General features: G+C 39.7%; 7 protein-coding genes across 16 annotated transcripts; 5 read left to right on the top strand and 2 right to left on the bottom strand.

Moving 5' to 3' along the window:
* The first annotated feature begins 1,517 nt into the window (after positions 1–1,517).
* On the top strand, positions 1,518–19,336 carry mafgb (v-maf avian musculoaponeurotic fibrosarcoma oncogene homolog Gb). Of its 4 annotated transcripts, none has more exons than XM_058401330.1 (3): positions 1,518–1,684; positions 16,536–16,602; positions 16,694–19,336. In XM_058401330.1, the coding sequence occupies exons 2-3, from the start codon at positions 16,567–16,569 to the stop codon at positions 17,171–17,173; spliced, it is 516 nt and encodes a 171-aa protein (XP_058257313.1). In that variant the 5' UTR covers positions 1,518–1,684; positions 16,536–16,566; the 3' UTR covers positions 17,174–19,336. The 4 variants fall into 4 exon arrangements, with proteins under 4 accessions (XP_058257313.1, XP_058257315.1, XP_058257316.1 ...); XM_058401332.1 differs by lacking the exon at positions 1,518–1,684 and adding an exon at positions 1,918–2,105; XM_058401333.1 differs by lacking the exon at positions 1,518–1,684 and adding an exon at positions 14,513–14,710.
* A 6,355-nt stretch (positions 19,337–25,691) lies between these two features.
* On the top strand, positions 25,692–37,167 carry si:ch73-100l22.3 (centriolar coiled-coil protein of 110 kDa). Of its 5 annotated transcripts, none has more exons than XM_058400588.1 (10): positions 25,692–26,749; positions 28,886–29,011; positions 29,102–31,160; positions 31,816–31,919; positions 33,425–33,640; positions 33,783–33,893; positions 34,436–34,534; positions 34,878–34,994; positions 36,262–36,344; positions 36,704–37,167. In XM_058400588.1, exons 1-10 carry the CDS (start codon positions 26,612–26,614, stop codon positions 36,999–37,001), a joined length of 3,351 nt encoding a protein of 1,116 aa, XP_058256571.1. In that variant the 5' UTR covers positions 25,692–26,611; the 3' UTR covers positions 37,002–37,167. The 5 variants fall into 5 exon arrangements, with proteins under 5 accessions (XP_058256571.1, XP_058256575.1, XP_058256573.1 ...); XM_058400592.1 differs by having other exon boundaries at positions 25,706–26,749; positions 36,262–36,348; positions 36,769–36,908; XM_058400590.1 differs by having other exon boundaries at positions 25,718–26,749; positions 36,769–37,166.
* A 157-nt stretch (positions 37,168–37,324) lies between these two features.
* trappc10 (trafficking protein particle complex subunit 10) lies at positions 37,325–56,686 on the bottom strand. Its single transcript, XM_058400587.1, has 23 exons — positions 56,489–56,686; positions 54,374–54,455; positions 52,069–52,204; positions 50,880–51,076; positions 49,560–49,755; positions 49,130–49,241; positions 48,615–48,862; positions 48,016–48,162; positions 47,388–47,502; positions 46,711–46,787; positions 46,390–46,481; positions 46,042–46,182; positions 45,451–45,563; positions 44,791–45,326; positions 43,816–43,957; positions 43,198–43,356; positions 42,826–43,055; positions 42,576–42,676; positions 41,540–41,666; positions 41,282–41,446; positions 40,666–40,846; positions 40,383–40,577; positions 37,325–39,899 (listed from the first exon to the last, which is right to left on the bottom strand). The coding sequence occupies exons 1-23, from the start codon at positions 56,547–56,549 to the stop codon at positions 39,652–39,654; spliced, it is 3,801 nt and encodes a 1,266-aa protein (XP_058256570.1). The 5' UTR covers positions 56,550–56,686; the 3' UTR covers positions 37,325–39,651.
* Positions 56,687–59,235: 2,549 nt separating this feature from the next.
* mfn1b (mitofusin 1b) lies at positions 59,236–72,500 on the top strand. Of its 2 annotated transcripts, none has more exons than XM_058400277.1 (19): positions 59,236–59,356; positions 60,705–60,740; positions 60,826–60,948; positions 61,747–61,882; positions 61,980–62,142; positions 62,328–62,452; positions 62,569–62,677; positions 63,745–63,852; positions 63,955–64,093; positions 65,140–65,207; positions 68,248–68,369; positions 68,591–68,717; positions 68,860–68,964; positions 69,477–69,579; positions 70,110–70,336; positions 70,482–70,652; positions 70,869–71,065; positions 71,236–71,370; positions 71,836–72,500. In XM_058400277.1, exons 3-19 carry the CDS (start codon positions 60,834–60,836, stop codon positions 71,903–71,905), a joined length of 2,220 nt encoding a protein of 739 aa, XP_058256260.1. In that variant the 5' UTR covers positions 59,236–59,356; positions 60,705–60,740; positions 60,826–60,833; the 3' UTR covers positions 71,906–72,500. The 2 variants fall into 2 exon arrangements, with proteins under 2 accessions (XP_058256260.1, XP_058256259.1); XM_058400276.1 differs by having other exon boundaries at positions 63,955–64,108.
* A 62-nt stretch (positions 72,501–72,562) lies between these two features.
* Positions 72,563–82,698, bottom strand: LOC131360153 (guanine nucleotide-binding protein subunit beta-4). Its single transcript, XM_058400278.1, has 10 exons — positions 82,513–82,698; positions 80,196–80,298; positions 80,046–80,084; positions 78,897–79,003; positions 78,503–78,566; positions 77,628–77,790; positions 77,137–77,203; positions 76,808–77,009; positions 75,766–75,982; positions 72,563–74,887 (listed from the first exon to the last, which is right to left on the bottom strand). The coding sequence occupies exons 2-10, from the start codon at positions 80,250–80,252 to the stop codon at positions 74,781–74,783; spliced, it is 1,023 nt and encodes a 340-aa protein (XP_058256261.1). The 5' UTR covers positions 80,253–80,298; positions 82,513–82,698; the 3' UTR covers positions 72,563–74,780.
* A 5,134-nt stretch (positions 82,699–87,832) lies between these two features.
* shroom2b (shroom family member 2b) lies at positions 87,833–112,166 on the top strand. The gene is made up of 10 exons (XM_058401714.1): positions 87,833–88,597; positions 93,312–93,460; positions 104,592–104,720; positions 104,842–107,152; positions 107,687–107,769; positions 108,966–109,424; positions 109,864–110,349; positions 110,696–110,861; positions 111,364–111,636; positions 111,719–112,166. Exons 1-10 carry the CDS (start codon positions 88,379–88,381, stop codon positions 111,989–111,991), a joined length of 4,548 nt encoding a protein of 1,515 aa, XP_058257697.1. The 5' UTR covers positions 87,833–88,378; the 3' UTR covers positions 111,992–112,166.
* A 19-nt stretch (positions 112,167–112,185) lies between these two features.
* LOC131360898 (claudin-34-like) lies at positions 112,186–117,163 on the top strand. 2 transcript variants are annotated; one of them, XM_058401717.1, is made up of 2 exons: positions 112,186–114,562; positions 115,744–117,163. In XM_058401717.1, exon 2 carries the CDS (start codon positions 115,950–115,952, stop codon positions 116,730–116,732), a length of 783 nt encoding a protein of 260 aa, XP_058257700.1. In that variant the 5' UTR covers positions 112,186–114,562; positions 115,744–115,949; the 3' UTR covers positions 116,733–117,163. The 2 variants fall into 2 exon arrangements, with proteins under 2 accessions (XP_058257700.1, XP_058257699.1); XM_058401716.1 differs by having other exon boundaries at positions 115,716–117,163.
* The last annotated feature ends 4,733 nt before the right edge of the window (positions 117,164–121,896 follow it).

Genomic DNA, 121,896 nt, shown 5'->3' with positions numbered 1-121,896 from the left:
ATTTTTCCTGTTTCTAACACATCAACTTTGAGGACAAAATGTTCACTTGCTGCCTAACATGAGGAGATAATCAGTGTTTTTCACTTCACCTCTCACTGCTTATAATGTTATACCTGATCAGTGTATACCCATATATAAGAGAAGAAGTGGATATCCGTAATCGAATAATTTAGCTCAGTCCATTTCCCAATAATTTTTCTCTAAACGCTTAAAGCTTGCTCTGATTAGCTTATTGATTCCATGCCAAGTAAACAAAAATTTCAAAAGATACTATTCCATCACTTTTGTGGAAATAGTTCAATTTACCATTACTGCTTGATAGAAACAACATGATTAATACATCCTAATATAAGCAGGTGTAAACTGAACCAAAATGGAAGTTGAGGGCAAAAATCTTAGGATAGGGAAAATGACAGGTTTTATTTTGTTCAACTCATGTTATAAACATGTAATAACTAAGCATAAAGTTAATTGCAATCATTTACATATGTTTTATAATTTAACCATTGTTAAAAAGTATCACAAAGACACAAAGCATCTTTCCAGAAATACGTAAACACATGATATAAATCAGAAATATTAAATATGATGGTTTTAAGGAAAAACCTGGAGACAATATTATTAAGAAAACATGAGAGCTACCATACTCAAAAGCTAAACCATCCTCATCTGATAGTGAAATTATATTATGAGTTTCCTTCTTTATCTGTGGACTGTATGGTCCTAATAAATGCAATTCTAGTTTTATATTCATTCTAGTTTTAGAGTTTAGAAAAAAAGTCACCTGTTCACGGATGGAGACTTGAGTGCAAACCTGTTTGTGTCAAACAGAATTAGACAGTCAGGTCCAGGGAGCAGAAAGGGTCAGGATCACTGGCATCTCATGAGAGAGAGAGAGAGAGAGAGAGAGAGAGAGAGAGAGGCAGAGACTGAGACTGAGACTAAATTTGTCTACTGTGTGAATACGTTGATAATGAAACTGTTATCGAAATTAGATTTGTTGATGCCACGATTAATACGCTACAAATAACATATTGAAAGTTTCACTAAGAATGAAGGTAAAAGCATAAATAAATGACATCATAAGTCCGAAATGACCATTTATTTAAAAAAAAAAAAAGGTTTTCAGCAAGTCTTCACAAAAAGGGTAAACCAAGCATCTTTAAAAGGTGACATCTTTTCCTTCACATGATAATCAACACCTTGAGTTTGCCTTTATTTCTCAAATACGCATGACAGTGCCTTCAAATAATTTCCTTCACATGTCCCAGCACCCCAAGAACAGACAGGGTTCGGGTTCAGTTTGGTGGTGCTAGGGCTTGAACCCCTGACCTTCTGATTAACAAGAAAATTTAGATATAATGGTGGAGGGGGGAAAAAAATCTGAATTCACCTTACTTTACCCATATGCTAACAGGTGGCGTGTTTTTTTTTTCAGTGCACCTGTTCCTTTAAGACTTCCTCTCCAAGTTGCGTAGATCCTTCATGAATGAAACCACGTGACCAAACATCATATGACGTCTGGCCTCCTCGGCACAAGAGAAAGCGGATCAACAAGGAGAAGGTGGGAGTGTTACAACAATTTCCGAAGCGGCGTCGGCAAAAAAAAAACTTCACCTCCGCCGCCTCAAACTTCTACTTTGGAACCCGTGCCAGTGCCGGAGACGCTTCCCGTTCACATTCGGTGAGTAAACGGCGTTGTTTTTTCGGGGTTTTTTTTTTTTGTTTAGTTTTTGTTTTGTTTTGGGTTTGAGCGAGGTGAAAGGACCTGAGTTAGCTGACACTCGCAGGCAGTCGCGTCGTGTCAGACTCGCTGGCTTGCGGATCTGTTTTGCTGAGTGCGCACGCTTTGGCGTTTCGACTCTCCAGCGCGCGCGCGCGCGTGTGTGTGTGTGTGTGTGTGTGCGTGCGTGTCTGTGTGTGTGTGTGTCAGTGTGTTACGAAAGCGACAAGCGAAAGGCTTCGCTTATTTAAAGGCGCTCTAAGCCGTGCTGATTCATCACGATCATCATCACGGGGTCATACCGAGCCGCGCCGTGTTTGTCTCGGCTGGACATCCACCCAGAGGAGCCCTTTAACAGCTACACAAAGGGGACGCTACTGGAGTAAGTCTCAGCCTTATTTTCCGGAACAATTAGTCCAGGTGTGTGCAGATGTGTTTCTTTTGGACGAGCTCTGGAAGAATGTGATGCGATAGGCGATCGCTTCGAGGCCACCTCTTAATATACATATGCGTGTACGTTGTGTTTATATGTGTACGTTAGCTGCCATAGTAGCGAGAAAAACGTGACAAAACGTCTCTCTGTCTCTCTCTCTCTCTCTCTCTCTCTCTCTCTCTCTCTCTCTCTCTATCTATCTATCTATCTATCTATCTATATATATATATATATATATATATATATATATATATATATATGAACAGGTCTACATCTTCAGTTTGGTGTATATATTTATACACCACACTGTAGGAGATGTAGACCTGTTCATTTATTATTAAGGGTTATAACAAGGTTATAACCTGCTGTTTCATCATTCAAACCTGAATAAATAAAACAATATAGCACCATCACATCTCATCTCACATCCTCAGCTCTCTTCAGCCCTCAGCTCAGAGGTAACACTGAGACAGTAAGACATCATGGAACAGAACAGGTTTTCGGAGTTAGCTAGCTTGTTATTTCCCATCAGGAACTGAAAATGACAGCCAGGATCCCACCCTGTTTGCCAGCATAGTAGTAACTAGATAGCTAATAATAGCCCGATGATGTTAAGCTTACTATTTCCAGAAGGTTGTAGCCCGTGGTCATCATGTCTGTTGTTTTTGTTTGAGGTCGCTCGTTATAGCAGCAGCAGCAGCAGCAGCAGCAGGGATATAAATTCACACTTCACCCATGAGTTTTGTTTTGGGTTTTTGTTTCCATTTTTCTGTGTGAGTTTATACAGATAGAGGTATGATGATGTGCAAAATTGTGAAACAGACTGAAGGCATGTGATCAGATGATTCCTGCACTGGTTTATGGATGGCGTGTTTGTGGATCTAATTGAGAGATATTTTGGCTTGGGGTTAAAATGCTGATTCATCAATCACCCTGGCTGTGGTTTTTGGGAGTCAGACCCTGGTACGATCAGTCCCTTCATTGATGACCTGGAGCCACCCTGCTCAGATTTTCTGGACTTGCAAAATGGCCAAACATTGTGTGATACTTTAATAACCGGTTTGTTATATACACACATTTATCGTATGACTGTAAAATATAAAACGCAGACTGTCACTGAATCCATTTTAACCACAGAATCTATTTTTGGGAACTGTTGTATTTCCTAGATCGTCTATCCCAATGTTATGAAGTCTCAATAGATGGCTGTACACTAAAAGATAAATCAGTGTCAGTCATGGTTCATGGAGAGCCACGCTCCTCATGATAGGAAGCGGAAAGGCCCAGAGACCCCACGGTAATTGCCACGAAGCTCAATTAAGGGTTCTTTTTTTGTTTAGTTTTGTTTGTTTGTTTTTGTTTTTCCTTCTACAAATCAATTAGCAGATTGATTTACACGAGTAACATGTAAAGGGGCCTTGCAGAGAAACATCCTCCCTTTTAAGAGCCACATCCAGCATATTATCCCCAAATCGTCTGATAAAATTTGAATTGTAATTTGTGGTGGTGCTGCAATTAGCAGCGCAAATGGTCTGGTTGAGAGGCCAAGGAACAAGTGTAATTTGATCAGCCGAGTACTTAGGCTGCACTTTAGGCAGTGCAATTTTTGCTCCACATTCACTTTCTCTGGCTTAATTGAGCACTGACCGATGCTGATGGGCAGAATGTGCTGATGGCTGAACAGAAAAGCCAACAGAGGAGAGAAAGAGATAAGATTAAGAATGTGCGATGGGGCCGGCCTGAGACGAAGGAGAACAAGAACGGTTTTGTCTTCAAGGCATTCGCTCTCTCTCTCTCTCGCTCTCCCTCTCCCTCTCCCTCTCTCCCCCTCAAGAAGAAAAAAAAATGCTGAAGCAACTGAAACGCTTCCTCGCTTGACAGATGGCATTTTCACTCGTTACTTAGCTTGCTATTTTATGAGTTTGATTAGACTGAAGTGTTAAACGTATGCAGCAGGTTTATGGAGCATGCTTGTAAGACTGTACAAGTTTTTTTTTAAATCATCCATGTAATGCAAATTAAATATGCATGCACATTTAAGTTTCTTCTCTCTTCCCATTAATAAAGTTCTTACAGAATTGTGTGAGGTCTATTTCGTGTTGTACTTGATGGCTGTTTAGCTGTCAAACAGACCGGCTTTCCATTTGTGTATATAAAAAAAAAAAAAATAGTTTCCTCTGTGATTGTGTTTCTTCTCAGCCAGACGTTAGAACGCGTGTTAGCTTAAAGCAAGTGTCTCTTTCTTTCTTTTTTTTGCTTACTTCCCATATCGAATGCTGTACATGCAACTTTTGAAGGGAAAATTGCGACCCTTGCATCACCGCTGCATAAAAAAAGAAATGTGATGGTTTGCATTTACAGTACGAGTTTTGCAACAGATGGCAGTTTTCGTGCTTCCTCTTTTCTGCAAACAGGTAGTCTAACCCCCTTTTTTAAAACTACTCCTCTTCTGCTTTTTCACTTCCACAGCAAACATGATGACAATGAATAAAATGACCGTCTGGACTGCAGTCATTGCTGATTTATGTTATGTTCCTTTCTCTAGACGTCCTGGGTCTTGCAGTTATGTTACATTTATATTATTGGAGAGCGGAGAGAGGCAAAGAAGCATTGTGCTTTTATTTCTGTTCACACCAGGTGTAGTAAGAGGGGAGGCAAGCAGATTTGGAACTTGGCGAGGCGCTGAAAAATGTGTCATCTGTCTTTTTTTGGAAGAGCAATCTTAATTTATTAATGAGGTTCAGCTGCACTTTTTTTTTTTTGTGCCGTAAAGTTCTCCGAATGAGTGATACGCCACCCTCCTTCCTTTTCTCCTCCCGTCTCTCGCCTCTGCTTTCTGTCTGTCTACGTCCTGTTTAATAAATATATGTTTAGTGGCTGCAGTTATGAGGACGAATGAATGGCGCACGCCGTTTAGTGAGTTAGGTGCAGGCGAGCCTCAGATTTATCACCATTTGTGAAGGAATTGCTAGAGCGCTCTGCCTCATCACGCCTGGTTTACGCACACACACACAAACACGCTTATGCGTCAGAAGTTGTTTTATGCTTATGTGTGTAGCACCCGTCATGTAACCTAGACTTTTACACCCACACACGATCAGGAAGCTTAATGAACTACATCTTTATAGGCTTTCCTCTGCTATGTGTCTGGTGGCTTAGAGTAAATACACGCTCAAGGTGATGATTAACTTATGTGTGTTTAACCGTGCATGTTTTCCCGTCGTGGCAACAGTGTCCACCGTAAACGTCCTTTCCCGTTCCCGGCCCGAGCTAATTAACCGTGGCTGATTTTTAGAATTGACAAATAATAATATTTACGCATCGAACCAATCGGCATCGTTTTCATCGCAGCGAGTATGGAGCTCCGTGGCCGACTGTGTGTAGGCACGCGCCAGGCATCCGGAGGGACAAGTTTGAAAGCTTCCACAAGATAAAGGGACCGAAGGTCTCGAGAGAGAGGGAACGACAGACAAAGGAGGGAGGGAAGAGGACTTTGGGGTGGCAGTGAGGAAGGAGAAGGAGGGGGATCAGGAGAGTCTATTTTTTCCACTCTGTCTCTCTCACTCTTGCTCTGGCGCGCTCTCGGTAATGATGAAATAGGTTGTAAGAAGATGAAATAGGTTGTAAGACGCGTAATCTCTCCTCTGCAGTAGAATATCTATCGCATTTCACTCTCCTGTTTCATAAAGGATAGAGAAGAGAGAGCTGTGCACGATTTAACGATGGTTTCTGTGGGGAATCTTGCAAATTTCACAATGTTCATTTGTCACAAACTGCTGTTTGAGGGATTTCTTGCTGTGGTGTGTTCGAGTTGCGCAATAAAGGTCATTTAGGGGAAAACAAATCGCTGTAGGTTGAAAAAGTTATGGCTTAAATAAGAATTTAAGCATTAGAAAGCCCTGCTTAAAGCTGTTAATTAATCTCAGTAATTGACTTTGATTGTATGTGAAGATCCTCCTCTGCACCTCTAACGAAAGACTAAAGTAGATTTATATTTTGTTTTCCGAGTGAAAGACGTGAACGGATCACTCTCGGAAAGCTTTTCATCACCATCTTTCAATCCAAACGTATTATTAATAGCTGTTCACGAGCAGAAAAGTTTTAGGGAATGCTCACTACTCTGTGCGTATTGTCTATTGCAGACAGAATTTTAGTCACGACATCTTATTTGACCCAGTTGGGTTGTTCAGTGAAATGTGGATATTCATAAGGTCTTGTTTTTTTTCGTGGCATTGAAGGCTTTCTTGGACTGCCGGGCTGGGCTGAATGTCTCCGAGTTGCATCATCTCACCAGCAATATGCCGCAGTTTTTACCCGCAGTGGCACGCTGCTCCTGCCATGCTCCAGCTGCGAAACACTGCGAAAAGAGAAAACAGGGCGACCAAAACTCCTTCGAAAAACACACAGATGGAGAACGAGAGAGAGGGGCCATGTTGTTTGCTGTTATTAGTCCTGTCAAGGACATGCAGGTGTCTGAAAGTTGAAATGGACACGTCTCTGAAAGGAAGAGGTTATAATTATAAAAGCATTTTCTACGAGCATGCAGTACAGTGACCCGTATACAGCCCTTAAAGAAGTTTCTAGAAAGGAGTGGAGGCAGGAAATCAGCTTGAAAGTGAAACAGAAATAAGATGAGCGGGAAGAAGTGTGAGGGAAAAGATGGAGTAGTGAAAAAAAGGAGAGGAGAATAGAGCATGGGAGGTGGTGATGGTGGTGGTGGTGGTGGTGGTGGTGGGATGTAGGTTCATATTGCCAGATGAATACTGGGAATGGTCAATGCTAGCCGAGTTATGAGCAGACGAAGCTTGAGCAACGCTGTCTGTCATGATCACATTCACTCCCAGACTGAGCATTCATTTGTGTGCGCAATCAAATAGACTCCACGGGCCATCCTGTAAAACTGTTACGTATCTCTGTCCGTAACTGAGCTCCTGCTGACTCATGCTGACTTTTAGTGTCATGGTCTGGACACTGGGTTGAGATGTGAAAACATGGCAGTGCAGAGAAACCAGTCTTTCTGTGCAGCTTGTTTGAGGGCGTGTAAAATTTAGCCTCAGTTCGGATACTAAATTAAAGATGAAGTCAGTGATTTTAAAGTCTGAACACTTTGTAATCCCATTTGCAGTAGATGTCAAACAAATCAGTTCACGAGGGGGGAAAAAACTCCTGCCTGTGTTCTGCCCCGGATTCTGAACAAGACAAACGGCAAATAACGTAAAAGCGCCATTATCTGACCAATCAGAAACAAGAGGCTTCATATTTTAGGCTCTACCTCTTGTCCCAGCCTTCAGGATTTCTAACCTGGGCATCATGTCCAGCTCAGACGTTTTGTGGGTGTGGCTTTAACACAGACACTGAAACATTGGACTGTGTTTCTTAAATTTTCCTTCAAAGTGACTTAAACCAGATCATTTAATAACCAAAATGTGTGACTAGAAACTGCGTCCAAAACTTAAACACCATTATGACAGAATTAGGAAGTTTATAACAATAAGACGTTTAATGTTTCAGAGATGTTCCTTTGTTTTCAGAAATGTTTTTATCCTCTTATATTTACTCTTTAAACTATTTCATAACCTCTGAGCAGCTTCAGGATCCTCTTGTTTTGAATGTTTCTCTGTGAAATGCCTGATCGGGTCTGGGGACCTGAGACAGGGCTGAGGTTTCCACCTCGTTCACCTTACGTTTTGCATTGTTGTCAAGTGCATCTTGTAAATTTCTAAAATAATTCACAATTTAATTTGTTTTCCATTCAGAATCCATAAACGTCTGCACTCGATTGTACTTGTGTATATCTTAGTAGTGAACGTTCTAATAAAAAAGAAATATTTTACTAGCATCAAGTTTAAGATCAGAAATCCTGCTCCAATAAATATCACTCTATACCTAGAGAATAACGAGTTACAACGAGGGCTTGGTTTAAAACAAGTAATTAAAATACTGTTCTAGCACAGTGCTGCTGAATTCCCAAATCCGTCTGGTCCGAAGGTGTGGATTCATTTCATAACCGTCAGCTCCAAAGGTTTACGTTAATGCTCTCATGCTAATATGTTATTGTTTCTATAGTAACCGCATCTTCACAGGGAGTTGTACGGCAGACGCGCCACGTAATGTAAGACCAATAAAAAGCCGTGTTATTGACTAATAATAACTCACGTTTTGTTGATCTGGATTGTTTTGATGTTTATGGAAGACGCCCGCAGTGTAGGTGCATTGTACGTCTTCCGCCATTTCTAATAAAATTTTGTATAAAGGAAAACAAGATTCACATCAGGCTTTGTAACTGTAAGTGTTTTGCGTCTGTCTGCATTATACCACTTTGTCTATGATTATTTTTCTCTAGCAGCCTGCCCCCAAGTGATTTATTCCTTACTTATCAGTCCAGCCCCTGTGTTTGGTGTGGAGATTAACACAGTTCTTCTGTACTCAGACGACACTGAGAAACTGCACAGAGCTTAACTCTCTCTCTCTCTCTCTCTCTCTCTCTCTCTCTCAATCCATCTTCAGGCTTGTTTATTTCTTTCGTCCGTTGCTGTTTTTTGTGCTGACCTGGAGGATCAGAGGAAAAAATAAGATTTAGTTAACTTTATCTCTCTGTGCCTATAAAGAGGTGGGTGGGTGGGTGTGGGGGGAGCAAATTAACCTACGAGCTTCACTACTGGAAAAAGCCCTTACTAAATAAAAAAAAATGCACACACCCGCTTCCTGACTTTGCACTTTTTTCTGCTTGTGTTAGGACATTTTTGCCATCACACACTTATACCTGAGATGAGAAAGTATGTAGAGATAGAAAGGCTTTCCTTCTCTACTCACCCTTAAATCCTGCACACTTCCCCGGCTCTGATATATCACTCATTTTACTGTCGTTTTCTTGTCTTTTGCTACCCGCCTTTATGTTTCCGTGTCCCACGTCATCCGGCAAAGTCTCGTATTCTCTTTTTCGGTCTTTCTGTCTCGCTCGTTCTTCAATTATTCACTTCACACTCGAGCAGAGAAGCTGTCTCCAATCGATATCCTGACTGCTCTTAGAAACGTGGGTGAGAGGGAAGACCCCTGAAAAGTAACGTCTGTCACTCTGCTCGCTTTTTAAAAATGACGCTTCACAGATGTGCTTTTGTCTGAAGATCAGAGTTGAGCTGTATTCCGAGGATAAACAAGCACCTGAGTTTTATGATGTTTATTACACCCTGTCAGGCCTTACAATTCAGCCCCGTGATTCATTCCTTATAATGGGAATGATACGGCTGCGGCTCTCAGGCGAGCCAAATCCCTTTACTGTGCGCGTGTTCAACTGGTGTATTATCGAGCTATGCTTACCAGGAACTTGCCAAAGACATCTGCACTTCATAGGAGAGCATCAGACAGGATTAATAAGGCTAAACATGGCCCATTTGAGGAAACAAACAAACACCCACACATCCAGAATTAGAGTATCCCTCGTGCCTTTGTGTTCGGTTTGCCTGAATTACAGGGATATGATGTAGCTCTGGTAAAAATCCGTTCTACAGTAATATGAACAGTCAGTACCAATAGTGCTGTACATGTGTAAATTATGTCTCATAATGGTTGTGTTTTGTAATGCTTTGTATATTTGTAATATTGATCCTCTACCACCTTCTCAAAAATCATGCAGGTTGGTGGATCAGTGTAAATAAATTGCCCCTTATTGTAAATATCAACAACTCTAATACCATAGGAAGAAGACCGCTAATTGCCTTATACTACGGTGAATAGCTAGTGCCACTCCATTCAAATGGGGCTGTAGGGAAGCCTTAAAGCCCAGTTATAACTTTTTGGAATCACAACCACCGATAGCTGTCCTATCATAGGAATTCACACTTGTGATCTCCCAGGTATATACTCAAAACTTAGATAGCCTGAAGCATGATTTTTCTAGACTTGGAGCATGATTGACTTTGAGAAGCACCAACCACAACCATCCCCAAGTTCTGTACTGGTATTCATCCAAAAATCCATCAATGAACCCCGAATAGAAAAAATCGTCTAGAGCTCCACCTCTGCCTTATTTTCCTTTAACCCGCATTCCAACAAATCTCGCCTCCTGCATTAAAATCAACTAGTGATTCTTTCAACCAGTCTGACGACCACACATTTGACAACCCAGACTGGGGAAAATAAAAGCAGCTATCCAAGAGGAAACTGATGCAAGCCAGGTCAGAGAACAGCAACAGTTCTTTGATGTGTCTCAAGTCCAGTGGTGATGCGAAGGACTTCTTGAATGTCCAGGCATTGGACTGTGGTGTGGCTAAACACGGATTGTTGAATAGAAATATATACAAAGAGTTTTTGGACAGTAAATCTGCCTTTTAATTGTTTCAAACTGCAGCTTATACAGGGTCACAGTGCAGAGTAAGACACTCAGACACTCACTGTTTGCCTTCTTCTCATACTTCATATCACAGAATCCCACAATTGGTGATTGAAAGAGAGAGTATGCCCACTTTGGGTATGCACAGCCCACGGATGGCTGTGGCATGGTCCAATTCGAACCTGTGATTGATTGATTTTATTTTTTAATTGTTTTCTCCACCACTCTTCATGATGCTGCTTCCATCTTTTGTTCACTTAACAACCAAGTCTCACTTTTTCAGTTAAATAATCAGTCTGGATTTTGCAGCCTAAAAGAAAAATCTTTGCTCACTGACCCGATTGTAGAGGAGTCGCTCGGGACATCCCGGAACACGGCATGTTTAACGCACCTGACTCGACTTTTTTTTGAAACAGTAGATGTGCCTTCCATTAGGCAGATCGCGGTGTAGATCATGGTTTGTAGCATAAACAGTTAGAACTAGAATGGTTTCCACTGGGGATGGAAATCTCTGCCTTAGACTTCCTACTCCAGAGGCTGAACTCCTGTTCAATTAATTACACACTTGTTCTCAGACAGAATGCCAAACTATCATGCGTCTTCATTTTTATTCCCCCTTTACTCCAAGTTCTACTCCTGCATCTGTTCTGTCGTCCCTCTTTGGTTGAACTACCCCCCTCCCCTTCTCCTAGCCGTTGCTTGGGCTCGTTTGGTTGTCTCAGCAATAGCCGAGTGGTGTGTTGACGGCCTTGCAGTTTTGTAGCAGAGGATCAGCGCAGGAACTTTTTCTAATTGGCGGTTTTAGTTGCGCTGGTTGCTGAGTTCAGGGCTTTTCTCCCCTCAGCGCGACCCCAATCCTCCTCCCCGGCCTCTAAGCTCCCACAAATGTGTTGAGGATGCAGTTTTGGCCGGGCTCTTTTCCTCCAACCCCCTTGCAACACACACACGCATACACACACATACACACATGCACAACCTCCTCAGACTGGTTCTTATGTGCTCTGTCTCTCACTCTCTCTTTACAGCTCCTGGCTTTAACTTTTCTTTTGTCTTCCTCCTTTTGTCTCTCTTCTCAGTCTCTTTGCATGCTTCTATAGACCTGGTTTTTGTTCAGTGGCACTTTTCTTTCTTTCCCGCTCTCTCATGCTCAGCGCTTTCTGTCCCTCATCCTGTGTGTGTGTGTGTGTGTGTGTGTGTGTAAGTGAGAGAGACTTAACTCTAAAGAAGTCAGCAGTGTGAGAGCTGATAGAGAAGAATTTAGCATACACCTGCAAAAGGCCAGTATGACCACCTCAGCACACTCATCCTCATCTTCATCTTTCTCACATATTATGATGGTGTTTCCTTCTAAGACATACACACACACACACCACAAATAAAGAATATAATAAAGAATACATTTCAATTACTATGTTATTTTAATCGTCTATAAGACTAAGCAAAGACTTATGAACACTAAAGCTGCTTGTGTCTATACTGTCTGAAGAATCGTGCAAAATCATCACTTCGATATTAATACTAGTCATTATCATGAAGTTATCCAGAGAATAATTCCATAACGGCACGTGTGCTGCTAAAACACACACACTGAGTCCTTTATCAGAGGTAATGAGGTGTGTTGGTGCAACGGGAAGACGTCTGTTTCTTGTCGGTGACCTCTCCTCACAGAGGAATATTAAACAGAATCGCCATAAGTGGTGTGTGTGGGGGGTGTGTGTTTTGTGTTTGTGGGTGAGTAGGTGGGTAGATGAGTGTGTGTGTGTGTGTGTGTGTGTGTAGGTGGTTGGATGAAAGCAAGGAGTTATGATGTTGCCCTTCTGTCTCTCTTGTGTGATCTCTCTCATGCATTTTCAAAGTCAATTCCCGCTATATATTCCTCTGTGTGTGTGTGTGTGTTATCCTACAATTCTTTCTGCTTCTGTCTCTTTATTATCTCCTTGTTCCGTCTCTCACTGAAGACGGCAGTCTGATCTGGCACAGAACAGCTGCTCGAACGTAGCGTCCAATCGCTGTAAGCTGCACTATTTAGTCCACGTGGGTTGAAATTGAAATTTAGGCTAGACGCTGCCCGCTGTGTGCACCATATGGACGTGTCCCTCTTTTTATTTTTTCCCTCGTTCGTCTACACATGTTGTCCTAAATCATCCTAACCTTTTTGGTGTTCTCAGTGGACTCGCCAGTGGAGTAAGGAATGTGTGAGCTGCTGTATGTGAAGCAATGCTGTGTGTGTGTGTGTGTGTGTGTGTGTGTGTGTGTGTGTGTGTGTGTGTGTGTGTGTGTGTGTGTGTGTGTGTGTGTGTGGCAGGCTGGTGCATGGTACAGGGGGGTGGGTCGTTGGCTGCCGGCACTAACAGAGCAGGGGCTGATGGGGGATGGGGATCGGGCACTAGGGAAATAAGACGAGGCCCGATAAAGATGAAGCCCCTCCCCCTCAGGTTGGTGCGTGTTAATCCGGTCTTTTGTGTAGCGACGTTTTCGCTCAAAAACAGTGGAGTGGAAGAATGCAGGAGGGAAACTGTGTTCGTGTGTTTGCTAGTTGCTCTGGTATTGCAGTCTGATTAGAGTTGGGTTATTTTTATTCTGTGCTGCTTTGTTTAAATCTGTTGCACACACACACACACATACACACACACACACTGTGAAAAATGTGATTTTCTGCATTTTTTTTTTTTTTTTTATGCGTTACAAACTGATCAACCAATTGAGAAATATTGCTTGTTCTGATCATGCAAACCCCTAACCTGCTGTTGTGAACAATTTTATCTTGCATATACTCGCCGTCCACTATATTAGAGACACCTGCACATTCATGCAGTTATTCAGCCACCGAAACTGGACAGCTGAGATTTAAATGTCAGCTGGACTTTTTTCAATCTTCGGGCTTCCTGGTTTCTAGATTGTAGCCTCAGAGATGCTTTTCTGCTCGCTACGGCTATAAAGAGCGGTAACCAGTCTTGCCTTTCTCCTCTGACCTCTTTCATCAAAAAGGCGTTTCCTCCACCTTACTGTCTCCATCTGGATGCTTTTCCTTTTTTCTGCACCATTCTCAGTGAACTCTGTGTAGTGTTGTGTGTGTGTGTGTGTGTGTGTGTGTGTGAAAATCCCAGGAGATCAGCAGTTTCTCAAATTTCTCAAACCAAAAATCATGCCATAGTCAGTCAATGAGATCACACCTTTTCTACATTCTGATGTTTGAACATGACCTGAAGCTCTTCATCTGTATCGGCGTGATTGTACGCACTGCTCTGCTACCACATGATTGGCTGATTGAATTTCCATGAGTTTGTATTAAATTCTTATATCTGGATTTCTGTAAAACTGCGTGATGCCACTGTCTGACTAAACTAAATGTTCAGGTGTTTCTATTAAATTGGCCAGAGAGTGTATGATTTTAATAGACTGATTTTTTTTTTTCTTTGTAAACGTAATTCTACAGGTTAAGGGCATGTATGTTTTTGTTAAACATAATAAAGTGGATTCATTTGGCTGTGCTGTGTCGCTGTTTGTTGCTTTCTCAGTTGCCCGTCCTCCGTGTCCCGGGGCTGAGACGGAGACGGACAGGTTAATCAGTCTAATCCTGAGCCCGTGGCCCAGTGCGCTGCTCCATACGGGGGGATTTCAGCCGGCCTGTGCAGGATAAAACACACACTTGTCTATCTCTCTTGCTCACGCTCTTGTGTAGGACCTTCTGGGATTAGTAGGTTCTCATTACTCTGAGCCGTAGTCGTCCCGCCTGTGATCCGGTGCTGGAAATGGGTGTAGTTGGTGGCAGGACTTATGCAGACGCTTCTTGAGAGCTTCTGCCAGGAAATGACTCCCTCCAACACACACACACACACAGAGGCCCTTAATCTCTTAATATGCACCGGGTGTGTTTACTACTGAGACGAAGGTCAGCGGTGTCTGACTTCGCTCGTGTCCTCCCAATGAGTGACGGCTTTAAATAAATGAAAAGCCCGCTTTGAAAAGCTCTTTCGTGTGAAATGCAAATCCTGGGCTTTTAAATCTGATGTTGAGAAACCTGTACTGCAGAGGGCTGGGAAAAGTAGGCTTGCTTGCAGCAGTCTTTAATCACATATTTGTATACTGCACTATGCTTAGGTGATTTTTAGTAATATGCTGTAAGTATATACACTCGCAGTCCACTTTAATAGGAACACCTGTGCATTCATGCAACGATCCAGTCAGCCAATCATGTGCAGTGCATAAAATCCCGCAGTTACAGGTAAGGAGCTTCAGTTAATGTTCATGCCAAACATCTGAAGGGGGAAACGGTTTGATCTTAGTGTCTCTGACCGCGGCGTGGTTGTTATTTCAAACGCTGTAGTTTTCTCTCATCCCATTGCAAATAAAAACGTACGCGTCTGGCTAGCGTCTTTATTTTTCCTCTTGAAATGAAATGAGAGGTGACTCAGGAGAGTGATATGCTTGGCACTGAGATTTATTCTGTTCACTTCGGTCTCTGTTGCCACATACCGGTGTGTTCCTGATTCTGAAAAGATTGTCTGTCATCTGTGCATGGTAATTGATCCAGCTAGTAAAAATAGTTCCACCGTCAACCAGATCGCACCTCTGCCGATGTGTGTGTGTGGAATGTGGGATTCAGAACAATTAGTGTGATGTAGTTAAAGCATCAAACATGCATACGAAATGCAAACTTGCTTTTAGGGTGTTTTATTTCTGTGGTTGTTGAAGCTACTTGTCTGCCAGACTGGCTCACCAATCAATTATTACAATGAAACCAGTTGGAACGGACTTATGAGGACGAGGAAGCCAAGTCTGTAATCAGACATCCTTGGAGTTGAAGAGGTTTCATTAGTTTGGATTCTCCTACTAATTAGTACACAGTGCGTACTTTGCAGTATTATGGAATAGACTGTGTGGGTCGTGTCTGAGGATCACGGCTCCCTCTTCTTTATTTCTTCTGTTTGCTCTGGGGTTTGTGAGGCAGTAAGAAGCTGCGTTCTGCTGTTTGAGGCACAGTGCCAGCTGAGGGATGTGAAGGAATGTGCAGAATCATCCTTGCTCAATCCCATGATGGCAGTTGGAACAATGGCTGCTCTTCATGGGAACACCCCGGTGCTGCAGGGGTGTCATCCCGGGCCCACCTCAATGATGCCCATTGTAGAGATTGTTTGTGTGTGTGAGTGTGTGTGAGTGAGAGACTGAACTGGTTTACATTTTACGTGATGCTTTCCCTTTCTTTGTTTCCTGTAACAGGTACTTGTTTCCTCTAATTCAATCGAAAAAAGGAGAACTAAGATACCGGCTTTCAGTTTTACTAGCTGTCACTTTAACGAAAGCGGCTGAGCAGTTATAAGTGTTCAGTCAGCTGTCACAGCTGAGCTGGATTATATTGAGCAGTAGCCATGTGTATGTGTATGGCAAATGAAAAAGGCTGTCCTGAAGTGAATATTTTAAATGGATAAAACTATTTCAGAATCGAATTTTGTTTATGTGTAATACATTTAAGCTCAAAGGAAAATACCTTTTTTGCTGAAGGTAAAAACCAAACATTTGTGTTGTGATTTTTAGCATTGGTTTGTGAAATATTCAAATTAAAAGCCCCTCCTGTTTTCCCCGTGCGATCGAGTGAGCACAGTCTAATTAGTCTATTACTTTCTGGTAATCCCCTGGCCCGCTGCCCATGCCACCACTTCCTCCTATACCATTTGGCTCCTCCCCTGCATGCTGTTAGCGGCCCTATCAGCGACAAGCAGAACTCTCATCAAAAAAGGTGTTCTCGAACTTAAGAGAAGGTTTCCAACCACTAGAGCCACACGGGAAGTTGGAGACAGGAAGCTGGCGGTTACATGCTGCCACTTTCACTGTTCCAGGTTTCTTTTTAGAGAAAGGTAACTAGTTCATGGTACACGTGGCAAGAGTGTGCAGTTTATTTTAAAATCATATCAGTTACAGCTAAATATAAAAATGATTTCATCTAGGCCTCATCTATTAAGGGGGGTGAGTTTGTAAAGCCAGTACTGTAGGCTTTATAGAACTTGTGAATTAAAAGCATTCTTTAAAGGTAGCTGTTTCCTCTCTCGCAGATCTGTGTGGTTTACGAGCGGCTCTCGTGGCATGACGACCACTAACAAGGGAAACAAGGCCTTGAAGGTCTGTCACCTTTTCCACTATATCATTTTTAAAATCTCCTCTTCACCTTCGTCTTCCACTTCATCCATCACTTTCTCCCTTTGTGTTGTAGGTGAAGCGGGAGCCAGGCGAGAATGGCACAAGCCTCACAGACGACGAGCTGGTGTCGATGTCGGTGCGCGAGCTCAACCAGCACCTGCGTGGCCTCTCCAAAGAGGAGATCGTACAGCTGAAGCAGCGGCGGCGCACGCTCAAGAACCGAGGGTATGCCGCCAGCTGCCGAGTCAAGCGTGTCACTCAAAAGGAGGAGCTCGAGCGGCAGAAGGCCGAACTCCAGCAGGAGGTGGAGAAGCTTGCTTCAGAGAACGCCAGCATGAAGGTGGAGCTTGATGCCCTGCGCTCTAAATATGAGGCACTACAGAACTTTGCCAGGACTGTGGCTCGTGCTCCTGCGGTGCCCATCGGCAACGCGCCCGTTCCCGTCTCCGCCCGGGGGTCTCTGGCCTCTGTCATTGGGCCGCTTGTACCGGGGAAGGTGGGCGCCACCAGCGTCATCACGATAGTCAAGTCCAAAACAGATGCTAGGTCTTAGTACAGGCCAGTGAGGAGAGAGGTTGAGGGGAGAGAAAGAGGGCTGGGGGGGGCTTGGTCAGTGCATCACGATTTAGGCACGGGACAAATACAGCAAGAGGTCAAATTGGTGCAAATTGTTCCAGATTTCTGTGAAATGGAGCCTGACATGGAGGACTGGTGTCTAAAAAGACAGCGTCCTCAACACATCCTGATACTTCCACTTGAATTGGTCAGTACAGTATCTTACTGTACACACTTCCAAACCAAAAACCACCATCAAGGACAATTTGGGCGACTGGGCTTCCAGAAAAATCTTCATTTTTTTAAAGAAATTACAAGAATTTGAAAGAGAAGCAGAAAAAGAAGCCTCTTGTGACTGCAATGAGTGCTGGATTTATAGTCTTTCTATTTTGTTGTTTTTTTTGTATGATATTATTGGACTTTAGGGCCCAAGTGTATTTTTTTTTTCTGATTTTTATGCAATATTTAAAATTGATTGTGTTGCTGTGTTTTGTACTTCTCTCCTTTTTCCTGTGTCCGAGAACTTGGTCGCAAAGCAGACATACACTTTGTACACTTTTAATCTCCACCTTGCGCTCATAAACACAAGGACCTGGCATAAGGACGGGGCTTTTTATTTTTAACAAGAAATCTTATAAAGCTGGGTTAGTTAGGAATGAGAGCTTGTCCAGGACACACACACACACACATCTGACATATTGTGGAGTATTAGTGTCCTTCCTGTGTTTATACTGACCCTGCACTGGTGTATCTCCTACTCTGAGATGCTTCCAGTCGTGAACACGCTCTGCTCTTTTTACGCTTTGGCCGTCCCTTTACCGTTGCCTAATGTTGTGCACTGACCAGCCACTGCTGAGAAGCGGGATGAGACGAGACGAGACAAGAGGAATCAGCTGATGATATTCGTATGGTAGCTATCAGGATAACTGAGACCAGTTTATGTGATTGGGTAGTCCTTTTTTTTCATAAGGAATTAAAGAAAAAAAAAAGGATTTATTTCTTTTATAACAGAACTTATTGGCAAGGCAATAAGACCTTTATGTTGTGGAAAGTCAAACTGCTGATTTAGTTTCCTTTGTGGAGCTTGTGAAATTTTTGTCATGTGTTTTTATGCTGGCAAAACTGTATTTTCTTTATATATCTTTGTTGATTACAAAGTGTTACCCTTATTATTATTATTATTATTATTATTATTATTATTATTATTATTATTATATTTTCCCTGTCTTATGCTTCCCAATAACTCCAAGAGAATGACTCGTTCTCTTCTTATTTTGTTCCCTTTACCAATATAGACAAAATCAGAAAAAGATTGCTCTAAAATATAAAAATTTCCAAAGGACATTTGAACAAGGGGACTATCCGGTTGCATAAACCGGCAATCTCTCACAAGCTTTACCATAAAATCTGTCGCTGTGACGTTGCGTAACGTATTCTAAGATTCTTTGTCTATATGGTGGAGTCTTGAATTTTATATAAAACAAACAAAAAAAAAATCACACATAGAGTATCTTGCATTATTTATAAAACATTTAAAAAAAAGAACTATAAAGTTGTTTGATATCTCTCTTTTTTGCAATTGTACCAAAAGTGGCTTAACTATTGAAGTCGATAGCTTTTTCTAGTGACTAGGCGCGTAAAACTGTGGACTAGCGCGTGTGGTGTGACGTGTAAGTGATAAAGGTGATGGTACTGTTCACTATTTTTGGATGTGATGCTCTTCTGTTATTTTTCGGTCAAACCCAGGTGATGGACACACGTTACCCACAATCCTTCACTTTAATTTTTTTTTTTTTTTTTCTCCCCCTCCATCCCAGTGCAGCTACTTTGCCACCCAGCCTGTGCTGAGTTAAAATGTCAGAAGAAATTTTTGATAAATTGATTTTAGACTGTGTTTTTAATGGTTGGTTTATCGTGTCAGGAACAGCAGTGAGTGCTCAGCGTGTGAAAGCGTTCCTGAGCGGCTTAAAGTGTAGCAGCAGCGTCGAACGCTTTTGCACTTGAATGCCGAAGGGACCGGACACGGTTTCCTTGACATCAGCAACACTGGTTCTTTGTGCCCCATTTAGTAACAACTATTCTACACTTTGTATTTGTCATAAAGTAAAGTGAGGGAAAAAAAATGGAAGGGAAAAAAAAAAAACTCAGGAAAGTGGATCTACAGTGAGGGTTTCTGGGATACGTGTTAAAGATCCTGCGGTCTCATCACCTCTGTTTGATAAAGTCCTTTTTTTGTGACGTGTGATTTTTTTTAATATTTTTGGTGTAAACTGTTTCTATGGTAGATTCTATTTAATGTATTCTGTTGTTTTTGTTTTTATTTTTGGTTTTTCTGTCGTTTTCTTTTTAAATGCCAGGGAAGTGACACTGCACTGATTTTCAATGAGCAAGACGAAGCAATGTGCTCTCTCTCTCTCTCTCTCTCTCTCTCTCTCTCTTGTGGTTTGTTTTTGTTTTTGTTTGTTTTCTTTTTAAATATATATATTTTTTTATTTTGGAAAAAGCCTTTTGTCGAGCTGTATTTTGAGGGAGCACTACTACAAAATGTAAGAGATGTAAACCATTTAGTGAAGGGTCACACCTTCCGCATTATGCTGGGAAGATATTCTCCAAGCACTGTAAGTAGTAATGGTACTGAATTTTATTTGTTTTTGTTTTGTTTTGTTTTTTTGTTTTTTTTTTCTATTCATATTCCTCTAAGTTTCCTTTTTCATATCAAATGTTAGTAGGTTCAATGCAAAAAAAAACCAACAAAAGTTCAATTAGGCCTTAAAAACTATACACCAGCCAAAATGACTTTATTCTTTATTTTAGTTGTTCCAGACCTGAACTAAGTGCATCATGGTCCACTGTCTCCAGAGATCGGGGGTCGGGGGTTCCGAGCTCCATCACACCTGATTTCCTCTCAGAAAGGGCTTGATGTTCAGCACATGAAATGAATCCGGTGTGTTTGTAAGCCTGAGCTGTGTTGTTGCTCTCCAGAGTTTTAGGAACCCTGGTTTAAGCAGAGAGCTGAGTGACAATCCGCAGATACAGACAGCATGAGAAATGCTCCCGTCTTTAAAGCTACTATCGGTAGCCAGCAGTTTTCAGAAACAAGCAGACACCATTTTACACGTCCACTGAGCAATGCCGCCGTAATCCTGGTATGTAATGAGCAAACGTGCTGTATGAGAATCTATTACTCAATGCACTGACTGTAGTTGAAATCCACAGAAACGTTTGCCGGATGCTCGGCTGCGTCGTATCGTGTTATCGGAGTGATTTGTTTATTTTCTTTCATTTTAATTTTTGTCTCAGTCCACTTCAGGTTTGCTGTTTAGTGATGATGGGGCTTTAAACATATCGAGCTCTTCTTAATCTGGATTTATCTGGCATTTAGGTCTGAATAAGTATTGTAGGTCGGTTTGTCTATCGTTTTTTTAGTTCGATTAGAAATCAGTGTAAATGAAGAAAATGAACTTCCTCTGACTGGTTAATCTGTGAATTTGTTCTGTAATGGAGTCTTTGGTCCATTTTTGGCGTTGCTTTCGTAACCAGTGGTGGCGTTTCTCCTATCGGCTGTGGCAGTTCTGTGCGACGTTTCCGTGAGCGCTGTGTGTGTGTGTTTTTTAAAGGGTTAAACTAATGCTACTAGCTTACTAGCGAAACAATGCCGTGCTCCTCATGGAAGTGCTTGTGCTCCAGGTAGCGCCACTGCCTAAAACTTTTAGACTTGCACTCCTCCTCTTTCTGTCGCGCCGTTGGCAGGGGGAGGACGGGGTGGCTCGGCTCGTTCACGTACGTCATTGTTGTCGTCGTCGTGGTGACTTGGTGTTGAAGTGAACATATGAATTATATGCAAATGTGGGCGGTAGGGGAAGATAAGATTTCTGTTTTTTCGTTGTTGGTTTTTCTTTTTCCTTTTCCAGTAACCACAAACAGTGAGAGACTGTTTCCAGTTTTCCATTTGTTTGATTGCTACAGCTTGTCTAATTTTTCTCAAGGCGCTTTATTTGCATGTATAAATATCACATTCCTGCTGAAAAATCCAGCTACCAGATGCCAAAACAGAGACTGAGCTGCTCAAGCTGGTAGACCGCCTTTGCCAGCTGGTAGAAAGAAACCGTTTCTGAATCCCTGCCACTAATGCTACATCATAGACAAAATTATTTTTAAAGAAAATCAGGAGCAAGGCAGGTAGAAAATCTGAAATTTATTGATGAACATGAGTCAAAACTAGTAACAAAACAAAACAACAAAAAAAAAGATGGAAATGAACTTTACCGACTGCCAAAAAGAGGTCTACAAGCTTGACCGGTCCAGTCAGTGTTTTTGTAGCCGGGCAGACCAAGCTGGATTTATTCAGCAGCGATTGAGATTAATCAACAAAGCTAATGCAACAACAATCAACATTTAACAATGCAACAATTAACATTTACCTCAAGACTGTTTCTGGAACATCCTCTGATACAGTAACACAACTTCTTTTGTGTGGCGTTTTTCAATAGAAAATACACTTACAATTCGTTTCCCCCCCCCCCTTTCAAAAATAGTGCTACCTCCCAGGAGCAGAACCCAGTGGATATTAAAAGCAAACTGAGACAATCCTGGGAACAGCTTCCAGATTTGGCTCAGACACTCGCTTGAGATGACCTTGCTGAGAACAATGTGTGTGTAACCACCAACTCGCACCCGTTTGACCCCGAGCCACAACCGGCTCTTTTGTCAGATCAGTAGGAAGCAGCAGGCTGACTGAGAGCTCGCTCTGGTCTCAGGTGTCCGTTTCTGTTGCCGTGCAAAATTGCAACACTTTGTCCTACTTCTCCTCCTGCGGAGTGTAAAGTGTAGTGCGTTAACTACGCCAAGCTACATTAATACATCGTACCCGATGACTTCTATTCGTTCTTGCCTGCTCTGTGGCGTTCCCAGTTGCCTTTCACTTTAAACCTCTTGGGAGGATCATTGAAAGGTTTCATTTCTTCTCAAAGACAAATGAGTCTCAAATTCTTCACGTCTCTCGTCCCTTGTCAAGGTTTAACCAAGAAACCCAGATTTCCGCCTGCATTTGCCCGCCGTGGGCAGTTTTAAATCATTAACCTCTTATTGCACTGCTATTGTAATTGTTAACATCGTTGCCATCGGTGTTTGGGACTTGCTTATCGCGCCGTGTAACTTCTCTTCCCGATTCATGACTCCTAAATCAATAAAACGAGGATCCCCCCACATACTGTCGGATATTTTATACGTTTATATTGATGGCACTTTTGTGCTTCTTTTAGCTTTTTTGGTGCTTGTTGACTTTCTGACTCCTCTGTGTGAAGCAAAAAGAAATGTATCATTTTAATGCAAAATCAATTTGTATGCAGCATTTCAGAGAGAGTTTTGTTTTTGTCCCCTTTCATAGACCAATTTGTTTTCATTTTTTTCCCCTTTTGATTCTCTCCATCACTCAAACTGCTATGTCCACATGACAGACCTCATCATAGGAGTGATGTTTTTCTGTTTTTTGTTTTTTTTCTCTCCCAAAGTTCTCAAGATATAAATTGAGAGGTAATGAACATGGAAAGCATCATTTTATTTTATTTTATTTTATTTTTTTGTCTGTAAAAAGAATCTGTTTGGTTTTTTTTCTGTATGGGGTGTAATGAATTCTGTCACAGTACTTTGTATGGGAATTATACATACAGTAAAAGTCCATTTAATTGTAAGTATTTATCAACTAAGTTATTGTACTTTTTGGAATTTGTAGATAAATAATATAATGTATTGGTATATTAATGATGAAATTAACTGTATCAGTCAGTCTGGGGCGTCTTTTAATTTATTGATGTATATACTGTATGTTTGTTGATATACAGCTTACTTTATTTTGTATATGACCAATAAATACATTTTGAAAAACACTGCCGCCTTTGTGTCTGTGTGTGTGTGTGTGTGTTTAATGAGTGTGTATCTATCTATCTGTGTGTGTGTGCATTTAATGAGTGTATATCTATCTGTGTCTGTGTGTGTGTTTAATTTGATCTGAATGTATGACCTAATTTGTCTATATTAAGAATCTTGCATGTTTAGATTTTTTTGTGCATTAATAGCTCTGCCACATTTCATTTTATTTTATCAAGCAGCTTTTGAAATGACTGTAGCAGAGAGTGACCCAGTTGGAACAACCTATCGGCGGACATATTTTTGGCTTGACATCAGTTAAAAACATGATGATCATGATGGATCCGAGTGAACGCCCCACGCCGCTTCACGTGGGCGCGCAGGTGTCTTGGCGCGTTCCAGAGCGCGCGCATGCTCGCCACTCTCAACAGCACAGACAGCTGATCACGTCCGATGACCGAGAAATGACAAATCTCGTGTCTGTCCTTACAGAGGCTGTAACTTATCATAAAGGAATGTGCTTGCTGAGGTGTAGATGACTTTCCTGACTCTCTCTCTCTCTCTCTATTTTATCATAGGGACTTTTTTGTGTTAGGAGCTGTTAGCCAGACGACACTGTGTCATGGCTGAATTACAAATAACTCCCTCCATCTGTGCACTAAATAGTGTATGAAATAATGGCCTTTAAACCTTAATGCCTTTGTCTGAATTTTTTAATGACATGAAAGTGGAGATCAATAGGATATTAACTACTGTTGTTGTTAGTGCTGACTTGTTATAGTTGACTGGTCTTCTCTCCTGAATGGATTTTAAATGGTGTGAGGAGGGCAAAAAAAAGCTGTTCATTTACTAATTTAAAGGTCAATCACTTAAGAACAAGTTCCAGTTATCTTATCGAACTGGTTCAGTGATTGATTTAGATTCTGTGGGTGGAAAAGTTCAGGAGTAAAAGCTCATCGGCCCACTTAATAATTCTGATGCTACAGCACAATGAGCATTTAATAAATATTTAGCTATAATGAACTCCCATCGGATGCATAACCCTTTCACAGCTGCACTGCACTCAGGAAAATAATGCCAGGTTATTCTTACCTACAGCAAAAAGACTTTATAATGAGTCACAGCGCTGCTGGAGCTGCAGTATTGCACTGATGTTTCACTATCCATGCCTGCTAATATCTTTACTATTACTTAGTGATGCAACCGTGCGCTCAGTGCACAGTAATTGTGTGCGTGCCTTGCCAATTTCAAAGAAACAAACAAAAACCAAACAAGATCTCTGCTTTTTTGTACTTTTGTCATTTTGAAACAGTTGCCATTAATTTTATTTTTTTTTCTTGACCACAATAATGGGCAATTATCTATCTATCTATCTATCTATCTATCTATCTATCTATCTATCTATCTATCTATCCATCCATTCATCTCTCTGTCTATCTATCTATCTATCTATCTGTCTGTCTGTCTGTCTGTCTGTCCGTCTATCTATCTATCTATCTATCTATCTATCTATCTATCTATCTATCTATCTATCTATCTATCTATCTATCTGTCTGTCTGTCTGTCTGTCTATCTATCTATCTATCCTACTGTCTGTCTATCTATCCATCCATCCATCCATCTCTGTCCTACTGTCTATCTATCTATCTATCTATCTATCTATCTATCTATCTATCTATCTATCTGTCTGTCTGTCTGTCTGTCTGTCCGTCTATCTATCTATCTATCTATCTATCTATCTGTCTGTCTGTCTGTCTGTCTGTCTGTCTATCTATCTATCTATCTATCTATCCTACTGTCTGTCTATCTATCCATCCATCCATCCATCTCTGTCCTACTGTCTATCTATCTATCTATCTATCTATCTATCTATCTATCTATCTATCTATCTATCTATCTATCTATCTATCTATCCATTCATCTCTCTGTCTATCTATCTATCTATCTATCTATCTATCTATCTATCTATCTGTCTGTCTGTCTGTCTATCCATCCATCCATCCATCCATCCATCTCTCTGTCCTACTGTCTATCTATCTATCTATCTATCTATCTATCTATCTATCTGTCTGTCTGTCTGTCTATCTATCTATCTATCTATCTATCTATCTATCTATCTATCTATCTATCCTACTGTCTGTCTATCTATCTATCTATCTATCTATCTATCTATCTATCTATCTATCTATCTATCTATCCTACTGTCTGTCTATCTATCTATCTATCTATCTATCTATCTATCTATCTATCTATCTGTCTGTCTGTCTGTCTGTCTATCCATCCATCCATCCATCCATCCATCCATCTCTCTGTCCTACTGTCTGTCTATCTATCTATCTATCTATCTATCTGTCTGTCTGTCCATCCACCCATCCATCCATCTATCTGTCTGTCTATGGATCCTAAGGGTGTACGTATGTATTTATGGATATATTTGAATAATTATTGTTATACTGCCAAGGAAAATGTTTGTTTTTTTCACACCGATAAGCGTCACTGACTTATAAAACTTTGAGAAGCGTGCATTAAACATTTATATCTACTTTATGTGAGACTGTTCAAGCCAGTCTTTTGTTCTCCTGAGCGGCTTTAAACTCTTCCGTGTCTGTAGGTGGCGCTGTGGCTGAAATACAGAGGCTTTAACATGAACGCGCGGCAAAAGCCGTAACGGAATCCCCGGGGGAATTGGATTTATTACTATGATTTAAAAAATAAACGAAAAGCTTATAAATATATAACGTTTATGCTACGCGCTTTTCAGACGGACACCAATTCGCTAGTTTGTAAGTGACCTCAGACTTTCTCTCTTTGGTGCGCCTCGATCCAGATCCACCTTTGTTTTGCTGTTTTACACCAAAAAACACTCAGGATGACGGTTAGAGGTGTGTTTTTTTAACACACTTGTATTCCGACAACGCCTCGCGCTAAAACTGACTAGCGTTTCATACTCTCGCGCTGTTCGATGATTGGACAGTTGTCTGTCCCGCGCAAGAGGCGGGAGCCTAACAGCAAATCCTACCCCAGGAGGCGGGGCTTGTCAGAGTGCAGCTAGGAAACGCACTTTTCACTACGAAACGGCTAAAAAAAACGTAAACATTGGGCTAGGTCGCTAACGGCAACTGAGTTAAAACTAACGCTTATTCTGTTTACATGGGAGGTTTTTTACATTTCTCAAGTAAAAATGTAAGAGTTTTGCCTCATTTACATTAGGAGACTTGAAGTGGGTTGTTTTGAGCTACAGTTTGATGTTAGCATCTCGTATCTGGGATAAATTAGCCTGCTGTTAGTTAGCTGCTTGATTCTAACGGGCTCTAGATAACTCTTTATAAAAATGGAGATTTTTCTGTTCCTCGCGTTGATCATGTGATAATTATAGGGTCTTGTTTGAAAAATTACAGAGTAAAGTAAGCGCTAGCAAGCTAAATAAGAGATATGCCAGTCATCATTACTGCTAACAGTTTGTCGCTTGTTTTCTTAACATGCTGGACGTTAGCCTGATGCGTTTGTTTAACAAACTCTGAGGACAAATTATTCTTTTCAAGCAAGCAGTACGTTAAGGGTTCTTTATACAATGGAAAACTATGAGGAATTTATCCAAAGACAAGCTATCCACATACAGAGGAATGTCAGTGAAAAGCCTCCTGAACCCCAAATCAACCAGCCGTCATCGACCATAAGATTTCACGGCTTGCCCATTCTGCCTCCTCTGGTAAGTGTCTGAGAATTTTGTGTTGGCTTTAATTGTGAATATAGTGTACTGATTTTGTAGTGATGGACAGTAGGCGAAATAAAACATTAATAATAAATACACACACGTGTATATGTATATATGTACACACACACACACTATATTGCCAAAAGATTTGGGACACCCCTTCACATCATTGAATTCAGGTGTTGTTTTTCAGGGGCTCCTTAGTTCCAGTGAAAGGAACTCTTAATGCTTCAGCATACCAAGACATTTTGACAAGACAATGTGGGAACAGTTTGGGGATGACCTCTTCCTGTTCCAACATGACTGCACACCAGTGCACTGACGTTGAATGAGAAGGCCTGGCTCTCAGTCTCTGCTCTAATTCATCCCAAAGGTGTTCTATCAGGTTGAGGTCAGGACTCTGTACAGGCCAGTCAAGTTCCTCCACACCAAACTCACTCATCCATGTCTTTATGGACCTTGCTTTGTGCACGGGTGTACGTTCATGTTGGAACAGGAAGGGGTCATCCACCAAACTGTTCCCACAAAGTTGGGAGCATGAAATTGTCCAAAATGTCTCGGTATGTTGAAGCATTAAAAGTTCCTTTCACTGGAACTAAGGGGCCAAGCCCAACCCTTGAAAAACAACACCTGAATTTGGAGGGGTGTCCCAAACCTTTTGGCAATATAGTGTATATACAAAATAATCTCAACACCCATTGTTATTAGAGGTTAATATTATTTCTGTAGGCTACTGTGGAAAAATTATTGTTGTTTTTATTATTATTATTATTATTTTGTTGCTATATATTGTCTAGGTCGCATGCTAGTATAAAACAAGTTGTGTTGAGGAGTGGTTAGTTAGTTTAAGACTTATCAAACGTCCAGCGGGGGACAGGTTGTGGGTGCCTGTTTAGCAGGAGCATCTTTAATGGTCAACTGTTTGGTGTTTCAAGTGCAACAGTGTCTACGATTATGACTGTGTATACAAATCATGGCAGGATTTCATGAGCGAAGAAGAATAATGGACGGAAATCAAAACTTAATAATAGGGACTGTCAAACACTAGGAAGGATTGTGTCCAAACAACACTGAACTACTGCGGCAAAAGTGACAGCAGAACTTAAAGACCATGTTTACACAAAAACAGTCCACAGAGAACTTCACAAAGCCAACATCAATGAAAGAGTTGCAGCTGATAAACCATTAATCACAGACATCAGTGCTAAAATGTGAAAAAGATGGAGTCATGATCATAAAGCCTGGACAGCTGAAGACGAAACTGGAGTGATTATGGTCTGATGAATCATCATTTATATTATTCCCAATAACAGGTTGAGTTTATGTATGGAGAACCTCCAGTGAACTGTACAACTGGTCAAACGTGGAGCTTTGATTTTTGAAGATTTCAGCAGCCATATCTTGGTGTTCCGCTGGCCCTGTCTTTAGCGTACGTGGTTGTGTTACTGCCAGCAAGTATTTGGACATTTAAGTGATCAGGTGCATCCTATGGTCCACCTGCCACGGCCAGCTCAATCACTTGACTTAATATCATTAAACCAATATGGGAAATTTTGATGAATGGTACAGTATTTCGCTAGAAGATGTTCAGAAATTGTATGAGTCTATTCCAAGAAGGTTGGAAGCTGTATTAAATGCAAACGGTGCAAAACTTTAATAATAAAGGACACCTGTTGGGATCTTGTAAGGAAGGTACTATAATTTATATGCTTATCTAATGAGCTAGCAATTGCGGTACACTTTAAGCTCGAAGACATCACAAGCAGGCAATAATTCAGTCCAAATAACACTTGAATGCAGCTCTACATACCACATGGAAAGTCAGAAGAAGAATTTTTCTGTAGTGTACATTAGTGTACACAGTGTCATTGTAAGCAAGTTATTTTTAGAAAATTAAAATATCGCTAACTGTTGTCTCCAAAAACTGCACTTTCCTCCACTGTGTGGAAATTAAAAATACTGCTATCAATTCTTTTTTTCCTAGCTTTCACATAATCTTGATTTGAGTGCAGCTTTTAGTAAATGATTGATATATAATTACAGTAATTCTGATAGTGCATGAAGGCATAATTTTCTGTGAATTCTATGAATTCTGGAGACTGAACATGACTTAAAGTATTTCTTTTTCAGCTGAACAAAGATCAGAAGGAAGAAATGCAAAGCCTGAGAGAAGCAGCCACTAATCTTACAAATAAGAGGAAAACATTGTCACTGTCTCGGGTGTCTCATGTACAGGCCATACTAGAGAGTGTTCAGGTAATGCATAAATCGCAGAATGCCACAGATGTCAGCTTGTTACATATCCAATTATTTACAGTCTTTTTATGCTTTCTTCCTTTGATTTAGCTGCGAAAGGTTCCAACCATTGAAGAGTTTAAGGATGAGACAGGACTAGAAAATCCATTAAACACTAAATGCCAAAGCATCACTTGCCTTCATGGAGGTTACAATGAGTATAACAAAGCTACTGAAAGCCACTGGAATTCATCCTCCTTAACTCTCACTCAACAAATGCCTAGTGAGAAAATGGCAATAATGGAAAGTCACCCACTAACATCTACAGCTTGTGATGGTCATACAGCTTTAAGCCTTAGACCTTTTGAAGGAGAAGATTCATTAGAGAGCAGTCACACAACTGTTCTGTTTGGAGGTCTTCCTGTGTTTGGTCACAAGCTGGAGCGAGCTGTGGAGATGAACACAGGTTATGGATATGACTCATCCCCACTCTCTTATTCGGAGAAACATTCTCTTTTAGATGCTAGCCACCAAGGGCTATCATCTGGATATGTGACAAATGAAACCAATGACATCACCCCTAGCTGGATTAACAGAACAGAAAACATCAGAAAAGTTCCAGAGGGCAGACAATCGCATGGTGGTGAAGTTATATTAAATTCCTCAAACCAGTCTAATAGGGCTGGTGACATTATCAGCCATACTCCAGTAGATGGAGAGGTCCTGGAGGAGGAGTATCTAGCTTTGAACAATGCACAGATTAATGAGGGTACAGAGCCAGTAAATTTAGAAGTGGAGCCAGAGCTGTCCGAAGGACCTTACCACATGAGTCTGCAGAATCTTTTGAAGAAATCTCAAGAGCACAGGCGGCGTCAGCGACTCCTGCGTAACCAGGCAAAGGCTTTGAAAGCCAGTGAAGCTGGACGTGCCAATGAACACAGTCTCTCTGATAAGGAAAATGAAGGATGGCTGCCAGGGGACAATGGGCAGGCTGAGGTCAAGAGAACCAGTGAGAACCAGGGGGAGGATCATTTAGCAGATCAAGATCCCCTGACACACAAACAAGGTGAAGGGAGAGAGAGTATAGAGCATTGTGAAGCCATCCACCAACACACAGATTGCCTTAATCTCACTTCAGCCTCAAACAGCACAGGGAGTACAAACGGAAAGGCGTCAGCTTTCTCAAACCGTCCAAATACAGCTGTCAGTCCCACTCAATCCACTTCAGCAAAATCTCTTTACCAGTCCAGGGGCAAGAAAATGGGCAGCATGTTGCCCAGACCTTGCCTAACAGGAAATAAAAAATTTAAGAATATTCCTACTCCCAAGATTTGCTTAAGCCCGGTGCGCAGTAAAAAAGGCAGTGCCACGTCTGCCTCAGTCAGAAAAGCCCTGGTCAAGATGCCTGTCTGTGTGGATGATGAAGCAAGACCAAATCCATGTGGGCAAAGCAAAAGCAGACCTGTAAGTCTCCCGCCAGGGACTGAGGGAGTTGTGCCTGTGTGCAAGAGCATGGATCAGGCCAAACAGATCGCTCAGCTGGAGCTTAACCTGTCAAGCCTTAAAGTTCTAATCTCCGATCTGGAGTCTACACTCGCAGAGTCGCAGGCACACAATCCCACAGACGCAGCCAACAACCCCCAGCAAACCCTGCTTTCGGAACATGAAAGTGTTTCTCTGCCTGCTAGTGATGGAAAGTCTCCATGTGTGGTTACTTTTAGTGAGACAGTACAGCAGAAAGTCCTAGCTAAGGATCATGGGATACAGCATGATCCGCCACAACGTGTCACCTCTCTGGTGCAGAAAATGAGGGTGCCGGAGGCTTTCTGTACCATCAGTGGTTCAAAGCAGCTCTCTGAGAGGACTGCTGTTTTCACAAATGCCAACAATCAGCTTGAAGAAAGGAAGAATGCCTCGGGCGACAAAAAGAAAGCATCTGAAAACATGGAAGACTCCCTAAATGGCTCATCTCTTAATCGGTCTTATGATGTGGACACACCCTCAGGACTGTGGTCCCAGTCTGGACCCAGAGGAAAGCAGCTGACCCCAGAGCTGGTTGGGCAAGAGGGGGTGTCACGTGCCAAACGCAGGCTACAAATGAACATTGTGGATGGAAACACGTTGGGCCAACAGAGCAATGAGGAACGACCTCAGTCCAGTACACCTAAAGGTAAGAGAAGCGTTTCTGAACATCCTGCGTCACTGATTACTGAATGCGCACTTGTATGACAGTTTTTAAAGCTACAGTCTGTAGGATTTCTTTTGTCGGACATTAAAGGGACAAAGTAAGTTATGGGAAAGACTATAAACAACAAAATTCATACGTCATATAACCAGTTCACACGCGTCCTACATCATCACAGAGAGAAGTATGCCTAACTTTTGCAGAATTTCTAGATCTTATACCCAGCAGCTCTAAACCACAATGAAGCATAAGAACTTTGTTTTGTAAAAGAGAAAAAAGTAATTGGCTTATTGCGTAATGCTTCAATTTTGTTTGTTTGTAAAGGAATGCTATTGCCTTTCCTTCCTTTAAATCCCATTGTTAACCCATATGAGGCATATTTTGTCAGACTGGCTTTATGATCCTTTTAAGAGGATAATTCTTGATAAACCCCCTCGCTGTAATGATGATGGTGAGATAATAGTCTTGTCTCACTTGTGATGCTCGTTAAGTACCCTGCGAGAAGTTGTGCTTCTGTGCAGCATAATGATTTTGCTTTAAGTGCTGCTGCAGCGATTAGTTGATCTGTCATGATTAGAATGAACCATTATTAAAGAAATGATGTAGACTAACTGAGAGCTTACGCTTTATATGTCATCAGCGATGCAGAGGGCGGTGCAGGAGCTAGAGCTGAGGGATGAGCATGGTGCGCAGGTCAAAGCTCTGATGGAGGAGCAGTGGAGACAACAGCATGAAATGCTGCAGGTGACAAATGCAATGGAACACATTATACTAGATCATTAATTCTGTTCTACATTACCACAGGACCTAACGCAACAGGTTGGAGCAAATCTGAAACAGTCTAATAATTAAATAGCCCCTCATTTAAAAAAAATATTTCAAACTGTAACATGATTACTTTAATAATTATATACTTTTGTAAATCTATACAAATTTGATTTCATAACTCATGGCTAAAGGTTTTTGGGCACCTTACCAGTCACACTCATGTGCCTTCCGATCCAGATTTAGTCCACTTTTCGCTGTTTTAAATCCTCCACTCATCTGGAAAGGCTTTCCAGTAGATTTTGGAGCGTGGCTGCAGGCTTTTGTTCTCATTCAGCCACAGAAGTATTAGTGAAGTCAGGCACTGATGACAGGCGATGAGGCCTGGCTGTTACGTGGGGTTGAGCCCAAGGCTCTGTGCTTGGCAAACTTGGCATGTCTTAATGGAGCACACTTTGTGTTTCTGTGAAGGGACATCTTAATGCTACATGTTCACATAATATGTGGGACACCATAATAGTGCATTATTTCAGAAATCTTTATAATGCTTGGCTAAAATTTTCAATTCTTAGAGGCACTTACAGATATCACATTAACCTTTATTCCCCTTCCTGTTCACTGGTGGAATGGCAAACCTCTAACTTCTTCCTGTTTGGCTGTAACAGTGACATTTTTCCACCCATTCTGATAGCTGATGTGAACATTACCTGAAACTGCTGGTCCGTATCAGCATGATTTTATGCATTGCACTGCTGCCACAATATTGGCTGATTAGATAACTGCATGAATGAGAAGGTATACATTTGTTTCATATAAAGTGCTCAGTGATTGTATATAGCAGTGGCAATGTATAGAAAGGCCCAAAACCGCAGTCCGAAATGTCAAAAGAGCTTTGTCTAAAAGTTGAATTAAATCTTCAGAAAGAAGCATAAGCTACATCTGTTTCTCTTATTCAAGGACGTTGGCTTCTATTTCTCCTTCACTGTGCTCTGTAGGCCGTGTCCTTGCACCATTAATTACATGCTGTAATTTATGCATCTAACAGACCATTAATGAACTTGGGCTGCTTTTGTAATGGATCCTGGCATCTCTCTCTCTCTCTCTCCCTCTCTCTCTCTCCCCCCTCTTTTGGTGGGTGTATCAGGTCAGAAAGGAGAAATCCAGCCTTGTTTTGGGAATTGACACAGAAAATGAGCGGATCATTTTTGTTTAATTGATGAGTGTCTGAGCTTAAGTGCTGATCCCTCAGTGCCCTGTTGCTCATGTCTTTTAGTGGGGTGTCTAATAATGCCACCTGTGTTCCCCATTAATATTTTTGCCCAAGTTACCGTCCTTCATTTACCCTGTTTCATCTCAAACCATTCCCTTATTTTCTCCCATTGGCCTCTTTTGGACCCACCCTCCTCTCTTCATCCATTATATCTCATGGCCTCTTTTAGCCTCTGTCCATCCATTCATCCATTTTCTTTCTCTCTCCATTTCAGTCTCTGGCAATGAAGTACCAGTTTCTACGGAGCGTGTCCTTCCCATGTCCCAGCTCAGGATCACGTCTGGAGGACATGACAACCTCCTGTCTCTCCTCCTCCCCTGTTTCTGTGGGGCTGGGCTCTTCTTCCCATCCACATGAGCTCACACTGTCTGAACTGAGTGCTCTGTCAGACTCGCTGCACATTTCACAGGTGCCTTCCACGACATTGCCAGTAACGTATAAACCAATTCATATAAAGGTTATTGCTAGTAATGTAGATGTGGAATAATCCTAGTGGTGTTGCTGGGTTACATTCCTGATTTTTTTTTTTTCCCCCCCTTCCCTCTTTATGGCTTGTGTCTGTGCTCTTCTAGTCCCGTCTTCCTCTGTGTCATCGCCCCCTGGTGGCAGCGGCTGTGAAAGGCTACCTGACCCGCAGGCTTCTTCATACAGAGAGAGTAGCTCAGCTCATCAGAACCATTAAGGTGACAAATGCAAAAACCTCTTCCAAACACCCCTTTAAAATATGTCTTCCTTTGACTATTAAGTCATTTGTTATATTATTTTTCTTTTCCAACAATGATTTTGGAAAAACTGTAATAACAATCATACAAATAACTCAGAGACTCGACACTGAAAGCAGCACAGATGGTGTCTCATCAATGGAAATTTGACTAAAAATAGTGTCACGGATATAAAGTAGTACTTGGCGCATATTTGTCAATCCTCTCAGAATTACATAAGAACTGTGATAAGTGTTGTTATGTCTAAAATGACTCAGCTTTGCGTTTGGGACTTGCATTATCAGGTCACTTAAACAAATATCATGACATTCTCTAGCTAGCTGTTTACTGAGTGTATCTATAGATGTATACTGTTTATATTATTTTAATAGCTTTTTTGTGTTAATGTTAAGTTTTTTGTTGTTTCATGAAAGTGTTTACAGGAACTGCATGTTAATGAAAAAAATAGATATTAGAAATTTAATAACACCGTTCTAATTTATTTGTTTTAACCTCTCACAAAGGACACTCGGCTGTTTCTCCAGAGCTTTCAGCCTCCCACACCAGGCAGAGAGTACAACAGCAAACAGGATCGAGTCCTACAAGAAAGAGTCACACTACAGGTAAGCACACTCTCTCTGACGTGCGAAGGTCTTCCTCAATCCGAATGAATTCTTTATGTGTATACTAACTGTTAAAATGATCTATTTGTAAGTACATGTATGAATGAACATATGAGGAGCAGCACTTGGTGCTTCTAAAATAACAAGAAGCCTGTCTGTGGATGTTTCATCAAAATGCATTCTACCTGTCCTTACTGACCACCACATTTGGTCCAAAGTGTGCATAGTATTATTTTTCTATTTCCCGAAAAACCACCCTTTTAAAGCAGGTTTAATTTTAACTGGTCTCACCCTAAAGCCTACATGTTAGCTTTTAATATCTTTTCACATCTCTCTATTACAGTTGCGCTCAGCACAGTACGAGCTACACGACCTGTTCTTCAGAGTGTCTCCTGCAGAGCGCATGCAGGTGATCAGCTGGGACCGCCAGCTGACCAGAGAGAGGGAGCTCAGACGTACGGTAATGTCATTATGATCTCAACTTCAGGACTGCACAGAAGTCACATTCAAATAATTCTATTAAAACTTGTTGGTGCAAATGGCCTTGGGTCTGGAGTACCGAATCAACTCTAAAGCTGTAACAGTCTAACAGGCTTCTTATTCTTTTTCTTATCACTCAATCACTCTGTGATCACTGGCTTTGCTCTTGTGTATTTTCCGTATCGATCGTGGAAGTGCTGTACGTCAATACCATCTAAAAGTGTCAAGCTGACAGCAAGCCTCAGGACATTTGGTTATTGGCTCTATGCCTGCTGGCATTTTATGAGTTTTTAATTATCTGTTTTTATACCTGGAATGTAATGATCAAAGTGAATAATTCAAGGTTCATACCTAGCTGCTGTTATAATTTCGTGATATTGGTCAAAGTGTCGTCTAATCATACGGCAGGTATCAGGAGTTTCAAATACATACACTGTAACTTAGTTAAACGGAGTACACTCGCTGTGTGTGTGGAGTTTGCATGTTCTCCCCGTGCTTGGTGGGTTTCCCCCGGGTGCTCCAGTTTCCTCCCACAGTCCAAAGACATGCTTCTAGGCTGATTGGAGACTCTAAACTGCCCGTAGTGTGTGATTGCGTGAGTGAATGAGAGTGTGAGTGTGTGCCCTGCGATGGGTTGGCACTCCGTCCAGAGTGTATCCTGCCTTGATGCCCGATGACGCCTGAGGCTCCCCGTGACCCGAGGATAGATCAGATAAGCGGTACAGACAATGAAATGAAATGAAAAATTTTAATGAAAAATATTTCAGGCGTTTGCCTGCTGCTCCTTGCCTTATTTAGTCTCAAAGCATGCATATCAGTGACTAACTCCCATATATTAAATGCTTCCCAAGTCACTAAACAAATAATGGATGCTTGTATACTTTGTGATTTCCTCCTGTGATAATTATACTGCTGTCAATGAGAAATTTCTATCACGTATACAAAGCATATTAGCATCCTCCTCCTGATAAACAAATCCAATAGGGATTGTAAACAGGCTTTTAAGGACCAGCATAGGTTAAAGCCTCTGTCTGTCAGTATCATGCTGAAAATTGCACTGGCAATACATTAATGGCTAGAAAGTCAGGACACTTCCCAGGAATTTACACCCACTCGCTTATTTATTTTTTTTTAAAGATAAGTAAATGTATGCATAGAATTTGAAGATCTGGTGAGCTTTTCATGTACTGACCGAATGTTACTCTGTAAAATTAGAAGAATGTGTTTTTTGGGGGGGTTTTTTCCAGGAGAATACAGAGCTGCAGGGCAGAAGGAAAGGTTCTCTGTCTGCTGCCACTAGGAAAGCCCTGGAGAGGAAGAGGACAATAACGTGAGTGCGTTTCTGAAGATTTACTGTTTTTCATCCATACAACTGAAGATTTGTGTAACCAGCCATTGAAGATCTAATACATAAGGTTGAGGATCCTAGCGCTCACACATTCAGTGTAATGTATTTAAAGGTATTTTCACACACAGCTTGAATATCCAGGGTCCTGGTGCTGGAGAAACTCTGGACTAAGCACTTTCTCTCCAACAGAACGATTTGTTTTTTGTTTTAAAGTAAAAAAAAAAAAAAACACTTTAAAAGGACAGCACAAGGGATACTAGGCAAGGACCTGGTTTCAGTACTGAACAGACCAAATATAACAAGTTCTCATAAGTCTCCTTAGTTTTTTTTTTTTTTTCCAGGCCCTCAGGCCGCTTTCTCCTGAGGAAAGCTGATGTAACTTCCTCGTTGGTGTTGCTGTTGTCAGGTTACAGAAGAAAGCGGCAGAAAGGACAAAGCCGGCAGTGGGTGCAGAGGAAAGATGGACGTTTGTGCCAAACCCACGCAGAGTTCCAAAGAAGACTACTCCGTTACGGCGCAGGTGAAGAGCTTACACTTCTGCTGCACACACAGACGCCAACACAGCATGGGGCCTTGCTAGAATATCACCATGTCATGTTTAATGACACAATGCCTTTATTTATTTTTTTTAAAAGTTAGGTGTCAAAATTTGGAAAAGTTTCCTATTTATTCATCTCGCCAAGTTTATTGTGAAATGTAGCTTGCAAATTGACAGGTAGTTCATTATTTTTTTTTTTTTTTTTTTACTCTCAGCTATTATATTGACTTGCTTCTTAATTTATTTTGTATTTGCATCTGACCACTTTCTAATAAATGACTGCGCTAATTGGTTCCTGTGCCCTTCATTAATATTTATCTGAAGCAAATGAATGTTCAGGAAAACGTTTCATCAATTAATTAAAAAAAAAAAAAAAAAAAAACACAACACAAGAAACACACCAAATATTTTTAAAACATTTTTTTTTTTTTTATAATTGTATAATGCGTACATACTCTTCATTTAAATAATTAATCTAAATACAATCTGTGGTGCTCAACTGATGGAATAATTTACAAACAGCTTGTGAAAATTGTTGGCTGATTCCCATGATGTAATCCCCACAGTCCATCTGCTGAAGCGGGAGACCAACAGGCTCCCTTGTGTATGAAGTGTGTAAGAGTAATGGTGCTCAGATCAGCTTCCTGACACCCATCTGATCATACGTTTGATGGGAGTGAGGCAGACCGATCACTCTTTTACAGTTAAAGACGTGACCCCCTGATTCATTCAACTCAGCTGAGACGGAGGAAAGGATTTATTCATAGAATAAATACTGTGCTAGCCATGAAAATCAGAGGATCTGCAACGACGTGTACGTATACAAGCAAAGATATGACAAGTCTGCTTCTTTAGTAATTCATACTCTCCCAAACATTTGCTTACAGCAACAGAACTAAATACTCAAGCCTGAAAGCACAAACATATAAACTCATTCAAATTCATTTGGCTGCTCAGGAACAAGTGCTGATCTTGAATTTAATACCCCCCACATCACTAGCTGGTGATAATTATCTGACTATACTCTGTGTTGGTGCACTCTAAAGTGTGTCCAGCGATTACAAGTACAGCCTCAGGCCTTCAGCCGTCACAGGCCTTTTCATCACCATCAGTGCACAAAACCCCGAAACAAAACACCAACACTCAGCATTTATAAATATTAAGCTATAACTATTACTTCCCTGCTTAATCAGACCATCAGAAAATTAAACGGTTATACAGACTCCATGACATGAGGATAAATGCTGATCATCCTCACTTGCCTACTTAATATTTAGTCACGGTAACTCTGTGCAGAGGTTTCTGAAACTGGTTTTAAGTGCTCAACCCATTACAGGAGTGTTTCTCACACATGTGCTACTGGAATGTCATGTAAACAAATGATTTATCGGTCATAGTGTCATCTGGAACTGTGTCAGTCTAGCATCTGGGGAAAAACTCACTCCTGAAAGGGTTAAACAGTGCTGAAAGACATCTTAAGATGTAGCTCGATTGTGCAAAGGATTCCATTGGTTTGGCACAGCAACAAACTGCGTGAAGCAAAACAATGCCTTAGTACTATGTGCAAATGATACGCATCTGCGTCTTTTGGTTGAAAGACAGGAGGGCATCACAAACTCTCCGGTCATGCTAGCAAGTGATAAGGCGCTATTGTTGCCCCAGGTTTCTCTTGTGGGTGTGCAGTGGTTGTTACTGTTGTCGCATGTCCAGCTGTTTTACAGCTCCGATGACAGACTGGTTCAAAGAAATAACTTCCATTACTGCTACTTTACTGCATCATAGCTAACTCACTGCCAGGTGTTTTGTCACTTGCAAGCATTGATGCAGTGTAAAGAAAATACAGAATGTTTCCTCTGAGGTGTCAGCCTAATCCCTTAGAGGTTAACATCAGATCTAAATTAAACTGCGGGAAAAATAAGTTATCAGACACTCACTTCAGAGTCAGCTTCATCTCTGAACAGAAGTGGTGCAGTGATCCATCTCACAGGAATATGGATGTCTTTAACAGTACACACAGGGCAAGAGAACTATGCTTCTGTTTAGCAGGACACACACACGCGCGCACACACACGAGTACACATATGCACACAGAACATCAAGCTTGATTGAAGCAGCCTAAGCGAGCAGACGATCTTAAGCGGTAAATCAGCAGTACTTCCCACTCACCTCCTCTATCAAATGCCATGATCACGTCTCAGAGCAAATACATGCATGTGAGCCTGGGGTCAGACACAGTAAACAACAACAAAAAAAATAAAATAAAATAAAATCTTGCAATGCATACACATGTATTTCCATTTTAACCACAATACCTGCCAACCCTTCCACAGAGGTCACTGTGTATGTGTGTGTGATAGTCTCAGCTAGTGTGACTCTGTCACGGTAGTATTGAAGACTTCCCCTGCAGGAAGCTGGACTGGGGAGGCAGAAACACATGACAGTGGCTGCCCACTGAGTCAGAGAGAAAGTGACAGAGGAGATGCTTCTCAGTCTCGCATGTCTTATTGTAGATGAGTAAGCAACAATGAAATGAGACACAAACCATAAGACAGTAGATGGATTCTCAGGTCCAGCCATCGGTTAGTGTTTCTGTATTCAGGCCAGGCCAACACCCATCACCCACCCAACTGAGTCCACAGATCGGGACGCTCCACCTCCCTATACCAGAGCCCCCCTCGTCCCCCCATCTCCTGTCCAATGAGATCACAAAGCAGGGTCCAGGACCAGGTGGGGCAGGGCTTTACATAGGTGTCATGTGACATTGACCTCAAGTACATGGTCATCTGTGCTGGGGAGCACTAGGACTTGTTGCGTGTGGCTGGAGTTGAACACTTGACCTGGACTGAAGGGCTCGCGCCGGGGCATAGGAAGAGCCCTCTGCTGCTGCTCGTTACTGCCCACAGAATGAATGCTGCCCCGACTTCGCAGACTGGCCGTGTCTCCCTGCTCGTCCAGACCCTTATCCAGTAGAGAGAGGTTGTCATTCTCTAGGCATGAGTCTATGAGGAAAGAAAAGAGGGGGGTTTAACATGAATAATTTATTCAGTACATATACCGTACACCCCTGGGGTCACTACTATTTGATCATAGTAAATGGTGCATGTTAAACGATTTGGGACACAGCCCTGAACTGTCTAGGAATGTGTGCACTCATAGCTAACAAATAAACTGCAAATAGGTGCAATACCACTTTTCTTCCAGAGAGGGCAAAATACCCAAATCGTATATTCTGTAGTGTTTAAGGAATACATCATGATGTGGCATGCTGTTATAGGAAAATAAAAGTTGTGTACTGGCCATTATCACACAGAGTTGATTTTCCTATAAAAGCACATTCAAAACAAAGTCTTGTGTCAGTGGTCTGCCAATGATTACGTTTTTCTCACGGCGCACCTATTTAAAAAGTGACTAGAAGAGTAATTCGACTGCCTAATGAAGCAGAAAGAGTCATGAGAGCAGGACAGACAGTTTGAGTGTGTTACCTGTGTCAGGCTGGCTTGTGGGCTGTGCACTGTGGGGCAGATATTTGAACACTCTGATGCTGGGGAAGGGCAGCTTGCCTGCAAACAGAGGCATGACCTCCATCTGTACTTTGTGCGTTGCCATGGCAGCCACGGGCATGGACACTAACCCTGAACTCTTCCCACACACAGCCCAGTTACTGCTGTTATCCACCACTGAAACACAGATGCCACAGACACACCATTAAAAGATCCCTCTCCATAACAGGCTTCTTTTGGTTTCTTGTACATGTCCAGGTCTTACCCTCATACATGAGCTTGGTAGTGCGGAGACCTTCGTTCTCTGTTAACTCCTCATCCTCTCCCTCTGTGTCACTTGGCTCTATCAGACGTGTGACTGATACCTCTAGCCGACAGAGGGTGCCAGCGCGACATTGCTGCTCCCCCACCGCAGGCTGGATGTCTGCCTTTACACTGTACAGTGTCTGGGGTGTGGGAGAACACATACTTTAACATCACTTCTATCCAAAAATGTGTGTAACATCAGAAAAGAAGAGACACAGACATGGTTCCAGCCAGCACCGAATAGTGATGTTAGGGGTTTAGGAATACTTCCGTTCTGTTGCAGTTGTATAAGCAACAAGTTATTTACGTGACCACAATTGAAATGAGATGAACAGTAATATTACCTAAAATTATTGATGTTCCCTGTTATTGCTAACAATGCTGGCTACACACACACAAAATAAATATCCAAAAATAATTAAAAATTGTGTAGGTTTACTGTGGTGAGCATTAGATGTTAATAAATTTAAGACTACATGGCAAAATCAGTCTTCAGAAAAAGTCAGAATACCACCTTCCAAAACCCTCTTTCATTGTGTGTGTGTGTGTGTGTGTGTGTGTGTGTGTGTCCTCACTGAGACTCTCTCCAACTGGAACTCATAACTGTAGGGTTTGAGTGCTGTGTCAGGAGCGTCGGCAGGAGAAAAGCTGGCAGAAAACACGCACTGCAGACATGGCAGCGGCTCAGTGGTCCACTTCACCTCCCACAGACTATACACACTCTGCTTACTGTACACCACCTTCACATGTAGGAAATGAGATCAGTCCAATTTCAGTGACTCGCTCAGAACAAACGAGGTACAATTTGAGTACGGGAGAACGTGTCGACTCACCTGGTGTGTTTTAGCATTGAGAGAGAGGAGCTCCAGTAAAGGTGTGTGCTGATGCTCTGACAGGGTCTGATTAGCAAGGCGGAAGTTTGTGTTCGATACGTTTTCAAGGCACACCTGGATGTACTTCCTGTGGTATCAAAAGATGATTATAACACTGCTGTTCCAATTTGTAAAAATGATTATGGTATATTCATTTTACCTTTATTATAGCCACGAGTTAATGGAGGGTATTGAAGTTTAGAAACATACAAGATATTTCCCATATTTACTTTTGGATTACGATCTCCAAGTAATAAAAAAGCCCTGAGAAACTGTTATCTTTAGTTCAGCACCATGCTACAAGCATCCAGCATTACAAAGGAATTGAACTACAGTGTAAAGGTTACATATCTGAGTAATCAGAGAGAAATTCACTTGAAATGGATTTTACAGGGACTTAAATCACCATGTACACCAATCAGGCATAACATTATGACCACCTGCCTACTGGTCCGCTGTTTGCTGCCTAAACAGCCCTGACCCATCTTGCACTGTGTATCCTGACACCTTTCTATCAGAGCCAGCATTAACTTCTTCAGCAATCTGAGCAACAGTAGCTCGTCTGTTGGCTTGGATCACACGGGCCAGCCTTCACTCCCCACATGCATCAGTGAGCCTTGGCCGCCCACGAACCTGTCACCAGTTCACCACTGTTCCATCATTGGACCACTTTTGATAGATACTGACCACTGAAGACCGGGACCCACAAGAGCTGCAGTTTTGGAGATGCTCTGATCCAGTTGTGTAGCCATCACAATTGGGCCTTTGTCAAATGCATTGTCCATTTTTCCTGCTTCTAACATCAACTTTGAGGACAAAATGTTCACTTTCTGCGTAACATATCCCACCCACTAATGAGTGCCATGATGAGGAGATAATCAGTGTTATACACTTCACCTGCCAGTGTTCATAATGTTATGCCTGATCGGTGTATTTTTACATTATGTTCTAATGCAACTAACAAACACGGTAAAATGTACAGCCTAATTTTACAAACCTTTTTCCTGCAGACAGTAGTGAGTGTTTGGCTCTGAAGGGGGTGTAAAAGGTGAGAGATATGAGGATGGAATATATAGACCAGGGACAGTCAATGGAGACCTGGGAAAACATAAAATGTTAAAATGATAAAAAGAATTTTATCCGAAGTGACTCATCACTCGACTCAATATCTAAAATATAAATGCTGAAGATAAAGCCCATGTATTTAATTTATTGCAATGTTTATTGCATCTGCTGAGTCACCAGACCTTCTGGTCGATGCAGGCCATGCCGCTGTTGAAGCGGGTGCGGCTCTTTGGCCGGTGACGGATTTCACCGTTGGTGAGGCGTTCGTTTTCAACCCGTGCTGGTGATAATGGGATATGGCACAGCACCTCTAGCTGGAACTCCAGTGTGTGGTAGGGTGGAGTTAGAGGCAGAGAGATGCTTGTCACCTTCTCTGAAGCCTGGATGGATAGAGCAGCCTCTCCCACCAGCTCTGTAGAAAGAAAGAAAGAAAGGGAGGGAGGGAGGGAGAAAAGGGATAAATAACTGACAGCAAGATACAGAAGACAACAAACATGCTTAAGCGGTCAAATCTGGCATCATTTGACAACCCTGTGAGAGCTCTGCCCTCTCACCTCCAGTGCCAGAGAGAATACGGGCAAAGCAGGAGGAGGAGTGCAGGATAGGCATGGAGTCGGTGTTACTCAGCTGCAGAGCGTCACCCTTCTTAACTTCGTAATGGCCTGTTAGAATGGTAAACTTCACCCTCTGAGGAAGCCCAGCCAGCAGGCTCTCTGCAAAACAAAATCATATGCAATAAGACATGAGAGCGGTCAAGACTGCGTAATTCCCGATTTAAAGAACAAACTAGGATGGCTACTCTCGAACCTAAGGAAGTCGCAGACAAGATGTAAGCTACAAGGTGGTGTGACTTGGCCCAAAACAAAGTGGCGTTACTGATGATATCACCCTTATTTATTTATTTATACTACACACCAAAGTATTTCAGTGCTCTTACACCACAGCAATTACATTTTTATTAGTTAAAAGTGACACATTAGGATCAACTTTTCTCACTGAGATTGAGAAGAGCTAGCTAGGCAAAATGAGGAGAAATTAATTAATTAATTTTTATTTTAATACATTCAACATACATTATATGATTTCAGTGTCAATACTGTCTCACATCAGTGTCTAACTGAATATATATATAACTAAACTATCTACAGCAGAATGACTAAAAGCAGACTGACCTGCGAGGGGCTCAATGGTCAGCTGAGGCTCCTGGGAGTATACCTCATATTTCACTATAGGGTAAATGTGAGGCATTACAAACTGCACACGGCCCACTGTAGCACACAACTGTCGCAACGTGTAGCTGCCGGGCTTTGTGCTCTGAGTGAGAAAAAAACAGAATGTGAAATTTAGTGTGCAGTTAGAGGTTACAAACTGTACAAATTGTTCAGTTATCTCTAAGTATCTTTCGGAAACGCATGAGAGATCCGTAAGACTACAATTTTGTCAAAATAAAATGCAGAGAAACACAAAAGAAAATTCTAAAATTCTGAAAACATTATGGAAAATTAGTATAAAGACAAATCTGAAAACACAAGACTAAAATCCTAGAAGAATGGCAACTGATATGCTGTTGCATGACTACAGAGGTTTATTATTTAGACTAAGTGAGACTCGGGTGTCAGAGAAGTCCAGAGATAAATTATGTGCTTCCTTTAACAAACATAAGGTGCTAATGTATTATTTGGACTGCTAAAAAAGTTAATAACGTGTATAAAGCTTGCTTAAGCTTAATGTATGCGTAAATGCTTTTCACAACACACACACACACACACACACACACACACGTCACTGCAACTGAGTTATGCACAGAATGAATAATTGTTAAAAATACTCTTATGCCCATGGCTGTATGAGCTGTAACTGAGCAACAAGTTTCTCTTAAAATAAATAAATAAATTCTTCACTGTGCTAGGAAACATTTCCATTGTGGTTTCACAAATTTTTTGTTGTGTTTTCAGATTTATGTTGTGATACTGTAGAGCTGTCAGGTTTGTTGATTGTTGTGAGGTCACTGTAATACCAAGCCAACTATTTCTCCTGTTCATTATAATGCTGTTAAATAGGTTTCCTTTCAAATGTTAAAAAAGTAATTGCTAAGCAGCTGTCATTGTTATCCATGTTTTCATGTCATCATGCAAAGCCTCCCTCACCAGCGCTGTGAAGATGACGCTGTTGTTGCCGGGCAACAAAGTCACATTATTGGTCTTCAGCACCTGTGTTCCATCTTCTATAGTAAAGGCCGAGCCTACAGCGCTGTGCACATCCAAGGGGGAAGAACCCTCACTGCCACGCAGCAGCATGTGCGCATTCTTGCAGACAACGCTAGTGGAGTTGAGCATGTTGTCGGAGGGACTACGATCCTGGATTTCATAAAGTTCCAGAGCAGGCATGCCTGTTCCTGGCAACACCCCACCAGAAGGACTCACAGCGGGGAAAGAAATGGTGCCATCTGGACTGAGACCGGGGCGCCGCTGGGTGCCCGCAGGGCCAGAACGTGTGCCTGGTTGTTCCCCTATAAAGTGGACGCTGGCTGCCAGCTGCTCCAGTTGCACGGGAACAGGCATGAGGCTGCACAGACGCAGCTCCAACTGCAGGGATGCACCAACGTGCACGGATGCAGATGCTGGCTGAAACTTCAGCTCTCGCAGCTGAGCAAATGCAGTCATGCTCAGGGCTACTCGTTGGTCTAAACAAAGAGAGAGAGAAAGGTTCAAGCAAGTCATTAAGGACACAAAAAATGCACACAAAACAGCTAGTGTAATTTTCTACAAGATTTGCAGTATAAGCGATGGTGAAACCAAACTTCTGACCTTTGCTCTCTGGAGCCTTGTTAGCAAAGGTGAGGATCTCCTGGCAGAAGTGCTTTCTCTCCTCATCTGTCAGGTTCTTATCACTAGCCAGCAGAGCACTGGTCTGCAAGTAGCTTGTACGGGGGGTTAAGGAACCCAAACAATCCAACAAAATATATAGATTGATGGCAAACTCAATGCTTATTTAATTTACACACAAATTCTGGATACACAAGTGTTCATATGTGTATGTATACAGATACATACGTATACAGATAAATACGTATATATATTTTTAAGTCATTATATTTTGTTTATTTTTCATGATGATGCATAAATAACTTTACATTTCCATCGTCTCAGCAACATTCTGGTTAATGTTTATGGTAAATTGCTATTTGTTTCTAGAACAATTTTAAATATTGAAGTTAATACCTATTTATTTATTTATGTGAATATACACACTTCCACACTGCGCTAAGCAAGCACTTAATAAATGTGGTCTATTATGCCATATTGCTCGAATGGTTGCCAATGACCTACAGGTATAAAGGAGACTGAAAGTGAGATGTAAACATCAATGATACTGTGCTGAGGCTTAGTTTAGGATACTCCTCTGTCTGCTGCAGCTGTTTCTGACACTCCGCGATTTGTTTGCGTGTGTGTGTGAGAGGCAAACTCCAGCCTTCTGCCGTGTACGACTTCAAAGAGTCCTGCAGGAAGGTCTTTGCTGTCTGGGCATCACCTTTCCTCCTATTTACATGTACACAGACACACCCACACACGCAGGCACACCAAGCTTTCAGTATTTTCTGTGTGAATATGTGCCAAAACAAAGGTATTCTAATGGAGCCAATTACAGGTCTCTTCAATTAAATTGAATCCCCAACAACAATTTTAATCCTTATTAATGTTACATTTATGAAGAATTTAAACACGGATTGTCTCAAAAACACCCACATGTAGAATTCAGCCAGGCTCTTTCCCACCAGTCGAGCTGACCGCAGCCTCCCAATGGCTCTGTACATTTCCAGAGCAGCATGGGACAACTCCTAGTCAGAGAGAGACAGAGGTATAAAATAAGGTGTCTATGGAGGGAGGAAGATGAAGCATAGCAATTGTTTTATGTTTGTTTTTATGAGTTGGTAAGAGCTTAATGGAAAAAAAAGAAATATTACATGCTCTGTTTTTAATGCAACATATTTAGGATTTGGGTTGAATTAGGATTTGCATACAGTTGGCCAACATGACTATTATTTCAACACACAGACCAGTTCTTACCAGATAGTGTTTTTCAAAGGATTCCATTGATGATAAGGCTTCTTTAAGTTTTTTATATGGGCTCTGAAGACTGTTGGCTAAAAGACAATGAAAAACAGATCATCACCTGAAATGCAGTATTATAAATATCATACTACCAGCTTTTAAAAGGAATAGTTTGATCAATAATTGAATTTACACAATTTCCTGCTCTATATCATTAGTGAGTGGTATGTCTCAGTGAATTTTGGATATAAATGTCTGTTATTATTAGTTGTTGTTTTTTTTTTATATCCAAAGTATAATGCAACTTTTGGTCCACACTTCCTCTCCGAGTCTGACACAGGTAGCTACTACTGTAGATAAGATATTTATATGATATACATAACAGGTATTTATATGATACAGCATCAGAAACCACACAAGTATGTGTTTTTGAGGTACTAAACAACATGTAAACTGACACACTGTAAATCATACACAGTCTGTATGGGGCGTAACTGGTATTCCCGGTATTGGTGCTAGTAATGCAGAAAACTAAAGAAGAAAAACAAGACAGCTAACTTGTCTTGGCTGATTAATGTCATGTGGACTAAGGGGGAACTGACAGAACTAATTCACAAATGCATATTGGTATAAAGTCACAAATATATCATTCAATATGAACAAAGTGAAATAAGCTCTTCTATATGACATACCTGTTTCTGGTCTCTCTGTGCCAAGGCCTGCGAGCAGGTCGACAGTGCGGTTCAGCTCCTCAGAGTTGGGCCCGTTCTCAGACACCAAACCACACAAACAGCCCAGAGACTTCAGCTGAAAGAGATTAAACAAACATGACATGGACTGAGTCAAAATCAACCTGTGAGTTCCTTTACATATCACACAACATAACAAAGGAAACCTCATGTTTCCATCATCATACAAATTCACAAACATGTTCATCCACTGCACCACACCACAACAGGAAAAGCAAACATGAATAAATAAAAAAAGCATGAAGCAGTGGGTTAGAAATTAACGTCGGAAATTAAATACGAACATTAAAACATTAACCATCGATGAATTAGGAGAGTGCTGCATCATTCATCTGTTGAAAAGCTGATCAACTGCAAAGAAAATATAAATAGCTTGTGTGCATTTTCTCACTACAAGCAACAGTTGCTGGTCTGCAACTTTTTGAAACCATGGTGTTAAATTCAAGGTCCTAGACAGACAATCTGTATCCACTGAAGTATTTAGTTCTCTCAAGAAGTCAGACTTTGTTAGCATAGTTCTTCACAGTGTGTTTGAGTGAAAGAATCAGACAGAATGGGTGAAGTATAATACCTTCTCAGTAGCATAAGTCCAGAGGCCAACAGTGTGGGAGAAGTTGGCCTCCAGCTGAGTGCGATCACAACAGCCCTCAATTCTGTGCAGCACCTCCAGACAGCTGAGGAAGACCCAGCAGTCTAGAGCCCCCTGGACAACAGACACCTGCAAAACAGTAGTATAACAAAAACGTAGTATAACATACACTGATTTGCCATTTTATTATGTACACCCATCTTGCAACTGTTATACAACTTCATTCCTCTATTAATGGAAAGAAACTATCAATGTACTACAACTGATCAGATATTATTTGGTTGGTGGATCTTTCTCATAACGTTGTCACAGGGAAAACTGCATCACTACTTGCTGGATATTTTGGATTGATCGACTATTTTCAGCCCAACAGTGACCTAGATGCGTTAAAACCCCCAGCCGAGCCTGATACAATTGTACAAGCCCAATGTCAGTGTCAGTGCTGTGCTCATCATGGTCCGTTACCCAAATAACATTGATCCAGCTTTCATCCAAAGGCAATGAGATGTGCAACAGCCAATATTAGGTAGATGTACCTGATCAAACCACTAAGTGTATTTTGCATGCACAGACACACAGACCTCAAGCAGTCGGAGCTCCTGAACACAGTTGTGTAGCAGCTCCAGGGCTCTCTGTGTGACCTCCCAGGGCCTCTGCAGGAAGATAAGCAGCGTGCATTGGCGAGAGAACAGGTAGCTGCGCAGGTCTAGCAGGCTAGCCTCGCCACGCTGGATTAGCTCCCTCTTCTCCATATCTATTGGTCTGCGCAGGAGTAGCCCGTTCCAGTTCCGCACAGGCTGGCAAAACGAGCCCAGCCAGTTGGCTCCATCTGATCATCATGCAATAAAGCAATATTAAATTCAGCATATGAACTGATTTTAAATTAAAAATGTTAATATACACTGAAATATTAGGCACCGCTCTCTCTCTCTCTCTCGCTCTCTCTCTCTCTCTCTCTCTCTATATATATAGTCAAGATCAACATATTTCTTCTAATATTGAGAAGTGCTTTCAGTAGCACTTCAATTTCATATTTCAGTTTCCATTCAAGACCATAGTCACAACATGTTTGGTGGGTGTGCAGAAGAAACTGTACCTCCAGCGCCAAAGTTAAGGACATACTGGGTGAAGAGGGCATCCAATTCGTCATACTGGACCAGTGCATCCTCGTACTGCTGTAGCATCTCAAACACAAATGCCAGCTCTTCCTACCCATAGAAAAACCCAAAGGCAACACACATGATTCATCTTTGTATGTACAATGTGTGACAGTTGACAAAATTTCCCTAGAATAATATTTATATTTGAGTATAATATAAGCGAGACCTCAGAGGATTAATTAGCAGACACTTCCATAGCAATCAGTGAGAGCAGAGGCAGAGGAGCAGATCTTTTTTTTGCTTAGGAAACCAAACATTTTTACTATATACGGTTTATGTGACATGAATGCATAGTATAGGATAATTACCAATGTCATGCATACATCAAAGTCATTTTAAACATTAACAGGCATAGCAAAGATGTACCTGGACCATGAAGTAGTCGCAGAAGCTCCAGCCAGGTTCTGTGCGTTTCTCCCTCAGTGTGCGCATGTCGTCCTCGAATCGGCCCAGGTTCTTGGTGAAGGACATAAGAAGCAGAGTGCGCAGCTTCGTCAGGAATGAATTCCACGACTCCTGAGAGCGAGACGACTCCTTCAGGGGATCCAGTAGAGCAACACACCTGAAAGAGACAGAGTAAGAATGTTCAAATGAAATATGAAAAACGTAGCTCCATTGTGTCTTCATAATTCAATAGCAGTTTCATCATCTCCATGCTATATTGTGTTGCCCCAGTCATATTGCACTTAATCATGCTTGCCTGAAAGTATAATATTCGATTTGCTTTTATAACTGGTTGTATGTTTCTTTTTTGTATAAAAGGGCAGTTTATCATATTTATATTGCAGAATGCCATTCTCATTATGATGAACTGTAGTAATAACAGGATAAACTGGGAGTAACAGGGGAGGATTTTGCTTCTCTGGTGGAAAACACTGAGGAAAGCATTTCCTATCATGGCAAAACTGCTGAGAGTGTCACATCTGAAAGACTTAACAGTACAATGGTTTATAGTGTAAGCGCTTTTTGCTGTCATAAAAACTGAAATGATATACATGCTCAATTTACTGGCAACCTTACTAGTCTAAATGATATTTTAGATGCTATTTGAGTAGGCTATTTTCTACCAACTGAAGGTTCATGTCTGGTTAACATTAAGTGCTAACAAGGTTCATTAATAAATAACATTAAAGAATAATCCTATATGCTTGATTAAAATTCGTTGAGGGAAGTTATTCAGGGACACGTAGCTTAAACGTGTTGCACCATGTAGCTCAATTGCACAAGGCACCAATCCTCTTTGAAGGGGAGAGTAATCACCGTCTTCAGAGCAACTCCATTATAAACAAGCAAAACCAGTCACCATCCAAGAATATGGTTATAAACTATGCATGTTTCTAATGTAACACCTTGTGCCATTTATAAGACATTATTATGCAGTACCACCTCTTATTACTTTTGACCGACAACCCGAGAACTTCTCCAATACAAACCATACACGAGTCACACCTTTAAAAAGAAGCTCAGTTGTGGAGTCACAGGACTGAAATAGGGCCTGCCAGCAAAGCCTTTCTAAATTAGCACAGATAATCAACAGTGCTGTGTATATCAGATAGCACAAACAAAATCCCATCATAGCAGCACTCATTTACAACTAAAATAAAACACGAGGGCAGTAGTCTGACCCCCAGCTTTGAGCGAACAGGTTGTCAGACTGGTCTGCAGCTGCTGCTGAACAGTTCTCACCTGTCACTCTGCTTGTTGCAGAAGTCGTTGCGGATCTTGTCCATGATGGAGGTACGTGGCAGGATGTTGGTCTTGTTCTTCTTCTTGTTGTCGCTTTCCACAACCACGATGAGCCAGTCGGTTGAGCTGTGTAGCTTCAGCACACTCTGCCACCGCTGCATGTCCTCCTTCACTGAGGCCTTATATGTCTCTGTGTCCTGGTGCATGGAAAAGACAAACCAATCATTTATGAAAACACATTTTTTGGGTAATTAGCATAATCTCACACTAAAAATGTGAAAATCTAAACTTTAATTTAAGTAAATGTATTCTGTGTCAACACATTATTGATACTCATATTGAAATGTTTTTATACATAAAATGTAACTTGAATGTCCTTATTTGTAATTTTTTAAATTCATCCATGTGCTTCAAGAGGACTTCCTGTTTCCCTGTAATTTAAATATGCACTGATGCAAATGATAAATAAAATAAGTAAATATATAAATGTGAACATACTTCACTTATACATCGTTCATATGTAACAGTGTTATTTATATTCCAAAATTGAATTAAATATTGTTGGGTTTTTTTGCCCGACTTTACCACCAGTGCCAGTATTTCTACAGCTAACGTTATAAGAATTACTGTGAAATCACAATACAGCAATAAAAGATGTCCATAACAACACAATAATAATAAACTGGAAAGCTCATAGATAAGTCGGCTTTTAAATAAAATGAAAAAGTTAGGTGTATAAATGTGTATGGTGGGGGAAAAAAAATAGGCCTTCTGTGATCACAAGGACACAAACACATTTCATCACATTTTCATCAGCTCTTAAGTCAGGAGTATCAGATTGCTGGAGGTGATTTTTTAAGGTCAGGTTCATTTCTGAAATTTCCCACTGGACATATACTGCCTTAAATAAATTTCCATTTATGTATTATTAATGAATTTATTTAAATGCATTTCTCTTACAGGGTTCTTCAGAAATATCAACCAATCCTTCACATGACTCAATGCACACAAACTTTCAATCATAACAAGGGGGAGCTTCCCAAGCCCCTCCTGCACAAGTTTTCAGGAGGTCAGAGGTGTACCCGAAAGAAACTTAGACACAGGGAGAACGTTTCAAATCAGGATGTGATGCTCTGTTCGTCTTTCTGAGAATGCTCCTAAATGATGTTTGCCTGAGACTAAGACTTACACAGCAGTCAGTCCAGTAGATGTGCAGGAAAGGGAACGTGAGGAGAGCTTTGTTCCCCTCTTTAGGAAGCAGCTCCTCTTTAAACTGGACAAAGTTGGCTTCTAGGTGAATCATCTTCGGGGCTCGGCCATAAGACCTGTAGGAAATGACAACGAGACACGGTCACAAGTCAAACCACAGCACAAATGTCTGTTCAGACCACTAGTTCGCTATACACAAGCATGTATCTCATGCGCTAGCCAGGAGTGACCTTTCCTGTAAGGTTTCTAGTGTTACAGTGGATAAGTTACTATTCTTTCGCATGAGGTGAAGCCTAAATGGCACATAGCTGGGAAATGGAAAGTGTACCCAGTTTGTGCTGCTCTGCTTAACAGAGTCTTAAAATCAGCAATGACTTGCCTTTGGGGTAAAACAGGAAAGGTTACATAAGAATGTAAGAACTACTTAGCATCCAAAAGGAAGGGAGTGTCATGTAAGAAGCACTGTACACTCAAACGGCTGCTCATTCTGTTAATATAATAAGAGTTTTTATAGCACTTTAAAGGTAACTTCCATTCGGAGCTTAAAATTTCAGTGTTTGTCAGCACATTATGTGAACAGCTTGGATGAGTGAGTTCTGAATATGAGCAGAGGCGCCTACTTTTTGAGCCAGATGCGTCCTTGACTTAACCACTAACTAGCAAGCTTTATTTATACCCAGAAACACACTCTGAAAGACAGAACTAAACAACCTCGCTCTAATACTCTATTATTTTATTCTTCTCAGGAGAAGTGCAAGGGCACTGGCTGATTATGTTACAGAGAGTACACACACAGCAAAATGAATTAAAAACATTGAGAATAGCTAAAAAAAAAAAAATCTGCGGTTCTACAGCATACACACCATCAACTACTCAACATATTATACTGTAGTTAGGGTTGCATGATGAGGCAGAACTGATTTCATCAAAATTGTGTCAGTGTTCTAAAATAATGGAGGTATTGATTTCTTGATTCTGAGTGGTCTGAAGGTGTTGATTCATTCTCTAAAACAGCAGCACTGACAATAGATCTGGACTTTTTATATTAATGTTTATCATAATGCCTTATGTTTCATAGAGTAACCAACTATAACAGGGATTTGTATAGTGAAAACTCAACAAATAAATGTATAAAAAGCATGAGATGTGGCGAGTTTTCTTCGAGGAGACTTTGTTTTTTGGCTGGAGTCTCCAGTGTGACCCGTAAAAGGCTTTTGTGTCTTACTAAAATGTCAAACTGCTGTTTTTCCTCTTTCTTTATCATGTGTTATTTCCTATTAAATCTATTAGCAAACATAATTTTTGCATTACATATTTTACCTTTATACTTAAAGATATATGTTATTATTTGACTCCTTAAATCCACAAGACATCATAAATCTTCAAAAGATGGTGTCACATTGTCTAATAAAACTGCGAAGCGCAAGTATTTTATTGGATCCGAGTCCATTATGTTGTTATCCATTTTGAAAGAACTAAGAAATAAATAAATATAAATATAAATAAATATAAATATAAATATATATATATATATATATATATATATATATATATATATATATATATACATATATATATATATACACACACACACATAATGTAAGACATACATCAAAAATATACATGCAGCAACCTGAATTATAAATTTTGTTGATCAAGACTTTTGTTTCATTAAAGCTTGCTTTTTTGGCATGGCATCTTAACTTCTCTTGAGTGATTACACAAGCATGTATATTTTCAACACAGCAGAATTTGTCATATTTCCAGACAACCTGTAATAAATTTAGAAAAGATCCAAAATGATTGAATGTTTTTCGTCACAAAGATGTATGTTTCGTCTTAAAACTACCAAAATGTTCTTTACAAGCATATGTACTGTATCATCAACAGAAATATTCAATTTAATAAATATTTGATATTCATTGTATATCATGATATTTTTGACAAATTTTCCCTACTATTGACTCTATCTACTAATAAGAGTTTTAGAAAAAAGTCCACAAAGATCAGCTCCCCTTTGTCTTGACTGGAGCTAGGGTGTGTAATACAGCAAAAAAAAATACACTAAATGGCCAAAACTTGTGGACACCTGATCATTATAGCATAGGCCTTATGCACATTGCTAACCAAGTGTGGACAAACTAGCAGTACTGTCAAACGTGTGAAAACATATATGAATGATGGATAAACTATACATTTTGAGAGGAACTCTTATCGTAAAGCATAACATTCTTAATGCACAATAATGATACAGTTCTCTAAAGATGATTAATGGAAAGACTTACCTTCTCCACTCCATAGGCTCCCGGGGAAGCTGCTGTGCCAGCAGGCTGTAAAGAGCAGTTAAGAGGTTTTGGTCCCCAGCACCTATACATCATGAAAGAACATTACACATTATTCTATACACTCTATTCATTACTCTATACACAGTGGCTGCTGTGGTTTTACAAATATCTTTGCATACTTTATCTGTTAACACTGAAACACTCATTAACATTAAGCACCCCCCCACTCTCTCACACACACACACAGAGTGCACTTTCACATCTGCACTTACTGCAACAGTGACAGGAACTGGTGTTTATGCATGGTCTTATAGCTTTCTAAACTAAAACCACTCGCTTGTTAATATATAGTCTTTGTAAGACATGGAACTGAAAGAACTGAAAGAACGTGTTTGGGATTATGAAGACATACACACCCCAGCATAAAGGGTGAACGCCACACCTTTAGTAAATAAGCACTATGGTTTGGATATTACAATACGAACATATGTATATACATAATAATTAGTTATAGGCTACTGCAATATTTAAGGCAAAAACAGTATCATCACTACACTTGTATTTCATTCGGAAGATGGTTGTTCTGCTGGGCCACATTTTTTGGCAGTGTCTCTGCTCATTAGCTAAAATCTGTCCCATTTGGGAGGCAGCATAAGGACCGCTGTCATCTAAAATTTCTTATTTTAGACAGCCTTGCTTCAGAAGAAAAGTAATTCTTCAATTCTGTACACGAGATAACATTTTTTTTTTTAAACCTTGGCAAACGCTGTGTGTTATATTCATGCAAATTCACTGAAAGGTTATTGTGATATAGCATTTACGTTTCGGGCATTCAGCAGACGCCCTTACCCAGAGCCAGGTAGATTTATTCGTAGTTTATACAACTGAGCAATTGAGGCTTAAGGTCCTTGCTCAAGAGCCCAGTAGTGGCAGCTTGGTGGACCTGGGACTCGCAACCTTCTGATCAACACCTTAAACACTAAAGCTATCACATCCCCATGTGCATAAGGATACCATATATCACCAATTCAATCATCAGTCACAATTTTCGCTCCATGGATTTACACATACGCAAATCCTGACCCGTATCTGATGCCTGTGATTAGATCATTCCCTGTCAAAACTGCGTTTTTACCAGTACGATCACTGTGGTCAATCAGTCGTTTCCACCAAGCGCGCTGTAGTGTTAGTATCTGAAGACTTTATGTATTTCGCTTTAACTTACACTGGAAATTCCTCATAGTCAGTCTGGTGTCTGTTTTTTAATGTACAGTAACAAGCTCAGACACTGAAAAGACATGGATTCTGAACAAACCTACCAGTGCCATCAGATTTAACAGGAAAATCAGACAGGAGTGCTTAGATCAGGTGAGTCAGGTGATCAGACACCAGACCGGTGATTTATTACTACAGATGAAATCTGACGTATGCAACAATATGATCAGACTCGAAACTAGCCATAGACTGCAATGGCAGCACATTAAATTTAGATATAGCCTGGGCACCCCCCCACCCCACCCCACCCCACCCCACCCCACCCCACCCTGTCGTTCCCACATTAGCATGTTCAGCACGTCAACTCGTCATGAGCTCGCGCACTCGGCGCGTGCCGGCAGAGGCGATTCATAACTGCAGACTAATAAATGTAATTATTCATTTTGGAGTCTGTACTATTAATATAAATGTTACAGATGGAATATGTAGCACGGCTAACATCTCAGATGTCAAGTACAGTCTTTAAATAATCCCCACCCCACTGGCATTCCTGGGAGTATCTGTGATATCTAAATGCTAATCAAAATGTACAGTAATGGGAACGTGTCATCCTTTCGCCCCTGAACACCGTGTCATATACACGTCAAGAAGCTTTACATACGTGCTACGTGTTATTTTTTTTCCATTCGAATTCATTTAGACAATACTGCTACAACAAGTGGGAGTTGAACATTCGCCCCCGTTATAAAACAATCCGGTGTAATAAAGTTGTTCAAATCTGTCGCTAAACGGATTGAAGGCTAGTTCTGCAGTGGACACCGCAACGCTCGCGCACAGCAGCAGCATAAGCTAACTGGTCAAGCTAACCTGCTAACAACAAGCGAGAAAGCCGACACTCACATGTCACTATGGGTTTATTCTCCATCGTGTAAATGATGGGCTTTTCCTCATGGGACTCCATGACATCTGGAAACGAGCATTTAGTCCACCATGAAAATGTCCATTCGGCAAATCAAACCAATTCAGCGCTAATAACTGCAGGTATCGCTAAGGCCCCTTTTTCTCTCTCCATTTCCCTATTTGCTGACGCGATGACGACTTCCGGTCCTCGTGAACGTGAAAGCGGAAGTTGGAGTCAGTGGTTGGACTGGGCAAAAAAACAAAAAAAAAACAAAACATGAGCGCAAAAGTTTACATACCCCAAGGACAAGAGGAACAAGACAAAGAAATCATTTATACTAAAATATTCAGAGGCTGAAAACGAAGTAAGACATTGTATTTCAATATAAGTTTTGTCTCAAAATGAAGTACAGTCTCAAAATGAAAACAAAAATGAAACAAAGATGTAACATAGAGAGGTGCTCAATAGTAAACATTAAATATTTCTAACCAATAATAAAAGGGCATTATTTGTGCATTCATTCATCAATTCAGTCATTCATCCATTCATTCATTTATGTATTCTTTTCATTTATTCATTTATATATTCATTCATTCATTCATTCATTCATTCATTCATTCATTCATTCATTCATTCATTTATTTATTTATTTATTTATTTATTTATTTATTTATTTATTTATTATGTATTTATTATGTATTTATTTATTTATTCATATATATTAATTAATTCATTCATTCATTCATCCATTAATTAATTGATTATTTATTTATTTATTTATTCATTCATTCATTTATTCCTTCATTTATTCATTCATTCATTCATTCATTCATTCATTTAGTCATTCTTTTTTTGGTTAATGTTTTGTTTACTCAGACAAATCTAGAATTTTGAAATTGCAAGTTAGCTAAAGTTCAACAACACTTTTGTAAGGAATGTTAAGGCTATATTAGCGAATTCAGCTCATAGATCTACCACACGGGAGATAAACTGGTTTAGGGATGAAAAATTCATTTTAAACACAGTGTAAACACAACTGTACTGAAAACTATACAGAACAGCTGATGCCAGTATCAAGTGCCAGTATAACAAACCACAGTATAAAAGCAATGTGTGTCCAATAAACAAGGCCAGTGTCCTACTTTGAAAACCGCAGTTAAACATTTTAAGTGTTTTAAGGTTCTGAGCTTTATATTTTTTAAATAAAGCTGAAAGAAACGACGCCCTCTAGTGGCTGACTGCAGTACAACTTTAACCCCACCCAAAAAATTATGACTCAAGGAAATGCAAGAATGTGTTACTAACTAACTAACTAACTAACTAACTAACTAACTAAGAAAAAATATATATAATCATTAAAATGGTGACAAGTAGGTGCACATTTAACATTTATGGAAGGAGTCCCCAGGTCCGATGTCTGTAAAAAAAATACTTTTCTACCACAACTCATTCCTGTTTTATTTCTAATCTAAGTAGCCTCACAGCTCTGTTGTTCAGTCCTGAGCTCTGTGTGGGTTTTACTTGTTCTTCCCAGTGCCATGTGGAATCTTTCTGGGTTCTCTAGTTTCATCCCAACACACGAAACCTCCCTGTATGTAAATGGGTGGATTTAAATTATCCCTAGAATTGAATGTGTGTGAATATGATGCATTGTGATATAGCAATCTCTCATCCTGGTTGTATTCTCTACTTGTGTCCAGTGATCCTCAGACAGGCTTTGGATCCACCACGACATTGACCAGGAACACACGGTCACTCTTAATGAATTAATAGATGTATTATATGGTTATAGAGACATGGAGATACACTATATTGCCAAAAGTTTTGGGACACCCCTCCAAATCACTGAATTCAGGTGTTGTTTTTCAGGGGGTTGGGCTTGGCCCCTTAGTTCCAGTGAAAGGAACTCTTAATGCTTCAGCATACCAGTGCACAAAGCAAGTTCCATAAAGACATGGATGAGCGAGTTTGATGTGGAGGAACTTCACAGAGTCCTGACCTCAACCTGATAGAACATCTTTGGGATGAATTAGAGAGGAGACTGCGAGTCAGGAATTCACATCCAACATCAGTGCCTGACCTCACAAATGCGCTTCTATTGGAATGGTCAAAAATTCCCATAAACACACTCCTAAACCTTGTGGAAAGCCTTCCCAGAAGAGTTGAAGCTGTTATAGCTGCAAAGGGCGGGCCAACTCCATATTACATTCATGTGCATGTAAAGACAGATGTCCCAGTTTTGGAATGTCTCACAGTCTCTGCTCTAATTCATCCCTAAGGTGTTCTATCGGGTTGAGGTCAGGACTTTGTGACGTTCCTCCACACCAAACTCACTCATCCATGTCTTTATGGGCCTTGCTTTGTGCACGGGGGTACGGTCATGTTGGAACAGGAAGGGATCATCCCCAAACTGTTCCCACAAAGTTGGGAGCATGAAGTTGTCCAAAATGTCTTGGTATCCTGAAGCATTAAGAGTTCTTTTCACTGGACCTAAGGGGCCAAGCCCAGCATTTGAAAAACAACACCTGAATTCAGTGATTTGGAGGGGTGTCCCAAAACTTTTGGCAATATAGTGTAAGTAGTGATGTTTATGACAATATGCATTGAGTAAGGTGTCACGGTAGATTTGTGTGTAAAATTCAGAAGCATGAAAATCTTAAACAAAGTGTGTTCACTTTCACCCCCTGAGGCACTGCTGGTTAATCAGCGGTGTGTTTTCAGTAAAGAGATGCGGGGGCTTTTACTTTGGAAACTGCTCTCCGTTTCTAGCCCTCCTGTCGTGTAAGCGTGTGAATGGGTCAAATATTTTCCTCTAGCGGCAGCTAGCATGTCAATTCCGAAGAGGATCTAATCAATCACTGAAATCGGTAAAGCAATCGATTGTTCGGACATATTTCTCAGCATGATGCGTTATCTCCTGTCGTTTACTATGCTGTGATATTTAATGTCACCTAATCTGCGGTAAATTGACATTGAGCGCGTGAGCCAATTAGCCGGTTAGCAGCCTGCATTCCCCGTGCATGCCTTCAGTCAACTTGGTTATCCTATAGCTGTAGCTGTATTGATCATGGTTGATTAGTTTAACTATCTAAACGCGAATATTATTATTATTATTATATATGTATATATTAGGTGAAAATAATTGAACTAAAATCATTGATGTATTTTTGCGCTAGCTTGTCTAGCTAGCAAAGTGTAGCCAAACTAACTGTCAGTTAATGAGGCAAATCAAAGATGAAATATTAATACATTATTTATTACATAGTTTATAGACAGATTGATTGATAACGTATTATCAGTGTATACTGGAAGAGTGTAAAAGGTGGGGAGGAAAGGGGTAAGAGTTATATTTTTCTGATCCATACTCATTGAATAACCTTGGTTGAGGTTGTTTGAGATTTACAAACATTACAGATAACAGTAATGATGAAACACTGCTGTTGCTCCTGATTTTTTCCAAAAGAAAACAAGAAACTAATTTAACTTTTAGACTTCGTCCTTGTTTGTCATACGATATCGGAGTAAAAGGGAGGTTTCAGTTTCTCTTGGTCGATATGGCGTGGTATCGAGACATCATGTAAAAATGTAGACGTGTTGAAAAGGTAGAAACAATACTCCGAGTCAGTAAAGTAAAAACAAACATATTTTTAATAGCAAAAGCATTTTTTTTTTAAAGTTATTTTTCCTCTAACGTCTATAATTTTCTATAATTGGTTCGTGAAGATTTTGGGTATTCACAGCAAAGATGCCAACCCTGTGAGGACAACATCCTCCAAAATATTGTACATGACCGTAGAAAGGACATTATTCATAACCACACTCTCCGGTGTTTATAATAATTTATAAATCACGCTCTCTGGTGTCACCCAAATGAGGACGAGGTTCCCTTTTGAGTCTGGTTCCTCTCAAGGTTTCTTTCTCTTACCATCTAGTGGAGTTTTTCCTTGCCACAGTCGCCTCAGGCTTGCTCACTAGGGATGATTTTGTCTAACATTTATTCTTGGACTTGTGTTATGTTCTGTAAAAGCATCTTTGAGATAATGCCCGTTGTTAAAAGTGCTATACAAATAAACTTGGATTGAATAATTTATCGAATCGGAATATTTGCAATTTAGACGCTATTTATTTGGGAAATAACTCTATGAGCAAAGAGTCGGTGTAATCAAATAGTTAGATATTGTGAAAATGACCTTGTGTATTCATTTTTTTTTCCAGGTTTGGAACATCTTTCTTGTTTTGGGGATTTTAAAGGTACGGTAAAAAAGAAAATATAGACTCAAAAATAGAAACCTGATTAGTGGTGATATTACAGCCCTGAATGTTGTCCTGCTTACAGGTAAAGCCATGGACCAGGAGGACCGCTCTCCTCTCAAACACTTTGTACTGGCCAAAAAGAAGATTGGTGATGTTTTCGAGCAGCTGCTAAACTATGTCCAGGAAGGTTCGCAGTTTGTTAAAGGTGAAATAAAATAAATATCTATCTATCTATCTATCTATCTATCTACCTATCTATCTATCTATCTCTACACTATAATGCCAAAAGTTTTGGGACACCCTTCCAAATCATTAATTTCAGGTGCTGTTTTTCATAGTTGAGTGAGTTTGGTGTGGAGGTATTGCTTTTCAGGGGTTGGGCTCGGCCCCTTAGGTCCAGTGAAATCAACTCTTAATGCTTTAAGACATTTTGGACAATTTCATGCTCCCAACTTTGTGGGAACAGTTTGGGGATGACGACTTCCTGTTCCAACATGACCGTACCCCCGTGCACAAAGCAACGTCCATAAAGACATGGATGAGTGAGTTTAGTGTGGAGGAACTTCACAGAGTCCTGACCTCAACCCGATAGAACACCTTAGGGATGAATGAGAGTGTAGACTGCGAGCCAGGCCAAAACTGGGACATCTGCCTTTACATGCACATGAATGTAATATGGAGTTGTCCCACCCTTTGCAGCTATAATAGCTTCAGCTCTTCTGGGAAGGCTTTCCACAAGGTTTAGGAGTGTGTTTATGGGAATTTTTGACCATTCCTCTAGAAGCGCATTTGTGAGGTGAGGCACTGATGTTGGATGAGAAGGTCTGGCTCACAGTCTCCGCTCTAATTCATCCCAAAGCTGTTCTATCAGGTTGAGATCAGGACTCTGTGAAGTTCCTCCACACCAAACTCTCTCATCCATGTCTGCATTCTATCTATCTATCTATCAGTATTTTTGTTTTTGTTAATAGAATTTCTGATTCTTTATCTGCTTGTCTATCAGATACATGTTATAATGACTCGTTAGAGCACATTGCAAATGGCGATCAGTTGGAGGAGATTGAGGCGTACACCAGCAAACTAGCAGTCATAAAAGAGGTGCTGGCTCGCAGACATATGAAGGTAGCCTTTTTTGGCAGGTGAGTTCTACTTCCTTCTGAAGCAAATCATTTGCTAACCTGAGGCTGGTTTTGTATGAATGATCGTTTTTGTTAATGAATTGTAAACTTTTACCAGAACAAGCAATGGAAAGAGCACAGTCATCAACGCCATGCTGCATGACCGGGTGATGCCCAGCGGCATCGGGCATACAACTAACTGCTTTCTGAGCGTTGAAGGCACTGATGAAGACAGGGCTTATCTGAAGACTGAGGGATCAGAGGAGGAGAAGAGCATCAAGGTGAGCGCTAGCTTGAAAGGATTTATTTCAACAATCCAGGTTAATAAGGTGACATTATGGAATTGCGTTATAGGGTATGTTTCTCGTAGGAGTAAAACATTTTGGTGTGTCCTGTTATAGGAAAATAATTAATCATGTGATCAATTAAAATACAGGGTGGTGTGTTTTAACATGTGTTTTCACAGACTGTCAATCAGCTGGCTCATGCACTACACATGGATGAGAGTCTTGATGCTGGCTGTCTGGTTAAGGTTTTCTGGCCCAAAACGAAGTGCGCTCTTCTTAGGGATGACCTAGTACTCATGGACAGGTACTAATGTGCATTCTTGTATGGATGATAGAAACATACCTGTCTTTCCTGAATATTACCTTTTAAAGTTTAGGGCTAAACAGTAGGGTGAGATTGATCGTGTTTTGTATCCACAGTCCTGGGACTGACGTCACCACACAGTTGGACAGCTGGATCGACAAGTTCTGTCTGGATGCTGATGTATTTGTGCTGGTGGCCAATTCCGAGTCCACGTTAATGAACACGGTGAGAAGCCGCTTCAGCACACCTTGCTAACATTTAAAATGATTTGTTATTCATAACTCATTTTTATTTCCAAAATTAACAACATTGGGAGTACAATTATCTTTAAACTGGTTGTATTAGATACAGTCTCCTTATTATCTAGTTGTATAGTCAACTGATCTGGTATGTGAAGCCACAGGTTTGCCTAAACGTGACTGCAGCACCAAGATAGGACAAGAATGTTTTTCTACTTGGTAGAAAGGAAGGAGTGGCATATTTCTGAGCTCTCTGATTGGTTGTGTGCCGGAGAGCAGATGGTCATTCCCAGCTCTGTTTAGATCAGATGAAGTATGCATGGCATGCAGAGGCCACTGAAGTGCTCATATGAGCTTGGAGCAGAGTTGCAGAGTTAGTTTAATGTATAAAGCATGCATTATGAAAACTAACTCCTTTTCGTTACTTATTAGTGAGCAGTCGGTAAACAGCAGATGTTTTAAATGTCCCGTATATATCCGATTTATATAACCTGTGTACTCTGATTAAACACAATTCAACTTACAATCAGCCGAAAATAGTTAGAACCGGTCAGTGCAATAATGTGGTGTATAAATCAGTGCAGGAGGAAAAATTACTAACAGTTATAAAAGAAATCTAGTCTTTCTAACCAGGGGATAAGAAATGTCTAGAATAACAAATATGTCTAGAATAACTTAAACAGAACAAAAACAAATATCTTCTTGACACGTGTTAACGATTTCAGAAGGAGACATATCGTTTAATCTCAACTAATTGTGCCTAATCTCAGTTTAATCTCCTGAATTTAGACTTCAGCAAGCTCTTGTTGAATTTCATGTACTAGGCCTACATGATTAAAAACATCCGTCTGTTTTGTGAATAACTGTTTAGTTTGTGTTTTATTGCTCAGTCATGACACGCTACTGCTCAGATAAGACAGGATGTAGAGACATCCCTTATGTTGCCTGTTTGTGTGTGGATTGCTGAAGAATGGAATTTTCTCCTCAGCTGATTTGCGACCATGTTTAAAGTAGAAATATTCTGACCTTCCTCATGTGTTTCCTTCCTCAAAGGAGAAACATTTCTTCCACAAAGTAAACGAACGCCTTTCAAAGCCCAACATTTTCATTCTGAATAATCGCTGGGATGCTTCCGCCTCTGAACCCGAATACATGGAGGACGTGAGTGCCTTATTGTTTTTCATTAAAAATTTCATGTATATTGTATATCCCTTTTTTTGTTTTTTAAATAATATCTGATTTTACAACTTTCTTCCACTTTAGGTGCGTAAGCAGCACATGGACCGATGTGTGAACTTCCTGGTGGAGGAGCTCAAGGTGGTGGATTGGCAGCAGGCTCCCAATCATATCTTCTTCGTGTCTGCCAAGGAGGTGCTGAACTCAAGAATGCAGCGGGCGCAGGGTATGCCAGAGTCTGGTAAGCAGGAGGTCACCCTCAGGGTACATGGCACCGTAGCTGCCACCTTCTGCCAGCATGCCACTCGTTATTGCTCACATGCTGTCCGAACTTGGTAACAGTCACAGTGTACCAACATACTGTTGTATGTGACACTATTGCCAAATCAGGGGCAAATGTTAAACGGGGAAAAAAAAAATATTTATGTATTTCAACAACCAGTCAAAAAGGAAGACACACCTAAAGTCACATGATGCTGACTCTCTCAGCCTCTATTGGAGTCCAGTGAGGATGTGTGATGTACGGCATAGAAATGGGCAATTATTGTATATTGCACTGAATTCTGAGTCATTTTAGCATATTTATATTTTTATTTCATAATGATGGCACATTTAATGCCTCCTAATGGTCCAGCGGCCGGATCCCATGCTCTCATTGTTCCGACCCGGGCTCGATTCCCGGGCAGGGAGCTAACCCAGCCACTGAAGAGTTAACTCTCAGTGCCGGTCCCAAGCCCGGATTAAATGGGAGGGTTGCATCAGGAAGGGCATCTGGCATAAAACCTGTGCCAAGATCAAAACATGTGGAACCGCTGTGGCAACCCCGAACAGGGAGCAGCCAGAAGAAGAAGAACAATGATGGCACATTTATATTCATTTATACCACAGCTTCTTTACTAGCAATAAAAAGGAAATTATCCATACATATCTTCACTGAAAACATATATGGGAGATACAGATATGTTTCTAAAGCATTTTTAAACAACACAGATTCCTTTGTAGGCCATGTTGCAATCTAGATTCGCTTACTACACAAGCTTGCATACTCTGGTCCATTTGTTTGATGTTCTGTCCATTCATAAAGCTGCATTGAATTCCCACAGCACTTTTAGCCATGAATGTCTGTGTGCCAATGGAGGAACAGTGACACCCTGAATTGACCTAAACTGTTCACACTTTAATGAAAGCCAGCCTTGCTTTTATGTTGTTTCTTTGAATACAACAACCTCATGAGATGAGTTGCTGTACAAAATCTGTGACGCTTCTTCTCAGGTGGAGCATTAGCGGAAGGTTTCCAGGAGAGACTGAAGGAGTTCCAGAGCTTTGAGAGGACGTTTGAGGCAAGTGATTAACGAGGCTATGGCCGTGGATACGTGATGTCTGTTTACTTCCAGAACAGAAAAATAATCATCTCCCGTGGAAGCTGTCCGTTTTGAAGGGAGTGCCTTATAGTAAGCAGACCTGAGGATATGGATTCCAGTGGAGTTGAACTGGTGGGGGAAAAGAGTTAAAAAAAAAAAGTGATAGAAAATAAACTAAAAAACAGTCTTGGTCATATTAAATTAAATGTAAATGGCATAAAAGAACGGAAAAACAAGCCATGTATGTCACTGACTCAGAATCACGTCCAATATTTTTTTAACGGATGTTTCTATGATTTGAAGAGCCGTCTAGGGAATTGAGATGCAGACTGATGAGCGGTGTTTATCCACTAAACACTGTCGTGAATTATAGAACAGCCTGATTTACGCTTGTCTCATCACAAGTTCATGACCCCAAACACGTCCTTCTGCATCTTTAGAGCTTGTCTAAAGTAGACCCTGTTTCAGAGGAGTGGGTGTATTTAGGCAGATCAGTCTTTAATTTAATTTCTTAGAGCTGCATCTAATGTAATTTAAAATATTGTAGCACTGACAATAGAATCAAAACGAATAACTAATCAAAACAAGTAGAATCAAAAAAGATTTGCATTTCATTTGTATGTTGGTGAAATTAACATAATTGAATCAATTATGTAGAAGTGACGACTTTTCAAGTATAAATTTTTGGCAGATCAATTCTCGCCTGTCTTATCACGCCACAAGCAAAATGTGTCTGAAATGTCTGAAACATCACCTCACAGCAAGAAGGTCCTGGGTTCGAATAGGCAGGGGGCCTTTCTGTGTGGAGTTCTCCCCATGCTTGCGTGGGTTTCCTCAGGGTACTCCGGTTTCCTCCCACAGTCCAAAAACATGTACATTAGGTTGATTGGTAATTCTAAATTGCTCATAGGAGTGAGAGTGAGTGTGTGTGGTTGTCTGTCTATATGTGTGGCCCTGTGATGGACTGGTGACCAGTCCAGGGTGTGCTGGGATAGGCTCCAGTAGATCCCCGTGACCCTAATTAGGAATAAAGCGGGTATAGACGATGGATGGATGGATGTTTAAAACATCTTGCTTCCAGGTAACATCCGTAAGACTTAAGCTTAAGATTAATGTTCATATGATTATGACCAATTTTATGATTATGACCAGTTTATTGGTCAGTATATGAGTAATCATGGTGACTTACCTCAGTAAATCTCCACAATAGCCATGTGTTCTATTTTTATTCACATTCATTACATGCTCATCAGATTATGGATTTCTGATCTGAGTCAGGAGGCTGAGGATTCTTGGCTCTTGACTCACTGTTTTGGTAACTTGTTTTTTTCTGTTTTTCTTCTTTAGGCTTGATGCTTAAAAATAACACATTTGTCATTTCCATCAGGCAGGGAGATAGAAAGTAGATGGAAAATGTTTAATACTGCACACACCAATAGTACCAATAGTTCATAAATGATCAAATTATCATGAGTCTAGAAACTTAAAAACATATTTGATTCGAAGCATGTACACCACACACACACACTCACACACACTCACAGAGCTGGTATTTTTTCTATCATACCTTGCTGAAGTGTAGCTTAATTATTCTGCCAGTTTATTCCCCTCCTAGCCTTTTCCTTTTCCTAGGCCCATGTGCTCTTTTTCGTCAATCTGTGTGTTCATTGCTGAAGTCTAGATTTGCTAAGGCGAGGACACTCTTCTCCTCAGTTCACCTTTACACCTGTGTTTTCCTATTTGATGTTTCAGTGCTTTTGTGAATTATGTTGACATTCTTTGTATCATTTATACTTAAATATTGTATTTTCTGGACTATAAGACTTTGAACTGCATACAAGGAAATGTTCGATTATTTTTTTGTTTAGTTGTGAGCTGCCCTTTTGTAGGGATTAGTGAGGAGACATTTCTGTGATGCAGTATACACCGATCAGGTATAACATCATGACCACCGAGAGGTGCCGTGAATAACACTGATTATCTCCTCATCATGGCACCTGTTAGTGGGTGGGATATATTAGGCAGCAAAAGAAAAATTTTTTCCTCAAAGTTGATGTGTTAGAAGCAGACAAGCGTGAGTATTTGAGGGACTTTGACAAAGAGCCAAATTGTGATGGCTAGATGACTGGATCAGAGCATCTCCATAACTGCAGCTCTTGTGGGGTGTTTCCACTCTGCAGTGGTCAGTGTCTATCAAAAGTGGTCCAAGGAAGGAACAGTGGTGAACAGTCGACAGGGTCATGAGAGGCCGAGGCTCATTGATGCACGTGGGGAGTGAAGGCTGGCCCGTGTGATCCGATCCAACAGACGAGCTACTGTTGCTCAAATTGCTCAAGAAGTTAATGCTGGTTCTGATAGAAAGGTGTCCGAATACAGAGTACATGACGGGTCAGCAAAAGGGGGACCAACACAATATTAGGCAGGTGGTCAAACTGTTATGCCTGTTCAGTGTATGATGCGAGATGCAGGTTTGTTAAGAAACTGCAGCAAAATAGTTTTCATGGATTGAAAAATATTCAGGTTCAGTGACACTCTAATGTTTATAGATTTAGTATCAATGTTCACATCTAATCTACTGCTTTGAATCAGGGTTATAAAAATACTGATGATCCTAGTGACATCAGAAAAGTGTTTTGTGATTTAATTTACCATCATATTAATATTATTAAGTGCATGAAAATGTTCAAGCAGTCAGAACTTAGAGGGGAGACTCTCCTACATAATATGACCCATTTATTGTTCAGAAAATACAGTATTTTTTGAGTAGCTGTTCTTTTCTGTTGATTATATCGTTTCATTTCTGTTCCAGATGTGATATGTGATGTTTAAGTTTTTTATGTTTTTTTTGTGTTGACCTGTTTTGCATTTTATTTACTGTGAGATGAAACGTGACTCTGCGATGGTGCAGACCTGCTGCTGACCTTTCTCATCCTCCTTTGCCTCGGTTTGGGAAGCAGCAGGTCAGTATATCGCCTCTTGAAGTGTCACTCATTCCAGTAACATGTATGTGGCCTCGCAGGAGTGTATCTCGCAGTCAGCAGTGAAAACAAAGTTTGAGCAGCACACAATCAGGGCAAAGCAGATCACTGAAAGTGTAAAAGACATCATGGATCAAATCAACATTGCTGCCGCTGAGAAGAGGTGGGTCCACTCTTTTTAGTTCCTTCTTCTGAGTTTCTCTATGGTCTAGCTTGTTCTGCGTATCTATTAATTTATTTTTGCAGGCCAGTGTGAAATTCAGAGCACAGTTTGATCTCTCAATCATGAATTATGTCTCCGTTATAAAGAGCTGATCTGTATTACATTCTGATTATGATTATAAGCAGCAAGATGTCTGTGATAATCCTTGTAATCAATATCAGGGTGGCCTCTCTGGAGGAGAGAGAGTATCTGATGGATCGCTTGGAGTTCGTCCGGAATCAGCTCAACCTTCTCATTGAGGATATCAAAAAGAAAATTAAGATGGTCTCCGAGCAGGTGGCCAGCCAGGTAAAAATGGCAGAATGCAACACTATTACAGAAAGTGAGAGATAGAATCAACTGTACAGTGATACTGAGCTCTCTCTCTCTCTCTCTCTCTCTCTCTCTGTGTGTCTCTGTGTCTTTCTTTCCATCTGTCTGTCTTTACCAGGTATCGAATGCCATGGCAGAGGAGATCTGTCGACTCTCAGTGCTCATAGACGAGTTTCGTGCAGATTTCCACCCATCACTTCACGTGCTAAAGATCTACAAATCAGTAGGATTCTTTTTCTCATGGATGCTCAGTAAATTTCACTGAGCCTTAAATTTCAGTGGTTTAAATACAGAAGTTCTGTTAGCTCAAATGAAGTATGGTTGCACGGTACTATGGTTGCATTTTATAACTTGCACTGGTGCTACAAGGCTTAGAAATTCCAGTTTAGCATGAGTGGTTCATGCAGACTTGCAAACATAGTTGCTGATGCCATTACACACACCCTTATCTATAAAAACAGACAAAATGACTTCACAGAGTTAAAAACAGCAGCCAAGGTCACTTATTTTGCTATTAAAAACCTATCAAGCAAATGATGATGTCTTCTGGGGTAGGTATGTGATTATTTAGACATGAAGGCAATAACCGTCCTTCATTTGTTTGGCTGTATACGACTAAAGCTTGATTCTATTTAAACTAAGGAGAAAGTTTTGTGCAAGTTTCAGTGAACAATTCCAGTAACATGAATAATTGTCTTGTACAAACTTGCGAAAATGTGCAAACCTCTTTCTTAGGAGCTGCTTAATCATGTGGAAAAGGGAATGGGAAAGAACCTGGCTTTCCGCTGCTCTGATGCTGTCAACGCTTCGGTGCAGTCCTCTCAGAAAGAAATGATCGGTATGTTATCGATCTGAACTTATTATTATTATTTTTTTTTGATTCCTATCATATCACAGCATTTACTGAGAAGCTTTAAAGTTCAACATCCTCTGTCCTGAAGAGACTGCCCTATTTAAAACATTATAAAGACTGTTACAAAATCCTGAGACTTGTTTCCCTAAATGTTAAGAAAACCTCTTTTTACAGGAAACACAACCATATCAACAATTACACACATTGTTTAATCAATTTATCTAGTGTGTCCATACAAGCCATATGTAAGTTGCAAGAAGCTGAACTGCCGTAACACATTCTGACCAGTCAATGAATTCAGCAGTGCTGTGGTATAAAATGTGATTGTTTATTGGTTGGCTTGAGTTTATTGGTCAGTATATGAGTAATCATGGTGACTTACCTCAGTAAATCTCCACAATAGCCATGTGTTCTATTTTTATTCACATTCATTACATGAGAGAGAACACATGCTGCAAACCAGCAATGAAGGATATTGTCCTCTAATGATCTTCTCTTGCCCACTCTTCTTACAGAATGTTTGCAGCCTCTGCTACCCCCTGATGTTCAGAGCCAGATCCACATGCTGATTCCTTCCAGAAAGTTTGACCTGAGCTACGACCTGAACTGCGCGACACTCTGCGCCGATTTCCAGGAGAACATCGAGTTTCAGTTCTCTCTTGGCTGGACCGCTCTGGTCAGCCGTTTTCTCGGCCCAGCCAACGCCAAGCGCGCCCTCATGCTGGTGGATCAAAACCTCCAGGTAACCTCAGATTTTTATGGCTAAGTAATGTAAAAATGTCATTGTTAAATCAGCCTTCATGAATGCTATTACCTTTTTGCAGCCCTAAAACCTATTATTTGTCACTGAGAAACCTGTTCTCACAGTTTCATTTGTCTTTTTGCAGCTCACACGTCCTTCGGCCACCACTCCAGGAAATGGTGCCATCGTACAGGCACCACCCTCAAACCAATCCCAGGCCGTGATGAACCAGGAGGAGCTCATGATGTCTATGATTGCGAATCTGGCTTCCATCACCTCTCGCACTTCCATGAGCGTGGTCATTGTCGGGGGAGTGGTGGGTAACACATTAATCAACACTGCTGAATTTTCTGCATTTTTGTCTTATTAAAGTGGAATAATATATTCTAGTTTGTGGTGTTATAGGAAATGAATCATCCAGATGTGGATCACTTTCCTCAATCAACACGTCCCGTCATGTTTATTTCCTTACTCACTGCCCATGGTTCAATACCGCAGTATTATAAATCACCTTACTTGTCTTTGTTGACAGGTGTGGCGGATGATAGGCTGGAGAGTCATCGCTCTATCTATGAGTCTTTATGGCCTGGTGTACTTATTCGAGAGACTTACATGGACCACCAAGGCTAAGGAGAGAGCGCTGAAGAAGCAGTTTGTAGATTACGCTACCGAGAAACTCCAGATGATTGTCAGCTTCACCAGTTCAAACTGCAGCCACCAAGTACAACAGTAAGTAACCATATTAATCTACTTAAATACTGAACAGGCCACTCTGTTTTAATAGAAGCACTGGGAGTTGAGCTTGGTGTGTTTGTGTGTATCACTTTTGTTTAGTAATCCTGTGATAAAGATGTTGATTTGGTTGTACACAGTTAAGAGTGATGGTTTGTGCCCTGCAGGGAGATAGCCAGCACTTTTGCCCGGCTGTGCCAGCAGGTGGATATAACTCAGCGAGACCTGGAGAATGAAATCAGCCGGCTGACGACAAAGATTCAGCAGCTGGAGACGGTGCAGAGCAGCTCCAAAGCACTTAGGTCAGCACTTTTTAGGACACTAAGTTTTAATAATAAATCTTCTTAATTAAGTAATTTACTATTAATAATCATGAAATACGAGACCGATCCACGGATGTGATTTAGTAAATCTTTACCGTCCTGTTCTTCTACCATAACTTTTATTTTGCTTTTTCATTTGTAATCAGGTTATATGTAGTTTGTGGAAGTGGAATCTGTGAAGCACAGTCAGCGTGTCTACGATTTATTTTTTTGTTTTCATTTCGGTACAGTAGCTGAAATCACATCCTGCCATTACTTGTTCATTACTAAGCTCTTATTAAAAACAGTAATGTGCCTACTAATTACATTAGTAAACAATGGATTATGTACAGTTAAAGGTGTCCCTTTTGTATAGTTAAAGGTGTCCCTGTCTCCGAACGTTTAAAACCAGAGGTACTTAAGCAATAAATGAGTTTTTTTTTTTTTTTTTTTTGGTTCTTCCAGACACAAAGCCACCGATTTGGAGAGGCAATTGGAGAGCTTCACAAGCCAGTATCTCCAGCCACAGAACTGAATTCCCCGTTCTCACTCGGCGCCTTGGTCTCAGACTACCTGCGAGAATTTCGGTTTATTTCACGAGGAAGGATCCACAGAAGATATCTAGCAATTGTGTCTGCACTTTAAAAAAAAAAGGTTATCAAGGAAAAAACTGTCCTGTACACTTCACGGGTTGGTTTCTGGCTTTCCTACTACAGACAATTCGATCGAGTTGTGGTTTGATTGCTCACATTGTAACGATATCCGATCGATTACCAAACTCGAACACTACTGTATGAACTGTGAATGAAGAAAACGATGAAGAAAGGGGCTGAAACATCCGTAACATCCACTCTTCCCAAGGCACTTCTCGCAACACTGTAAACAAAAGCGGATTATTTTGTCCACTTGAAACGGAGCCCTTTTCCGAACTGCGTTTTCTAGAAGAGAAAGTTCAAACAGTGTTTTGTAGATAGCCTTTTGATCAGTGCCTATTTTCGATATGTTCCTCTAAAACCTTTCTAACCCATTGTGAAGATTTTCTTTTCAGAGGTTTGTGCTTTGTAAAAATGTGAAATGTTCAGATTTAAAAAAACAAAAATAATAGAACATAATTAAAATATTATCCATGATTTTGTGTGTATAATTATTTGCCTATATCTGTGCATAAGTTAACACGATTAAAGGCAACAGATTTGGTTAAAAGTTTTATTTAATACAATATCAACTTATAGTAACACCATTATCACCAAGCCACTGTACAAATATGAAAAAAACAAAAATTGGTATGACATATATATCTCAAACAATTAGTCCACATGATGGCACTATAAAATATATCAAGGCACAAAAGCCTTGTTTTTACTGGCTTTAAACATTAAAAAAAAAAGCAGGGACTGGTAACTACTTCAGCTTAGTGGCCCTGCCCTGTTCCACTTGATTTTAAAGTCTTACAGTGTTAATACAGTTTCTGTTGGCCAAAATCCATACAACTTCAAAAATCAGCAAATCAACACTTCATTCTGCAGTTAAAAAAAAATAATAATGACCATAGGAACAGCAATGCAGTTAATGCCGTTTGGTCATCAGGGAAACACTCGCTACGATGATACAGTCTGCCATACACACATTTAAGCACCAAGGTTGTACATGTGACTGCATTCTAACACACTGTGTCCACTACACACACACACACACACTTGTTAAAAATAAAACAAATGATTGAGAAAATCCCTCGGAACGTTCCACAGTCAAGTTGAACAATGGCACAAAAATGGGTAGAAAATAGCCTGGGAATGTTTTGACGAACGATTAAGAAGATTAAGGCTTAAGGCCTGGTTTATAATACAAAACAAACAAAAAAAATGACTTAATGGTCTGGCTATATCAAATGTACTGCTAGGAATTGCTATAAATGTCAATGAACACTGCCAATTGTTTGGTTCCTTTGGTTGCTGCTGGTACAAACTGATAAAAGAATGAAATACTGCATTGTTTATGAGTGAAGGCAAAACAGGCACAACGCCTTCTGCACAATGTATCTATAGTGTTCTTCATTAACAGAGGCCTAACCTTAGATACTAAAACTATGCTACAAACCCGACCCAACCAATAAACATAGTTCATTCAGGCCATCGTAATGTAAATTGCTTTAGAACAGGGGTGTCCAATCTTATCCAGAAAGGGCCGGTGTGGGTGCTTTCAGTAGACTCAGATGTGGCTTCTGCTCAGTTGGAATGAAAACCTGCACCCACGCCGGCCCTTTGCGGATAAAATTGGACACCCCTGCTTTAGAATGACCTACAGACTGATAACTGATCATACACTGCACAGATCTGGGTCTTTTTCATAGTCTCAGTAGCACTTGGAAGGTTTGAATGTGTTTTCAGGCAGATGAAAAATGAGCAATAGTGCAGAAAAAAAGTAACCTTCTACATAATGATACTAATTCGTGTCTGGGATTATTTTGGCCACCAAAAAAAACCCAGCATTTATTATGCTGTGATGTGCTTGTACGTTAACGCTAGGGTTCAAGTTTTTGCATGGCAGCGGTATCCTGGTAGATCAGTGCAGAATCTGCTATCAAAGGCAATACAAGACTATATGTAAGCTAACAGCTTCTTAATTTGGCTCAATTCCAGGAGAAAATCAGGGATCGTGACTAAAAGAAAATTTAGGGACTTAAAATAATTAATACCACAGCAGCAAACACGTTTTGCGGACATTCCTTGTTACGTGGCTGCTAGTTACACACAAAAGTCCATAATGCCCTTCTTCAGCTATCTAGTATCGTAAGGTCTATAATATTTTTTATATCCAAAGGAAATGGGTAAAAATCATTATTGAAGCCATTTTTACTGCTTATGCCAAATAGTCTCCAACTCATCATATGTACTTAAACTATTCAGAAAGCCCCTGTGCTTTATTTATTTAATTTCTGATAAAATCGGCTCTTAAAAAGTGCTTTCTTTAAATTTTTTTAATTTTTTTTTAAATGCAAATGGCCGCATGTGCTAAAGGGCTCTCGCATTCTGTTAAAAAAAATATCCTGGACTTCAAATATACTGTAAATGATGTATCTCCAAAACAAACAGATATAATGGGTTGCGATCAAAATACAAAAATATATACAATACCATTGTGTGAGCATATATATATATATATATGGCATATACATGGCATAATGCTGTACATATATACCATATTTATATTCATGTACTGTACATATGTATGTACATAAAGCACAATGATTCCTCCATCGTTTCTCAATAACCTCCTGTCTGACCACAGTTGAGTCAGCCTGGGCCTCTTTGCAGGAATGTGTCGTAATAAGTGAATACAAAAGGCATGTTGTTCTCACAGTTGAGACCTGTAGTGATGGTGCAGTCCGCCATAAAGTCCAGCTGTCAGGCTCAGTTCCAGATACGGAGGAAGCTATCCCAAGAGCCTGTGGCCACGGCCATGCCGTCATTCGTCACACCTAGACAGCTGACCCTGTTGTCATGGCCGGCGAGGACACCTGGGTAAGGATACGAAAAGTGAATGGTAAGAGTATGGTAGGAAGAAAAGGAAGTAAAAACATATATAAATATGGGTTTGCTATACTTGAGATCTTGTTTGTTCAGTTCTGATGCTTCAACCCACATAAACTGGAATTACTACCTCTCCTAAAATGCTTGCAGTATCTTGATGTATGAAATTTAGAGCTAATTCTGAGGTAGGTGGCTGACCTGGCTGGCACCAGTTGAATCAGCTATCAAACGCCTGCATTAAACTACCCTAAAAATATTCTAAATATGTAACACTAGCATAGATATCACACAAGAAGGGCAAGGCATAATGTATTTCAATTTAATGTCAGATTAACATTTAAATGGAGCTTATACAACGTTCTGCAGTCTGCTTGAACACGTCATATAGTCTTAAAACGACACCGGACTCCCTTCATCCTGATTTTGAAGATAACTCTAACCTTTCACGGGCCAGACATCAAGCATCCATTAGAGAGTTGTGGACATTTTATCAGTCAGAACTGCCTACACTGACAAAAAAAATATAAAATCAGACTCACACACAAGATGACCAACCACAGCCATCTCTTGTAAATTTGCAAGATTATCTTGTTTACTCATCACTACTGTCTTTAAAACAGAACCATTTAACAACTTTTAAAGATGGGATTTCTTGGAAACATGCACAGAAGTGTAGAGGACCAATCCTCATTCAACATCAATTCATTCAAACCTCATTCAATCCAACATTCAAATTCTGAAGCCTGTGACCAGAAACATAATCAGGGCAACGAAGCATCCTCAGACCCTCGTGATTCCAAAGCTGAGGAATAAGTTAACAATCTTAGAGAATGTACATGACGGAGAACGGAAAGGGTTGCCTCACCTGCTCTCTCGCCCTTCAACGTGTCCCAGACATTGCAGTTGAAGTCGTCATAGCCGGCGAGCAACAGGCGGCCGCTCTTGGAGAAGGCCACTGAGGTGATGCCGCAGATGATGCTGTCGTGCGAGTACATCATGAGCTCCTGATCCGCACGCAGGTCAAACAACCTGCAGGTGGCATCATCTGAGCCCGTAGCAAAGGCATTTCCATTTGGGAAAAACTGCAAGACGAGGAGTTGTTAATGAACATGTGGTATGTGGTAGCTGGGGCATGTGGTAGCTTAGTGGTTAAGGTGTTAAGACTACTAATCGGCAGGTAGTGAGCTAAATTGTAAGTCGCTCTGAATAACGGCATCTGCCAAATGTAAATGAACATAGTAGAATATAAATTCAAATAAAGAATGAATACAAAAAAAAAAAAAAGGCTTTTCACACTGTGCTTAACACCAGGAAATTTTCACCCAGGGTTAACATCGCTTTTGCATTGCTAATCCCCCAGTGCGGTGGTAACAAAGACACCCAGTTAGAAATTGAACAGTGTGTTCTTCATATCGTGTGAAAACCAGGATGTGCCAACTCTTACGGTTCAGTGGTGCAGACGTGAAAAATTCGCAGAAGTTGGATATCAATGAACGGCTGGTCAACTACATATCAAACTTCAAAAGGTCAAAAAATGCAAAGGTTATTGCAAACAGAACGGCACACCTGTACTTTTTTTTCCCCCTTCACTGATGCAAAAGTGTGAGACAAGATGTTTTTTCATTACTGCAGTCACACACTGTATACATGCAATCATAGTTTTTGCCTCACCGAAAACATGCAAATAAGATTGTTAACCCAGGGTTTAGGAGTGTACAGTGTGAAATATGAGATTATAAATACCCAGGATTAACCGTTAACCCCTACTAAAATACGAGGAGTATAAATCATGAAACAAGATAACCCAGGATTCTGTTTACTCAGGGTTTACAATGACCCATGGTGATCCATTTTAAGTGTGAAAAGCCCCAGAGTGTAGTAACGTTCAAAATAAGCTTGACACTTACAGAGACGGCGTTAATGTCAGAAACATGGCCGATGAAAGTCTGTCTGCACATGCCGTCTCGAATGTCCCACAACTTGGAGGACGCGTCACAGGCACCCGAAACAAAGGTCTTGGAGTCAGGGCTGAGTGACAGACTCATCACATCACCAGAGTGGCCTGTGAAAGTGATGGTCTGCTGGGCTGTTTCGATATCCCACAGTGCACTAGAGAGCAAAGGTTCTCAATCAGCTATACTTATACTTTACTTTAAATAGATAAAAAAAAAAACAACAACAACAACAATGCATCATGGTTCTTTATCAGTTTATTTACAGTCGTTGAACCACTCACCACGTGGTGTCCCCAGAGCTGGTGACAATCTGGTTGTCGCTGATGAAGCGACAGCAAGACAAATATCCTGTAGAGGAAAGGAGACAAATATTAAAAAGAACTTTTCAGAGAATTTTCATTAATAATTTAATAATAGTGTGTCAGGACTGGTCACATGACCATGGGGGGAAAAAAACTGGATAACGCATAGATCTTGAGAGTTTACTAGAACAGTGGAAAAACTCTTTGCCTACAGAAACAGTCACGTATCAGAGATGTTTAGAAGACTAGACTGACTCCTGGTCTATATTTTGCTTAGAGGGCTGATTAAAGTTTATGGTCAGATTATTCTATTGTCAGTATTGTAGCCTTAAAATAGTTTAAAAAACAAGTGCACTGACTGTTGTTACAATGGAGACAAAAGCAGTTTTTCACCGGTCATATGGAGAGAGCAAATTGTCACTCGAGGCACCACCCTGTTGTCTTTGTTTCTGGAAGAATGAAATCTTTACCTGTGTGTCCCGGAAGTTCTCTGCTCACCCTGACGTTGCCCTCCCGAGTTTTCAGGTTGTAAATGGAACAGATGTTATCCAGGCCGCCGCAGGCCACGTAGTTTCCCGAAGGGGCGTAGGCACACGTCATCACCCAGGATGAGCGCAGAGGAATCGCATGCACCTGAGAGAGAAATCAAATATAAATTAAAAGGTGTGCTGGACTACATTTCTCTTTAAATGACAAAATAGTGAATGTAACTGGAACAAATATATTATCAGAACAAACAGATATGTATGCGTGTAAGTTTGCTTGTTTTTCCCCCAAAGAAAGCTTGCAATAAAAGTTCACAAGCCATCTGGCTGAGACCTGAAGTGTATACTGAGATGGCATTAACAGCGTTCATTTATGAAATGAAATGAAATGAAATGAAATGAAACAGCCTTTATTTGTCACATATACATTACAGCAGAGTGAAATTCTTTCTTCACATATCCCATCCTTGGAGGTTGGGGTCAGAGCGCAGGGTCAGCCATGATACGGCGCCCCTGGAGCAGAGAGGGTTAAGGGCCTTGCTCAAGGGCCCAACAGTGGCAACTTGGCGGTGCTGGGAACCGCTGAACCCCTGATCTTCCGGTCAACGACCCAGAGCCTTAACCACTTGAGCCACCACTGCCCGATGATTTATTCATCCTTTGTAACTGCCTACTCGGGGTTTAAATAAGACTACCAGTTTATTTATATGTTGGCAAAGAGAACTAAATTTGTAGGTAAATAGAACTTGAATATTTGGAGCACTGAACAGATACAGACACAGCTAGTGGCATTACTTTATACACTTCACTGTATAAAGGAATTACTTTATAAAAAAGCTTCACAGACTAATACAAGTTACCTTGTTTGTTGTGTAGCTGTCCCAGATGATTAATTTGCCATCCTGTGAGGCACTGACAAGTAACCTGAAGACAAAAGCACAAACACACCTCTATTGTCTAACAGATCACAGACATTTATCAGATCACAGAGAGTCTAAAAACTGATAAAGTGCATGAATTTGTATTTAGAATAAATGCGAGCTCAACCACTTTAAGAATGCTTTTTATGTAACATTCATCACTCAGTTATATAAAAGGCCCTCTGGAGAGACCAGAACAGGCATTCCTTACTCAAACACACACACACACACACACGTAAACAGGGAGGTATCCATTTGGAAGCAGCTACATGACAACGACATGAGAGTGGTGCCAATAAAGCATCAATGATTTTAATTCACAGCAAATCCGCACCTTGAGTCGCTGCCCCAGTGCATGGCATAGATTTTAGCGAGATGCCCCCTAAGAGTACGTCTGGTCCTCATCTGTATCCTTCCTGCCGAGTCCAGACCAGATGTGATCTAATAATAGAAGAAGAAGAAGAAACATATGAAAGTTCTCACAGCCACATCTCACCTATCACATGATTATATATAATCATATATAGACATAGTAAAATTATTATTAATTAACCAAACTAGAGATGAGTGCATTAATATAAACCTGTAAATTGACTAACGTGACAACTTCTTCTGTTTTATGATTCAAGTACCCTTTTTTGCATTCAAATACCAACTCCAGTGAGATTTTTCCAAACTGATTTTTATCATGCCAAGTCAAGTCAAGTCACTTTTACGGTCATTTCAACCATATATAGCTGACGCAGTACAAAGTGAAACGGAACAACGTTTCTCCAGGTCCCTGGTGCCATTTGTTAAAGTTGCATAATGTTTAAAAGTGTTTCTAGGAGTCATCTGACATCAAGGCAGGATACACCCTGGACGGAGTGCCAACCCATCGCAGGGCACACACACACTCATTCACTTACGCAATCACACACTACGGGGAATTTAGCCTAGAAGTATGTCTTTGGACTGTGGGAGGAAACCGGAGCACCAGGAGGAAACCCACCAAGCACGGGGCATGCATGTAACATGCAAACTCCAATGCCCATTGTTAAAAGCAGTATACAGCTAATACAGCTAATAATACATTTTCCACGATGCCTTGGAAACTTGTGAGTCGGAATAGTTTCATGAAAGGGATTTAAGTCTTCATTTCATTTACATTTCAGGTCTTATATTGTTCTGACCTGGAAATTAGCTCCACCCCCAATTCTAAAAGAACTGCTTAGCTCCACCCTAATTCCTAACATTTCATCAGAGGCGGTGCTGGGATGGGTTGGATGGCCTCACAGTTTGCCATGCAAGGAGCAGACGGCTCTAAACTACTCCTTTGGTGTAAACATATTTAAATTTGTGCACTCAAACAGAAATGAACAAAAAGAAACAACTGTTTTTCTTTCAGTACAAAATTTTACAGTGACTCATTTTTCCTGTTATCAGAGCTGATTATAAAGTTTGTGAAAACATGCGTTTCCTTGTAACACTTGTTAACACGTACCTCTTGAAGAGTAGAGTCACTACAAGCCTTTCTGGCATCCTGTTCAAGGAAGAAAACACAATGTAAGAGAAACCGGTTTTGACAGAGGAGTCATCTTCAATGCACCGTGGCGCACTTCATAACTCACTGACGTCCATTAACACCCCTTACCCGGATCTGACTGCGGAGCTGCTCGGCCTCTTGTCGTAACTGTTCCAGTTCACTCATCGTCCCAGTATGATGCGCCTGCGAGGCAGAAAAGACCAGCTGGATCCTACAACACAGACACGGAATAAGCCTTAAGTCACAGTTTGATTTTGACTTATTCAGTTTAGATTACAAATGCTATTTTACACTGAGCAGCATAAACATGCACAACATATGACTTTAATATATAAACAACACTGGTAGGTCATAGGGTGACTACCTTTATAAAACCCTACTTGCTGGTCTGAAAAATCTCCCCATGTGCTTATTACTAGTTCTATAACTTCAGCATTTCACGTTTTGATGCAATGTAAAGAGTGTATTATGCAAGAGCATGATTTGACAGAGGATTTGTGTGGAAGTAGCATTTCTATTTGTTTCCTTTCCACCCGGTAGGCAGACAGCACGCTTTCGTCACGTCAAATCTCTCAGGGATTATCACTGAGGAAAAACTTGGAAAAACTATAAGATCAACCTAGCCAATAGGATGGTGCCCACAGACAATACTGACAAAAGTGTTGCTCAGCAATGGCACCCCATTGTCCAATGTTTGGCAGCGCAGCTTGGCACTGGGCACAACAAACATGGCTTCAACATGCTGATTCAACTCCCTGCAGCATGACAGAACAAATCTGAAGCAATTAGGTGACAGAAGGATTTGTAGAATTTACCAAAGCATACATTACACAGCATACATCATCATTATCAAGACTAAGTGCACTTCAGAAAGATCAATATAATAATGACACTACAATATAGTGCACTTAAATTGCTGTAGACTGTGTTTGTGATATTCCTTGCGATTTATTAAAAACTCTCTGCAATTATAAATTAATTCATTAATCCCCAATATGTGCTTTATTCTGGTCAGGGTTGCGGTGTATACAGATCCCATCCTGGGAACACTGGGTGGAAAGTGGAACAAATGGAACATAAATGCATTAACATTGTCATTCACAATGTTTTTTTTATTCCAATCAAGCAGGAGCCACACCTGATTCAACCTTTTTAATCAGTTGATCTTGTCTTTCAGTAGACTCAGGTGTGGCTTCTGTTTGACTGAAACTAAAAACAACTGTACTCCAACTTTAGTGACTTCTGTGATTTTCGCGTTGTGTGTATACACTAATAAGTGTGATAATGATCATCAAACAATATTGTGCTGTGTAGTGAACCGTGACGGATAACATGGATTAAATAATATAACTGTAATAATGAGATTAAATAAAATAACTCTGCTTCCATAAAAAGAAGGATACAGGCACATATATGGTATTTTCAAATAAATAAATAGTATATATATAGTTTGCAAAATATTTAAGGTCTCAATTATTTCTGACAAATTGTATTTATGTTAAAAATGTTATTTCATTATTTCATATATATATATATATATATATATATATATATATATATATATATATAATTTATATATGTATATATTTAATTATCAATTATTATTATTATTTTAGCAATTCAAATAATTAAGTCTCAATGATTATTTTTGACAAATGTATTTTGTTAAGAAACTTTTTTCAAAGGTTTTTCCTGGATGTTAAAAAATGTTATTTCATATATTTAAAATAATTCTCTATTTTTTCCTCTTAAAGGCCCGCGTTGTTTGTGTATAAAAAAAAATTCTGGAGAGATTACTGTACATACTTCCCTGTTTACACCTAAAACTGAAAGTAAAAGTGTTTTGAATCTAGAAAGGAGATTTGAGAGGAGGATTACAGGTTTGATATCGAAATAATTGTGATTTTTTTTTATTATGGTAAAAGGTATTTGTTGGGGGGGGGGGGGTTAAAGAATTAAATTCAGTGCATCACATTCGCAGGCCTTGCTGTAATCTGTCTAGGTTGTGTTGCAATTGCTCTGGCAGGATCTATAAACTTCCGGCCTCCTTACCGATTTTGACATCTCAAAAAATCCCGAAAAAACACAGAAAGTGAAGCAAAAGACAGAGCAGCAAACATTGCACAGCTTCCACACACGGCTCCTGTTACTCAGTTATAACTCCCTAATATAGGCCGCATATTGACAAGTCGGTTGTAAATAACTCACTGTCTAACCTGTTTCACGAGCAAACTGTTTAACTAGCAACTACTAACTATTACTAATAACACGAAAAAAACCACAGATCCCAGTAAGGAGACACAGTCACCCAGCCTTCAGTAACACTAAACAGATCAACTTGTTGCTCGGTTTCTAAAAGCAGGAAATACAGCCGAAAAATGAGAGAAATCACAGAGGCGAGTTATTTTGTGCGCTTTAACATTACCTGAATCAACCTCGTCGTATTGCTTTGCAACCCACAGCTGATTTCAAAATCCACACATGGCGACAGTCGTAAAATAAACAGCAAATAAATCGCACTCGGTGTTAGTAACTGTAATATATTTAAAGGGCCATGCACCCCTGCCACGGTTCAACTCAATCTTCAACAAGCTGTTCTCTTCACCACACCCATAGAGAAAACGGGAACATGGCAACAACACAGGCGCGGGGGTCGACCAGTTCATTCATTTCTCACAATGCCGTACTGTGCTTCATTAAAAACACGATGCATTTACTATTTGTCCCGTTTAGAAAGGAAATCTATTTAGTATGATCGCTTTCATGACGTCAAAATGGTTTAACAGACGACTGAAACGGTTTACTCATGAGTTGATGCTCCCTCTAAAATGATGGTTTGGTCCGTCGGCTGCCTCAACACAGCGGCGGTATGAGAAACCGGAAATGTATCCGTTCGTGTGGGTTTCAGACTGAATCCCAAATGGCTCTGTAATGAGCGAAACGTGCACGATGTAGGGCCGAGATATAATCATTATTATTATTATTATTATTATTCATATTATTAATATCATATGAGTGTGGAGTAGAGAGCCATTAGAGATTGGGCAACTTGGTTTGGTTTTCGCTTCTGAGAGAAATTCCTTATTGTTAGCATTTTTTTGTGTAAGGGAGGAGAGTTAGCAGAAGGCTAACTTTTTTAACCATTATTAATTAGTTGTGGTGTTTATGTAGGTGTCGTCATTCCTGTCAAAATGTCAGAACAATCACAAAGTACAAAAACTAATCCTAGCTTTGTAGATGAATATTATGTCTTTTTTTTTTTTGCCCCTTCTTAAAACTGATATTCAGTACAGACAGTTACACTGATGGGCACGAGGCTGTTTGTTTGTTTGTTTGTTTTGTTTGTTTGTTTTGCTGTTGTTTTCATTATAATGCTGCTGAGCAATGTGAATGACAGAAGGCACATTAAAACACACACACACAATTTAAAATTCAGAAGCCACATTAAAACACACGCACACACTTTACAGAAGCCACATTAAAACACACACACACACTTTACAGAAGCCACATTAAAACACACACACACACACTTTACAGAAGCCACATTAAAACACACACACACACACAATTTAAAATTCAGAAGCCACATTAAAACACACGCACACACTTTACAGAAGCCACATTAAAACACACACACACACTTTACAGAAGCCACATTAAAACACACACACACACACTTTACAGAAGCCACATTAAAACACACACACACACACACTTTAAAATACAGAAGCCACATTAAAACACACACACACAATTTAAAATTCAGAAGCCACATTAAAACACACGCACACACTTTAAAATACAGAAGCCACATTAAAACACACGCACACACTTTACAGAAGCCACATTAAAACACACACACACACACTTTACAGAAGCCACATTAAAACACACACACACACACTTTAAAATACAGAAGCCACATTAAAACACACGCACACACTTTACAGAAGCCACATTAAAACACACACACACACTTTACAGAAGCCACATTAAAACACACACACACACACTTTACAGAAGCCACATTAAAACACACACACACACACTTTAAAATACAGAAGCCACATTAAAACACACGCACACACTTTACAGAAGCCACATTAAAACACACACACACACTTTACAGAAGCCACATTAAAACACACACACACACACTTTACAGAAGCCACATTAAAACACACACACACACTTTACAGAAGCCACATTAAAACACACACACACACACACTTTAAAATACAGAAGCCACATTAAAACACACACACACACTTTACAGAAGCCACATTAAAACACACACACACACACACACTTTAAAATACAGAAGCCACATTAAAACACACACACACACTTTACAGAAGCCACATTAAAACACACACACACACACACACTTTAAAATACAGAAGCCACATTAAAACACACACACACTTTACAGAAGCCACATTAAAACACACACACACACTTTACAGAAGCCACATTAAAACACACACACACACACACACTTTAAAATACAGAAGCCACATTAAAACACACACACACACTTTACAGAAGCCACATTAAAACACACGCACACACTTTACAGAAGCCACATTAAAACACACACACACACACACACTTTAAAATACAGAAGCCACATTAAAACACACACACACTTTACAGAAGCCACATTAAAACACACACACACAATTTAAAATTCAGAAGCCACATTAAAACACACGCACACACTTTACAGAAGCCACATTAAAACACACACACACACACACTTTAAAATACAGAAGCCACATTAAAACACACGCACACACTTTACAGAAGCCACATTAAAACACACACACACACACACTTTAAAATACAGAAGCCACATTAAAACACACACACACTTTACAGAAGCCACATTAAAACACACACACACACACTTTAAAATACAGAAGCCACATTAAAACACGCACACACTTTACAGAAGCCACATTAAAACACACACACACACTTTAAAATACAGAAGCCACATTAAAACACACGCACACACTTTACAGAAGCCACATTAAAACACACACACACACTTTAAAATACAGAAGCCACATTAAAACACACGCACACACTTTACAGAAGCCACATTAAAACACACACACACACACACTTTAAAATACAGAAGCCACATTAAAACACACACACACTTTACAGAAGCCACATTAAAACACACACACACACACACTTTAAAATACAGCAGCCACATTAAAACACACACTTTAAAATTCAGAAGCCACATTCAAGCACTAAGAACTATCACCTCTGGTCACTTCCAATGTGTGTATTTCTTCTGAACAGGATCGATGACCTCAGTAAAAATCATTATGTTCTCTCCGTATTTGTTCCCAACTGCATAAGCTGTATAGAGTAAGCATCATTCACTAACTTCCCAACAAACTAAACAAGTAAGTGCCAGACAAATAAATGCAAAAAAAAAAAAAAATCAAAAACAAAACACCAATCCATTTTTTTCTGACTGCTGTTTGGATTGTTTACTCCCTCACACCCTGTCACCATTTATTATATACCAAAAAGCTGGGACATGATCATGTTTACCATATCTGAGCTTTCATGTAAAATTGATTTTACACCACATACCATATTTCAAAGGAATCTGGATATGTCAAAGAATGATCGAACCAGAATAATATCCCAAGTTAACTCAAGTGGCTCTAATAATATTAGTTTGATGCTGGTGATCACATTGTTATCTATAGTTATGATTTTATATACATTATATATACATTTTTCTATAAGATAACTAGGAAAATCAGGAGCTTTTCAGACACTGTAACTGGTAATTGCTAAAATTAGGAAACCAAAATTAGTAACATATAAAGTACTCTAGGAGGTCATGAAATATTTTACTTTATCCTAACATCTCAGGACTGTATTACTTGTTATCTCAACATTCCAAAAATGTTTTTTCAAGATATTAAAATAGTTTATTCTCAACATCTGTACAAAAATAATGTACACAAAAATTTAAGCAGTAATTGCTGAAGAAGACATTTTGTTATTTAGGTCTATGTATTATGGTTCTGTATTACTGGTACACTGTAAACATTTATTATACAAACTGAGTGAATCCCTAAGTGTTTTTTGAGAGGAAGAGGAGACGTGACTGGAGCCCTGAAAAATGAAACATCAATAGCATCAATGTTCTAAAAAAAGACACAAGAGCTATAAATAGCCATGGAAAGAGGATGACCTATACACTACAGTCTCTGTCATTTCCAGGCCATCTGTGGTTCATATTGTCTGGACAGATGTGGACAGCGAGATGTGGACATTTAGAATAATACAATATTTCCCTCCTATATATAAATATATAAAAAAATAAACAACCATATATTTTGATTGCATGAAAGAAAGATGCTTTATTTTTAATAGTAAATTATTGGTGTGTACAGATATAGTATAGAGACTGAGCTTGTCTCATTTACAGACACTCTCTCTCACTCACTTCATTCTCTCTCTCTCTCTCTCTCTCTCTCTCTCTCTCGGGGGATGCTAGTGGTTGCTAGGGCAACTGTTACAAATGGCAAATGACGTCAAGAAAATAGGATAAGCAGCATGGAGAGTGGATGTTAAAAAATGGATTAGTCAGAGGTAATTTATTAAAATATGAGAAAGCACCTATCCTTGACCTCATACAAGGAGCTGACACAGCATTGTACTGTACATGTAATCCTTATATGTATGAAGAACTCTGCTGGATTGCATACTATTGAAATGCATGATTATCTTGAAACCGAGGTAAACAAATTGTGGCATATGCAATTGTTAAGACATCTTGATTATTAGTGGATTTGGAGCATACTGAGCATAGGGAACATGATTCCCTGTTTCCCATTACCATTATTTTTTCTTCAGGGTTTCTTCTGGGTCCTCTGGTTTCATCCCAACTCAACATATTCTGGTGGACCGGTGGACTGGCTTCACTAAATTAACCCATGGAAATGTGTGTGTGTGTGTGTGAAAATGACACCCAAGGGCCACCGGGACCCTGACCAGGATAAAGCATTTAATGAAAAAAAGGAATTTGTTTATACAGATTTTGTTATTATTATTATTATTATTATTATTATTATTATTATTATTATTGCACAGTAAACAACAACACCAATAATAATTATAATAATAATTATACATTTAATACAATAATACAAGATTAAGGTACATGATAAATAAAATGAAAAAATAGAATAGACCCTGCTTCTGCTAGATTGTAGATTATATATTTTTTTATAATCTTTTGTAGCACACTCTTACTACTACAAGTAATATGTATTGATCATAATTCATTTTATATAACATTGTTATTATTTATTATTATTATTATTATTATTATTATTATTATTATTATTATTATTGTAGATGTTATTTACTGTGGTATAATAATAATAATAATAATAATAATAATAATAATAATAATAATAATAATAATACATTTAATCAAGATTATGGTACATATAAAATAAAATGAAAAAAATATATAGAATAGACCCTGCTTCTGCTGGATTTTAGATTTATATAACATTATTATTCTTATTAGTCTTATTATTATTATTATTAATTTCTTCTACTACTACTACTACTTCCACTATTGTAAACAAAAGTATAACGCTGTAGTAAATGTAATTGGCCAGCAGGGGGAGCATCACGCACCGGTTAGTGCATCACGCACCGCGGCTGCTCTTTTGAGTGCCTGAAGACGCACAACTTCACAGCAAGTGTCTGCTTCGCGAAATGAAATTTAGTTGTACACACATAACGTCTAACCTTCGTAGTGTAACAGTAATTCAGCGTTTATACAGCAGAGGATATTTCAGTGGGCTACTTAATGGTTCAACAGTGTCCAAAAGGACTGGAAGTTGGTGTGGATTCTTTCTCACTGGTTATATTCATTCGTTCTTCACGTCCTTTTACGCAGGAGAGAGGAATTTATTTGGACCATACGGATTCACCCTGACGGAGCGGATACTAAACTAACAACATCAACATAACAATGACAAACAGGTGTCTATAAAGGAGTGTGGGGATAATGCATGATGCCTAAATGACCTTTTAACATTTTTGACTTTTTAAAAAAAAGTCTTAGAGCTGAGTGCTTATTGGTGGTTAGTGGTTGTGATGTACTCTGTAAGGGACAGTTCTTCATTCAGTGTTAATTATCTGCCATAAAACATCATAGCCACAACATCTGCCCAGATGTATGAACAGGAACTCTGTCAGTATCTTCTCTATTTCTCTCCAAATGCACCATGGAAATTGTAGGTGCATGTCCAACATTTGGTGCTCCATCAGGAGAGCCTAGGTCTAAGACCATTAAAGATAGAGACACATGGACATCCATGGAGCAGCACGCTGGACCAGTTGAGGAGAAATGGCTGCTGGTGGATGTTATTCTCATTGGAGGAGCTCCATGGGGATTTACTTTGAGAGGCGGTCTGGAATACCAAGAACCACTGATTATTACAAAGGTACGGAATAATACCATCACAGTGAAATATTAAAAGTATTATAATATGATATCATGTCATTTGACAAGATATACACCATGGTATTTACGTGTAATTGAGTTCTGCTACATATACCTGGAAATGTGAGATGACTTTAACTATTCAAACATCCATGTACAAACCTGTGAAGGTTTCTTCTTACTGTGTTTAGAAATAACCATTCCTCTACAGGCATTTCCACTTCTTAAGTGGCATCTGTCAGATTCATTCGGTTTTTATGACATAATTTAAGCTACATATACCCTATATGTTACTTATAGTTACATACAGGTTGAATTGCATGCTTGTTTATGTGTTGAGGAGCACTAACCCCGCTCTCTGGCCTTGTCATACACATTCTCAATGTAATTTTAGTTAAAGTAACTTTACATAGATCCTCTTGTCTGAATGTGGTTAATTTTCAATAGCTTTGGCTATAAGCATGTGCCATGTGTTTATAGTAATGTACTAATACATTATATTTTTTATAGTACATTACAGTGGAACTTGCGAGGTGGATGCTCCACATAATCTAATACACCAGTTAAAATGTGCTGTATCTTAATTTGGAAGACATACACTCACCATCCACATTACTAGGAACATCTGTACATTTACATTCACAGAATGACTTACAATTTGTCTAACTTTTCATACAACTGAGCAATTGAGGGTTCAATTCAATTTATTTCAATTCAATTTATTTTGTATAGGCCCTTTTACAATGAACACTGTCTCAAAGCAGCTTTACAAAAGAAGAAAAACAGAGAAAGGGGAGGGGAAAAATAAATAAAAATAAAATAAAATAGGGTTAAGGACCTTGCTAAGGGGTCCAGCAGTGGCAGCTTGGTGGACCTGAGATTCGAGCTCACAACCTTCTGATCAGTAAGCCAACCTTAACCACTAAGCTACCACATCCCCTGTACACCTTTCATTCATGCAGTTATCTAATCAGCTGATCATGTGTCAGCAGAGCCAGCTCTAACAGATCAAGTGCCTCAGTTAGTGTCCACATCAGGCATCAGAATGAAGAAAAAGTGTGATGTCTGTGACTTTGATTGTGACAACGTGGACAAAAGGGCTGGTTTGAATATTTCATAATCTGTTGATCTCCTGGAATTTTCACATACAAGAGTCTGTAGAGTTTACACAGAATGGTGTAAAAAAACCAAAAACATTCTGTTCGACACTTCTGTGGTGAGAAGAGAGGCTAGAGGAAATTGTCCAGGTTGCCAGGAACGTATAAAATAATTCAACTTAAATAATCACTCTTTACAACCATGTGGAGCAGAAAAGCATCTCAGCATGAACAAAACCTTGAGGTGGATGGGCTACAACAGCAGAAGACCACATTCACTTCCACTCTTGTCAGCCAAGAACAAGGGCTATCATCGGCACAGATTGTTTTTCTAGCTTTTCTTGTCCACTTTTATGAGTGCCCTCAGATTATTGTTCTTGGCTGACAGGAGTCATACTTGATGTGGTTCCCTAATGGGTGCTAAGTGGGAATGTGTTTAGATCAGATCCACCCTGTTGTTTGAATATAGACCTGTACAGCTGTGCTTGGTATTTATATATATTTTTTTTCTTTGCGAAAAAGTCTCTTTGGTGGACGTTTGACAGAGAACATGGCCATGTGAAGAGTACCAGAAGCTGGCAAGGAATGTATATGATTTGTGGGATTCTGTGAAGACACACTGAATTATTTGCATCAGCCCGTTGTGAGGCCTGTCCACGCCTGAGGATAAATCTAGCTCTGGAACAGAAAATGTAACGGTAACTTTCTTGATGTAGCCCGAACAGCACTCCTTTTACAGCTGATTTCAGTGCTCATGGATATTTGACTGTGTGTGATGCAGTCTGCTTTGTATATAGTGAGTAGATCAGTGGTAATGTATAGGTCATGTTATGATCATAGAATTAGTCATGACATGAAGTACAAGTTTTTCAAAGCTGTAGGTGATACCAAAGGATTCACCAAGTCCATGTCTGGAGCAAGTGTTTGCAAATATACAGGCTGGTTGTAATTAAAATTCCTGAGATATTTTAGACTTTTCTGGAAATGTGTGCTTCCATATCCTGGAAAACTAAGATTTCAGTTTACTGCTACTTTTATTGCATATCGAGGTTTTTTTTTTTTTTAATTTGCATTCCTGGCATAGCTTTATTACGAAATGAAAAATATATATTTCGCAGTTTACTCATTGTCAAAACGAACAATAATGGTTGCATAATGTATGCTAAGAATTATCTCATCTGTTCTTCCTGACATGTCTGTTAAAACTCTTCCAGATGTCACACACTTCCTTCTTTAAAAGCGCTTCATCATGGTCAGGGTTTGCGGTGGAACATTGGGCACAAAGTGGGAATACATCCTGGATGATTTGCCAGTCTATCGCCAGCCTATATAGCGGACGTTCCCCCACACATTAAAAAAAAAAAAATTAGCATATTAGCATTGCCTGCTGTATGACAGGAATAAAATACTTCATAATGTGCTGTTAGGGCAAACTTAATTGTTGAGTATTTATATAGAGCACATGCCATTATGTTTCATAATCATTGGAGAATGATTGGAGTTAAAATGGTTTTTATTAACATTCAAATATGATGCGTTATGAGCCTTAATAACATGCCCAGATGTTTTTGCATCCATCAGAGGAACAAGAGCACATCCCTTTTTATACCATGAGTAATATATAGCTTTATATCAGTAGGTTAAAGACCTCTGGCCACAAAAACCCAGGAGATCATGCCGTGTGGAACATGGGCCACTGCTCAGGGTCGAGTTTCAGTGTGTTTAAATTTTAATCATTCCGCTCAGGTTGCATTTCTTTGTGTCTCAGGTAGGAAATATAACAAGCTGAGGATGAAAGCTGATGTTCACTGTCAGTCCTTTTGTGATATAAACTTAAAGAACTGTGAATTTGTTGTTGCCCTTTGTTCTCTTTCTTGTATGATGATACAGCAGTTCTGGCCTGGCATCCTCATCACTGTCATGTGCTAGAGTGTCTGTGTGTTTGTTTTTATTTTTTAGATAACTATGACAACTATGATGAGTGAGCGAAAAAGTGCTGTTATCATCACTGTGGTTAGGTTTAAATAAAGAGAGCAAATGTATCAGCAATGACCAGAGTTTCCACCAGACATCTCTGTTTTCTCTAACGAAAAAAAAAAGGGAAAAGGCATTATCAAATTAACCCTTATAGAGTTAACACTACTTTGGAGCCTTTATGGTCCCATTTTATTGAGAGTAACTTACTATTATTGCACAGTTTTTTGCATTACTTTATAAGTGTTGTTAAGAAATTATTCTTTTCAGTGCAAACTTTATTTTTACATTGTTGTAAGTTGTACACCGACCAGGCATAACATTATGGCCTAATATTGTGTTGGTCCCCCTTTTGCTGCCAAAACAGCCCTGACCCCCTTACCATGCACTGTGTATTCTGACACCTTTCTGTCAGAACCAGCATTAACTTCTTCAGCAATTTGAGCAACAGTAGCTCGTCTGTTGGATCGGATCACACGGGCCAGCCTTCAGTGCCCACGTGCATCAGTGAGCCTTGGCCGCCCATGACCCTGTTGCCGGTTCACCACTGTACCTTGCTTGGACCACATTTGATAGATACTGACCACTGCAAGCCTGGGAACACCCCACAACAGCTGCAGTTTTGGAGATGCTCTGATCCAGTGGTCTAGCCGTCACAATCTGGCCCTTGTCAAACTCGCTTAAATCCTTACGCTTGTCCATTTTTCCTGCTTCTAACACATCAACATTGAGAACAAAATGTTCACTTGCTGCCTAATATATCCCACCCACTAACAGGTGCCATAATGAGGAGATCATCAGTGTTATTCACTTCACCTGTCAGTGGTCATAATGTTATGTCTGGTCGGTGTCTATGATCACACCTAAAATCAAGAAAGAAGCAAAACATCAAATATTTATTTAACAAATGGGTGAAGTGGCTGCTTTAAAACACATACCAAATGTGTAGATGTCAATTAGTCTGTCAAATTCAGACTCTTAGGACGTGCAAATCGAAAGGTTTATAATTAAATTAGTCCAGTGACGCTGAACACTTTCAGAAATTCACTGGGTCTTTGATCAGTTCTGGAGGCATAAACCATAGTTTTGAGTTGTGAAGACATTCATTTCTAACAACAATATATTTTGGTTTTGTAGAACACTGGCAATTCAGTGTATTCTTCACCACAAATAATTAAGGTATAATGAAATTAGTTCCATCATACTTCACCCATTACACTGAGAAAATATTGGTTAGTGCAATGGTGTGAAGGCTGTGTTTGTTCTTTTCTGTGTAATAAACATATAATACACTTCATTAATAACTTGCATGAACATAAAACTAGGATAAAAAATCATATTATAATTATGGTGTTTACATTTGGCAGATGCCCTTATCCAGAGCAACTAAAATCGATCTCATTTTTATAGAACTGAGCAGCTGAGGATGAAGGGCCTTACTCAAGGACTCAGCAGTGGGTTGGTGGTTATGGGAGAATACATAAGCTTACGATCAGTAGTCCAATGTCTTAAACACTGAACCTCCACTACTTAACCTTGCTTCATCACTCAAGTTACACAGTTCAATTTACAGGGAATGACATGCCATCAGTATCAACAAGCTTTCTGTTGTGTGTGTGTGTGTGTGTGTGTGTGTGTATGCAGGTGGAGGAGGGAAGTCGAGCGGCATCAGCCCAGTTGCAGGTCGGTGATGAAATTGTCAGTATTAATGCAATTCCTCTGAGCGGCTACAGACAGGAGGCTATCTGCCTAGTGAAGAGCTCCTTCAAAACTCTGGCATTGGGGCTGAAACGGTAGGCCTTGATTTTTATACACTGTGACGCTGTGTATTGAGTCTTATACACAATCATACACGCTCATCTACTCATGTTTACAGTGTAGCTGGGACTAGGATATGGGGGAGCCCTATGTTTTTAATGGGTGTCAATTAGGACATAATAGAAATTTGATTAAAGAAATAGAAATAATATTGTAAACTCTGATATGTTACTGTTATTAAACAGCTCTGTCTGCTATTCCAATCTATTCCAATATTTGATCAATTCTGTAGTAACAACTTACACGGGGACTTTCATGGTGTATATTCAACATAAATTGATTTGAAAAATGTGTATATTTTTTGGACAGATAGATAGATAGGTAGGTAGGTAGGTAGGTAGGTAGTTAGGTAGATGGATGGATGGATGGATAGATAGATAGATAGATAGATAGATAGATAGATAGATAGATAGATAGACTTTATTGATTTCATGAGCTGTCACAGCAGCTTAGTCAGTTACAAAATTAAAAATTAAAATTTTTTAAATATATATAAATATATATATATATATATATATATATATATATATATATATATATATATATAGATTACAAATATTTGTAACCTTTGTGTTTGTATATATATATATATATATATATATATATATATACACACAAACACAAAGGTTACAAATATTTGTAGCTGCTATGCTAACTTGTTTTATAGATTAAAAATACCCCTTATATAGATGTGTGGGACCTGTTACATAAAGTGTGACCTGTTAATTCCACTAAAACCACTGTTAGCAGTGACAGATTTGCTGTTCTATAAGAGGAATAAAACACTTCAGAAATAAAAGACTTAAAAAGTGTATTCCTTACATATCTATTGACGTGCATCAGCACAAACATTTCTGTTCCTTGAAGCCGGTTTCTGGCTAAATGCTTTATAGAGCAACAAGCTCTGTGATTTTCACTCTTGGATTAAGATGGCATAAGAAAGCATAAAGAGTGCTTCCATTCATTTTTGTGTGTGCTCCTGAATAGTTAATGTTCTGAGATTCTGAGATTTTCTAGGCCAAAGTTTAAGCTGAGGTTAAAAAGCAAGCGGTGTTGCTGAAAACCAATCATTAGTGAGCCACAGTGGCCCAGCAGATTTTGTGTTTATCCAATGCAATTTGGAGTCTGTATTTAAATAGTATATGCAAGTGCCATTATGTGCGTCTACATTGCTATTACATCCCGAAATGAAAGGGAATCGTAACCGTGTTTTTCAAGAAACATTTATTTTAAAAAAGCTAGTCTGATGCTGAGACCTCGGAATGTCCAACTAGTGCTTGGTTTATAAAAAGCAGTGTAACCTTTAAGTTGTTTAGACCAGGAGTTCAAGCTACAGTGATGGAGGATGTCGGTTTTATGTGTTTCAGAATGAATTTACTGAATTATTCTTTCAATAATTATAATAATTATTTTAATAAAGTTATGCCGAGAGCCTACAGGTGAATAGGGTCATCTTTTATGTAAAATGATTAGCCTTGGCCTGCTGATATGCTGATATTTTGCTATTTTGTTATTCTTGTGTTCCTGTTTATTGCAATTTTTCTTGTCTATCTGTTATTTCAGACTGAGAACATGTTGTTTTTGACTTCCTATAGAACTGGGCTCAGTCTGGTTATTTCACTGCTGTCAATATATGAGACAGCCAGTTCCGGTTGTACACTCAGGCTTGCAAGAAAGTCTGGTCAGTACCTCGAGCAGGCAGATTATACTGTTATATAGCAAAGTGGAACAAAGGAGTCCTCATTATTCTGTTAGAGTGTATGCCATTGCACAAAAGAGGCCCAATAGGCTGCCATTGTCCACCATTGCCATGGCTTAGTCCCACTGGGCTTTGTGTGAGCCATCGTGAAACTGAGGACATCTGAGGTCCTGTGAGAAAACTAGCTTTTCTTAGGAAAACACCAGCGGTCTAATAAGAAGCTAAACTATATTGTAATAAAGAAGTTACTTGAAGCCTGAAACAGGAAGGTATGTATTAAACAGAAAATGGAAGGTTTATAAGTGTAAAAAGTGTATTTAAATTATTTTTAGTGTAATTTTATTTTGTTCTTTACCAGAATGAGCAGTTCTTCAGAAAATCATTGTAATATTATGCAGTGCCATTAGGAAAATCTTTGTTCTTAGTGTCTTTTAGTGACCACCATAGCATAATTACTGGTAACTTGATGACCAGTGTTACAGTGCATAGGACACTTGATATACAAGTTTGAAGACCGAATCCCTTCATGAACAAGTCCTTTGTTGCTGTATGGTTTGGGCCATCTAGTGGTAACAACTCTGTATGTTCAGAGGATGAAGTGGATCATTGAGCTGAGTTATCTTTTATATTAACAGTAAGATTAATGTTTGAATTACTTTCTTAAATGCAATGGGCTATTTGACCCCTATATAATTGTTTCTTTAATGAAAAACAGCAAAAATGAATAAATAAATTGAACAACATATACACTATATTGCCAAAAGTATTCACTCACCCATCCAAATAATCAGAATCAGGTGTTCCAATCACTTCCATGGCCACAGGTGTATAAAATCAAGCACCTAGGCATGCAGACTGTTTTTACAAACATTTGTGAAAGAATGGGTCGCTCTCAGGAGCTCAGTGAATTCCAGCGTGGAACTGTGATAGGATGCCACCTGTGCAACAAATCCAGTCGTGAAATTTCCTTGCTCCTAAATATTCCACAGTCAACTGTCAGCTGTATTATAAGAACATGGAAGTGTTTGGGAATGACAGCAACTCAGTCACGAAGTGGTAGGCCACGTAAACTGACGGAGCAGGGTCAGCGGATGCTGAGGCGCATAGTGCGAAGAGGTCCCAACTTTCTGCAGAGTCAATCGCTACAGACCTCCAAACTTCATGTGGCCTTCAGATTAGCTCAAGAACAGTGCGCAGAGAGCTTCATGGAATGGGTTTCCATGGCCGAGCAGCTGCATCCAAGCCATACATCACCAAGTGCAATGCAAAGCGTCGGATGCAGTGGTGTAAAGCACGCCGCCACTGGACTCTAGAGCAGTGGAGACGCGTTCTCTGGAGTGACGAATCGCGCTTCTCCATCTGGCAATCTGATGGACGAGTCTGGGTTTGGCGGTTGCCAGGAGAACGGTACTTGTCTGACTGCATTGTGCCAAGTGTAAAGTTTGGTGGAGGGGGGATTATGGTGTGGGGTTGTTTTTCAGGAGCTGGGCTTGGCCCCTTAGTTCCAGTGAAAGGAACTCTGAATGCTTCAGCATACCAAGACATTTTGGACAATTCCATGCTCCCAACTTTGTGGGAACAGTTTGGAGCTGGCCCCTTCCTCTTCCAACATGACTGTGCACCAGTGCACAAAGCAAGGTCCATAAAGACATGGATGACAGAGTCTGGTGTGGATGAACTTGACTGGCCTGCACAGATTCCTGACCTCAACCCGATAGAACACCTTTGGGATGAATTAGAGTGGAGACTGAGAGCCAGGCCTTCTCGTCCAACATCAGTGTGTGACCTCACAAATGTGCTCCTGGAAGAATGGTCAAAAATTCCCATAAACACACTCCTAAACCTTGTGGACAGCCTTCCCAGAAGAGTTGAAGCTGTTATAGCTGCAAAGGGTGGACCGATGTCATATTGAACCCTATGGATTAGGAACGGGATGTCACTTAAGTTCATATGCGAGTCAAGGCAGGTGAGCAAATACTTTTGGCAATATAGTGTACATATTATGAAAGTAATATAAACACACTGGGTAAACGCTTTATTCTTTTAATCACCACGATTTATATATGATGCAGGAGAGAATAACAAAAAAATCACAACTATATGTGCTTGATGATCATTTCATTGCAGAGTTAGTCCCTCCTTTCCTATTATAATAAGCTCTACTCTTCTGGGAAGGCTTTCTACTAGATTTTGAAGCATGGCTGTGAGGATTTGCTCATTCAGCCTGAAGAGTGTTAGTGAAGTTAGGCCCTGATGTCGGGTGTGGAGGCCTGCAGCACAATCGGCATTCCAGTTTATCACAAAGGTGTTCAGTGGGGTTGAGGTCAGGGCTCTAGGCAGGCCACTTGAGTTCTTCCACTCCAGTTGTCAGGTGAGGACCCAAATGCAGAACATAGTCAAAGTTCAAGTTTAGAGTCTTTATTGGAAAAGCAGGGTTAGGCAGAGTTGTTCAAAATAACAGCACAGTCCAGAGCATGAGGAGACAGAACAATAAGGGAGAGCAAACTGGTAAAACAGTTAATAGGATAATCCTTCAAAAATGACCTGGCAGTGATGAACCCCCACAGAATAATAATCCACAGGGAAAACAACCGAAAATAGCATCAACATCGTCAGTCAACAATAAATCCAACAGAAGTAATCCACCAAACAATCCACATCTTTATGGAGCTTGGGTTGGCCATAAAGACATTGTCATGCTGGAACATGTTTGGGTCACTTATTAAAGGGAAATAGCAATGCTACAGCATACGTGACATGGTCAGGTGTCCACAAATTTTGGCTATATATTGTATTAAAGTCAATTGTGTAGGGTATTGGGCACTCCTCTATGCAGAACATTTAAACAGTTTTATATCTGTATATACTTCATTTTCTTAGTTGTGGGTCATGAGCCCAGCAGTGGCTGAAATTTGAACTCACATTAATCCACTAGTACCACATCTTAACCACAAAGACCATGTGGGTTTTCTTGTGGGTTGGCAACTTCCCTCAGACTGAAGAAGCTGCTCGGATAAGTAGTGAAACATTTCGATCTAACTAAAAAGAAGTCCAGTTGACATGACTCAACTTCCAGATAACCGCACCTGGATGACTGAGAATCTTCACAGACATTTTAGGTTCTCCAGTTGGAAGATTATTAGCTAACATATATTATCCCTGGGTGTACATGAGTGTGTGAATGGTGTCCATTATGCACTGGTTTCCCATCCAGGGTGCGTTTCTGTCTTACACCTAGGTTTTTGGGGGTTATATTGAAGAGACACTGTGACCCTGATCAGGTCAGGATAAAGTACTTACTGAAAATGAATGAGAATGTAAATAGAAGCCTTAATTTTTGCTATACATTACAGCACAGTGGAATTCTTTACATATCCCAGCTTTGGGACTTGGGGCCAGAGTGCAGGGTCAGCTATGATACAGCACCCCTGGAGCAGAGAGGTTTAAGAGCCCAACTTGGCTCACCAACACCAAGCACACACACATTCACATCTAAGAGGCAGTTTAATGTAGCAAATGCACCTTCTGGCATGTTTTTCAGAGGTGCAAGGAAACCAAATTGACCCAGATGAACCCTGAGAGACCATGCAAACCTCATCCCAAACAATAACCCAAACTCAGGAGCGAACAGGGGAACAAAGGGGGTGTGGCAATGCTCCTCATTGTGCCTCCATTTCATTAACATGCCAAAAACTAATTCAAATATCATTGACTTTACACATAATGTTATTCATGCAATTATTGTTAATTATTTAATAACAAATGTAAATTTAATTTAGCCACATATATGAGCTAAGAGTATTACTATTTCATAGATATTAAAAAGACACAACAGCAGTCAAATATATCGAATTCTTAGAGTTTATAATAATTTACTATGCTTATTAACTTATTAGGCTTTCTAGTGATCTGGCTACTCATGCCTTTGCTCAGAATCCAATTATAACCTGCAAAGCTGGACAAACCTCAGCATGAGGGTAATCAGTGAAAACTCAAGGAGTAATCTTACATGGTGTATTCTTTAAACATCATATAATTCTCTCTATATCACATGAACCAAACTGGACTAACATTTTCCTCCTTTAATCTGCAGGAGTGTAAATGGAACAGGAATGTTCATTACTAACACAATCCCAGCATACCCCCCCCCCCCCCCCGTGTATTAGAGAAATGGTTGGTGCCATTGCCTAGGTGAGTGCACGGGATTGGCTGTTCTGTGTGAGCCCATTGTTTTGGTGGGGATTTTTTGGGAACAGAGTAATCCAGTAAAGGACACTAACTTCTTTTAAGCACGTCTCTATATACATTAAAGCCATCCTGTTTGGAGGAATTGATTGAATCATTCAACCGAGCAGGTATTTCATCACACTGACTACTATGCTTGATTTAATGGTAATGTTGTGAATATAAATAATATGTTTCGCAGTAATATGCAGACATAATTTATTTGTGCATTACTTTTAAATGCTTAGTGTATATTTTTGCACATGAGAAATGGGGATCAGTTTGAGGTTGTTTAGGGTTGTTTAATGTATAGAATATGGCATGACCTATAGTCAAAAGTATCAGTTATTATTATAGTGATGGCACTGGGTATTAACTGTTAATGATATTTAGAGTATATGGACAACACAGAAAGAAAAATGACTGTGTATGTAAACACCACCCAGTTACAGTACACTTCAGCTGTAGCAGGTTCTCTATTTTTAAAAAAATGTATCATAGCTAAAATTATTGCTCTTTAATAGTCTAGTACGTAGCGTGAAATGAAATGAGCATCACGTTTTTGTCGTTCCTCTCAGGCTGTCCCTAAATACTCATGTGGCACCTGTCACATCACGAGAGGAGTAGTGGAGATCACGGAGGATTTGAGACCCTGCAACATTCACACATTACAGAAGAGAGCTTTAAATCATTTCGTCCCACTTTTTTTAAAGTAGAACAGTCATAATTATTCCCTGTATGCTATCTATGAAATATCACTGGACTTACTGTGACATTCTGTCAGAACTTACTCTGTGAGCTACACACTTTCCTCCAAACCTCAGACGGACACGACCTCAGAGACATTCTTTCTCTGTCCGAATTTTCTGCACCTCCTACAGCAGACTTGTGCTAATCTTCTACTTTAGGTGATGGTGCAGTCTTCACATACACTTTTTCCACAGTCATTGTGATCCTAAAGTTTGCCAGAATGAATCATATATCCCCATACATATTTAGTTAGTTTCTCCAAAATGATTATATGGACTGGTAACAGTAATATCAGTAAAATGTGATTTTTTGATAAATCATGTATTGGGACAGTGAGGGCTATTAAAAGGAAGAGCTAAAATCTAATACCAATCAATGACTGAGCAACTATTGCATGTATACACTTTCATTTACATCTAAAAATGAAAGGTAAAGTTATGGTTCTGTCATATGTCCTTTAGCATAATGCGTACTTTTATTGGACAGTTTACTGTACCTGCAACTGTATTCCACATGCAGCTTCTCAGTATCTGATGTCGTGTTACAGATGTGTCACTGAAGCCATCTGTAAAATATCAGTCCAAAAGGAGATCAACAGCAGGGTCCAGTGTCTGGACTAGACAGAAATCACTTCTTCTCGTGACAGCCTCACTACTTCTACCTTTGTTTTAACATTCTGATGCGGATGTCAAAAATAAAATTTGATGTCCTTTTTATGATTGAAAGACATAGAGGCTTATCAATAATAGTCTGTCTATGCCTATATCAGTTACCTGTGTGAACAGATCTTAAATTTTCAGCATTTTTTTTATCAGTTTTGCCATAATATTCAATTTAATTCAATTCAATTTTATTTAAATAGCGCTTTTAACAGTGGACATTGTCTCAAAGCAGCTTTACAGAACATGCAAAACATAGTACAAAAGTCCTAGATTTTAGACAAAATCATCCCAAGTGAGCAAGCCTGAGGCGACTGTGGCAAGGAAAGATAGTAAGAGGAAGAAACTTTGAGAGGAACCAGACTCAAAATGGAACCCATCATCATTTTGGTGACACTGGAGAGTGTGATTATAAATTATTATAAACACCAGAGAGTGTGATTGTGAACAGTGTCCTTTCTCTCTCTATATATAAAACATATATCACTGTTTTTATCACATATTTACCACTATTATACCTGCTCCTTAATTAACCCCTGCTTACAAGCCCAATGCTAATGACTGAGACTTAAGGAGGGCATTTGAAAGTCTCTTAGAGATACAAGTTAAAGCACATATCTGATACTGAGAAGTGAGTATGTTCAGTGGGGTCTGCCAGGATTGGATGTGCCCTCTCGCCAGTGAGCCGTGTTTTGATTATGCCAGCATTTTTTTGTTTGCTGTCTCTGTAGTTCTATTCAGCAAATTGTCCAGCCTCATGTCTGCTCTGTGTCCCACACACAGGCTGCTGAGGCTACCGAATAACTAAACGATGACTCAGTTAATGATGAATTTAACAAGCCACAGTGACATCTGAAGGGTTTTCCCACACTGTAACACGATTGTTTTAAGGATGTGTCCCTGTGTACCCATGTAGGAAGCTTATTATTTAGTTAATGAACAGCTTGTAACACTCAGAAGAGCGACCCGTGTAGCACTAACATAGTTTATCAGTCATTAGCCAACCAGAGAAGCAGATTATAGCACTTGTTATGACTGAACACCCTCTGTTGCTAAAGCTAAATCTCTAGCATAATCTCCCTATTGACCAGGACACACACACACACACCATCAGTTGCCCACTCAAAGTTTGTAGATGGTGTGTGTGTGTATGTGTGCATGTGTAGGTGGGAGTAGGGGGTAGGGGTTGATTGTCTATTGGTCAGCCTACATTTGACTTGTTGTCCTGAGTGTTGGGAGTTGCTGGTGGGAATGCTGTAAGATTCTCAGCTCCAGAAAGATCCAGTGTTCATGTGACTCTTCTAAAGGTTTAAAGTATTATAGGAGGCAAGAAGAATAGAACTTTTGTCTAGAGCTAAATGAGCACATCTTTATTTGCAGGACAGGAACATGAAGGAATAGCAATATTTTTATGCAATAACTATTTGGTAAGTGAGATTTTTTTTTTGTAAGTCATTAACAGTACTTAGACTTTGATTCCATTGTAGGTACCTTATTATTATGTCTGAGTTTATGCTGTTGATGTAAATTTGACATTGCTTCATGTTTTGGGATGTATGCTAATACATCAGAGCTGTATCTGTTTAGATAAACCAGGTCTTATAATATATTTTAATATATATTTTCCTTTTGCCAATTATATTTGTCAGTCACATAAAAATAACTAGCATAGAGACTTTTATCTTTTCACATCTTCCAGCTGTCTGTTTGTTATTTTGTCCTGATTGAAAACTATCTAGATATCTGGAAGAACGGTGCTCGATATCACATAGTTAAGCGTTTACACTCTTCACAGTTTTGATAAAAAAATTCTTTTCTCCTCAAGTAGTGAATAACAGTGCTTTTTAGATTCATGGCATGTCCTTGTTCATGGAAACCTGCAAACAAGGATATGTTCCTGTATAATAACATAATTTTTTCAGCCATTTAGACCATCACAAGACGTGCGTTTTTGTGATTCTTCCGCTGCAAGCACTCACCCCGAAGCAGAACGAATTACTATCCCCAGTACAATGAATGTCTTGTATGAATGTATCAGTAAGATGTTCTGCCTTTCCCCACAAACTTGGGGCTAGAAATAACACGACAAGATCTGATCACATTGCTCGACACACAGAACCAGCTTTCACTTGATGTACCATGGTTTGGTGGAAGGTGGTTCTCTGGACTGCTCACAGGCTAAAAAAATAGCTTTTACACTCAGCAGTGTACCAGAAATCCTGGAAAAGTAAAAAAACAGGGAATTAACAGTTGATTTGAACACTGATAGTCAAAATGTTTCACTGCCCTTGTTCTCTGCCTAGTACACTTACTTGTATACTAATTTTTCCCCGAAAATGAGTCAGTATGGTAGAATCCTGAAAAACACTTTCATTTTCTTCTGGAAAACACCTTAATTTTTTAGCGACGCTTAGTTTCATAAGGTCATACCTTATGTGGAGAATTTTGAAATTTACACTTACATGAGCAGTTTCTCTTCCCCTATGCTGCACAGGAAGATTAAATGGTGGATTTTAACGCAAACAATGCCTGCAGAAAGTGACATACACATGGCCAGGAACTTTCTAACGAAGATTGTGCAGAGTTCTATGAGGTATTTTGTGATATTTGGCCCCTCCCTAGTTCATCCTTGAATCCCAAGTTGCACGAGCCTCTACTATGTAGTGTAGTGTCCTTTTATACTCCACCATCAACTTTACCGCCATGTGATGTAGCTGTACTGTTTATGTGCAAGCGACCGGTTACTCCAATTCTCAAGCTGCCATTTGTGTTGTTTTTTCTTGATAAGTAACCATCTATGCAGTATTATTTGTATTATTTAATAAATTGATTAAATAGGCACTGCTGCATTGTGTGTGGTCGATGATTCTGTCTAATATTGTGTTGTATTTTGTTCATATCTTGCATGCTTCTCAGGAAGAGTCGGGTCAAAGGGTATGTGTGGTGCAAATCAGTAAAGATTTACAGAATTGTCTTGTTATATAAACACTCAGGCATGCATATTCAGGGAATCAGCTGCCTTACTGGTTTATTGGGAATGGGATTCTTGGTAGTGCCAGAGCTTACTGTTGAGTGAAAAAAAATAATTAAATGAATAACTGTGCCTTCAAATTTATATACAAAACATAATTCAGTATTCATGTAATGGTATTTTCTAACAGGAATTACAAGTACAAGTATCACAAGTATCTGTCTAAACATTATAGCAGTTGACTGAGAAATTAATAAACTAGCTCAAGAATATTTAGAATACATTATTTAGACCTTAAATAATATAATATAATATAATATAATATAATATAATATAATATAATATAATATAATATAATATAATATAATATAATATAATATAATATAATATAATATAATATAATATAATATAATATAATATAATATAATATAATATAGGGCAGCACGCTGGCTTACTAGTTAGCACTGTTGCCTCACAGCAAGAAGGTCCTGGGTCCGAATCCCGGGTTCGAACTGGCAGGGGCCTTTCTGTGTGGAGTTTACATGTTCTTTCTTACAGCAAGAGAATGGAACAAAAATATATTACAGTGTTTTGAGACACCATTACTAAGAGTAAAAGCCCATGATTCCTAAACAAAATGGAGTAGAAGAAAAACATTATTTTGTTTTATTGTTTTGACTTAGAAAGGCATGTTTAAAACCAAGCTTACTTGTCTTATTAATTTTATCATTTCACATTGAGGGTATGGCAACTTTTGCACTCCAATGTATCTATTAAAGCACTCTTGTCTGCTTACCCTTTAGGAAGAATGAACCTTTATGCAGACCTCACTCTTGGCATTCTTCCAAAGTCTCTGAGAATTCCACAGAAGCTCATGAGACTGAAGATACTACTGTGCTTGAACCCGTGTGGCAGACAAAGTGTGATGCAAGGTGAGGTTACAGAAATTTTCATCAAAACCCCATTGTGTTCTGTTTCACTGTAGCCCTTTTAATTTAACAATGTATTGAATTGTCCCTCATAAAGTTGCAATATTCCTGTCTGCTATTTCAGTTCATCCTCAAATGACTTCTGGAGCCAGACAAATCTGCAGCAAGTGTCATGCCAGTTCAGCTCAGTGGGCAACATGGAACTTCTAGAGCACTCCTCCAACACACATCACATTGGAGCAGATAATTTAGCAACCGCAAGGGCTGGCGAGAAACATAACTCTGGATATAGAGCATTTTCTTCTTGCACACCTGAACAGCGTTTGTCAGAAAGTGCTGCTGCATCAGAGTGCATGTTTTATCAGGGCAGCCAAAGGGAACACCGCAAGTACCTACAGATTCCTGTGAGCAATGAAAGTTGTATAAGCCCGAAGATCGAGGACCAGGCTGGCTCCAGATTCTTCTCCTCTGGGAGGTTGAATATTAACCCTGTGTGGCATGTTCCAGAGATGTCTTCAGCGGCTTACTCACCACCTCCACCAGCTTCACCTTTACGCAATGACAGTTTCACGACAACTAAAGTGCATGAAAAGGGATTAGGCATCCCGTACTCGCATGGACACCCTGCACATTCCCAACAGAAATCCCATATTCGAGTTACAGACAGGCCGGCTGATGCTTATCATTTTAGTCAACAAGGACTCCAATCACAACACAGCTACAACCCGACATCTCAGAAAGATCTTCTTCAAGTACACCTATCAGCTGAGGACTACTGCCCAAATGAGTTGAATACCACAAAGCTTTATTCCTTATCTAGTACTGATGTAAGACAAGGCCAGAACCCTTTTGCTTCTCAGCCTCAACATCAACGGCAGCGTAGTGATGAGAGTCCTTTCTACCTTTATCCCAAGAACAGGTTTGCACCCAGGATGCAGACTGAGGGCATCTACTACCACAGCCTGCAGAATCTTCCCACTAATGTGGGTTTCCAGAAGCAAACTGGAAGTGGAACAGGGTCTCTGTCTAGCACAGCTCTTGACAACAACTCTGATAGAATGGCTAATTATCGCTACTATTGCATTACTTCTGATGAGCCCACACAGGAGATCTCCGATAGAGGTGGAGAGTATAAATGGAGGCCACAATCAGAGCCAACTCATGCTGGCTGTGACAGGAACCCAGCAAATTATCAAAGAACCATAAAATTAAAGTATCCTCTAACTTCCCTGCAGGCATCTGAGAACAAAAGCTATAAACACACAGTCAGTCCTCCAAAATTAGAAGCTTCAGGTCCAGCAACACTGAAGTCTAACTCTGGGAAAAAAGAGAAGGAAAATCCATGGAGGAAGGATGGAACAATTTCTGAGAACCAACACAGCAACAACATAATGAACCAACAGGCAGAGCAGAGATCTTTTACCAGAGAACACAAAGATACCCAAAATGGCCATTGGATCTCCAAGAATGGAAAAAACATCTGCCCTCAGAAGACCCCATTGTTACATTCTTTAGCTCAGGAGAACAGGATTTTGGCTGAGAGTCCACCAATCACAACAAAAGGATGCATACTGCAAGAAAAACCTGATCCAGCAAGCAGCAAGCAAGCAAGACGAAGTGACCGTTATGCCACTATTTTGCTCAATGAGATCCAAGAAAAGAGAGCTCAGCTGCAAAAGAGCCGGAGTGCAGCTACCTTAAATTGTCCAGGAGAATTTGAGGAGGACCTCGGGGTCTGGAAATCCACAGAGACATCAACATCCTCATCAGATGGATCTTTCACAAGCACTTACAAGGACCACCTGAAAGAGGCACAAGCCAGGGTTCTACAGGCCACATCATTTAAAAGGAGAGATCTGGAGCTTCCTGGGAATGAAACATTTCATGGTCAGAAATCAGAGTCTACCAATGGCCATGTCTCCCGCATTGGAAGTAGAAAACGTTTTCCCCTGGACAAAAGAGTTCATTCTTTCTCAGAGCCTGACAAGATTAATGAAGTAGGTGTAGAAGAAAAAACCTCAGAACAAGCAACTCTTGGCTCCTTTGTAGATAGATTTAAGTTCTTTGAAGGAGCTTCTAGACCAACATTTTCCAAACCCATCCCAAAGAATTCCCAACTCAACCCCAGTGAAAGCGTCACTGGAGGAAAAAACAGGTTTACATTGCATGTGGATGAAACTGAGATAAAGTCTGCAAAGAAACAGCAGTTCAGTTCGAACAAATATTACACCACAGCTGAGGAGCAGCAGCGACTGGGTACTTTTGCAGAGTATGAGGCAACATGGAACTTGCAGAGGAAGACAATAGGAGGAAGAACATCCAGCAGATGTCACTCTGCAGAGAACATTTTGGATTCAGGGATAGAAAAAGGCAACAGCACAGTCTGCATCCATGAAAGGTCTAGGTCCTCTCCTTCGGCAGACTTTCATGGGGAAGTAAGTCTTTTATTTTTGAGACATCCATGGATGTCAGTTACTGGGCCTGTTAGTGGTCTACATTTTGCTGTTTCTTCTCTGCCTTGATTTAGTCTTAATTTTGGTATATAAAGTTAACATCATGTATATTACTGCAGTCATCTTTAATACAAAAAATGGTCCAAATCCCCATTCCATTATTCATATTGCAGGCTTTTTTAAAAGTTGAGTTTCTTTTTTGCATAATGAAATGAATCATTGTACTGCTGCCATTCTGGTTGATGAAAAGATTATAATGATTGAATTGCCACTTTAACTGAAGAGCTGTTATGCAGTAAAAGGGAACCATTGTTATAATAATACAATACATTTTCAATGATTATGCTTTGGTATCAGGGGTCAATTCTACACTTTACATTTTTCGAATGATCAAATTGTTGCTTTCTTTGCTGTAAAGTAGTTTAGAAATCATGATCCACAATACTGTTCTGATTAAGGGCTCAGGGTGTGTAAACTTGTAAAAATGTCAACTGATGTTTCCTATTTTCCCCCCAGAAAATCAGTCTGTCAGCAGAGAAGCCTTTGGCAGCAACTAATCCAGAAAACACACTCGACCCGGAGAAAATTCATAGCCACAGGTTAGAATTTTTCTGTCCAAATCCTAGAATACCTGGCTTTCTAGCTACTTTATCTCCTTCAAGATCACCATAGGTTTAGAAAAATATTAACAAGGGACAGCACTGTCTAAATGATTAAATGCAAGTGTAACATGAAACTGAGACTTTGGGACTGATCGAAAGTCCAATTTTAAATCCAGCTGAAATAAATGTTGTAAGTAAGCCAGTCCAGTCAGTGGATTGGACAATCATTAACATAGCTAGTCTTAAGTTGGCAAGCTAGCAAGCAAAAAGCTAAATGTTCTGCTAGAAGAGTGGTACTATTATGCTAACTGCAGTGTGCCTAGACATATACAAGTAGTCAACAGAGTGCATAATCCATTTATATATAGCTAAAGAGATTAAATAATCATAATAGTCAAGCTAATATGACTAGGCGAAAATAGCCTATAGCATTCCTCCTTATAGCTCCCAAAACTCTTAGATAGCATTAAAGGTTTTTCTTTTCTTCTCTTGTTTTAAAGTAGATTCATATTGGTCAAAGGAGAAAATGGTGTCCCTTGGCCAGAGTAGGCTTGAGGTATCCCTGTGTAGGATAAGTGGTACAGAAAATGTAATAATAATAATAATAATAATAATAAATAATAAATATTTCTTTTGTTAAAGTATTCATCAAAAACTTTATTCAGTAACTACTGTTCATATATAATTATTTAGCAATTACTATGAATTATTCAGTAACTATAGCAAAACTAATTTTAAAAAAAAGTATGTGTTTGAGCACTAAGTAACGTATAATGTTTGGGAGTCCCAGTGGATTAAAGAAGCTTTAGTATCTTCTCCTCTGTTCTGTATGGCCACAGTCACTGTAATGTAGATTCCTGGTTGAACAGGAGACTAGCAAACTTGAGGTAGTGACTGGTGGAAAGTGTGTCAGTTTAGCCAGATGAAGCTGCTTGGGTTACCAGTGATAGAGACTTGTTGGCTCCACCCAGACGGCACTGTAAACTGACTCCATTCTATAGAAAAGGATGTTTAAAAAAAAAAAAAACCCAAACAATCAACTAAACAAAAAAACTATAGATGATGACTGATTTACAATGAAAGCCAGAACTGGGTATTATTATAATGCAAAAAATGTAATGGTTGAGGTCTGATTGTGCATTTATATTGGTGTATGTGTGTGTGTGTGTGTGTGTGTGTATGTGTTGTCACAGTACATCTGAAAAACGTCAGAACCAACTCAACATTTCCGAACCTCTGGAGTTCATCAGAAGGAATGATCTGGAACACAAAGACTCGACACAGCCTCTCCATTCCACCCACACCACAAAAGGATCTTGCCCAGCATCTTCCCACCCTCATGATCTCCGTTTTCAAGACTCAGTAGCTGAGCTTTCATCCAGCAATAAAGGCAGTGCAACACAAAAGCCTAGTGGCCACAATGAGAACGAATTCACGCAGCCAGAAACCATATCCTCGTCCTCTCTGAGTGACTCCCTGCATAATGGCGACCCACCATCTACTCCTTCACCAACACCCAAATTCCCGTTCCCTCATTGCGGTGCTGAAGTGACCACACCCTCAAAATATGGGTATTCACACGGGTCTTCAGTTTTACCCCAGAAGCTTACCGATGAACTTCTTGCCAGCATGCAGCTTTCAGATATTCCCAGGTGACCACTTGGAAGTTTAATCAGAATTCTCATAAGTTTTACTCCCTGCAGATTAGTCTGCTTTATTTAAAATGTTTACCTTAGTGAACCTTAGGTACATTGCGTACTTAAGAACAACTTGATTATTTTCTAATAACCGAATTTCACTAAGAATGTTATTCCTATTAGCAATTTGAGAAAAATTTTATTTGACAGTAATTTGTAATTGAATTTTGTGTAAAGTCCATGAAACAAGTTAGTTCTTGTTATCACTTGTACACTATAGCATTATATCATTGAATTACAGCAGGCACTACTCTACACTACTGAACAAATGAATCAGATCAATAATATTTAAGAGTAGTCCTGAGGCATAATATTACATAATATTAGACTTTTTTTTATGTTATCTATGACATGTTGCTATTTTGCCTAACAAGCTATCTGTCTCCCAATGTAGTAACCTGATGGACAGCACAACAGAGCCCGTGTCTGCTGGGAAAAACATCCCTATGAGGACTGTCCATGCAGAAGGCAGCTCTGATCCAGAAACTAAGAATTATCTGGTTCCCAGTGAGTCACCTGGTGGTACCGATAAAGGGTTTACAAACCAGCTGAACCTATCATGCTCTCCAGAGCAGCCTTCTTCCCTTTTCCAGGCCATGCAGTTCATTTCTTCCGACGTCCAGAAGCCGGACAGTACCGAGACAGCGACGCTGAGTGCAGCTCCCATTGGCCTCTCTGAGGAGGATGAGAAAAGAGAAGAGTTAGCTAGAGATATCATGGGAATGGATAAGAGTCTGGTAGACATTTTGGATCAGAGTAAGATGAAGACCACTATGGACCTGATGGAAGGGATCTACCCTCAGGGAGAACAGCTTCTAGAGGGTCTACAGCAGAGGAGAAAATCAACTTCAAAGCAATCTCCTAAAAGCACACAGGAGAAGTGAGTAGCTGCTGTGTTTCCTGTTCTATGCTACACTCAAACTCAAGATGTCTGAATGACTAGGGCTAATGTGGTGTACTGAAGATTAGTTTGTGGATTTAGGTGTGCTCCTTTCTGGATCAAGAAGAAAAACACTGTCCTCTGCTGGTGTAATGCTATTACTAATGCGGTATTTTATATATTAACATTTTTTGAGCTGTTACAACTTTCTGTTGGCATGAATCACAGCAACAGACGACTTATACTGCAATCTTATTGTCTGTCTCGGTGTATTAGGATTTGTTCTTTCTATTTGAATTTTCTTCACATATAACCCCAATGACCAATTATATATTTTGATGTACAGAGGCGACAACAAAATGGCCGCTTCTGCCTCCCTAGCGACGAGTTCTTCATACTACAACACATCAGCTCCTAAGGCCGAGCTCCTGATTAAGATGAAGGACATGCAAGAACAGATGAAGGAACAGGGCTCTGAAGATGAACTTGAATATGATCTGTCCAGTAAAAAGGTATAGCCGCCTCACTGCAGCTTTTAACACATAGTCACAGTATACAGATTGATGCAATTTTTCACTTATTTGTAGTCACTCTGCCAAGTTTGGTTTGATTTCTGATCTTCACCTCTCTCATTTTGCTCTCAAGATACAAAGCTACTATAGTTAAAACCCAATTTTACTACAATTCTGTATGATATATATATATGTACTTTTTACATTAACTTTTATTAAAATAATTTGAAACTTTTTCCCAAAGTTTAAGGCTAAGGGATAAAATGATTCAAGTTACCCTGTAAATTTTTTTTTGAAAGTTTTATAAAATGACAGTAAGTCACAAAAAAACCACCAAGTCTGTGAAATCGCTGTTATAGAGAAATTGTGTTGAATTAAACAGACATGTTAGCTACACTACTCTTGCTGCTGCAGTGCAAAACCAGCTCTCACATTTATTTATATTAGCCATCTTATGTATGATGCTCACATGAAGTCATGTATATGTTGTCTGTTCCTGCAGCAGGAACTGATTGACAGTCTGAGCAGGAAGCTGCAGGTACTACGTGAGGCCAGAGAGAGTCTTCTGGAGGACATGCAGGACAACAACAGTCTGGGTGAAGAAGTGGAGGCCACAGTGCAGGCCATTTGCAGGCCTAATGAGCTGGACAAGTTCCGCATGTTTGTCGGAGACCTGGACAAAGTGGTCAGCCTGCTGCTCTCACTGTCAGGGAGACTGGCACGTGTGGAAAATGCACTCAATAACCTGGAGGAGGGTGTTTCAGCCGAGGAGAAGGTAAGGTGTTTTCAAAATCATATCAAATCTTAATATTTCTTGGTAAATGGTATACACAGCACTATTTTATCTCTGTATACAGCACACATTAACGGAAAAACGGAAGCTGCTGATCCGCCAGCATGAAGATGCCAAGGAGTTGAAGGAGAACCTGGACCGAAGGGAGGGTCTGGTCTACGAAATCCTGGCCAGCTACCTGAGCGAGGAGTGCCTCGCTGACTACCAGCACTTTGTGAAGATGAAGTCGGCTCTCATCATTGAGCAGAGGAAGCTTGAGGACCGGATAAAATTGGGAGAGGAGCAGCTCAAGTGTCTGAAGGACAGCCTGCCTCTGGAGCAGAGACTGGGCTACTGAACTTAATTTAACTTAATTTATTTTGAAAGGTGACAGATTGGCATCTTTAACGCTTCTTGACCATTCTATAATTACGCAAGTGATCTAGTAATCTGTGAGGAATTTACTCATGTGAATGAAATCAGATTAAGCTGAGTTGTTAGTTGGCATATATGTATATATATATATATATATATATATATATATATATATATATATATATATATATATATAGAATGTGTGTGTGTCTTGTCTTCTCTCTTTTTTTGTTTTAAAGTCTTTTTACTACATTTATAACTTATGAATTTCCCTGTAAGAATAGTTTGTGAAGTATGTGAAGAAGATGATTCTGAAGTTTTAGACAAGGAGCTGAATTCTGTCAAATATGTGACTGTGTTATGAATTTAAAACTACAGCTGTAATACTCTAACAATAAAATTCTTAGGATTAGACGGATTTGCGAGAAAGTCTTAACAAATTTTATCCAACACTAGGGCAGTGTAATAATAGATCATTCCTGTTAACTGTGGTTTTCCTACAGTTACAAATTCCATTCAAGAATTCCTGAAAGCCTTCTACAACTGTTTATTGATTCATATACAGTAAGTCTTTTATCTTGGCCAGTCATCACAGATATGGAGTCGGAACCTCAGGAGCTCTGGGCGTGAAGCCAGAATACATCCTAGATGGCACGCCTATCTCATACAAAAATATATGTTTCTCATAAATGTTTATTGGCCCAGAAACTGCAATAACTTTATATAGATGTCTGCTGGAAGTGAGTTTAGAATTTTGTTTTCATTCTTACCACAGAGAGAGGTGGTGAAACTGTCCATGATAATTGACGCTACGCTACAGGCGTAGTAGATAGAAAAAAATAATTCAACCTTGTGACTGAGTGTGCATATTTGACCTCACATGGAATAATGTATATAATTGTGGCTTTTTTTTTTTTTTTTGCAGGATTTGTTTTAGAACCTCTTCCTTCTTAATATATCCTTGACACACCTTAGCTGGTGCATTTATGAGCTTTTCTTTTTTCTTTTATATTATTATTTTATTATTTTTTTGGCAGAGAATGACCTGAATGAAGTGCTTAAACTTCATTTTAGTAATGTTGTATTTTGCGCATTGATATAATAATAATAATAATAATAATAATAATAATAATAATAATAATAATATAATGTTTCCTCACAGGTGTATTATGTTGTTTATAAATGTTAAAGTATTATATCACACCATTTAAACCATCTGAAGGTGAAATAATCTTCCTGGCCACTTTAATAGGAACAGCTGCGTCATGGACTAAATTATGCAAATACAGGTCAAGAGCTTCAGTTTATTTCCACAAAAAAACTTAAATTGGGAAAGAATTGGGGAAAAAATGTGATCTCTGTGACTGTGGTATTGTTGTTGGTGCCAGACAGGCTGAAACTGCTGATCTCCTCTGATCTTCACACATAACAGTCTCTTGACTTTATTCAGAATGTGTGTGAAAAGATAAAAAGTGAACGGAAACACCGTGACACATCCCAGTCAATGAAATTGTGAGGTTGAAATTGGACATTACTTAAAGCTTGACCTGAATTTTTGCACTGGACTGCTGACACATGATTAAATGATTACCTCCTGTAATTCCATGAACACGCAGAGATATTGGCCACTATTAAAATAAGTAAATAATCTTGGAAAAAGAATATATTGGATAAGAAGTAGGTGATGACCTATTTTGAGTATGATGCAACCTTTCACTTGACTCCGGAATCTCCTTAAATCTTCCCGAAGCTTTGCATTTGACCTAAAGGGACAGGCTGCAGTCTAGTCATTGTGCAACCATAACAGACATAGCACTTTATTTAAGATCCTATCTCCCAGATGATGTAATCCAGCATCGACGTAAAACTATGAACACACAGAGCGTGAACTTACTTGTGTATTTCAAATTCCAGCATTAAATGGGTGATGAAATATAATTTCAGCTTGTCTTTGGATTTTTTTTAATTAGCACATACAACGATTGTGTTGTCTGTTTGCTTTTCTCACTAAAATACCACCTTTAATACATTTTCAGACCGACGGTATTCTTAGTCTGTGATCTAGTAAACCAGTAGTAGTCACTGCCTGCCAAATGCCATAACTAAATGTATTTTCGTGTACATTTACATCATGTAGACTTCCTAAAAATGACACACCTTTGAACCAAATAAACTTTGGGTGATGTTTCTCATATGTTTTATCAAAATGACCTGCCTCTTGCCCCACTTCATGTTTGTTATGCCACAACATTTCATTGCTTTGCTGGCAGAAGTGCAATAATGTTTGCACCATCTCCCAAGATTTTATTATAGCATTTCACACAGATTTACAATGTTTGACCATAACAATATCTGTGGCGTAGGTGTTGTTATTGTTTTATTGAGGACGTCATGCCCCAGCATCTGGGAGGAGTGTGTATGTTCAGTTAATTATTGACGAATGCAGTTCTTTCTATATTTACTGAATGGAGGAGGAAGTGAAGCATTTACTTTGTTTCAGGTGCGCCATTAAGCCTTTCATCACGCTTTAAATACTGACATTAGTCTGCTTAAGGTGAGGAGTATGAATGTTTTTGTTTATTTGTTTAGATGTTTTCTGTTTTATATTTAAGGCATGAAGGCCGACATTTGTCTGACAGATTTTACCTCATTTTCAATTTAATTCAATTTTTTCAATTTATTTGTATAGCACTTTTAACAATGGACACTGTCTCAAAGCATCTTTACAGAAGAATAGAAACAGAGAAGGAACAAAAAATTACAGTTTAAATTAAATTTACGGTTTGATCCCGAATGACAGCAGATTTGTGAGTTAGCTTGTTAAATTAGCTAAATTACCTGTTAAGTTATATTTTTCTTGCTAATGTGATCTAGCATTCTAATCCTAGCTAACTCTAATATTTTCCTAATGACTGATTACTAGCTTGCTAGTCTTGTGGTCAACTCTTTTTTATCAATTCTCTTGAATACTTCAGTTTCAGTAAAGGCAATTTTTTTTTGTTGTGATGTAGATTTTGCTAATTTCTTCCTTCAGATGTGTAAAATTTTGTACAATACAGTTTCCTAGTACTGTTTCAACATCTGCCTGTAATCAGTAATATTTTCTGTCCTAGTTGGGATTTTTTAAATAGATTTTTTGCCTATTTCAGATTTTAAGCATACTTATTGAAACATGTCCATCTAACAGACTGATTATTTTTTTCTTTTTATCTTGAGACCATTTAGCCTTTAAATAAAAGTACGCCATATTCTAAATCTAAAAGCACTGTAAGGCCTTTATGCCTATAGTTATGGTATTTATCATGGCAGTAGAGATGATTTGTTTTTCCTTCTGTGTAAGCTGTTGTTGTGATGTTTAATCAGCTGACATGGGTGATGTGCAATAAAGAGGCTGATTTAAATAAAAGGAACAGTTCAGCTTTTCACTGGCTGATATGATGTGCTGTAAACTGGATTTTTGAGAAAGCTGGTTTAACATTACGGAATAGATTTTTAATCTTTTTGTCATCATTTATTGCTTTATAGCATCACTAATGTGAGCTGTAAATAACTGCAGATTCATATTACTTGCCACAATATCAGTTGTGTGGAAATTGTTTGCTGATGTATTTCTTTTACATGTGTTTGCTTCCCTAAACAGCTCAGTTTGTTCCTGCTAATTTAACCGCCTACATACCCCTCCTCTTTCTCTTTCTCTCTCTCTCTAGCTCATTCTCTTTCTGTGTCTCCCCTAAGGGACACCACTGGTGTGTTTGTCAGGTTTCTTGGAGACAGGACGAGAGGGTTGGCAAAAAAGACGACCTGCACAGAGAGTGCAGTCCATTTCATACAAATCAATTCAAGCACACACTGTTACTTAGCTCCCAGGCAGTAAGGAGGAGTGTACACTTTACCTGACAATGGAGGAAAATATAAAGGCATACACTGGACAGTAGAAGATCATGCCATATCTGGTCCACACTGCCCATGCCCAGTTTGTGGGGTTCTGGGTAGGTGCCATTGGTTGGATTCTCACCATCGTAGCCATAGGCTTGGTGGAGTGGAGAGTATGGGAGGTATCCAATCTGTCTGTCATCACCTCTGGTCTGGCTTGGGTGGGCATCTGGAGGGTGTGCTTTTATACCAGTGTGCTTGCCACATCTGAGTACAAGATCATGTACTGCCAGCGGATGCAACTGACGGACCCTTACATGCCTAATGAGATTGCTGCTGCCCAGGTGCTCATGCTGCTTGCCTTCGTCTTGGGATTTTTTGGTAATTCCAGCATCATTTATGGACTCAGGAACATCTACTTTGGACTTGATGAGACTAGATCTATCACACTGTCTTTTTCCTTCGGTGGAGGACTTATGTTACTCGCTGGCGTGAGCTCGTTTATTCCTCTTTTCTGGAACTTAAACGCTGTGGTGACTAACCAAACCATTGACTTTCCACCTAACTTCAACATGCCCCCAGCTCCTGATGATCAGTATATTGGTCCTGGTATCGCTGTTGGAATTTTTGCATCCATCTTGGTGGTGTTGAGTGGAATAGTGTTCCTGTGTTACAAGCTCCCAGAAGGAATGAACTCCAAAATCAGACCTTCAAGGAAAAAGGAGCACCACTGTGGATTGAATGAAACCGAGATGGCAGTGCATGTAAAATCCAGACAAAAGCCTGGGCAAGGCAGAATAAACAGCCTCGGTATTGACAACCTGGCCTTCCAGTCCCAGAAAGACGGGTGAATGTGAACATGGGTCTTCGTTTTTCAGTCATAACTTCATTCTGTGAATTCTTCGTAATATGAGCGTGCATTGAAATGCAAGTGTTTTTGAAGGGAGGTTGGGTCAGACTGTTTACAAGGCAAACAATATTAGTGCAATTAAAGTGTGTGTCCTTTGGGGTAGTACAGTAATTGGGAAGTTATTCATAAACATCCTAATCTCTTGGGATTTGACACTTGACGCCATTGTAACCTGTTCCCACTGATGCACAATCAAAGCTAATAATGTATTATATGTGAACTATATTCTTGCACCTTGCTGTTAAATGTGCTTTGGGAGTTATATATTTTCATGTCTTGTGGTTTTATATGGATATTAATTGTTTTTGGATCATTTAAAATTTATGCCAGTGTCACAGGAGCAAATGTACAGTAAATAATAAAACAGATGAAAGAAACCTCTAAGATAGAAACTTCTATATTACTGTAAATGGAACTTTATATATATATAGTTCAAAAAGTTCCATATATATATATATATATATATATATATATATATATATATATATATATTTATATATATATATATATATATATATATATATATATACATAGTCATTTCATTGTCTGTACCGCTTATCCAATCTATACTTGGGTAACAGGGAGCTCAGGCATCATTGGGCATCAAAGCAGGATACACCCTGGACAGAGTGCCAACCCATTTCCATTCTTTGGAAGGACAGGATTTCTGATGGGAGAAGGTCTTTAGGATTCCTGATAGGAGAAAGTCTTGAGGAATTCTGATAGGAGAAAGTCTTTAGGTTTTCTGATAGCAGAAAGTCTTTAGGGTTTCTGATAGCAGAAAGTCTTTAGGGTTTCTGATAGCAGAAAGTCTTTAGGGTTTCTGATAGCAGAAAGTCTTTAGATTTTCTGTGAATGTTCCATAACATTTAATCCAACAATAAATTAATCTTTTTTTTTATTCAGAAAAAGATAAAAATGTGCTTTGATATAAGAGGAGTGAACACTCAATGATGTGCTGCTGTTGTTTTATTCCTTAGTCTGTGTACTGTTTGTTAATCATTGTAGATTTTTCCTTTGAGACCAGAGTAAAATATAATCTCTTTATGTATTTAAAACAACCTTTCAGAGACATTGCCCTGGGACTAATGTAAGTGACGTAGCACCTGACTGTACTCTGGTTATGACTAAGTGAATTATGTTCAATGAGGCCTTGGTTTGGGATTCACAGAAAAAAAGATCATTGACAGAGATAGGATTTGTGCCATTGGATTCTCATGAGTCATGCTTTCAGCCTGATAGTGGATTATTTTCTTTATCTTCTTTTAATGATCTTCTTATGTTAACCACTTAATCCCGGAAATTTTCCTTTTTTTAAAACAGCTGTAAATCTTTTTGCAATATGAAAAACACTGTCGTTTCACCAGCTAGGGTATAGTCAGTTTATTGTGTGCACAAAGACAGCCTGGGCTTTCTATAGTTTTAATGAGTTGGCCTTTTATACTGATGTGTACATGGAAAGGACAGACTTGAGACAATATAGATAATCCTCAAGGCTAAGATATGGAAAAAAGCATAAAAAGCAAGAGCAAGGGAAAAAGCATTGTGACCCAGTAAAACTGATATGAATGAACAAAGTACAGCCTTGTATACCCCCTGAGATCATGAATAAGCAAAAATCACTCTGAATTGCTTTTGATATCGTCATTGATATCTATATTGCCATTCCATAAGCATGGAAAAATCACACGTTTATTGAATATGCTTTTCGAATGAATACCAAAATATTCGAAGGGATTCAAAATAGTATTGTTTGTCCCTTTCTTTTGGAGGATATATAGTTCTTTAATGTGCATTTACTTTAGTGCATCACTAAAGAATCTGACTTACAGTATGGCATTAGCAAATAATGTTGGGGAAAAAGGTGGGGAATGTTGGGGAAAAAGTGCCATACTGACATGTTAAAGAGAAAATAAAACACAGTTGTGTTTTAGGAAGTTAATAAATGATGGCATGGAGTGGTTTGCGCCTGTGCAAAGCAGAGTCACTATTACTAGCCCAAAGCTGATTTCAACTGCACTTCCTGAAATTATTTATTTATTTTTTATTTTGTTTTTCAGCAATGTTCTTATGCTAATAATTTAGTTATTAAGGTATGACACACCATAGTAATGCTTTTTTATAGTGACATTAAATGTTGCAGAATGCCCAAGAATCAAGTTAGTTCCTGTTATTGTTTATATTATAGCAGCTTGAAAAATTCCCTCTTCACCAGCCTAAAGTTAGGAAAGAAATTACTGGGGATAAAAAAAGAATTCTAGCTTGTCATGTTACAGCAATCCCTCTATCCTTAAGACTTTCCCATCTTGCAAAACCTTAAATTGTCGTGTTACTAGTTTTGCCTCTGACTGTTAAACCCCCGATGCTGGAGATAATGGAGATAACCTGATACGCCTTCCAAAAATGTTAAATAAATGTCTCTTAGCAGACAATTTCACCAAATATATTTACAGTGTCCGCTATACAGGTCCCTGTGTATGTAAATAGACAAATGCTAGCATATTACAACATTAGAACAAGTACAATTTGTAGCTGCACACACAGAAAATAAATCCTTGTGACCAATCAGAATTGAGAATGCAACAGGTTTCTGAAAACACACACACACACACACACACAAACACACACAAACACATCGATTGCAAGATTGGTTTCAGGGATTCAGAGAAAATGGTACAGAAGTTATGCTTGAAGTGTGATCCCTTGTACACAGTGAACCTTACAGCACAAAATAAACACCTAGAGCCTGTACTTGTGACAGGTGTGTCTAATTACACGTGAGCTGGAAATTACTGCCTCACGTGACAAAAGCTTGGCCTATATTTCAGAGCTCCTTATCTATGTAATAAAGTTTCCAGCCCCTGACTCACATGTTGTGGACTCTGGAGTCCATGACCCTTTTGGATGCCCTGCTCATATGAACCACAGCGGAGGATGGCAGCGGCAGGCAGGGCACGTGAGCACGTCTTCAGCCTTCCCATAGCAGCATTAATTGTTAGCCTGGAAGTGCAGCATGTGTGTGTGCTCAGCACAGCAAACGGGCTGATGCTGGCAGAACAAAAGGCCTTTCTCAGCAGCCTGACTGGCTCCACGGCAGGGGCAGGAGTCAGGACCTGTGATTTCTGCACCGCGCAGGGCAACTCATGATGTGAAGATGATAGTAATGACAAGTGTGGTGGTACGTGTTCGAATTATACACTATAGAAACACCACTCTGATACATAACAGTTACAGGATAAATATAACCTTTATAGGATGGCGGAATTGCCTGCTGGGAAATGCTTCCTTGCAAAATATGTTATTTTTTCTGTACTTTTAGTATTAACCGTGTACACACACTGAGATCTTGAACAAGTACCGCTGCTCACTCATCCATTTGTCTAAGCAGTGAATAAGTTATATTAACATTAACAATTATTGCTTTGTAGGCTCTATCAAAAACATCCTTTAGTCCGCTAGTTCACTAGGTCAGGTACTAAGACTAAGTACCATCCATCAACCTACAAACCTCATCAGGGAGAACAGTACAGTATGAAAAAAACAACAAAACAGAAGGATACAAAGTGCTAATGGAAATGTTTGACAATGTGATATCAGGCAGCAGCAGTGTGATGCATAAAATGAAGCAGATACAGGCTAGGAGTAACAGTGTTGAGCAGAAAAGCATCACACACAGTAAAATGAAGGCTGTAATCAACAGTAGATGACCACATCCTTCCACTCCTGTCAATTAAAAACATGAATCTAAAGCTGAGACAGTTGGAAAATAAATAAATAAAAACCCAGGCTACATTTCTCTAATCCTAAACTATACAGTATTCCTGAGTCTCTCTGCCCAATGCAGGCTTAAATACCTTGGATCCCAGTGTAGTCTTCTGCTGTTGTAGCTCTTCTGCCTCGAGGTTTGCTGTGTTGTGTGTGCTGAGACGATTTTCTGCTCACCACGCTTGTTAAGAGAGGTTATAAGGATATCGCTTTTCATCCTTTTGGCTAAGAGCAAGTGTACAGTAGTAGCTGTTCTTATCAGTTTCGTATCTGATATTCCCACCTGAGGATGTGGTAGCTCAGGGGTTCAGATGCTGGATTACTTATTGGAAGGTTGTGAGTTTAAACCCTAGGCTCAACCACTGCTGGCCCTTAACCCTCAACTGCTCAGTTGTAAAAATGAGATAACTGTATGTAACTCTGGAAAAGAGCATCTTTCAAATTAATTTTAACCAATTCTCACCTGACCTTTCTTATCAACAAAGCATTTCTACTTGCAGACCTGCTGCTCACTTGGTTCTTTTTGTTTCTCGCACTCTTCTGTGTTAACTCTAGAGACTGCTGTTTGTGAAAACTCTAGAGACTCTAGAGACTCAGTGTTTTCAGAAAAAACATAAACCAGCCCATCTGAGATGGTCACTGAATTCACATGTTTCTGTCAATAATCCATTCTGATTATTGGAAATTTATCAAACTTTTGACCTTTATGCATGATTCTATTCATTGCACTGCTTCCACGCGATTGGCTGAATAGATAACTGCCCACGCCAGCCAGTGTACAGGTGTACAAAACACAAACATCCCTAACAGAAATAAAACATTATGATTTCCATAGTGTCAAGTGACATAGACTGGCTTTATCTTCCGCTGATTTTCCATCTGGAGATCAGAACCTGAAGCAGAATTTCAAAATCCATGTGGTTCATTTGCACAAAGGAAGTGGGCAGGAAATGGGCAGCTAGTGAGAGGACCATGTGTTTGTTGTGGTAGTGAAGAAACCTTTGTATGTCTAAAGATGGTGAGATTAGCATACAAAGATAAATAAGTCCATTGTGGAAGGCCAACAAAGAGAGCTTTGCACACACACACACACACACACACACACACACACACACACACACACACACACACATCAAAGGAAGATGGTAAAAACCCTGGCTAAGAAAAATGGTTCTGAGAACTGCTGAGAAAATTTAAATAATGTCTTGAGCAAGCTTGTGTAACTGTATGGTCATTAAAGCGGTCATTAAATGTAGCTTAGTGTAGCAGAGCAGACTGAAGGATCAGGGAAGATTACACTCAACTGCTGCTTCCAAAAATCCTGCTTTGTCAGGTCTCTT

The sequence above is a fragment of the Hemibagrus wyckioides genome, linkage group LG10, assembly GCF_019097595.1.
Source record: "Hemibagrus wyckioides isolate EC202008001 linkage group LG10, SWU_Hwy_1.0, whole genome shotgun sequence".
Classification (NCBI taxonomy): domain Eukaryota; kingdom Metazoa; phylum Chordata; class Actinopteri; order Siluriformes; family Bagridae; genus Hemibagrus; species Hemibagrus wyckioides.
Note: the sequence above shows the minus strand (reverse complement) of the source record. Positions and strands in the feature narration are given on the sequence as shown.

What these genes read in the sequence shown, in the direction of transcription:
- mafgb (XM_058401331.1), top strand. Translation starts at nt 16,174, where the DNA reads ATGCTGTTAGCGGCCCTATCAGCGACAAGCAGAACTCTCATCAAAAAA. An exon ending in AGGTTTCTTTTTAGAGAAAG is followed by an intron (nt 16,341 to 16,535) that starts GTAACTAGTTCA and finishes CCTCTCTCGCAG; the next exon opens with ATCTGTGTGGTTTACGAGCG. An exon ending in AGGGAAACAAGGCCTTGAAG is followed by an intron (nt 16,603 to 16,693) that starts GTCTGTCACCTT and finishes TTTGTGTTGTAG; the next exon opens with GTGAAGCGGGAGCCAGGCGA.
- si:ch73-100l22.3 (XM_058400588.1), top strand. Translation starts at nt 26,612, where the DNA reads ATGGAAAACTATGAGGAATTTATCCAAAGACAAGCTATCCACATACAG. An exon ending in AGCTCATCAGAACCATTAAG is followed by an intron (nt 33,894 to 34,435) that starts GTGACAAATGCA and finishes CCTCTCACAAAG; the next exon opens with GACACTCGGCTGTTTCTCCA. An exon ending in GAGAGGAAGAGGACAATAAC is followed by an intron (nt 36,345 to 36,703) that starts GTGAGTGCGTTT and finishes TTTTTTTTCCAG; the next exon opens with GCCCTCAGGCCGCTTTCTCC.
- trappc10 (XM_058400587.1), bottom strand. Translation starts at nt 56,549, where the DNA reads ATGGAGTCCCATGAGGAAAAGCCCATCATTTACACGATGGAGAATAAA. An exon ending in GAGCCTATGGAGTGGAGAAG is followed by an intron (nt 52,205 to 54,373) that starts GTAAGTCTTTCC and finishes CATTTCCTACAG; the next exon opens with GTCTTATGGCCGAGCCCCGA. An exon ending in TGGCCTGCATCGACCAGAAG is followed by an intron (nt 42,677 to 42,825) that starts GTCTGGTGACTC and finishes ATGTTTTCCCAG; the next exon opens with GTCTCCATTGACTGTCCCTG.
- mfn1b (XM_058400276.1), top strand. Translation starts at nt 60,834, where the DNA reads ATGGACCAGGAGGACCGCTCTCCTCTCAAACACTTTGTACTGGCCAAA. An exon ending in AACCCGAATACATGGAGGAC is followed by an intron (nt 63,853 to 63,954) that starts GTGAGTGCCTTA and finishes CTTCCACTTTAG; the next exon opens with GTGCGTAAGCAGCACATGGA. An exon ending in TGCAGCCACCAAGTACAACA is followed by an intron (nt 71,066 to 71,235) that starts GTAAGTAACCAT and finishes TGTGCCCTGCAG; the next exon opens with GGAGATAGCCAGCACTTTTG.
- LOC131360153 (XM_058400278.1), bottom strand. Translation starts at nt 80,252, where the DNA reads ATGAGTGAACTGGAACAGTTACGACAAGAGGCCGAGCAGCTCCGCAGT. An exon ending in GTGACTCTACTCTTCAAGAG is followed by an intron (nt 79,004 to 80,045) that starts GTACGTGTTAAC and finishes TTCTATTATTAG; the next exon opens with ATCACATCTGGTCTGGACTC. An exon ending in CACTGGGGCAGCGACTCAAG is followed by an intron (nt 78,567 to 78,896) that starts GTGCGGATTTGC and finishes TTTTGTCTTCAG; the next exon opens with GTTACTTGTCAGTGCCTCAC.
- shroom2b (XM_058401714.1), top strand. Translation starts at nt 88,379, where the DNA reads ATGGAAATTGTAGGTGCATGTCCAACATTTGGTGCTCCATCAGGAGAG. An exon ending in ATGATCTGTCCAGTAAAAAG is followed by an intron (nt 110,862 to 111,363) that starts GTATAGCCGCCT and finishes CTGTTCCTGCAG; the next exon opens with CAGGAACTGATTGACAGTCT. An exon ending in GTGTTTCAGCCGAGGAGAAG is followed by an intron (nt 111,637 to 111,718) that starts GTAAGGTGTTTT and finishes CTCTGTATACAG; the next exon opens with CACACATTAACGGAAAAACG.
- LOC131360898 (XM_058401717.1), top strand. Translation starts at nt 115,950, where the DNA reads ATGCCATATCTGGTCCACACTGCCCATGCCCAGTTTGTGGGGTTCTGG.